At 36.6% G+C, this 113,151-nt stretch overlaps 3 protein-coding genes, 1 long non-coding RNA gene and 1 other non-coding gene across 8 annotated transcripts; 1 reads left to right on the top strand and 4 right to left on the bottom strand.

The window, feature by feature from the left end:
* Positions 1 to 669: 669 nt before the first annotated feature.
* On the bottom strand, positions 670 to 743 carry TRNAT-AGU (transfer RNA threonine (anticodon AGU)). Its single transcript has one exon. It is a non-coding gene; the product is annotated as a tRNA-Thr (tRNA).
* A 21,534-nt stretch (positions 744 to 22,277) lies between these two features.
* On the bottom strand, positions 22,278 to 40,395 carry YIPF4 (Yip1 domain family member 4). Its single transcript, XM_019741675.2, has 6 exons — positions 40,071 to 40,395; positions 32,016 to 32,169; positions 30,144 to 30,315; positions 27,301 to 27,378; positions 26,143 to 26,256; positions 22,278 to 23,358 (listed from the first exon to the last, which is right to left on the bottom strand). The coding sequence occupies exons 1-6, from the start codon at positions 40,147 to 40,149 to the stop codon at positions 23,221 to 23,223; spliced, it is 735 nt and encodes a 244-aa protein (XP_019597234.1). The 5' UTR covers positions 40,150 to 40,395; the 3' UTR covers positions 22,278 to 23,220.
* A 4,333-nt stretch (positions 40,396 to 44,728) lies between these two features.
* On the top strand, positions 44,729 to 76,948 carry NLRC4 (NLR family CARD domain containing 4). Of its 3 annotated transcripts, none has more exons than XM_019741649.2 (9): positions 44,729 to 44,865; positions 52,378 to 52,494; positions 54,575 to 54,835; positions 55,650 to 57,644; positions 62,436 to 62,528; positions 64,485 to 64,655; positions 66,712 to 66,804; positions 67,339 to 67,506; positions 75,848 to 76,948. In XM_019741649.2, coding segments are annotated over exons 2-9 (3,075 nt in total). In that variant the 5' UTR covers positions 44,729 to 44,865; positions 52,378 to 52,493; the 3' UTR covers positions 76,141 to 76,948. The 3 variants fall into 3 exon arrangements, with proteins under 3 accessions (XP_019597208.2, XP_074187958.1, XP_019597191.2); XM_074331857.1 differs by lacking the exon at positions 44,729 to 44,865 and adding an exon at positions 45,260 to 45,394; XM_019741632.2 differs by lacking the exons at positions 44,729 to 44,865; positions 52,378 to 52,494 and having other exon boundaries at positions 54,004 to 54,835.
* Positions 45,282 to 67,345, bottom strand: LOC141571524 (uncharacterized). The gene is made up of 3 exons (XR_012496299.1): positions 67,064 to 67,345; positions 65,876 to 65,974; positions 45,282 to 45,397 (listed from the first exon to the last, which is right to left on the bottom strand). It is a non-coding gene; the product is annotated as an uncharacterized LOC141571524 (long non-coding RNA).
* Positions 76,949 to 78,972: 2,024 nt separating the features above from the next.
* On the bottom strand, positions 78,973 to 112,761 carry SLC30A6 (solute carrier family 30 member 6). Of its 2 annotated transcripts, XM_019741662.2 has the most exons (14): positions 112,637 to 112,761; positions 106,787 to 106,873; positions 101,423 to 101,507; positions 100,453 to 100,495; positions 99,328 to 99,393; positions 94,696 to 94,776; positions 94,081 to 94,116; positions 93,255 to 93,349; positions 91,000 to 91,048; positions 90,304 to 90,423; positions 87,184 to 87,286; positions 86,207 to 86,254; positions 85,134 to 85,202; positions 78,973 to 80,201 (listed from the first exon to the last, which is right to left on the bottom strand). In XM_019741662.2, exons 1-14 carry the CDS (start codon positions 112,637 to 112,639, stop codon positions 79,704 to 79,706), a joined length of 1,383 nt encoding a protein of 460 aa, XP_019597221.2. In that variant the 5' UTR covers positions 112,640 to 112,761; the 3' UTR covers positions 78,973 to 79,703. The 2 variants fall into 2 exon arrangements, with proteins under 2 accessions (XP_019597221.2, XP_074187961.1); XM_074331860.1 differs by lacking the exons at positions 99,328 to 99,393; positions 100,453 to 100,495; positions 101,423 to 101,507; positions 106,787 to 106,873; positions 112,637 to 112,761 and having other exon boundaries at positions 94,081 to 94,111; positions 94,696 to 94,764.
* Between the last annotated feature and the right edge of the window lie 390 nt (positions 112,762 to 113,151).

Raw genomic sequence — 113,151 nt, 5'->3', positions numbered from 1 at the left:
AGAGAAGACACAGGAAGACCAATAAGATCAGTCGTCTATTCATTTCATTCAATGCCAGACACTGTTCTCCATTGTATGGGTGCACAGTGAAAAAGACAATTATAGTCTTTACTCTCATGGAGTCTATATTCTAAAGTAATATAAACAACCAAATAAACAAGATGATTTTAGATTTTGTTAAGTGCAAGTGCCATTAAGGAAGTGAAAGACAGAATCTGATCTAGCAGGGCGCGGCAGAAGAGAGTGTGGCTAGGCAAGGCCAGTGGAGCTAAAATCTGAAGGGCGAGAAGCAAATGACCAGGGCCCCAGTAAAGGAAATGTCTAAGTAGGCTAGAGTGAGATTCAGGACTTCAAAGGCAGTGGCTTGAACTGGCATGGTGGCTAAGAATTGGAAAGCAGTGGCTTGTATGAGATGTTTTAAAAAGTAGAATCGACAATACTGGGTTCAATAATACTGGGGTGAGAGAGAGGAAGCAGCCAAGGAAGTCTTCCCAGTTTCTGACCCACACAATGGGTTGAATGAAGGAAGAGTGTGACAGTAAATGCTTTGACTGCCATAGTGTTTCAGTCCAGGAGAACTTATGATTCAGAAGAATGAGGATATCAACACAGCTCCTACTTGTCCGAGAATCAATACCTCTTTTTTTTTAAGGAGGGTGCAGCTCACAGTGGCCCATGCGGGGATCGAACCGGCAACCTTGGTGTTACTAGCATCATGCTCTAACCAACTGAGCTAACCGGCCACCCACTAGAATCAATAACTTGACCCTGCACAAGTCCCAGGTCAAATGCCAACAGCCCCATTGAGTTAAGGAGCATCCATGTCTCTAAGAGATGCACTCCAAGTTTCCTGAATATAAAATAATATGACATGTAAATAAGAGATGTGCTGTTCGTCTCAGGACCCTCCTCTAGGCTAGCGTGACCTGTCCTGGATGGCTAACATTTTTCTGTGGCTGTGATCTCTCTCGTCCAATTGAAAGGTACCCTTTACCTCATGCCCACCTTTTATTTCTTTGAGTAGCTTTCCCCAGTTCTGATCTGCTATATGGTGCCAGAATAGTTAATATTCTGAGTGGTCCCTGGCCATAATGCAGAACAGCCCTTCTGATGAACAGTGTCGCACATAAGGCAGCAGCTGCAGTGAACTTTTCAATACGTAGCTCAGCATGTAGGCTGTCCACAGTTTGAGAAGACTAAAGGAGGAACATTACCGTGCGTATACCTTACACTGATCCTAAGTGCAAAATGTTGTTGTTCCTGTTTTATGGAAGACGCTGCTGACGTCCTAGGAAGTTAAGGAACAGGTTAAACAAATAACGAAGACCATACATTAGTTAGGTGCAGAAATCAGAGTTAGAATTTGAACTCCCATCTGACTTCATTGCTTGTACTTTCAGCCACTATAACTAAACTTCCTGCTAAGGTGTATAATTGTATTAATTTTATATTAATGCTCAGAGGAAACATGGTGTAGTGAGAGGAATACTCCAGTCAGAGGACCTGGGTTCTAATCCTGACTTTTCTTGGTGTCCCTCAATCTATCCCGCTAAGCAATATACTCTAAAAGCCTCTAGAGAAACTTCCTTGTGGCACAACCAATAGGGAACAGTCAAGGAGGAATCAGAAAGAGGCTGACCTTGGCTCTGGAACCTGTGCCTGGAGGACCTCTTCAGTGGATGTACTATAGGGAGGGCCTAGGTGGCCCCCAGGTTAGAGGGGAAATGTGAGGGAGCACTGGGGTGTTCAGGATAATGGCTGTTGGGAGTATTTTAACCACCTGTACAGCCATGCTGGTCAGTCCTGGCTCTCTTGATTTGGTCTCCAGTCTGTAGTACTTCCAGAGATCAGAGATCTAGGTAATGCCCTAACCATCTATGCAGGAATTCAGCTACAAAAATCCCATCCTTCAGAAACCGGGTCACAAGTGTAGAAACTCAGCTCCAGAGGGGAGGTTACGCCACGAGCTGAGTAACTTGAAAAAATGTTCAGATCAAGATAAGCAGCAAAGCCAGAAGGCTACTGAATATGAGCTCTGCATATCTTACTAGCTTGGGGTGAAGGGGGCAGGGGAAGTGAGGGAAGAGGGCTTGAGGTGGTGGTAGTTAGAACAACCTGGATGAAAACAGCAGAACATTTTACTATGTTATTTTTCTCTGAAATATTACTGATTGTAGCAACTGGGGTTGGGTGTAGAAAATAGAAACCACTGGAAATATATTAAGCATGACAGGATTTATTATACATATTTAGGTGCTTGGAAAACTTTTGAAACGGCTGAAGGAGCAGATTCTAGACTGGGACTTCAGGAATGACTCCTAGAACAATACAGAACTGACTCAACAGGAAACTGCCTTCTGAGGCCACAACTTGGAATGATTGAGTTCAAGACCGCAATGCTATGGATGCCTTCCACTGTTCAAAAATCCAACATGGCTCCTGCTGCCACAATAATGGCACCTCAATCCTCAGGAAGTTACAGAGGGAATGAACATTGAAGGTGCCGCTGTAATAAATAAAATCCCAGACTTCCATGACCTTACCTGCCACAGAGAAATACGCAAGAGAAATGCAAAAATAGCTTGCACATGAAAAATGCCTACCAAATCTCACTCAAATGTATCTAATTGGTGGAAGATAATTTGCATCCAGACCTGTATCTGCAGTGAGCCAGAACTGTGAACTTTAGTGTTTTAGTCTCTCCAGTACAGGAAGGTATCCTGGAGAAGGATAGAATGCAGGTTGAGTGAGCCAATCCCCATTATCCATTAAAATGGCACACCAATTTTAAAGTACCAAGAAATACACCTTGTGGGAACAGGAAGGAGGACTGAGGTGTCAGCTGGAGGCCAGATGCTGTGCAGGGGTGCTGAATTCAAGAGCAAATATTTTTCTATGGTGTTTACAATCACTATGGCTTTGATTTGCTTTTAACAGCTAGTACCTTATTCATCAATCTTTTCTCCTTTCAGAAAACATATTTTGTGAATAGGTAATGCATTCATATGGCTCAAAATTTGAAAGGTTCACAGGGCTTTACAGTAACTGTCCCTCAGCACTCAGATACTGTCCTTAGAAGTAAACAATCAAATATCTGTATTTGTTTGCAGCTGTGAAACTGGCTTTCCATTTATTCCATGAATCTTCACTGCTCAGCTGTGGGGACTATTATTATCCGACTCTTGGTTTTAGATATAGTTTCCACTGATGTCCAGGACATTTATGTTACCTATCACATCCTTCTTATAGATCTCTTAGGTCTGATCCACCTCAGTACCTCCTGTCTTATTATAGAAAAGAGTCCTGGGATTATGGATCCCTTTGAATAGCCTCAACCTTTACCTGCCTTTAGTCCCAGATGCCCAAATCAAGCCTATTCTAAGCTATATTTATAAGCAATAATTAACATTCTAAGAAACAGTGTTTAAGAAACATTTTCAACATTAAAATATGCTTAAATTCTTTAGGCTAAATAACAGTTTATCTCATGTCCATTATTAAAAGATAAAATTTTTGGTTCCAATTTAGGTCCTTCCTTTACAAAGCTACAATGACTGCATCCACAACCTTAAATTCAGTTAATCTAAGTTATTGGAAAATATTGCCAAAGACAATTTGACAAAATCAGTCAGACTCGATCTCTACAAAAGCTGGCAACTTTTATGCTGCAAAATACTTACCAGGTTTTTCCATTTTATTTGGATTATTATTCCACCATATAGAGAACCAATGGTTGCTCTAAGTTACAGAATTCACAGTATGTCTACCTGTTAAAGAAGAATACTGGTGTTTTTCTTGCAGGGGTTATAAGAAGCAAGTTGGAAGATAAGTAGAAGAAATTCAGATGGGTGTATATCACTTAATTTTTTTTTTCTGAAAGAAGAATCAAGGACATGACCTAAATTAGAAAACAAGAAGTCCTTGTGAAATTGTATTGATGTTATGCCAGCAAAACAAGGGCAAAAGTCAAGAAAGATGAAGACATGGGATCCAAGAACACAGCAGCCAATCCAAAGCCCAGTGAAGAAGAATGCCCAAATATGGCGGAGCTGGAAGCAATCTGTCTCCATAGGACAACAGTCAGTGGACTCCAAGGAGCATGGATTTAAGAATGGGAATGGAATGCATTTCATGCTGTAGATGGGTAAAGGAGACACATATTTCTTCTTTTCAGTAGGGAAAACAAAGGCAATTGGAATTTGAAAGGAAAAAAATAAATCGCAAGAAAGCCATGGTCCAGATATGAAGCAAACTGAATATGGCTTGATTTTGAACAACTAATGGAATCTAAGGAAAGGGGAATTCTGTCTTAGGTGGCAGAGGGGTCAAAAAGTGGACCCATGAAAGAGGAAACATTGTCCTGGTACCTCTCTGCACTAAGTAATATTTACATAGTGATAATAAAGCGAATGTTGCTTATTGCCGTTTGCAGTTCAGAATGTTATAGAAAAAAACACTGAATATTTATTTATAGCTTCAGAACAGAGTACAGTTGTCATTAACCTTGATGTCATCACATGAAAAGACCGAAAGCAAAAGTGAAACTGACAGAGACTGGAAAAACAGGAGAGAAGAAAAGGGGGGTGTGATCATGACTTCTTATATCAGAGAGACAAGAGCTGCTATTAAAAAGGCTGATGAACAAGAAACAGGAATTTATCTTATTTTAAGTTATAAAGACTTTCAATAGAATAAATAAAGACACTGTAACTACCAAAATTGGAGAAGAGGGAGAAAAACTTAAGTAGTTAAATCCTTACATTTCAAATGTAGAAGTAAATGTCTACAATTGCTACATCAAGAAATATTAACACAGGAGTATTATTCCAAGTGATAAAGATGACTATCTAAGAAACAAAATGAGCTGCCCTGGAGAAGCAGTGCTGGAATGAGTGGAGAAGCAATGGTGTTGGGGCTGTGGCATTTCATTAAAGTCCTCTGGGCTGAGGGCTAATTTTTTTTTTATGAAATATTAATTTCTTTAAAAAATTAATAAAAATAAAAGAATCAAGTTGGCTTGAATTTAGATATAATTTTTTTGTCATTAGCATACCAAATGTGTGGAGAAATGCTGTTAGATCTAGGATGTTTTAGAATATAATAACCAATAAAATACCATCATAATAAAATAAATATAAGTAAATAAGAAATTTGGTAAGTTTCTAAAGAATATTTATAGTTTTGCTTTTTCTTTAACCACTGTATTCCCTAAATAACTATCCCTTGTTTCTCACTACAGAGATTTCTAGACAGATGAGGTAGTCGTTGAATATCACACATTAAACATGGTTTTCAAACCAATCAGACGACCTAAGGTTTTGTCACAGACTGATGAAAGTTTTGTGGACAATTCCTTTGCTAGAGAGAAATGAAACAAGTGGTGTAGAGGAGCTCATATCATCTCCATTTCAACAGGGGCCGCGGGTTCACCTTCCAGCTCACACTCAGGGAGTGGAGCTGTGATAAGTAACTTCCTGCTACACCATTTTCCTCAAAAACAAAATAAGCAAGAAGAATGGGGGGAGATTTTATCCTCTCCCCAGTTTGTCATGATAAGTAGTTATAGCCTGAACAGCGTTAGAGATTTGCACGGCCTGTGATCCCTTGAAGGACTGAATTCTTTTCCTGTTTTGAATGTCATTTGAATTTTTCGTTTAATGTGATTTCCTAATAAATGTCTTTATTACATTTAAAATTCATTATACTAGGAGCCACACAAATTGGTTCTCCTTCATATTCAATCTCTAACGAATATTGGCTTTTCTCCACTTTTCTGTAACCTAGTTTATCTACAATCTTGTATAAAAATCTCACCCTTTTCATATTTTGAGATGAGGGTGAGATACTTATGAGGCAGGTTAGTAAGAAGTTCTGGTCCAATTTTACTACATATATAAATGAAGGGAAAGACATACAAATACTAATAGAATAAGAGCAGCACGAAGTTCTGCTTGATTAAGCAAATACATATTGAGTGTATATTACGTACAGTCACTAGGCCAGCTGATAATATTGTATATCAAGATGGAGCAGGAAGCATTTATTCCACCCCTATGAGCACGTTAACTTCTTGAAGTTTTAGAAACTATGTTCATTTAGTGAAGGATTCCTCAACTTCAGCATTATTGACATTTTGGACCAGATAATTCTTTGTTGTGGGGGTCTGCCTCTGCATTGTAGAATGTTTAGCAGCACCCTGGGTTTCTACTACTAGATGTCAGAAACATGCCCTCCCCACCCTCACTCCCAGTAGTGACAACAACAAAATGTCTCCATACTTAGCAAAACATTCCCTGGGGGCAAAATTGTTCCTGGTTGAGAATTATCGAGCGTGCTCACATTTTTGAAGAACTAAGACTTATTTTTAGAGATACTAGAGCTGTGCCAACCTTGCCTATTTCTCGTGTGATGACTTTGTCTTGCACACCGTTGAACATTCAAACTTGAGAAATATAAACAACCATGGACTGATTCTTAGATAAGATAAATGGGATCTTTAGCACTGCAGATGAGTGGCATTTTCAACTAACTCATGAACAGCAGAACAAGAATGATTTGATATTTTTAGCTTAGGGGTCTATCTTAAAACATGCCTGGCTGGTAAAAATGTGAAATCTAAGCTTTTAGGATTTCTCTTGAGTTAACCAGATGGTGTGCTTATGATCTGCCTACAAGATCTTGCCACTCTTTTCAAACAAAAGGCTATTTTTTTTTTTTTTACTTTCCACTTAAAGATCATATGCTCTTAGATTCTTTCCAAGTGAAAAAATAATCCAGACTACATTAGACACTAAAATAAATTATCACAAGTTCTGGGATTCCTGGGACTTGGGTATCTAAGGAAAATGTCACCCACCTTCATGTTCTTTACCCTCACTCACCTTCTTGTGTCTTCACATCACCTAGGCTTCTCATCTTTTCTATAGTAACAGCAAACACACACATACTCCTTACTATGTGTCAGTCACCCTTCTAAGCTCTTCTACATATATTTACATTTAAATTCTCCCCCTTAATTGATATACAAAAAACTGCATATATTTAATGTATACAATTTGATGGATTTGCGTATATGCATACTCCCATGAAACCATCATCACCATCAAGATTTTCGTTGACAAAAATACCACCGAAGTGATGCTGAGTTCTTGTTCGTGCTTCAGGAGGCATATAATATTGGTTTGTTCCATTATTAGTGATATTATCTTTGACATTGATTGAGGTGGTATCGGCCAGGTTTTTCCACTGTCAAGTTATTAGTTTACCCTTTGTACTTAATAGGTATCTCGTTATTCCTCAAACTTTCACCCACTAGTTTTAGTATCCATAATTATTACTATGATGGTTGCCAAATGATTTTCTAATTCCATCATTTCCTTTACATGGCTTTCTACTTTAAAAATGAACTCTATCTACTGAGTTTCCCCCAAAATAATACCAGGTCTTATATTAATTTTTGCTCCAAAAGATGCATTAGGTTAAATATACGGTGATGGAAGGAGAACTGACTCTGGGTGGTGAACACACAATGGGATTTATAGATGATGTAATACAGAATTGTACACCTGAAATCTATGTAATTTTACTAACAATTGTCACCCCAATAAATTAAAAAAAAAAAAAGATGCATTAGGGCTTATGTTCAGGGATGTCATCCTGAAAAATCATGCTAGGGCTTATTTTCTGGTTAGGTCTTATTTTCGGGGAAACATGGTATCTATCTATCTGTCTATCTATCTATCTCTATCATTGTGTTCTTGTTCTTTACTCAATAGGTCATATTCCTTTGCTTTCTTTTTTTATTTTGATGTTCACATTGTTACAGATTTGGTCAAGGAGCACTCCTTCAAATAGATTTCTGTGACTTTGACACAGCACAAAAAGCTATTCCAGGCTAATCTTGTATTTTTCCTGCCCCAGTCCTGTAATCAACCATTTATTCAAGAAGTCTTGGTTCTTTATAATGGTGTATGGGAGTAGAAACCAACATCCAAATGGCATGTGTGCTCATTGTTACTGGGCTCTATGAGCAGACAATTGGGGGGAAACATATATATATATGTGCACATATATATATATGTGCATACACACATACACACACACACAGAGGGTGCAAAACAAATGTGTGCGCATTTTAAGAAAGGAAAAAACTGTATTAAAATTGTAATAATATATACCAATAACAAAAGATGAATACAAGTCATGTTTGACTTCTGTCGTTACAAGAGGTGCTCAAAGTGGTTACCATCAGAGTAATAGCATAATTTTAACAGTTTTTTCCTTTCCTAAAATGTGTATACATTATTTTGGCACCGTGTGTGTGTGTTTACATACTTGTGTTCATATACATACATACATACACATGTATTAACATTTAATCATCACTACAATCTTTTGAAGTAGCTACTACTTTTATTATTTTCATTTTGAAGAAACTGAGGCTAAGAAGTGAAATAACTTGCCAAAGGTCTCCTAATTGATTGGGTCTCCTAAGTGACAAGGCCAAGACTGGAACTTGGGCAGTCTGGCTCCAGACCTACACTCTTAGCATAAATATTTAAAGATATAAGTATTCCTAGGGTTGAGAAGGAAGGTTTCCCTATATGATCTAAAATTCTTATTGAGTTCTTTAACTTCAATGTCACATCCTGTTTTCTACCTGGCGTAGGAGAGTCTGTGCTGACCTGGGAATCAAATCCAAATAACAGACTTGACACAGAATTGCTTCTTTCTTCAGAAAACTAAAGGTTTGCAACTGCGCAAAACTTGGTATGCCTGGTTCTCTGTTCCCTAAGGATGAATCTATTCCTTAAAGGATTTTCAGGCCCTCATGGAAACAGGCTCTGCTGATCCCGCCCAGCAATCCAGTGGATGTGCTCATCTCAAGCTAGTGTGATAAGGTGACCCGACTACAAATTACCTCTGTATGGACCCACATATACCTGGAAATTTGATACACTGCAGGTCAGTGGGGATATGTTGAATTATTTACTATATGTTGCTTGGACAATATCTATATGGAAAATAATGAAACTGGGTCCTAATTCACACCATAAAAAAATTAACGGAGGATTAAAGTCTTAAATATGAAAAGCAAAGATTTTAAGCAAGGGAATGCTAAGGATAGGGAAACTATCTTTATGACTTTAGGATAGGAAAGAGTTGTTTTTGTTTTTGTTTTTTTAAGATTTTTATTGGGGAAGGGGAACAGGACTTTATTGGGGAACAATGTGTACTTCCAGGCCTTTTTTCCAAGTCAAGTTGTTGTCCTTTCAGTCTTAGTTGTGGAGGGCGCAGCTCAGCTCCAGGTCTAGTTGCCGTTTCTAGTTGCAGGGGACACAGCCCACCATCCCTTGCAGGAGTTGAACCGGCAACCTTGTGGTTGAGAGGACGCACTCCAACCGAGCCATCCAGCAGCTCAGCGGCAGCTCAGCGGCAGCTCAGCGGCAGCTCAGCGGCAGCTCAGCGGCAGCTCAGCGGCAGCTCAGCGGCAGCTCAGCGGCAGCTCAGCGGCAGCTCAGCGGCAGCTCAGCGGCAGCTCAGCGGCAGCTCAGCGGCAGCTCAGCGGCAGCTCAGCGGCAGCTCAGCGGCAGCTCAGCGGCAGCTCAGCGGCAGCTCAGCTCAAAGTGCTGTGTTCGATCTTAGTTGCAGGGGGTGCTGCCCACCATCCCTGCGGGACTCGAGGAATCAAACTGGCAACCTTGTGGTTGACAGCCCACTGGCCCATGTGGGAATTGAACTGGCAGCCTTCGGAGTTAGGAGCATGGAGCTCTAACTGCCTGAGCCACCGGGCCAGCCCCCTGGGGTTTTTTTTGTGTGTTTTTTTTTAACACAATTAAAGTACACGTGCAAGAAAATGATTGAAATTTGATTATGCTAAAGCTTAAAAAACACGGTGTATCCAAAAATAAACAAAGTAAAAAGAGACGCTTCAGCTTGGAAGAATACTGGGGGTGCCAAAAAAAATGTATACACATTTTAAGAGATGATCAACGTTGCCCAAGCAGTAGTTTGCTATAATCAGATGTGTCTGGACGCTGGTGGTAACCCCTTTGAGCACCTCTTGTAATTGCAGAAGTCAAATGTGACTTGTATTCATCTTATCAGTATATATTGAGTATTACAATTTTAATAGTTTTTTCCTTTCTTAAAACGTATATACATTTTTTTTGGCACCCTCTGTATATTTGTAAATGCAAATGGATGACAAGAAATTAGTTTCCTGAGTACATAAAGAACTCATATAAATCAATACGAAAAAGCAAACCCAATATTGTAAAATAATAATAATAAGGAGGAGGAGGAGGATGACAGAGGGTATGAACAAGCACAAGAGCTCTTTATTGAAATGGAAACTTGAGTAGCCAACCTGAAAAGATACTCCACTTCACTAGTAATCAGGAATGTTAAAACCACAATAAGACACAGTTAGATTGGCAAAAGTTAAGAATTCTGAGAACGTTGAGTATCAGTAAAGATGTGAAGCAAAGGCAAAGTTCTGATAAGAGGGCATGTTGATTTACCTGCTTTGGAGAGCAATTTGGCAGCTTATACTGAGGTAAAAGATGTACATGACCTAGGGCCCAGTAATTCTACTCCTAGAAAAAATTTCCGTTAGAGAAATGTTACCTTGTGGTTGAGAGCCCCTTGTGTGTACAAGGCACTGTGAGAAAGAATGGTCATAGCTACATTGTATGTAACAACAAATATTTGGTAGCAACCTAAATGTCCCATCCACTGGAGAATGGATAAATAACATTTCCTATATTCATTCAAGGAAATCTCTACAGTGAATAAATAAATTTACAGCCATCTGTATCTCTGCAGATGAAGCGGGATGCAGAAGAATACATACAGAAAGATACCATTGACATACACATTTAAAACATACAAAACAATTCAACATATATTGCTTGAGGATATATACATAAATAGTGAAATTGTAATAAAATGCATAGAAATGACAAACACCAAATTTATGAGTTTCATCATTCTTATTGGGGGAAAGTAAGAAAAATGTGATCATGGAGTACAAACTATTAGTGACAATCTATTTCTTAAGCTGTTTATTTCCTCACACAGGTGCAGATTAATCTGCATATCTTTTTATAAGTCTGAATGTGTCATAGTTAAAACAAAAATCCCCTTGGCCCTATTTTCCTGACTATAGGCTCATCATGATAGAAATGTATTTCCGTATCATGATAGAAGTATTACCTCTTTCCCCTTTTTCAATCAAGCTTTTATGTTCTAGAATTTGGGTTCTTCTCCACTGGTGTATGTGTGTAGGAGAGTAAGGGGTGGGGTTGTAGCTCCTTTGTATTTCAGTGGATGTCATGGAAAAAAATTCTTCCAGGCCTTTGTTGTAAAGGAATTAACCTGGTGCTGAGCATGTCATATGGATGCGATATGGACGCTGGTGCTTTGGATGGAAAAAGGAGTAGCCTGATTAGAGAAAATGGAGGGGTCCTAGGGGTTGAGAAGGGGGTTGGGTTTAGGGGTTTTCTTAAGAGGCTTAGATGAGTCTCTTTTATGTGGCCATGTCCAGGGTGGTCAAGGTAAGTGCAGGGCCCTTGGTAGCAAAGCCAACATCTCTGTGCTGTGGCAGCATGTTGTTGGTGGGAAGACACCAGTGAGGGCATCTTGGTGACCCATACAGAGCAACAGGGCCTACTAGATGGAGTAGGCTTTTGCCATCCCCCCGCAAAAGTATTCTCTAGAAGGAACAATGGAAAACTCGATGAACCCCACCATACCCCTGGCATCTGCAAAGGCCAGGGCTTCCCTTAGGAGCCAATGAAGGGGTTAGGGAACCCCATTTTCCACCCATACTTGAAGTTCCTTTAGTCAGGCCTAAGGAAGCTCAGGTTAAATTGCATTTAATTGAGAAAAACAGAGAAATGGGATGTTTCTTGCACCTGAATGGTAACACATTAAACTGTGAGATAGCTATCACATAGAATTAAGGCCAGAGACTATTAGGAACAGGTCCAAATACAAAGCTAATACGTTGTTAGTAGCTAACCGGAAGGAACTGAGCTAGGAGTCTTTTTTCCTACCTTTCCAAGGGAGAAAAATAACCGCCAAACCAATGGGCCCGACCAATAGTAAAACAAGGAAACTTAGGTTCCCAAATCAGTGGCTTTGTACAACAGAAGTGTCAGATGAACTTAATAAACTGGGCCATCAGTGTGACTAAGCTTCCAAGATAATATACCCCACAGCAGAGTGAACTGACCAACTTACAGGATCAGACCACCAGATGGAGAGAAATCCCACTGGGCATCAGACCACATCCAGGTCTGAGGAATAGTGACTAGTCAAAAAGTACTCAGAAGTTAGTGAAGTTGAGCTTTCAGGTAACCATATTCTGTGACAAGCTGTTCACAAATATGCTGACCCACTTCCAGAAAGCCTTGCATTACCTGTGCTTTAAAAGGAAAATATTATATAACTACTTTTTCTTACATAGGTTTCTGAAAAATCAATGAACACTAAAATATATTTAGAATAAGATTCTACAAAAGTTATAAAATGTCCATGTTTTAAGGCTATGCATATGGGGGAGAAAAGATAGAACATATATTACTGTTCTCCAGAGAAGCAAGCAATAGGAAATATACTATATTGTACCATATACCATATAATATAATAAATATAATTAATAGAACATGTATTACCGTTCTCCAGAGAAACAAGCAATAGGAAATATACCATCATATCATATCATATTATATAATTAATATAATAAATATAATTAATATAATGTAATATATAAATATGCCAAGAGATTTATTGTAAGGAGTTAGCTCACATGATTATGGAGGCTGATAAGTCCCAAGATATACTGGTGACTAGGCAAGCAAGGTGGTTCCGGTTCAAAGGCCTGTAGGCTAGAGATCCAGGAGTCAGAGGCAGGAAAAAGATGTCCCAGCTTGAATGCTGTCAGCCTGGAGGAATTCTCTTACTGGAGGAGACGACGGGGTGGACGATGGGGGAAAGGAGGAGGACCAGCTTTTTCCTTTTATTTAGGCTTTCAACTAATTAGTTAAGGTTCATCCACCTTAAGGAGAGCCATCTGTTTTACTCAGTCTACCTATTTAAATCTCATCCAAAACTCTCACAGAAATACCCAAAATAATGTTTGACCAAATATCTGGGCACAACAAGGCTCAGTCAAGTTTACATATAAAATTTACCACCACAGAAAAGAATATATCAAAATGCCTTATGAGACAATTTATTAGATAATACATTTCCCCTGAATTGGTCCTGTATTTTATTTCAAATGGAGTATTATATTTCCTTAAATAATTCCTGCTTCTTTTTCATGCTTTTAGTTTTATATGTTCAATCACTTTCAGTTCTTGTCAAATTAATTTATTAACCTGGAAAAACCTAAGCAAAGAGTAGACATCTTCACTAAATAATTTTAATAAGACCAAATTTCCAAAAATATTTTCATATTCTAAATGTTTGCTGATTTCAAAATTTCTAATGTAGAAAGTACGTATACAAAGCTTAATTGATAGGATTTCCAAATTACTTCTGTAGTTCTAGCACTATAGGCTGCCTTTGAAGACAAAATATAATTTCAATTATCATTATCACAATTCTGAATCCTTCAGATATTACTTAACTTTCTCAGAAGTTTTGCTATCATAAATGTATGATAGTAAATATTCAGTTTATTGGGAAAATACTTAAAAGTGATTCATTTATTTACATATTTATTGCATCATTTGGACAGATTCAAATTTGTGAATTTGTGCCAAATTAAAACATCTGAAAATCTTTCTGAAACTTTGGCTAAAATTCCAGATTTCTTTCATAGCACTCCATAGTATTGTCTGTTCAAACCCAGTAAAGTTTTCATATAGTTCTTATTGGAATCATTTTCCTGAACACCTGTAATAAAATTTGATATCTTCCCCAGATGTTACCTTCAGCTCCACAGCATCATTGAAAGCCGTTAAAACTGTTTTTAAATTGTGGTATTTTGCCTTTTAATTAAAACACTTTTGTGTATAACAACTGAAGCTTTGTAGTAATGACTGAATATTTTCTTTCATGTTTTTGTCAGATGTTTTACAAGTCAGACCATAAATCTAAATTGCAATAAATCTGTATTTATAAGTTTTATTATTTCATGTTTAAAAATTCTTTTTTTTTTTTTTTTTTTTTTTTTAGATTTTATTGGGGAAGGGGAACAGAACTTTATTGAGGAACAGTGTGTACTTCTGGTACTTTTCCAAGTCAAGTTGTTGTCCTTTCAATTTTAGTTGTGGAGCGTGCAGCTCAGCTCCAGGTCCAGTTGCTGTCATTACTTGCAGGGGGTGCAGCCCACCATCCCTTGCGGGAGTTAAATCGGCAACCTTGTGAGCCCACACTCCAACCGAGCCATCCGGGAGTTCCTAAAAATTCTTGATTGTACTTAACATTAACAATACAGTAAATGGTGTTAACAATTTGAATGGTCCTTTTAAAATATTTTTTTTGTTTGATCAATTGAAACTCTTAGGTGAAATATATAGAAGTCGTTATTTCAAATTCTTTACTGTTTAAAGTGATTTATGAAATCCTCTTAATTTTCTCACTGACAATTGCAAATCTTTGAACCATAAGCTTTGAGTGAACGTGGTTGCTTTTTGGATGAAACATGAGTTTAGCACTTTCAACTTCCAATACTACATTTTTGATCACTGTTTGCATTCAATATTCATATAACTTACAGTAAGTCATGTATTCATTTCAGAAATAAAAATCATTTATTTTATATTAATTCTTGCCCAATATCAAAAGATACTTCAGAATGTTTCAAGAAATGTCCCAAGCTATAGTTAGTTCATTATCAGTTTTAGAATATGAATACTTATGACATCTAAAAGTAACGTTAGGAAGCTCATTAACACTTTGCTGACACTTCATTCTTCATTTTTCTCTCCAAATTACAACTTTTAATTCAAATACAATTATCTTTACAGAAAGGTGTACATGTTACAAGTGTACAGCTTGATAAATTGTCACAAACTGAATACACCCATATATTTAGTACCCAGATGAATAGGACATACCAGCATCCTAGAAGCCCCAATCCGGGTACCCTCTGTCAGTCACTTCCTTCCCAGTCAAGAGTAACCAACATCCTGTTTTGGTACTTTACATAAATAGAACCATAAAGCATTTATTCTTTTGTGTCTAGCTTCTTTTGACACTAGGTTTGTGAGATCATCCATAAGCTTACATGTAGTTATAGATCTTTCAATCTTACATGTATCCTATTGTGTAACAACACTGTATAATTTGTCTGTTTGGGTTGTTTCCAATTTTTGATATTATTAATAATGCTGCTATGAACACTCACTGCTCTGACCAATATGGTAGCTACTAGTCACATGTGGTTCTTTAAATGAAATTAAATTAAAATCAATTCCTCAGTTGTACTAACCATGTTTCAAGTGCTCAGTAGCCACGTGGTTACTAGCTACTGTATGGACAGCCCCTAATACAGAGTATTTCCATCACTGCAGAAATTTCCATTGCACAATGCTGAACTCATGTCTATCAGTTAAATACTGTATCTGTTTATAATCCCAACTAACAGTGGATATTATCAGTCTTTTAAAGTTTTGGCAATCTGAGGGGCCAACTTTATTGTTTAAATTGTACTTAATCATGAATGAATTTGTGCCATCTGTACATTTGTTGCTTTTATCACTTCTCCCTTCTTGAGTTGCTCATTTATACTCCTTGCCCATTTTAATTGATTTATATTCTTTTAGTATTATGTGATAGCCATATATATCCTTTGCCTATTTTAAATTACCAATTTATGTCCTCTTAATTAGTCCTTTGCCTACATAACTTACAAATATTTCCCAATTTGTAGTTTTTCTCCCCAGAATTGTTTTAAATGATATGCAGTCAAGTTTCTTCATCTTTTCCTTTTTAGCTTTGTGTTTTATGTCATGTTTTGGAAGCCCTATCTCCTCATAGCATATGAAAATTATTTTCCTGCTTTTTGTTTTTAAAATACCAGTAATTTACTTACGAGTAAGAAGTGAAATAGAGATCCAGCCTATTTTTCTAAGTGGCCTTCACGTCTTTGTCAGACACTGCTAGTGACCTATCTGGCATCCATTCTTCCTTACAACTGTGACTTTGTTTTGGGCAATAGTGTCCAGTTTAAAATACTTTCCCAAACTCTCCTCCAGCAAAGGTTGGCCAAATGATTCAGTCTGTCCTGAGATATAGGGGGAAGTCACTGAGTCTGGCTTCCAGACAGATTTTAAATAAGGGCAATTTTCACCGACACGTTCCATTTGGCCTTATAGCTTTCACCATTCTTCCTGCTTGGAATCCAGATGTAATATCTAGAGAAGAAACAGCTCTCTTGAGAAGGTAAAAGCCACCCACCAAAAATGGGAGTAGAAAGATAAAAAGAGCCTGAGTCCTTGATGACATTAAGCTGCCATATTAGTCCTGGATTATATTCCCTTGGATTTCTTATTATGTGAGGAAAAAACCTCCTACTTAGTGAAGCCATTAATCATAGGGCTTCTTGCAACCAAGTATGTTTCTATCTGATGTAGTATCCCCACTAATTTAACAATCCATCTTTTTATACCAATTTGAAATGCTGCCTGTCACATACTAACTTCCCATATATAAGTGTGTATATTTCTGGAAACCCTCCTGCTTCCTTGATCTAAGTGACTTCAGTTTAATAGTTAATGATGACAGCTAATGCTTACTGAATAGTAGGACAATTCGAACTGCTTTATATTAGTTTGATAAATCCTCACAACAGCTCTTTGAGGCTTAATTATTTAACATTAATGTGTAGTACTTGTAAGCCTAAAACTAACTTTTAAAAGTAGAATAGAAAGGATTAAAAAGGAAAGAAAAGGTAAAATGATTCAATTATGTGATGGATTATGGTAGAAGGCAACTGTGTTGCTATCTAATTGGTCACGTTGTTCCATATTTTAATGGAAAGACCACCAGACTGGGGTTTTAAGACTTAAACTCTTATTCCAGGAGTATTACAGTATTTGCAGGTCAACAGTGCTACTTTAGGCAATTCTCCCTTAGGCCTTAGGTTCCTCATCTGTATAATGGGGTATGAGTACATTCATGAGCTGACCCTTAAGATTTTGCCTAACTTTAACACTCTATGAAAAGACTTCTATTAAGGCTGTTTTGAAATTTACTGGGTCTGGATTTGAATTCAGAATTCTGTGACCAGGTTCATATAATCATTCAACAAAAGTATTGGGGGTACACTGATGAATGCGTCAGAAAATGTCCCTGCTCCAGTGGAGCTTGCATTATAGTGGACGAATAAAAAAAAAAAAGACCAAGCAAAAAATCTGGATACTTACAGGGAGTAGTAGTGCTATGAATGAAAAAAAGCAATGACGCAATAGAGATTAGCTTGGAGACATAGTTGGATAGAGGATTCAGAAGAGTTCTCTAAACGGGCGGACAGATGGCTCAGTTGGTTAGGGCGTGAGCTCCAAACAACAGGGTTGCTGGTTCAATTCCCACATGGGCCAATGAACTGCGCCCTCCACAACTAGATTGAAGGACAATGACTTGGAGCTGATGGGCCCTGGAGAAACACACTGTTCCCCAATTAAAATAATTAAAAAAAAAGTTCTCTGAAGAGGTGATCATGAAATCTGTGTAACAAAAGATAGCTATGGCATAGTAATACATGAAAAGAGTAAGATGTGAAGTGGTAATTTATCTGTTAAATGTGTAACCTGCCTAAAACAGTTTTTAAAAAATTTCAAGGAAACACTGTAATACATATACAGCAAAGTACGTAAAACATATAGCATAATGAATTATTACAAACCAAACACCCAAGAAAGGTGTCTTCCCCAAGACCCCTTCCAAATACAACCCTTCTTCTTTCCCATTAATGGTAACCACTAACCTGACTTTTACGGTGGTCGCTTGTCACCATGCAGCAGTTCCTTGGTTTTTTGAGAATGACTTTGCCAGTTGGATTATGGTATCCAAATTTATTAAAAATTAATCAAACTGTACACTAGTGAATTTTGTGGTGGGTAAATACTTTGTTTATGATAAAGCCGTCTAGAAAAAGACTTTGCTGGGGGAGGAGGGGTTATCACTTTGTGAGGGGTGTAAATGTCTAACTTTTACATTGTTTTGTACACCTGAAACTAATAAAATATACAAATAAAAAGCTTTTAAGTGCAAGAAACTAAAATAAAATAAGACTTTGCACCTCCATATGTATCCCTAAATACAACAGCTTAATTTTGCCTATTTGAACTTCATATAAATGGAGTAACACAGTACAAGTTCTTTGGTGTCTGCTTCTTTCACTCAATATAACACTTGAGACATTCCCCATGTTCTTGCATGTGGCTCTAGCCATTCATTTTCATTGCACTGGATTCCACCTTATCCTATTTAGCCACTCTATGTTGATTAGCACGCTGTTTCCAATTTTTGGCTATTATAAGAGACATGTGCCACATGTCTCTTGTGGCACACATACATGCATTTCTGTTGGGTATTGCATATCTTGGCCTTTAGTATTAAAAGCACGTTTCTGATACCATTTCTAATCAAAATCTCTGACAAAGAAAACATGACTTAGAATGTCAGGTATGGCATGGTGCCAACTTACCTGTTCAATTTCATAAACTACTAAACTTTAGCCCAATGGATTTTCATTTCTGTCTACTCGCCTACTATTCCCTCTGCTTAGTTAATTTTACTTATTCCTAAGATTTCAGTTTAGGCATCATTGCCTCAGGTAAGGTTTTTCTCATCTTGTTCCTCCAATGTACACTTTTTTTTTGCCACCAGACCTCTCTTTCTCCATTTGTTGCACTTGTTTCACAATTTGTGAAATGAACTGGCTGTCTCTTCAATACTGGCTCATTGCAGTTAGGGTGTGCATATGTGGTCTTTTTTGCATATCACTGCACCTAGCACAGTACCTGGCACAGAGGAAGGGGGTCAATAAATAATTGATGAATATCTATTATCCCTTCACATTCATGTTTCATTCTTAAGGCCACCATCAGTACTATCCTTTGAAGATAAATCTGTATTAGGCAAGAGATTTTCTTAAGTCCCATTTGGCAAAGAAGATTGAATACAATCTTAACACCTAAGCCCATCATCATGAACAAGAATATTTTTACTGTTTTCTGTGGAGAGACTATAATTATCATATTACAAAACATATGGGTTGTTTCACTATCAAATGATGAGCACTATTTAAATGATACTTTACATAGCAACTAATTAATTCCACAAAAGCAAGTAGGATCATCATAAAATCAAGCAAAAATGTAAAATTTCAATAATTTATCTTCACCAAGGAGTGGTTATGTGAATACCAGCAAACCACTTTTATATTATTTTCTCTTTATCAACAGATGACAGATTTTTCCCATAACCAGTCATTCTGTGTAATTTCACTTGATCCTGTGTAAATACTTTGGTAAGCTTTTCTTTGTTTGGTTTTTAATAAAAATTGCTCAGTGACAATTATGAAAAAAACAAGATTTCTATTCTCGATAAACCTAATTTACTTACATTCCAACTGTTAATTTAACAAAATTATTACAGGTAGGAAAGAATATACACCCCCACAAAGTATTAGTAATCTGTGTATGTCCCAATACAAGTTAAATTCAAAATATTTTATAAAAAATATTTTATCATATTAATATCTACACAAAATCTCAGTGATAGCATCAGCATTCCACTGAACTGTTCAGAAGGGATGTTTAATGAATTTTTTTCAAGCACTTGCAAACTATAAACTAAATACTGTTAAAGTAAAAACTTATGGATATCTTGGTGAAAAGTAGAAAAGTTGAAACCAGGGTTACTAACAATATAAAATGAATGTAGGGATTTTATTAATGCCATCTTAATTATCTTGACATTCCCAAAATTAACCTCCAAAGTGCAACCTCAGCACATCGACAGAATTTCAAATGAGAAACCTAAACCTAAGCTTTATGTTTAATAATATATGTCTTGTACAAAGAATATTTTCTTAACCATTTCTTTTCAGACCACTGTACCCCATAAAGACACAGGAGGGTCGAAAATTTATACCAGTTTGTTATAAAGAAAATGTATTCACAGGTGCAACTTTCTTCTGAAAAATATCATGATTTCAAGAGCAAAGATATAAGAATGTCTAGTCTTTACTGATGTCAAAATCACATTCTGGGATATACTTAAAAAGTGGCAACAGATTCTCAAACTAGTACCAGGAAATTGTACAAATGAGGAACAGAGCACTTGTAATTAAGTTTCTAAAGGAAAATTAAAATGTAATAAATACAATGATAAGATGTAACACAGAGTTCAATTAAAAAACTATCTATGAAAAAGGATAAATAAACACTGTTATTTTCTGACTAAACTATCAGGGCAGAGAACTGCTGAGTGTGAGAAGGTGATTTTTAGCTTAGAACATATTTTAATAAAACTTAACAAATGTGTCACAATTCCCTAAATTTTAAAACTGACTAAAATATGCCTTAATAAAGTAAAGGTAAATAACAATCATCTTAAAATATTCACTTATTTTTGATGAATATGAAAAATATTGTTTTTATTAGTTTGTAGAAGCATTATTTTATTCAATGTTTTATTACATCAAAAATTTAAAACTGACTAAATTTTAAACAATATTTAAACAAAAATATCTATCTCATTTTAAGTCAATGAAAATTTTCACTAATTTAGAACTCTATATTAGTATATTAACATTTGGGGAATTTTTGGAAACAGATACATTATTATATATAAAACTGCCTCACAGACCTTAGAAATAAGCAAGTTCAATAATGGTTTATAAAACTTTACAAATCTTCCTAAATTGTTTTTTAATACAATGAAAATTATATATAGACTTTGATTTTTAATCAAAATTTAAATTATTTTACAATCAATTTGAAACAGAAGTATGTCTCAATCCTTTAATTGAGGATTAACGTTCATCAGGATTACTATAACTGATAACACTTAAAACACACACACACACACAAAACTAGGAGAGACTATCTAGCTGGTTGTTTTAAAAATACTAATGAACTAATAATTACGTTGAAAATCATCATTTAAAAATCAATATGATTTAGAAAACATTATATAAAAATTCAAGAGAACATTGTTATGGTCAGCTTAGCATTATTAACTGTAGCAGTACTATATCTTTTACACATTTACAAATCATGTTTTCCATCTGAATCTGTTTTAACTGCTTTGCTCATTAGCTATGAAGATATTAGTTGAGACTAAAACATTGTAAATTGTATTCATATATTATATACCCTAAACAGGGCAGTTCCCAAGATTAAATGCTGTTATTTTTAAATACCTCTTTGAACACAAAGACCTCATTTTATCTTCTATCACTACGAATAACCATGATAGCTTAAAAAATTTAACCATTTTTTGATGTAGTTGGTTTTAAAATGCCTTGACTATTGCTTAGTAAAATTCTACCCCCTAGCATGGACCCCCAAACTTTTTGAAAAGATTCCAGGGTCAACACTATGAACATCAAATGTAACAATCCACTGTATCAAAGTACTGACCTCAGGAACTTCTTAAGTGTGCCAAATGTTTATTTTACAGTTGCTGCTTCTGTAGCTATAGATTGTTCCTCACTACTTCATATTATTTTAGGTTCTGAAAGTTCCATCCCTCTGGTGCTTCGCATCTGTTTTCCTAAACTTGTTATAAAAAATCAGCATATGCAATTTTCCACATTATTCTGGCTCAAAGGTAGCTCCACACTTCCTGCAGCTTAAAATAAGATTTCCCTTTCCTTTTTGGCAGGGGAGAGGGTAAAAGGAAGAAAGATGGGCTTGACGTCTTGCTAATTTAATTTGTAGACTTGCTTCAGAGTTGCTGGGTATTTCCTGATTGATAAAGTTGCTAAAGGAATACATACCAAGAAATGGTCATGTTATCAAATTGAGGACAGCAGTAAGTCTTGCAGCTGAGACCAGAAAGGATAACATAATAATTTGCTACTAGCTATTAGGCATTTGCTATTTTATGAATGTAAATATTTTATCTACTTTACAAAGTAGTATTAATGAAAGGTACACATATAGTCTATGAAATTATCTGCAACAAAAATTTCATTAGCTAAAATTTCATACCATTTCCCTTAGCAAGTATTGTACATTTGTTAGAGTACTTGATACTTGTTAAAATATCAAGTAATACAGGACAAGATGTTATAAAACAAAACACACCGCTGGGAAGCATTTTATTTTTTTCTACTTCATATATAACATTGGACCACAAGATTTTAAAGGTCTCTTTCCAGCAACGTTTATGACTTAGGAATGCCACTTAAAAATATTTACTGATGCTATAAACATTACTGCTTTTCTACATATTGACAATTTTAATGAATGCCATATCCATTATACTTTTGCTCCTTTGGTCAGAAATATAAACAGAAATTTAAATCAGATGTTTAGATATTCAAAAATGGCTTTTAAAAGCACACCCAAACAAAGTAAATCTACATCAGTAACTGTTAAAATTAGTATTAGCTGTTATTAAGAATTCTTAACAAGGACATATTGAAGTATGTGTAAGATTTTAAAAATTACATACAATTTAAAAAACAAATTTAAATTTATAAATAAGATTAATGGCCAAATTAAAGAAAGTTTAAGCATCCGATTTAAAATATCTTAATTTTTCGGTTATTCATAAATATATTTTGTGAATAATAAGAATTATTTCATAAATATACATGTATAAATATAAATATATATCTACAGGATCTGTGATGCAGGAGAAAACCCCTTAAAGAAAAAAAATTGCACTTTTAGATTATCAGGATGTTGTAATTTTTCCGCTTTAAGTGAAGTATAATTACCATTCCAGGTGTTTTTGGCACAAGTATTTAGGTGAATATTAACACAATCTTAAAAACACAATGCTTTTATATTTTATTTACTGGAATATGAAGAATCAAACAGACTTCTGACCAAAAAATCCAGATAACTGCAACTGCTTACTTAAATACAAAAAATATTGGTTAAAAAAAACCTTAAACCTGTCTTTACATCTGGAATATGTAAAATTTTACCAGTAATGAGTTTTCTTCAATCCCTTCAGCAAAAGTTCCCAGGCTTCACACAGATGTAACATTGTCTTTTTCTACTCACATGACTTAGATCACACCCCAGTATATAAGGACAAAAAATAAATGTATAGTAAAAAGATTGGATAAATCAGAAGAGGCTTTTTGGTCTTGAATTCTTCACCCACTAACAATGAAGCAGCACTGTAGGCAGCCCAAAATACACCAAACAGCTTTAAAAAACAAACAGAAAAGAAAAAGGGCAGCATATTAGCAAGTCAATTAACATTCTGGGTATCAAAGAGCAAAAAAAAATATTTACAATATTGTTTAAAACAATCCTGACAACCAATTGTGGTATACAGTAAAAAATCTTACTGAGAATGCTTAAAACTTATTAAGAATGTTAGCCCTTGCTCTGCTCCTTGACTTCTGCAAATGAAGTGTTTTGTTATCAAACTTGTCTAATCAAAAGAATCACCTGGGGTGCCTATTAAAAAGAATTCTGGGGTTCATTCTAGTTCTGATAAATCAGAATTTCTAAGGAAAGGGTCCAGTTATTAATCTTTTTAACAAGTGTCCCTGGTGATTTAAGATAAGTCAATTTTTGGAAAAAGTATTATTGGGCCAAACTGCTGAAAGAAATTTGATTGCTAAAGGAAAACTACTTGATCCTTACACAGTAGAAATGTTTTCCTTTATTTTCTTCTAAGAAGTAGGAAAACAGATTAAGTGAAAATTTTACACAATGTTTAAGTATCACAACATTTTCCCAGGAATAGATAGAAGTGTAGGGTTAAATAAAAAGGAGGGGAAAAAACGTAACATTTTGGTCAAGAATTTTAAAAAACATACTGTTGTTTTCTGATTATACACATATCTAATTTTAAATTTTTTCCACTGGAAATTTATGTAAATACTTACTGATATAGTCACTTTTTACGGAATAAAATGAAAGGAAGACCTTCAAGGGTAGAAACCAGGATAACTATGATAGAAACATAGTTTGTCACATCATTGGCACAGAGCAGGATTTGTCAACTTGCAATATTGACATTTGGGGTCGGATAACTGTTGTGGGAAGCTGTCTTATGCATTGTAGGATTTTTAGCAGTCCCCCTGGCCTCTACCCGCTAATACTAGTAACATTCCACCCCCACTTCCAATTTGAGACACCCCAAAATATTTCCAGATATTGCCAAATGTATTTGGGGGGTAAAATTGCCCTCAGTTGAGAGCCACTAGCACAAAAGTAAAAAATAAATATTGGCAGACTGGTTGAAAATGTATTTGAGATGGTCCAACATTCTATCATGCTTTTTAAACTAAAAACAACAACAACAAAAGACCTACAAAATATTTTAAGCCTACAGAAAAGTATAGGGAAATATATGGAATAATTATGATCAAATTGCATTTGTATGTTATGATTCAATTTTTTTGTTGTAAACAAATGCTTAAAGATTAATAAGAATTATAGATTTAATGTTTCAGAAATTAATGGTTGTAGATTAAACTGTATTCTAGTGCTAGAGTTAAATGATGAGTTATGCAATATATTTCTCAACAAACCTTGGAATGAAACAAGAAACATGTGTAATAATAGCTCACTATACACAGAAGATTAAGTGATTAGGAAAAAATTTTGGCAAAGAAAAATCTGAAGTTTAAAAACCATGTTGTCCTGAGTTTTTAATGACATAAATAAGACTTTTTCATTTTATAATAATACATTCACATGCTGCATAAAGAATGTTAAATACCAATTTTCAGTTGAACTTGATGACTAAAAATGACTACAGGACACAGTTTTAGCAATTTTGGGTGTAGTGTCAGCAGTATTCAAACAGGCTTTAGCCCAATTATAAAAAAAAAAAAAAAAAAAAAAGCACAAGCAGGAAGTGATCATGTATGATTTCAGTAAAGTGGTATATTCACTACAGCTAGATAATTAAATGAGAGCATGGGGTTAGCTCCTGCACTGCAAGACTTTTAAACTAAGTGCTAATAACACCGATAAAAAATTTTTTTGGATTAGATTGTAGAAGAAAGAAAAGTAGTTGTTGAGATTCCTATTTTGCAGAAGAGGATAAGAAATCTCCCCAAGGCAGACAGCAAGTTAAGTGGCAGACCAGGATTTGAATTCAGAACTGACTGGTTCCAAAATCCACATTCTTCTCAATATCCAATGCTTATATATCAGGATTAGCCTGTAGTTACCCAATTCTAAATGGAATCATTTCTTTTATATTGGAATAATAATGAACTTTAAATAAAACTAAGTGTCATAAAAATTAAATGGCTCTACTTAAAAAATACTTTAGTGTAAAAGCTACATAATGGTAGTTCTGAAAGTGGTGGTCTTAAGAAGTCCTATTTTTCCATAAAGAAAAAAAACATTCACTGTATAACATACATACATGTGCTAAAGCAGTCATTTATTTCCCAAAGTTGTTCAAAATTAGTAAATGCCAAAATTTAAGTTATATTACTACTGATTATTAATTCTTAATATTATCAGTAAGTGTTTAAAATGGGGACAAATGTTAATATAAATTTAATACAGCACAAAGAAGTCTTTACCTGTGCAATATAGAAAAGCCAATTTATTAGAACCATGTCTATCATATTTGAGGTTACTATTCAAATAGGAGTAACAGTTATTCAATAAATGTCCAGTGGATTTCTAAATAAATATTTCCCATAAAATCTAAGTCAGATAAACTCATATTATAAACACAGAGAAGAAAAATTCAACATTAAAAAAAATTCTCTGAGTGTAATTATCTTGAGGACTGATTTGATCTTGTTCTTTATTCCCTTCTACACATGCATTATAATTTCTGGTGATTAAAAAGAGGAAAAAATACAATTGGTAAAATCAGAGAGTAAGGTCATTAATCCAAAATACTACCAATTGTTTGATAAATATAGACTACAATATTCTTAACCAGAGAACTATTATACTTTTGTTATTGGAAAATAGTTACCTACTTTTTATAATACATAATACTCACTTTTATAAGTGTAGACACCACTTCAAATGATCCAACCACCAAAAGTACAGGGGCTATTACAATGAGAGGAAGTAGTGAATATCCTATAACTCCAAGAACTTGGCCATATGCAACCTGTGAATTTTCAAATTTTAAAATAAATATCATAGAAATCAAGAGACTCATTTTAATCACTAATATCATAAATTCTCTGTTATATTTACATAAATGTGACTATAAAGAAATCATGATGTATTATACCCCTTACATTTCAAATTATTATATATTACGCTATGTTTTTCCTATACATACCTACCATGATAAAGTTTAATTTGTAAATTAGGTAAAAGATTAACAACAGTAACTAAAAATAAAATAGAACAATTATAATAATATACTGTAATGAAAGTTATGTGACTGTGGTCCCTCTCTCTGATAACTGATCTGATAACCTAGAGTGCTACTAAGTGACTAACAGGCAGGTGTATATACAGTGTGGATACTAAACAAAAGGATGAATCACATCCGGCACAATATGTCATCACCCTACTCAGAATGGCAAGCAAATTAAAATTTATGCATTGTTTATTTCTAGAATTTTCCATTTAATATTTTTGGATGGTGGTTTATCACAGGTAACTGAAACTGCAGAAAGTGAAACCCCAGATAAGGGGGAATTACCTGCAAAAATATAAAACAGTGCCACTCTTCTCACTAACTTTTGTGTTTAGAAAACAGTTATTTTTCTTTAAAAGGTATTATTTATGCTAAAATATATTTGGTTTTATAGTTTTAAATGAATAAATACATATTTAACATTTTTATTTTAGTTTCTAATCTGGTAAATATTGATAACTATATCCTATATAAAGAAATCCTTTGGGGACTCTCAATAAGTTTGAGAATTGCTATAAAAGAGAATAAATTGTATGCTTTCCTAAAAAGCTGTAAACTACTTATGAGTGGGATGGAATCTTTTCTTTCTGCTTCATTTCTTGTAACATTTACTGAGTATGCACAATACTAATATGTTGATCATCTTAAAGAAAGTAGCATAACCTAAGAGCAATTCTAGCACAAGAAACAATTATAATGAATATAGCTATTGATGGTATCTGCAGTATCAAAAATAAAGCTTACCATAAAAAACAAAGGCTATTTTCAAAATGAACCACTTACTTCTCCACCAAGAACTCTGGCCAGTAAGAAAATTGTTAGTGAACCAAATATCCAAATGGTTATAATCCATGAGACCACCTTAAGGGAAAAAAAAATTTCATGCAATTAATATCTTTATACCAAATAAGCTGATAATTTCCCAGGAAATCAGTTTTCTGCCATATAAGATACTTTGGTATACCCAATTTCAGGTCACAGAGAGTTTGTTTGGGTTCCCAGGTATCTTTCCACAACTTAATAAGAACACAATGTGTAATGCAATTTTATATCCAAATTGAAATTTAGTAATGATCAATTACCTAAAGAAACCTCAGTATTTCAAGATCTATGATTACTGTAAAAAGAGAATAAAGTGTTTACTCCCAACCCCCTGGCTGACAGCATCCTGCAAGGAAAATTCATCCCTGAAACAAGCTATCAGTCTACTCAGGACGTCTTTAAAATTTACGTTAATTATACATTTATCCAAGTAATAGAATATGGGAGACATTTCAGATCATTTTAACTTCTGAGACTTAGTGTAATAATAATACATGCACATATTTCCAAGTTCTGTCTGCTTGGAGGGTCTAGAAATGATAATGCCCCAGCAGCTACATAAACATATTTATTGCCCAGGTCCTGGTTTCTAAATATCATTCTGCATTAAAAGGAATTAGGAATCCTTAATTCCAGGGCTGATGCAGTTAAAAATAAAAGATAAGTCCAGAACACTTTTTGGCATCAGAGGGAAAGGAAGTGCTCAAAAAAGGATGGGAATATGTCGAAAGGACACAGAAGCTAACCTGAAGGAGCTCCCAATGGCTAAAGCTGCAACAATCTGAGCAATAAAATAAATGATAGTATTGGATTATAATTCAGAAAATAAAATAAATATCCATGAGTCCATACTGACATAAATAAATGAATGATTAATGGCAAAGGAGGGGTAGATGTGCCATAGAGAATACCAATTAACACATATAGAAGAAATGAGGAAAACAGAAAATCACCATTCAGTCAACAATACAGTAATTATTGTTGCATGCAATATCCATCAATAGATGCCAAAACTAGTGGGCTAAAGTTTAATGAGAAATAGGGTGATTGCATAGTCACAAAGTATAAAATATTTATTACTTGAAAAGGTGAAAACAGCAATTTCACAGTGAGGGAGTTGGGCAGACACTACCCTATCACCTAACCAAGTAATCAACATTAAACAGCACCAGTAATAAGCCATCAATATCATATAATCCCTGGTTGTACGTAGAGAAGGGCACAATGTCACTTCTGTGGTATTCTTGACAAAAATACCACAGAAATATTCTTGACCCCAATCCAGTCATAAGAAAACATCAAGCAAAGCCAAACTGAGCAACATTCTATGGAAGTAGTAATCTTCTGTTTTTAGCTTTAGAACACTTTATTCAAATGAAAGATTATACAAAATAAATAAAATTAGAGATATTCTAGAAGGATTGGTAGGAGACCAGAGATCCCATTCAATTTCTTCAACGGTCCTTATACTTTTAACAGAATACCTGATATAAACTACTGAGCTAAAATAAATTTAAATAGAATAGGATCTTGCTGTGAGGAGACTATTTTGGGTTATCTGGGTGAGCACTAATGTAATCAAACTGTCCTTAAAAAAAGGAGGCAGGGGCCAGTCCTGTGGCTCAGGCAGTTGGAGCTCTGTGCTCTTAACGCCGAAGGCTGCTGGTTCGATTCCCACATGGGCCAGTGCCAGATGGCTCAGTTGGTTGGAGCGTGGGTTCTCAACTACAAGGTTGCTGGTTTGACTCCTCAACTCCCGCAAGGGAAGGTGGGCTGCGCCCCCTGCAACTAACAACCGGCAACTGGACGTGGAGCTGAGCTGCGCCCTCCACAACTAAGACTGACAGGACAACAACTTGACTTGGAAAAAAGTTCTGGAAGTACATACTGTTCCCCTATAAAGTCCTGTTCCCCTCCCCCCCCCAAAAAAAAAGAGGCAGAAGGAGATTTGACTACAGTAGAGAAGAAGAAAATGTGACCATGCAAACAGAAACTGCATTGATGAGGCCAGAAGCCAAGGAACACTGGGAACCTCTAAGACATGGAAAGAGGCAAGCAAGAGATTCTTCCCTAGAGTCTCCAGAGAACCAGCCCTGCTGACATTTTGATCTTAGCCCTTTCACACTCATTTTGGACTTCTGACTTCCAGACATGCAAAAGAATCAATCTGCATTGTTTTAAGGCACTAAACTTGTGTAAATTTATTACAGCAGCAACAGGAAACTAATTCAATTCCAAATCACTCTGTGGTAAAGAGTTATTTTTTACTCCTCTAAAGACTTAAACTAGGGATCAGGGAGTGATGTGTGTATGTTGTGTTTTGATGATAAAGACCCTGAGAGTAGGACGAAGTATTATATGAAAACTAACATTAATGGAATCCTGGTCATTTATTAAAATGTTTATTTTAAAAAACAGAACTAAAAAGGAATAAAATTATGGTAAGAACATGGCTGTAAGTTTTGTGTTTCAAACTCTTCACTCCTTGGGGAAATCAGAAAGGGCATGGGCAGCCCTTTTGGTTACTTCTGCTCAACTGGGAGAAGTTCCATCCATTTACCCTAGTCGCTACACAAATATTAATATTTTCTACATGAATGATGATGTAGAAAAGTTTGGAAAGCATTAATCTGAGGCACTCCCCACATATTTAATTAATAGTTCCAGGGATGTACAAGTGAGAAATAATGGGTAAAGGTAAAGCATTTCTCAAATATAATGCAGTATTATAGCTAACATTTGGCTATCTCTAATTTTAAAACTCTTAAAATATTTAGAATTTGTATAAAGTAAAATATACTTACCTTAAACTGTCCATATAATGATATCATGGAAAAGAATAGAACGACAGCCAGAGGACCCCAAAAGTCAGGATTGTCTCTCACCACTTGTCTATTAAAACCAAGTGACGGCATTGGCATCAAAACACATCGGATTTTGTAGTAAATATCCTTTAGATCGATATCCAATTCCTCCCTATAATTATAGGATAAACATTCTTAAAAGAAACACACTTCTGAACACTAAGACAGCTGCAGTAGAATTTAAGTTTAAATACAATGGTATAGTCTCCATAGGTAAAAAAAAAAAATTTGCATTTGAAATATTTCACTGATTCCAAGTGATATTCACTGATATTCAATATTTCAATATCTCTAAAGTTGGGCTGCTTCTCACAATTGCTGGTGTCTTACATTGTTGTCATCCTGGAGTGAAACCAAGTGCTTCCAAAGTTTGCCTTTCCTTTTGCCAGTCTCCTGGAGACACTACCAATTTGGGACAACTTTAAATAAAATTCTCTGGTTGAGACTTTTTTGGACCATACCGATAATTCAGACTATAATCCTATAGGAGCATTGGTGTGGGGTTTACATTCTCAGAGGAAATTTTTCTTCCAACCCCAAAACTAGTGCTAAACAGAGAAACTTCCCTGCTGTCACTTTGTAAGGTGGGTGATTTCTTATTTATCCTTACACTAAGGACATAGCCCTTTGATGTCCTAGCTTTATGCTGTCTTAAGTATTTCTTCTTTCTTACTGATAAATGTAAAATAAATGCATCTTATAATCCATAGTGCTTTAGACTTGATGAAATATGGTATATTAACATAGAAATAGGATACTTTAGCACTTCGTGTATCAATAATTACTACATAGAATAATTCAGTAATGCTTTGATTTTAAAAGCTCTAGGTTCTTCGTTCCAAAATTGTTAAGTTCTTTACTCCCCCGCCCCCCCAAAGTAATACATCGTCACTTCAAAAAAAAAAAAAATGAGGGGGCTGGCCCAGTGGCTCAGAGGGTTAGAGCTCCATGCTCCTAACTCCGAAGGCTGCCGGTTCGATTCCCACATGGGCCAGTGGGCTCTCAACCATAAGGTTGCCAGTTCAACTCCTCGAGTCCTGCAAGGGATGGTGGGCTTGCCCCCTGCAACAAAGATCGAACACGGCACCTTGAGCTGAGCTGCCACTGAGCTCCCAGATGGCTCAGTTGGTTGGAGCGTGCGGGCTCTCAACCATAAGGTTGCTGGTTTGATTCCTCAACTCCTGGAAGGGATGGTGGGCAATGCCCCCTGCAACTAAGAATAACAAATGGACCTGGAGCTGAGCCGCGCCCTCCACAACTAAGATTGAAAGGACAACAACTTGACTTGGAAAAAGTCCTGGAAGTACACACTGTTCCCCAATAAAGTCCTGTTCCCCTTCCCCAATAAAAAAAATCTGGGGGAAAAAAAAGGCTGCCCTACAGTCCTCTCACTGGTAGCTCTAGTATTTCTATATGAGAGAGATTGTGGAGCGGTAATGTTTTTGGAAGTCTTGATTTGTCTTAAACTGAATTTCCATAGCAAGCACCCAAGCGCTCTGCTTTTTTAGATTGCATGTTTACTTGAGGTTAGCCCTAACAGTTTGAACAGTTTATGGGGTGGGGTGTGTGTGGGTGTCTGTGTGCATGCACACGCATGTGCTATGATTCTTTTAATTTTTGCCATTCAATAGGTTAAAATATTATCTTATTATTTCAGCTTTTTAAATTACTAGTAAAATTGAAAAAAGCCATAACTTTTGATCAAAAAGGTTAAGATTTTCCATATTTATCTTTAATTAATAATGAAAAATTGTAATGATCCCACAGACAACCCTTAAAAACCAAAAACTACATGTTACTATTTTTACATACAAGAGGGGCTTGTTATCATCAGGATCATCATCTTCGACTTCCAATAACCAGCCATATCCTCTTTGTCTCAGAAATGTAGTCGCTGTAGATTCTTTGATGAAATCTCCACCAAGGTTTAATTTGACATCTGGGGCTCCTATGGAACCACTGAGCTCTTAGGAGAAAGGAGGACAAAACTATCAACCAAGGTAAAATATGTGAATTTTAACTAATATGAGCGTATATTCAACTAAGACAATTATCATTTTAAGATCTATTGCATACAGTCTTCATATTTTAAAGTTAGAGATACCTAAATACCATCTTTTATTTTACAACAAGAAAAGAAGAGAGAGGTGAAGACATAGGAAAGGTTCTGCAGCTAATTAGAGAATCTAGACTGGTAACAATAACTTTAAATCTTAAATGGAAGATATATACAAAATAGAATACATGATACCATTTTGGATTCCTTTCATTCTGATATACATTGTGTGCTTCAGGACAAAGTGATTGTATAGATTCTTTTTAAAGGCATTACACATACACACACACACACACACAAACCACTAGACATAACTTATTTGCTAAAGGAAAACTATACATTACTTTCTAATGTACATATTCACACATTCTTTCATTTAAATCACCAAATATCTATACTAAATGCTTCATACATGAATGCTTAGCTATAGGTAAATGACTAGTAAGAGTGCCCTGCTATTTCAGCTAACTTTTCTTTATGTAATTATATCATTCATCTTTAGTTTTGGCAAAAATAAAAGGTGTTTTTTTTTTTAGATCAGCTCTAAAAGAAGATGAAGAGATTCAATTACCCACATTAAAAAATAAATTCCATTCATAGTCTGTACAGTAGCTTAAGGTTACAGATAATCACAATAGTACAAATGTCACATTTTCTGGTTGAAAAAAAAATGCGAATAGTAAAGAACTTGCTTGAGGTCATACAGGAATTAAGAAGAAAAAACACATTTGTAGGACCAGACAACATGCACTAGTAAACAACCATGTTTTTATGTGGTTAACTAGAAGTCACATGACTAGAGTGGTACTTTAGAAAATAATTTTGGCAGCAGCAAACCAGAACATTCTTAACACAGACATATTTTCTCTGGAGATCACATACAGTAGAAAGAAAGCCTATTTTTAACCTAAATTTTAGGGTTAGCTTTTGAGAACAGCCATTAAATTTTTGGCTTAAACTTCAATCTATGAGTGGATCAATTATGAGCCACATCTTGGTCTGGTTGTGAGAATTCTTGAAATTAATTACAATAAAGTGTGCATTCTGAAGCCAAGTCCCAGCTTAGCTACTAATTAATACAGCAAATCATTAATGTCTTCTGCTCTCCAGTTTCCTATTCAAAGTTCTTTCAAGGTTTAACATTATGATTCTAAAAAGAGTTTACTCAGCTAGAGATAAAATGCAAGTACTTTTGAATGTACTGTCCTTTCTACTTAAATTTAAAAAATAGTCCCAGTAGATGCTGTTATAGAATCTTGGAATTAAAATATTCTCTCAATTACTTTTTGCTTCTTTGTCTTAAACTTAGTTGAAAATGAAAGTTGAAATTTAACTAAAATTCCATTTCCAATAGGTACAAAGAGTGTTTTTCTCAATTTAACAAGAGGAAGATTTAGATCAGGAAGTCATTAGTACAGCAGTGACATTAAAGGTTTTGGAATTATGAGGCAGGAAAGGACCTTAACAACTGTTTCCTGACCTGTAGAAAGGACTACACTTAAAGTCCTTAATCTAAACCAAGAAAGGATATATAAATTATAGTGCTATGGAACGCTATGATAAAGAATTGTAATGTTTAACAGTTTGTCCTAACGTGGATGCCCGAACCTCAAAAAGGAACCTTTAGCTTACAATTCATAGGAATGCCAGGAATAGCAGTTTGACACATCCCTCAATATGCTCCTTCCAGACACAATTAGGTGTGGGTACAAAAAAAAAAAAACCAACAAAAAAGTCCAAAAAATTGGTAGTTAATCTAACATGTTAGCAAGCTAACAAGTAAAGCATGTCAAAAAACAAGGAGAAAGATTCCAAATCACTCCAGGAGTACAGCTGTCTTAAGTTAAACCAGAGTTAAGAACCAGCTAGCTTGGTTGTCAACTCTTAGGTATCCAGAATTAAAAAAAACACTAACTTTAAATTAATTCCTTCTTACTACACTATGTATAATATTCTTCTCATTTTCTAAGTAAGAAAAATGTAAAGATAATAAATATAAATGGATTTAAGAGGAAGTCATCTTTGGAAAAAATATTTGTGATTACTTGGTTAATGTTTGTAAGTTCCTGGTGGCAGGAACTAAGTGTTTTTGTTGTAGTTTTGTTTTGATCATATATCCCAAGTACTTATGATAGAGTCTGGTCCTTAGTAGGCAATGTGCTGGTTGAACGAATTAATAGTAGGCCAAATAGCTGCATATAGCTTAAATCAAGAAGTGACATTAAAGACTTAATGAAACAAATACACAAAATTACATTTGAATTTTGGAAACATAATCTTAGCTGCACTATGGAGGATTGACTTAACAGGAGAGAAATTTGAGCAGGGAGTATGGTCAGGAAGCAACAGTAAAGAGTATAGATGAGAAATGGTAAGGACTTGAACTAAGGCAGTGTCAGTAGAGAAGGAAAAATAATTATTTAGTTATTCTGGAGCTATTCTGAAATAATTTTATTGGCCAACTGAATATCAGAAAGTGAGAGAGAGACTAGAGTCAAGTTTCTAGCCTTTGGCAAGAGGTACTCTATCACAAACATTAAGTAATTTTCACTTTAGTACCTCCCTCATTTTCAAGATTAATCAAGTAATCCATCAATAAATATTTATGGATTATTTATTTCTATAATGCAGAGAGTGATATAAAGACGTGAGATACTTTGAGGAGTTTAAAATCTAATTGATAGTATATTTAAACAGTGAAATATTATTCAGTCAGAAAAAGGAATGAGTTACTGATTCATGCTGCAACATGGATGAACCTGGAAAACATGCTGAGCAAAACAAGCTAGACACAAAATACTATATTACCCCATTTATATTAAATATCCAAAAGAGGCAAGCCTATAGAGATGTAAATTAGTGGGATGCAAGTGGGAGAACGGAGAGTGACTGAAAATGGGTACATGGTTATGGGGTTTCTTTTTAGAGCGACGAAAGTGTTCTAGGATTAGATAGTGGTGATGATGGCACAACTTTGTGAATAAACCAAAAACCACTGTATTAGATGCTTTAAAAAGATGAAGTTCATGGTATGTGAATTTATCTCAATAAAAAAATCTAAGATAAAATGTGACACAAAATCCTATTAGTAGTGGAAAACACACTCTTCTGTAGGTAAACAGTGAGTATTTCCAACTGGTCATAGGTGCCATAGGAGTAAAGAGGCCTAAGCTATCAAGAGAGGTGGTCAGGAAGGCTATGTGGAGGTAGAACCTGCATTTGGCTATGAGGGATGGCTGGTTGAGCAGCGAAGAAGGAATGAGAAATCATTTCAAGGAAAAGAAATGGCAGGGACAAAGGCATGTGATCGGCACAGATTTCATCTCCAAAAGTTGTGGAAGATAGGTTGGGGACAAACTGTTAAGAGGGCTAAATATCAGGCCAAAAAACCCCACTTGTCTTTCATTTTATAGGCAAGTGTTTCTTTATGCGTGTTCTGTGCAATCTGGATCCTACCAGATGCCCTCCACAGAAGACTTTTAACGTTCACTAAGTTTGGAAAACCCTGCATACTACAACGCCAACTTGAAGTTTCAGAACTAATATTGGCATATTAAAGTCTCTGGGTATTCTGCCTTAAGGAAACTAGTTTAACTTAGCTTAAACATTATTTACTAAACTTAAGCTGTCATGGAACCTTTCCCTTTTGGGAAACACTGTCGAAGATAGTTCTGTAGATGATAGGAAACAAGTGAAATTCCAGCAGAGTGGTAGAGATTGCTGGATGCCGAGGAAATAGGAAATAACAGATAGTTTAGCTGTGAAAATGAGGAAAAAGGAAATAGATTTAATTTAAAATTCTGTCCATTAGGAGGGACCTGTGAGTGATAGCAGAGATGGAAGAAACCAGAGAAGAAGTAGAAAATGCTAGAGAGAAAAACAGAGAAAAGAAAGGTTCCAAGTGAAGCAGAGAGATATGGAAATAAAAGCAAAAAGCACTGGTAGAGGCTTATCCTAGGAAAGAAAAAAAGAAAACTTTCCTTTAAGATTTGGAGGAAAAAAATCAGTGTTCCAATATAAATACAAAGATATTTAGAGGTAGAAAAATATGGGGTTGGGAAATGGCTATTGGGTGGCTTAGATCATCTTTCTCGCTTAGTTGTCTGTTCATGTCCTCTCCAACTGTTGAATTTCTGTTAAATTAGTGTTGGCTTCAGTTCTAGTAGCACAACACCTTTATCTTAATCAAAAAGTATCATGTAGTCATTCATTCATCAAACATTTACTGAGTTCCTGATATGTGCCAGGCTCTGTTTTAGGCAGTGGGTATAATACTGGGAATAAAGCACAGTTCTAACCAAAAGAGCTCATGGTCTAAATCACCATTGTTTTATGTCTGTGAAAACTGAGAATTATAAGCTATAGGGACTGCCTCCACCAATTATTTTACTTAGGTAGTTAAGAGAATGCTCTTCCAGCTTTTCAATCTGAAATACTCCTACTTATCCTTCAAAACATACCTCATCTGTCCCTGAAGACTTCCTTGATCCCTCCCTACACAATTAACCACTTCCTCCTTTGAACCATACTTTTATTACATTTATTACATACAATGAAATTTTTAAATCTTTTTCTTATTAGGTCATTTCTTGGGGTCAGGGACTTCCTCATATTCAGTCCCTTGCAAATGGAGGTTCTCTCTCCATCCTACATATACAAAATGTTATTTATCCTTCAAAGTTTAGCAAAATATCACCTCCATCAAATTGTCCTTGATCTCCCAGCTAAAAAAAATTTCCTCCTCTTCTGATCTTCCATCATTCTAAACCAGTGCTTCTCAAGTTTTAATGTGCATATGAATCACTGAAGGATCTTGTTAAAATGCAAATTATGATTAAAGCAGATTCTGCATTACTAAGCGCCCAGGTAAACCCAATGCTGATTGAAGGTCTGTAGACATAAACCAGGCAAATAATTAGTTTGTCTGATATAAAATAAATTCAAAGGACTGCTTTAAAGACTTCTATACTACACTTTACATATGTATAACAGTATCATTATGTATACATATGTATACATTCTTGCATTTATACACCTGCATTTCATCACTGCTTTTGGATGTAGTTTCATACCAGAGACTTGAATATTTGGTCTGCATTTCACTGTTCATTTATTTATTCATTTATTGGCTTATTCACACATAGCTCATGTTCTTTCAACTATACTTATGGATCCAGCTTTTAAACACATTGTCTTAAATAATTCTCAGAAAGTGCTGTGTTTTTCATTTTATAGGTGACAAAATGGACATTTACAGAACCTATGTAACTTGCCCATTATCACATAACTACTATAGGAGTCAGGACCTTAATTGAAGTCTTCTGGCACTAAATCAAATACTTTTTTAGTTATTACATCTAAAATGTGCTAAGTTTTGTAGTCCAAAGTATCAATGTCACATGAGATAAAATAAAGCAGTAATCCTTCATTTCTGTAACAATTATTTTGTGATGTTTATATTCTGGGTTCCATGGTAGGTGCTGGGGCATAGAAAAGATTAGAGAAGTTTCTGTTTCTGAGGGACAGTTAAACAAGGTTTCACCAAAGAAGAAGCATTTGAGTTCAGTCTTAAGTTTCAACTTGGGATAAGGAGGAGAAAGGCATTTTAAGCATGAGGATCAGGATATGCATAGATACGGAGACGAAAGATCAAGGAAGATTTTTGGACAAAAGGACATATGTGGTCAAATAGTTAGGAAAGGTACCATTAAGGAGAGATGTGGATAGAATCTAGAAGGAAGGTATATACTAAAAATATCTTTAAGACACAAACATTCATGGTTAGAGAAACAGCTTAAAATGGGAGAAGCAAGAATTTACATGACATGCTTAGGAACCAAAGAAAAGACTTGGATTGCAGAGTCATGTTGGAGGACAATAAAAATTAAGTGTGGGGCCAGTTAATACTGAAATCCACACAGCAGCATCATTGCTAACATGTATTGAGCACTTCACTCTACCAGATATAGTACTAAGTGCTTTGCATCTGCAAAAGATTTGAGCACTTGGGTATCATTATTCCCTTTTTGTGTATAAGAATACCGAGGTTAAGAGAAGCTGAGTAACTTGCCCAATACATCACACAGATAGTAAATGGTAAAGGCAGGATGCAAAACCAAGACTCTTAATGCTACACTTCAGATGCACTATTCGATTTATTAAAATATAACAAAGCAGCAACATGATTTAGTGGAAAGAAATCTGAGAAGACAGAACACTCGATCTCAATTACAGAGCCTTCATTTGGAAGTTACTGAACTTCTCTAAGCCTGTTTTATTATAAAATGCAGGAATAATAAAACTCAGCAGGATTCTTATAAAGACCAACCAAGACATTTGCTTAAAATACTCTGTAAATTTCAGCTGTACAAAGTTATACACACGAGGGTGTTATTATACATATATCTACCCTTGTCTATATATCTTTGCATGTAAAGGGAGTCTATATATCCTTGAAGGTTATATGGAGAAGTTTGAATAAACCTTATGGATTTTACTTATTCTAGGTTTCTTGGCTTAATATATAGTCAGTGGGTTAGCTCATTATATCATTCTGTCAGATTTCTTAGGTGTATTTAAGAAAGGTAATTCCTGGGGGAAGGGAGGATATGAAAACTATATACACAGATACAGGAGTTTGAACAAACATCAGGTTCTGATACTCAACGATACTTTTTTTTTTCAAGCCTGGGAAATTAAAGTTGCTATGCCTTCCTAAGCGCTATGCTACCAAATGTAGATGAAACAAATTGCAATATTCTGGTTTGCTGTATTTCGCCAAACAGTCATGTTAAATTTAAAAGAAATGTATCAGTTATGTTCTCTATGATAAATAACATTTTTATTTTACATTTTAAATTGTAACCAAAACTACAGTACTATTTAAAAACACACACAGTATTAATCAAAAAGCAAAATAAGGAAGACAAATCAAAGAAGGGAAAACAAACTGTACTAACTGATGCACTATGAAACCGGATTTCTGAGGAAATACTACATTCTTCTCTAAACTGCAATTTCTATAGGTAAATATAATTTATTTTTCCTATCAGACAGGCAGTCTGGTCACTGGAAAATCACTGGTGTACAAAGTCTAATAAAAGCAAAATTTGAAAATAACTAGCAAGGAAAGAGTCCAGTTTCAGAGTCTGGGAAGGAACAGAGAAAAGGAGGTAAACAAGTTTTCCTACGCTATAGAGAAATATTCGTCAAAACAGTACAGGGAAATCTGCAGAAGCTATTGGGAACACCTAGCTGGATTACAAGAAGTTTCGAATATACATGGGTCTACTTCTCTGAATATTGAGGTCAAACACTAAAAAAACAGGAGGAAAAGTGGGACGTCGCCAAGATATCAAATTCCATGTATTTGCAGCGCCGAATCCAATCCCAACAAAAGTTGTCTATTGATAAATAACAGAGGAACACTGCGTTCCTTCCTCGTTCTCCTTTGCACCTACTCTGGCCAGGCAATCGTGTTTCTAAGTAACAAGTCATTTCAGAATTGAAATCTTCGGGTTCCGTGGATCCACTTGAGGTGGGCAAGTCACCCAGAAAAACCTGCCCCAGACGCAGCGGGGAAAGCCAGAGCCGACCAAAAGAACTTGGAAAGCTCCCCACACTCCTCCCTCGGCCACTCGGGCCCTGTCGAAGGCCCCGCAGACGCAGAGGGCTTGAGTCACCAGTCAGCTTGCTGCCCGTCCCCACCCGGCCACAACCACCTCAGCAGAAAGACGGTGCCGCGTCAGGCCCAGTGTCCGAGGTGACGGGCCCGCCGCTAGGGCTTGTGTGTGTGGGGGGGTCAGTCTCACCTTCTGCATCAGCTGAGGAGACAAAGGTGAAGTCCCCGTTAGTGGGGGAATACGCCGGGGGCGGGCCCGGCGGCTGCATCTCGCGGCCCCTCAGAGCCTGCGGCGGTGGAGGAGGCTGCGGCGGGCCCAGGCCCCAAGGTGGCCACGGCGCCTACCCGCACGCGCGCCCTACGGTGCGGCCCGCAAGCAGGGAGATGCAGGCTGGAAGCGAGACCCGCAACAAGCGCAGGGGGCCGCGGGGGCTACCCCGAGACCGCCCCACCAAAGTCCTCTCGGTGGCGACCGCCCAAACACCACGACGCCGGCGCCCTGACAGGACCATAACAGTGACAGCGCACCTGGGATTGGCTCTTTGTAATGTGCTCTCCCATTGGCTCCCGTAGCGGCGTTCTGATTGGGTCGCCTTGTTGTGGATTCCGGAAGTTTACCCAGGACTGAAAGTTCCCTTCTAATTCGTGGACTAGTCTGGCTTCCACCTTCTTTTTGGCTGTTTTTGTTTCCTTTAAGCCTCGTCTCTTCTGGTTTTTCTTTACCTGTTTCCTCCGTTTTTGTTAACTGGGTGGGTTGAAGAATTTTAGAACTAGGAACGTTTCTAGAAGTTAGCCCCGGTCTAGGATCCCAAGATTTTGTTTGGAGTTGGGGCAAAGGCAAGTGAAAATGTCACGAAATGTCCTACCGTTTTGAAGGTAGCTTTTTCTTGATTGGATATTCATATGGTTGCTGTAGACTTTTGTTTCCCAGAACTCTTGTGAAGTTAGTTCTGCCAATTTCTGGTGGTTTTTTTGTTGTTTCCTTGGGGAAATGAGGTCTTGGAGCTTCCTAATCTGCCATTTTGCTGACATGATTTTAAGCGTGATTTGCTAGGAATTACCCCTTTGGTCACAGTAGCAATATTATTGCTCAGGAAGTGTTTGGTCATAGGTTGTATTTAAGACTTTTATGCCAGGGAGGCTTTCATCCTGTGTTGATCAGTTGGGGAATTCTTTTAAATCTACTCCATGTCTGGCTCTGATTGCCCCTGGGTGGGTGCAAACTAATGTGTGCACACGGCCTCCCAGATCTCCAGAGTTAACTATGATCTCAGGAGGGCTCCTGAATGTCTCTTTCCTTAGTTCTTCCATTAACCATCTGGCTGGTAGCTGGTAACCTCTTCTTATTGCTCTTCATCAAGATGTCTATCGTTTTCAACCATGGTCTTACGTATTCTGAATAGTACCGAAGGTTCCAGATTTATGGAACTTTTTGTCTTTATGGCCTGCTTTTTTGCCTAGGCAGAAGCCCTATGTGACGACTGCACCAGAGCTTCAGGCAGAGGCCTGCTCTTCCCACAGTGACACCCCTGCTTTTTTATGAATGGGCTCTGGGGCTGTGGCAGCCCCTGGTTGTTACAGCTTGCCCTTTTCAAAATGGAATCACCACTCTCACACAATTCTTAACAAGATTTAATAAATTTTTCTCAAAAGACTTGTTTCACCATTTGTTGTATGCCCGTAGGACAATTTTCAGAGACTTTAAATGATTGTTTTTTAAAAACAGTTTTCACCAATTAAATTGATGTAGGAGAGAGTGTCTGCTGAGCTCCTTACTCTACTTTGCCAGAATCCAGTGCCCATCCTTTTATTTCAACTGTTCTATATCCTTACAGTCTACATATGTCTTCTTGTAAATACATTTTTTTTTCTAGTGTAACAACCATTAATCCCCTTTGATGCATAAGTGTTTTTTTTGTTCTTTGGTTTTTGGGGGCACTGTTCAAGTCAGTGGGTCACTTCACACAGCTCTGGGTGTCAACTGAATTTGACACCTTAAGCAATCAACTTGCAGTAGTCATAGCAAAATTTAAAAAAGCAGATTTTTTTTAATGTAGTTTCACAGGTCCTGCTACACTCTAAATGACCATTTTGTCAATGAGGATATAATCCTAATAAATTGTAGACCTCCATTTCTCCAGTCCAGACTTTGGGCAGCTGAGGTCAGGATATTTTCAGACTATTATTCTTGTTTCAGGAATTCATGTCCTGTTTTTAGTTCTTTAAATAATGGATTGTTGACCTCCCAGGAAGGGTGCAAGTGCTGTGTTTAAATTATTGATCTGACTTTTATGTTTTAAAAATTACTTAAGAGGGCTAGTTTACCCAGACTAAGAAACTTTCTGCTATTCATCGAAACTTCCTCAAACCTGAGTGGGAAACCAATGGCTTGTTGTTTATTTTTGTGTTTACAATTTTTTTCTTATTGTAAAATAAATACTTCCCCAAACCTGAGTGGGAAACCAATGGCTTGTTGTTTATTTTTGTGTTTATAATTTTTTTCTTATTGTAAAATGAATACATACCTATTGGAGAAAATAGAAAACGAAAATCACCCTATTATATTACCTACAGAGGTAACCACAATTAACATCTTGGTGTAAATTCTTACAATACTTTATCTAAGCATTTTATATGTAAAATATACTATTCCACATACATTGTTTTATAATATTAACATTTTCCAATGTCCCCATATATTTTTCTACATTTTTAATGTTGCTTCTTCTTTCATTAATGGATATTTTATAGTTTTTTAAAGCCAACTCCCTATCTTTTAGACGTTGGATTTCTTTCCAATTTTTCATAATTATCAACAGCACCATGATAAACAGCCTTGTATCTGTACCTTTATACATATTCATGAATATTTCCTTTGGATAGATTATAAAAAGAGAAATAACTGAAGCCAAAGAGGGTAAAGATGTCTAAAGTTTTTAAATACATATTGCTAACTTGTCTTCCAAGAGATAGCAAGTTGTACTTCTGTTAACAGAATGTAAGAGTACTTTTTTGCCTACCCCATCTCCATTATCAATACTGGATATGGTATTTTTTTTAAACATGCCAATTTGATGGGTGATGTATACTTTGTTTTTTGAATTTTCATTTCATTGATTTCAATTATGATACTTCAAAGTACAGTTGACCATTCATTTGAACTGTACGGTTCCACTTATATGTGGATTTTTTTTTTTTTAAGATTTTATTGGGGAAGGGGAACAGGGGAACAGTGTGTGTACTTCCAGGACTTTTTTCCAAGTTAAGTTGTTGTCTTTTCAATCTTAGTTGTGGAGGGTGCCGGTCAGCTTCAAGTTGTTGTCCTTTCAGTCTTAGTTGGACCTTAGCTCAGCTCCAGGTCCAGTTGCTGTTGCTAGTTGCAGGGGGCGCAGCCCATCATCCCTTGCAGGACTCGAGGAATTGAACTGGCAACCTTGTGGTTGAGAGCCCACTGGCCCATGTGGGAATCAAACCGGCAGCCTTCAGAGTTAGGAGCGTGGAGCTCCAACCACCTGAGCCACCGGGCTAGCCCATGTGGATTTTTTTCAATAAATACTGTAAATGTATTTTCCTTATGATTTTCTTAATGTTCTTTTCTCTTATTGTAAGATGCAGTATGTAATACATATAGCATACAAAATATGTGTTAATCAACTGTTTATATTATTGGTGAGGCTTCTGATTAATAATAGACTATTAGTAGTTAAGTTCTGGGAAATTGCCTACAAATATGTAGGCTTGAGGGGAGGTTTTGGGGCAATGGAAATGTTCTGTATTATGTTTGGGGTGGTCTTTATCAAAACTCACACAACTGTACAACTTTAAATGGGTGTATGTCCATGTGTATAAATTATAATTCAATATAGTTGATTTACAAAGAAAGAAGAGGCAAAGGTTTTGAACAGGCAATTCATACAATAAGGACTCAGAGTTGCCAGGACATTTGTGATTGCATTTAGGGCTCACCCAGATAATCCACAATTATCTCCCCATCTCAAGATTCTTAATTTAACCACAGCTACAAAGATAACAACATTTACAGGTTCTAGGGATTAAGATCTGAAATACTTGGGAGGCCCGCTAAAACCACATTTCTGCATTTTCTCTTTTTATCCTGTATTACATCATTGGTTATTACAAACATAATAAATGTTTGTGATAGGAAATTAAAATATACAGATACATAAAAAATGAAAACTTAAAATAACCCATAATCCTACCCTGAGAAATAAGCACTGTTAATGTTTTGGTACCTATCTTTACAGTTTTTTCTCTGTGAACATACATTTACATATAGGTCTCATTAAAGTTTAAAAAATCCAGATGATAGCACAGCCCTCGATCTCACTTCAGAGAAGCCAACTTCGTAAGTTGGGAAACACTGCTGTTTTTCCCATAGAAAACCTGAAATGTAGAAACTTATTTATGGGAAAACTTAGATATCCCTCTATGTCAGATCTAAGTTAATGTCAGAATGTTCTTTTTGAAGTGAGAAGTTATATAACAAAAAGTTTGTAGTCATTTGTGAAAAGATAGGGGAAAGATTATGCAAGAATGTCGTTCTCAAGAGAAGTACCCAATCACTTCGTAAATCATACAAATGTCTAATCACTATATCGTACACCTAAAACTAATATAATATTGTATGTCAACTGTAATTGAAAACAAATAAGCTGTCAATGCTCCCTAAGAGTATATCAATAGCGAAAAGAAAATTCTAAAAAAAAAAAGAGAGAGAGAGAGAAGTACTTGGAGATTTCACAATTTCCAGAGCTTGGTGTAAACTGGCTTCCTGGAGCTTATTAACACAGCTTTGAATATGGGTGTGCCAGGGGGAGTCTGTGGTTCTTTGTATTCAGGAGACTGCACTGTGCATGTAAGTGGAGTGAATTGATAGTGGTGATCCATCTGCTGTGTGCTAACCCAGGACCCTGGTGACTGAGAGAATGCATGTGCTAGAAGTCAGCTGGAGCCAGGATACGGTGGTAAGCATGACTTTGACGGCAGTAGTAATATGCTTTAACCAACCAAACCAGCTCCTTTCGTTGCTCTCTCTCGGTCTCTTAGTTAATCATAAAAATAATACGAAGTAAATGTTCAAAATACTTTGCTTCATTTAAAGCTGTAGAATAAATAAATCAACAGCAATAGGATTCCTATGTCAAGGACAAATAGGAAACAAATGAGTATTTCCTTGCCTCATGTAAATTTCTGGCTTTTGCATTTTTAGTCTCAAGATATACTTCTTTCTCTGCCTACTGCTACTTACACTCACCTTCCCTTTCTGAATAGGTAGTACTTCTGTCCAAACCATTTGTACTATGCTTTGGAAAAAACAAAAAACTTGTCATGGTTTGCACTTCTCTTATAATCTCCGGTCACAAAAAAGGAAGACCTCAGATCTATGTGACACCAGGTGTCACTCTGAAACCAAAAGTAAATTAAAAGAAACATAATTTTAAAAGCGTCTTCTGATGATCCACCGAGAAGAGGGTAACTGGATTGCTCAGCCAGGTACTGTGGGGGAAGAGAATGGGGTTTTAAGTAGGTTTTGGAACCATATATTATTATAAAATTTGGGTTTATATTCCTTTAAAGCTTGTGTCTGGGAGGTATAAAAGCCTTCACACTGAAGACTGTGGTTTTGCATGGCTGGTTGAATTTGCCTGCAGGGAAAATTTTAGGGGTGGTCAGTCTTGCCTAGTGGGGTTTCAATAGGTTCCTTAGAATTGATGTTTAAATATACATTCAGAGGAGTGGATTTGTGTTTACTGTGAGACAAAGTGAGAGAAAGGACTTTGAAAATATACTTTGGGCTTATGGGAGGAAAACCTACTCTAGTTCCTAAAACTGTTGTTAGACTCACAGAAGCTGAGCTGAAAAGACTTGGATGGACTACTTAGTCCATCCAATACCCCGAGTTACTGGTGAAAAACCTGATATCTGGAGAAAGAAGAGAAGGAAGTTACTGTTTACAGGACACCTATTGTTGATCAGGTCTTCATATACTTTATCTCAATGAATCCTACATCCCTGGTTTAGAGGGATGGAAAATGGGGTGACAAGAGGTCAGGCAGGTAACTGTCTAGAGAACTAGGATAGAACCGGTCTCCTGTCATTGTTCCCTTAACAGTTCAGCACACTTCTATAATACTAACTGTATGAGTCCGGTTGGGCTGCCATAACAAAATGCCACAGACTGCCGGCTTAACCAACAGAAAGTTATTTTCTCACAGTTCTGCAGGCTGGAAGTCCAAGATCAAAGTGTCAACAGGTTTGGTTTCTCCTGCGGCTGCCTCCTGAGGCTGCTCTCCTTGGCTTGCAGATGTCTGCCTTCTCACCCTGTCCTCACATTGTCTCTCCTCTGAGCTTGCATCTCTGGGGTTTCTGTGTGTACAGATCTCACCGTCCTGTTAAGGACACCAGTCAGATTGGATTACGGCCCACCCATACTACCTCATTTTAACCTCATTACCTCTTTAGAGGCTCTGTCTCCAAATACAGTCCTGTCCTGAGGGGCCTAGGGCTTCAACATATGGATTTTGAGGACCACAATTCCACTCACAACACTAATATTAACAATAAGATGTGAGATTTCTGGAGTCTATTGGAGATCTAAGAACATTCTAGTCTAGAGCCTTTTTACTAGAAAGGAAGAGAGCACCCACTGATCACCTCTGTCCCAGTCACTTTCCCATTTAATCTTCACAACAGTCTGAGGAGATGAATATTATGTCAGTGTTTCAGATAAAGAAAGCAAGACTCTGTAAGGGAGGGGTACTCATCTAATAAACTGCAGAGTGAGCATCTGAATTCAGAACTGCAATACCAAAGCTCACACACACTTTCCACTTCCACGTGCCTCCTCTCTGCTCCCTTTATATATGACTTTTCCATCATTGCATCCATAAGTTGTGGGAATGAATCCATAGATGTGGGTTATATGGGTCCAGAGGAACTTCAGTTCACTAAGGAGCTCATGTAAGTAACCATTTGGAAGAAAATGTCCATTTTTAGAATTACTGTACTTCTAAATATTATTTTCCAAAGTACAAATGTAGGAAAAGGACTTCTTCCATGCAATTCAATTATTCTCTGGACAGCTTGCTTAAGGAGGTGGGGACGTGTTCACAGCCACGATCCAGGGGAGCAAACTGGTCACAACCCTGTCTTCTATGCCAGTGGGTAACTGAGAGTGGACTACCTGAGCTTCAGACTATGGGTTAATTTTATTCTCAAGAACAATTAATAACTAACCAGTCAATTGTCTCTGACTTGGTTCCACGATCCGGTCACAGATTTTCTGTGGGTAGGAAGAATACTACCAATACCCAAACTGAATATGAATTTTTAGCATGTTCAAAATCAGCTAAGATGCCTCCCTGATGATCCATGTAGCAATTTTTATCGATTGTTTTAGCGGACAAAGGGACTGCATGACCAACTCTCGGATTAGTTTATTCTGTTTACGAGAATATAAGGAACAGGTGGCTCCTTCCTCTATCTTCTTCCTCTTTTCTCCATTGTCACTTAAAATCTGACCCAGTCAGTGGAGGTCTGATTTTTCTCAGACCTACTCCCTTTTGGGGCATAGAAAAGGAGGGAAAAATCTATTGTAGCTGCTATTTACTGAGCCCTTTCTGTGTACCAGTCGAATACTCCCAGCTTGTGAGTGGTAGAACAGAAATTTGAACTCAATGCTGACATCAAAATAGGCCCTTGTTCACACCAGGTGCTGTCCCAAATCCTGATATTCAGACTCTTTCCCTCATGCTCCTTCCTTTGCTGTGTCCTCTGCCTAGAGGTAGCCTTTCCCCCTAACTTCTTGGTCAACTTTGATTTTCTTCAAGAACAACTCAAAAGTCACCTCTTCCAGGCAGAATTAAATATCCCTCCGTAGGGTTACCCTAGAACACTGACCTTCAAACTTTCATTGACCTCAAGTCACAACATGAAATACATCTTACATCACTGCCCAGTGGCAGGATATAGAAATAACTGAAACAAAACTTTCATGAAAAAATACAGTGCATTCTGATGTTTTATTTCATTTTTTAAAATATGCTAATTGTATCCCACTTAAGTTGATATCATGACCCGCTAATGAATTGACCAGTTTGAAAAACTGACTTACAAGACATTCTTTCTTCCTTTGACAGCTTGTCTTGTTTCTCTCATCTCTGAAAGTCTCAGATCCTGTGGCTCTTCACACAGATGCACTGGGGCCCAGTTCTTTGGTGCCCCATCTAACATGAAGTTCCATTTTATTCTTAATTTATTTTTCCAGTGATGAAAAGTTGGCCTTAAGAGCATGACTATTTGTATGTTGGCTGGATGAACCTAGCATATTCGATATTTAAACAAATCATTTCAAAAACCCCCTCCCTTATATAACATTATTTTCGATAATACTCACATAACAAAATTAATGATAGTAATTAATTTTTTTTTAAATTGTGGTATAATACACATAGCATAAAATTTACCATCTCAACCATTTTAAGTCTACAGTTCAGTATTGTTATGTATATTCACACTGTTGTACAATCAATCTCCAGAACTTTTTCTTCTTATAAAATTGAAACTCTGTATCCGTTAAACAACTACTCCCTATTTTCCCTTCCCCCAAACCCCTGGCAACCACCATACTACTTTTCTGCCTCTATGAATTTGACTCACTACTCAAGGTACTGCAGCATATAAGTGAAACCACACAGCATTCGTCCTTTTGTGACTAGCTTCTTTTGCTGAGCATATTGTAGCTTGTGACAGGATTTCCTTCCTTTTTAAGGTTGAGTGATATCCATTTTATGTATATATCACATTTTGTTTATCCATTTATCTGTTTGACAGTTGGGTTGACTCTACCTCTTGGCTCTCATGAATCATGCTATGAACATGGATGTATGAATATCTCTTCAAGATTTTGCTTTCAATCTTTCTGGTTATATACCCAGAAGTGGAATTGCTGGATCATATGGTAATTCTCTTTTTAATTTTTTGAACCTGTTTCCCATAACAGCTGTACCATTTTACATTCCTACCAACAGTATGTAAAGGTTCTAATTTTGCCACATCCTGGCCAACATATGTTATTTTCTGTTGGGTTCATGGTGATATCTCATTGTGGGTTTGATTTGCATTTCCCTAGTGATTAGTGATGTTGAACTTTTTTTTATGTGATTGTTCGCCATTTGTATATCATTTTTTGAGAATATCTATTCAAGTTCTTTGCCCATTTTTTAATCTCATTGTTGTTGTTTTGTAGTGACAGTTTTCTTATATATGTATAGAAACATGGCAGTAAAAATAAACAAACTAGAGTAAATACTGCAGTACAAAAAAAGGAAAAATGTACACCTACCCGTATTGGGCCAGCATAGTAATGAACAGTAAAAACCCTTTTCAGCCTTACTTTTTGCAACTTTGTCAATGACTTTAGCAAATGGATCGTTTTGCATATTTGTGTTCAATAGACAGTACTGCCAGAATTGTCAATATATCTGCTCATAGTTGAATGAAGAACACTTTAAAAATTTTTTTAATTTCAGAAAGTTTCTTTCACATGAGGTAACAAGTAAAAAGTAGTTACTAAGTCTTAAATGTTTAGCAGAAATTTATAAATACTCCAGTTCACCTTATATTCCAGAACTGTTAATGTTTTCCATGCTTTTGTTTCTTTGGGGTGATAATAGTAACTTTTAAATGTCTTCCTAGCAAAATAAATAAACTGTTCCCCATGTGTAAAGCTAGAGGAGGCTGGAGCTGGGTATTTCCCTCCCCCCATGTCAGTTGGGTTCTGATAATATTCCAATAGGTGAGGCTCTGGTAATTTCACTTGAGGGCAGCTCTTGTTCAGAAAAAACAGAATGTTCTGTGTATATTTCAAAATGTTTTTTTTCCTTCCCTGGCTGGGAGGAGGAGGGGACTGTTCTGATCTTCACTGTAATATCCTGGTAGGGTTTCTAGTGGTAAACCTCACAAAAGCATGGTGGCCCTCCTAAGACTGGCCCTTTCTGGAGTTTTTAAAACTCTCAGACTTGTCAACACTGAGCCTCTAGCAATTTCTCAATTACAGTTTAGGGTTTCCTCCCCCCATACTGGTTCCTCAGAGATTTTGTTCGTATGTTTCTGCACCTTGTGGTTTTCTGCTCCAGTAAGTTGTGATTCTCTGTATCCACCTGTCTTTCAAATGTTGGGGCTGCAGGTTGCCCTGTGACCTCAATTCCCTGATAGATCTAAAAAGAGTTGCTGATTTTCAGTTTATTTAGCTTTTTTTACTTGATGTTATGATGGAGTAATGACTTCCCTACATGTCAAACTAGAAACCAGAATTTAAGAAAGCTTCTTTTAAAAATAGAAATCAATAAACTAATTTTAAAATTTATATGAAAATGCAAACAATTCTGAAAAAAAAAAACAAAATTGAAAGATTTACACTATCTGATTTCAATCTTATTATAAGGATACAATAATCAAAACAGTATGATATTGGCATTAGGACAGACATATAAATCAATGGAACAGAACAGAGTTCAGAAATAGACACAAATTCTATGGGTAAAGAATATTCTTTAAAGTAATCATGCTGGAAAAACTGGATATCCCTAAGGGGGGAAAATGAATCTTAACTCCTTATCTCACATCACAATCAAAGACTATCTCAAAATGGATCAATGAACTAAAAGCTAAAAGTAAACCTAACAAATAAACTTAGGTGAAAATCTCAGGATAACATGATTTTGTAGATAGGACACAAATAGCATGAATCAAAGAAGAAAAAAATTAATACGCTGGACCTCACAAAAATGAAAATGACTTGCTCTTCAAAATATGTAAGACAATAAAGGAAAACCATTGTATTAATCATGTTTTTTATTTTCTAATTTTGTGATGCTTTGCCATCTTGGGGGCTGTGCTGTCCTGGAGAGACTTACCCTCCCAGGACTAGCTAATTCCTAGGTATAGCAGAAAACTTGCCCTGTGAGTGTGCCTTTCATGTGCAAACGAACCAATCCAAAGACTATATCCCTAAACACCAACTTCATCTTAACTCACACACACCAGGCCAATCTTTTTCTGCCCGAAATCATTCCAGGGCCACCCACATAGCTCAGAGTCTGTCGATTTATTCAAACTATGCAATCCGAAACTTGCTCAAACTTGCCTATCTTGCCTCACCCATTCCTTCCTGAGAAAACCATAAGAGATGCTCTGGGCTAAGCTTCCTTCTTTGCTCTTTCTGTCTCCTGATCAACTCTGGGACTTCCCTGTGTGGCCCTGTGGGGTGTGGCACACCCTCCTTCTCTTAGGAACTGTAAGTAATAAAACTTCTTTCATTGGCATTGACACTCGTTATCTCTATAAATTAAATCCTAGGTACAATCAAAACAACTATAGATTAGGATAAAATATTCATAATACATATATCTGACAAAAATTTGTATCCAGAATCTATAAAGAACTCGTAAAAGTCAATTAAAAAAAGACAAACCAGTTGGTGAAATGGGCAAAAGATTTGTATAGATACTTCACAAAATATTTGAGGAAACAATAAAGTACATGAAAACATGCTCGACATAATTAATCATCAAAAAAATTTACAATTAAAACTACATAATGAGATACCACTACCCACTTACTAGAATGGCTAAAATTAAAAAGACAGATAACGCCAAGTGCTAGTGAGGATTTGGAACAGCTGGAACTGTTGCTTTTACATGCTGGAGGGCACGTAAAATGGTACAACCCCTTTGAAAAACAGTTTGGCACTTTCTATAAAATTGACATACACTCAACCATATGACCCAGAAATTTCACTACTAGGTATTTATGCAAGAGAAAACATATGTCCACAAAGATACTTGTACATGGATGTTCATAGCTTCATTTGTAATGGCCAAAAACTTGAAACAAACCAAGTCTATCAGTAGAAAACTGATAAGTAAACTGACCTGTTCATAAAATGAAATACTGCTCAGCCATAAAAAGGACTGAATTACTAACACATGGAAACAAGGCGAATCTCAAAAACATGATGGTAAGTGAAAGGAGCTAGACACAAGAGTACATACTACATTTTTCCATTTATATCAATTTCTACAACATGCAAAACTAACTTATAGTTAAAGAAATCAGATTGGTGGTTGCTTTGGTGGGAAATTGGAGAGATGGACTATACAGGGGCACAAGGGCCCTCTGCAGTGATAGAAATATTCTAAATCTTACCTGGGGTATTATTGACTTGGGTGTGTACATCTGCCAAAGCTCCTTGCTTTTCATTGTTTGTTAATTATACCTGAATGAGGTTCATTTCAAAAATCAGGCAGTTTAATACATAACTGATACGGAAAAGCCTCAAAAAATACAGCAAATGAAAAAAAAACGATGTTGAATATTATGTATAGTGTGTCCTTATTTGGTGTTAGAAAAACAAGAGTAAGTACGAAAGTGACAGTGGTTGCTGCCTGATTGTTTCTGGTTCTGTTTTGTTACAGAATGAAGAGCACTTTTACAGAAAGAAGAGGACAATATTGGGATCATCTTTGACCTATCCATTTGGAAATAATACTCTCTTGAGATACAGAAGGGTGGAAAGCTCTTATTCAGAACAAGTAAGTACACTAGAAATAAAATCTGCCTGGTTATGTAGTGTGTTACCAAAAACTTATGCTAGTGAATGGAAAATCAATTCATGCCTTCCCCTGACTAGTTATATGTGGAATTCCCAATAAATATTCTTCTGTGGTTTTGAGAATTCAGTTACAAAGGTGGCAGCCTGTGATAAAAGGCAGAACCACAAACAGGACAGGACTTACACAAACGATGACCAGGTGTATGTTTTAAAATATTGGTCCCCTGCCTCACCTATTGAGCCGCATCTGCCCAGCCAGACAGCAGAGAGCTATACCTGTCAAGATCAGTGTGAAGAAACATCGTGTAGATCTAAGTGGCAACAAAAATGTAACTCTTTCTGCTTTGATTGCTGGATGTAGACCTGTGCTATCCAATGTAGTGGCCACTCGCCATCTGTCTATTTAAATGTGAATTTAAATAAATAAAAATTAATAAAATTTAAAATTCAGTGGTACAGTCGCACTAGCCACATTTCAAGTGCTCAATAGCCACGTGTGGCTACTGGCTACTTATTGGACAGCACAGTTATAGAACATGTTCTTCGTCTCAGAAAATTCTACTGTACAGCACTGGTCTAGACAAAGAGTTATTCTCGTAAGAATGAATACTGAATGAATGAATGAATGAATGAATGAGCAGCATTGTTTTCACCTAACTACTTGATAAGAGAGGAGTATGGTAGTTTCATACACAGGACGATACACCACGATTAGTAATAAGAACAAGCCTTGTGGAGGTCTCTAGGCCTTTCTGAGGCGACATTTCTGCAGCTGTAAAATGAAGACCGTGACTAGACAGACAACAGTCATCTCCCTGGGGAGGATGTCGAAGCCAAGAGAAAAGATGAGACCCCAGAGGGAGAGAGAAAAGACTTGCTGACAGGATGTGTAGACAGGGATGTGGTAACATTCCAGCCGAGGTTAGTAGTAGAGACTTGTGACAGAGAGAAAGGCAAGCTGGGGTGGGATTGCGGGGACTGGAGTGCCTGATGGTGCATCTTAGACCAGAGAGGTCTCAGGGCCTTTGGGAGGAGCAAATCCCCTTGGATGAGTCAAGAAAGATTTGAAAACCAGGGGCAGCCTTGCCCAGGAAGAAAACTATTGCAGACAGTGTCTGAGAGTGAAAAACCAGGGAGACATTTTGCCGAGCTGTCACGGACTGCCTGGGTACAGCGTGGTCTGTGTTTCAAAGTTAGAGCTTGGAGAGCCAGACACAGAAATGACATAGCTTCCCCAGGGACTACGAGAGGTTTAGAGGGCTTATACTGGATACACACAACTGTTTCGCAGTGACAGTCTTCACAAAAGACCAAATGCTAGGGAGAGAAAATATGTTACTCCTTCGAATGGTGACAGCAGAATAATGGCTAAGAATAGTAGCTAAGATGTATTGAGCTATGACTTTGTATGAGCTACTATACATGAATTCTCATAACTTCATAAGTTAAATACTGTTCTCAACCCCCCTGTACAGATAAGGAACCAGTTGTGTACTGGAGCTGGTTCTTACCGTTTTGTGAGACCTGATAGTTGAATTTTCATGATTTTTGTTAGCCAGTTGGCATATATTATTAGCTTCAAATCAGCCATCGTTGGAATATTTGTAACATGGAGATTGGTAAGTGTTATGAATTAGGGCCTTTACCCCCAGGGAGCCAGTGTGTTCAACACTTGGCAGCACAGCACTGAATAGGCTCCAAGAGGTTTAGCATCTTTCCAAGGTTAGACAGATGGTAGCAACGGGCAGATCCTAGGCCAGTCTCATGACTCTAAAGCCCACTAACACCTCCCTGGGAACCCTCTTATACTGGGGGATAAGAGTGCTCACTTTACTTCATTACCAAAGAAGAACCATCTTGCTCACCAAGGACTCAGGGGTTAGGAATGAATGGCTTTGCAGAGCTTTTCTTTAGGGCCTGGAATTCAAGTATTTGGCATCTCCATAACTCAGCGTGGGTCCAAAGGAAAAACATGTGTGACCCTGATGCTCTGGCAACATGATGCTCATATGCACATTTTATGGACACAAATAAATATGTATACTCCCCCATCTCCTCAGTGAATTTCCTAAAGGAGAATAGTCAAGTCCTCATTCAAAGGATGGGAATGACTGTTATAAAGCAAGTTGTGGATGAGCTATTTGTATGGAACGTTCTGAATTTTGAAGAAGTAAACATCATTTGCTGTGAGAAGGTGGAGCAGGATGCAGCAAGAGGGATCATCCACATGATTTTGAAGAAGGGTCCAGAAGCCTGTAACCTCTTTCTTAAATCCCTTGAAAAGTGGAACTATCCTCTGTTTCAGGACTTGAATGGACAAAGTAAGTATCTATTTGCTTGTATCTGTTCCACCATGACGACGATCCATAATCCCCACGACAGAGCCTCTGCTCTCCTCCCTCGTCATGTCACCGGGTGGTGGGCTTTGGTCATGGTAAGGAAAAGCACAGGCACGCTCAGAGAAATCTCCTATTAGAGCACTTGATGATGAAGCCAGTGAGTAACTCCAGGGTCAGGGAAGAAATGATTTAGTGTATAGTCTCACTTCAAAATGACGCTGGACAATAAAGGCATTTAAGTCTCTGCAGTAGTGCCACTCCTTAGTCTGATGAGGGCTGTCTGTGAGAGGGGTGGCTCGGTGACCACCTACCTGCTCCATGATCCAAGCACTGTGGTAAAGACAGCCTGACTGACTGAAGGAGCGTGATTCTGCTTTTCATGAATAGTACTTTTGTTTTCTATTTCTTTAAATTGGTCAATTATTTCATGTCAGGTTTTAATCGAGGTTAAGTCTTGATCTGCTGAAAGTTACCCGTAGCCATCATTCTCAGCTATCTCCTGACTCTTATGTACTTTCCTTAACCCAAACACAGGCTCCTCCCGTTTCCACTCAGCTGCTATAAGATTTGGTGGTGGAAAGGAGCGAAGAGAAGGCAAAAGGGGAGGAAAGGTAAAGGGTGACATGCAAAAGCAGGAGTAAATGTCTGCAACCCCTTGTGCTGGCCTAGAACTGGGGAAGGAAATTAAAAGCACGAGTGGAAGATTCTCAGCATTATTCCACCTTCATCCTCCTGAACTCTAGGTTCTGGGGAGACTAGAACTGGGTCCTCTTTAATCTCACCTCTTCTCTCACAGGTCTTTTTCACCAGATGTCAGAAGAAGACTTAGATGATTTGGCTCAGGATTTAAAGTACTTATACCATACCCCCTCTTTTCTGAACTTCTACCCACTGGGTGAAGATATTGACATTATTTTCAATTTGAAAAGCACCTTCACAGAACCTGTTCTATGGAGGAAGGACCAACACCATCACCGTCTGGAGCAGCTGACCCTGACTGGTCTGCTGGACACTCTTCAGAGCCCCTGCATCATTGAAGGGGAATCGGGCAAAGGGAAGTCCACCCTGCTCCAGCGAGTCGCCATGCTCTGGGCCTCCGGAAAGTGCAGGGCTCTGACGCAATTCAAATTAGTCTTCTTTCTCCAACTGAGTAGGGCCCAGGGTGGACTCTTCGAAACCCTGTGTGACCAACTGGTGGACATACCTGACACGATTAGGAAGCAGACTTTCATGGCCATGCTGCTAAAGCTACGCCAGAGGGTTCTTTTTCTCCTGGATGGTTACAATGAATTCAAGGCCCAGAACTGCCCAGAAATCGAAGCCCTGATAAAGGAAAACCACCGCTTCAAGAATATGGTCATCGTCACCACCACCACTGAGTGCCTGAGGCACATCAGGCAGTTCGGTGCCCTGACTGCTGAGCTGGGGGACATGATGGAGGAGAGTGCCCAGGCTCTCATCCGGGAAGTACTGATAAAGGAGCTTGCTGAAGGCTTGGTACTCCAAATTCAGAAGTCCAGGCGCTTGCGGAATCTGATGAAGACCCCTCTCTTTGTGGTCATCACTTGTGCAATCCAGATGGGGGAAAATGAGTTCCATTCTCACACACAAACAACGCTGTTCTGCACCTTCTTTGACTTGCTGATCCATAAAAACAAGCACAGATGTAAAGGGGTGACTGCTGGTGATTTTACTCGCAGCCTGGACCACTGTGGAGACCTAGCTCTGGAGGGCGTGTTCTCCCACAGGTTTGATTTTGAACCGGAGGACGTGTCCGGTGTGAACGAGGACGTCCTACTGATGACAGGACTTCTCTGCAAATACACAGCTCAACGGTTCAAACCAAAGTATAAATTCTTTCATAAGTCATTCCAGGAGTACATAGCGGGACGCAGACTCAGCAGTCTGCTGATATCTCGGGAGCCAGAGGAGGTGACCAAGGGGAACAGTCACTTGCAGAAAATGGTTACCATTTCAGACATTACTTCCAAGTACAGCAACCTGCTCCTCTATACGTGTGGGTCATCTGTCGAAGCCACCAAGATTGTTGTGAAACACCTTGCAGCAGTGTATCAGCATGGCAGCCTCCTCGGGCTTTCCATCCCTAAGAGGCCTCTCTGGAGGCAGGAATCTATACAAAATGAGCGAAGCACCGCTATGCAAGAAATTCTGAAAGCCATAAACGTCAATTCCTTTACAGAGTGTGGCATCAATTTATTCCAGGAGAGTATATCCAAATCAGCCCTGAGTGAAGAGTTTGAAGCTTTCTTTCGTGGGAAAAGCTTACATATCAACTCAGAGAGCATCCCTGATTACTTATTTGACTTCTTTGAACACTTGCCTAATTGTGCAAGTGCTCTGGACTTCATTAAACTGGACTTCTACGGGGCAGCCACAGCTTTGCGGGACAAGACCACAGAGGACAGAAGCAGGACGCACACGGGAGGGTCCTCAGAAACCTGCATTCCGGGCAGGGCCGTGTCTCTGTTCTTCAACTGGAAGCAGGAATTCAAGACTCTGGAGGTCACACTCCGGGATTTCAGCAAGTTGAATAAGCAAGATATCAAATATCTGGGGAAAATAGTTAGCTCTGCTACAAGCCTCAGATTATACATTAAGAGATGTGCCGGCTTGGTTGGAATGTTCAGTTCGGTTCTCAGCACCTGTAAGAACATTCATTCCCTCATGGTGGAAGCCAGTCCTCTCACCATAGAAGACGAGCAGCACATCACATCTGTGACGAACCTGAAAACCTTGAGTATTCACAACCTACAGACCCAACGGCTGCCAGGTATTGTAAACATAAGAAGTTGAAGCTATACTACAACCTGGTTAAGTACCACGGAAATACTAGATATCATATAATTTTGCTTTAAATTTTCTAATAGTTTCTACCAGGTGTCAGGATTTGGGAGGGAGGTGGGAGAGCTGAAGAGAGAGGTCCATGTGGGGGAAGGCTGTCAGACTGGGAGGATTTCCAGAGCTGAAGCTATACAGTTTGATTGAATAGTTATATAGTTTCTATACCGTGTTTCCCCCAAAATAAGACCTAGCTGGGCAATCAGCTCTAATGCATCTTTTGGAGTGAAAATTAATGTAAGACCCAGTCTTATATTATATTATATAAGACCCAGTATTATATAAGACCCGCTCTTACATTATAGTAAAATAAGACTGGGTCTTATATTAATTTTTGCTCCAAAAGACGCATTAGAGCTGATTGTCTGGCTAGGTCTTATTTTCGGGGAAACACGGTAGTAAAGGGTGTGTGTGTGCGTGTGTGCGTGTGTGTATTTGGTGGTTAAGCTTGTCTTCAGCGAACTTTCCCCTTTCTCAGCCGGCTTGGTTGGAAACCTCAGTTCGGTTCTCAGCACCTGTAAGAACATTCATTCCCTCATGGTGGAAGCCAGTCTATCTCCACCCAGCACCCACTGCTTCCTGCCAGTGGCACCCCTCCCCCCTTCAAATCTGGGAGGAAATCTAGCCATTAAACTAGTTACCTACTGGAGCTAGTCGCTAATTGTGCTACTAGATTCTCAGCTAGGAAAATTTCAGAACAAACCCCAGCCCCAACTATTGTTCATTTTGGAAACAAAATGTGTAGATTTTGTCTAACCTGAAGAAATTTCCGACTTCAGATACACACATGCGGGGCAATCTCTTTAGATAAAGGGGAATTTTCCCCAAATTTAGAATAGCTCTAAAGATGAGTGTCTGTCCTATCTGTGTAGATCAGCCCTGTTGCTGGGAGCAGGGGCTGCTGTGAGGTGGGAAGAAGCTATGGCTGGCAGCTAGACTGTAATCTAGGAGTAGTTTCCAATCACAAGCTCTGCCTCACTTGTCACCTGCAGAGGAAATTTTCTGTGAGTTAAGAGTTGTTTCGAATTTTCTTTTGAATGTTTGCCAATATTTTGCCTTAATTTTTAAAATTTATGTTTTGAGTAATAAATTCATGTGGTCCAAATTATAAAACAACCTACAATGAAAAGTCTCCTTCCCTTCCCCATCCCCTAGCCATGACTCTTCTTCCTGAAAGAGTTGCCAGCATTTTGAAATTGGGAGGTATCATGTGAAAATACCAGTTCTTCATTTCTTTTGAAAATTGTAGATTTGGCAACTGAGGTCTCACATCCTCACTTGGTAACAAGTTGTGAGAGCCTTATGATTTTCTCCTATGCTCTTTGGACGAGACACAAAATCTTCAGGTGGGCACAGAGCCCACCTGTTCTACTTTTTGTAATAACATTATCTCCCTGGCCCCTTTGGCATTTGATTGTAATCAGTGCTTATTCTTTCTTCTGGCTAAAATCCAGTTCCCTATCATTTATACCCAAAGTTTGTTTCTATTTTTGCCCTCCAAGTCTCTTCATATTCCTCCTAGTTCATTCTTTTTTATTCCTAAACAGTATTCCATTATATGGATGTACCATAGTTTTTCTAGTCACCATTGAAAGACATGTAGGTTATTTCCAGTTGGGGCAATTATGAATAGAGCTACTATAAACATTTTCATGCAGATTTTTGTTTGAAAATAAATTTTCAGGATACTTGGGCAAATACCTAGAAATGGGATTGCTGAGCCATATGACAAGTGCTTGTTTAACTTTTAAAGAAACTTCCAAACTATTATCCAGTTTGTATCGTTTTACCTTTCCAATAGCAATATATGAGAGATTTAGTTGCTCCGCATTCTCACTAGCACTAGGTATTCTCCGTATTTTTCTATTTTTGTCATTCTACAATAAGGAAAAAAAACAGACAATATTAAATGCTGGGAGGAAGTGGAGCAACTATAATTATGTGTGTAGTGTTATCTCATCATAGTTTGCTGATAAAAGTTGAAAACCTAGTACGTGCTAGTTTGCCAACTATATATCCCGTTATGTGAAGTATCTGTTCAAGTTTTTACCCATCTTTCAGTTGGGTTACTTGTTTTCTAAATGATGAGTTTTGAGTGTCCTTTATATATTCTGGATACAAATCCTTTGTCATTCAAATCACAACTGATTTGAAAATATTTGCTCCCAATCTGTAGCTAGTCTTTCCATTCTCTTAACAGTATCTTTCATACGACAAAAGTTTTAAATTTTGTTGCAATCCATTTTTTCTTTTATGAGTCATGCTTTTGGTGTCATGTCTAAGAATTTTTTGCTGAACCCCAAGTCATGAAGATTTTCTCCTATCTTTTCAAAGTTTTATGTTTTACATTTAGATCTGTGGTCCATTTTGAGTAAGCATTTATATAAGGTGTGAAGGTTCTATCAAGGTTCATTTTTTTTGCATATGGATATCCAGTTGTTCTATTTATTGAAATGGCTATTCTTTCATGTTTGACTTGCCTTTGCAGCTTTGTCCAAAATCATTTGGCTATAATTATGTGGATGTATTTCTGGACTCTCTTCTATTGACCTATCACTTGCCAATATGTTTGTCTACCTCTTGCCGATACCACATTGTAGTAGTAATTGTAGCTTTAAAGTAAGTCATAAAATTGGGTAGTGTTATTTCTCCAAGTTTATTCTTTCTTTTTTTTTTAACTTTTTTTATATTAGTTCCTTTTCCTTTCCATGTAAATATAAACAATTTGTTTATATCATCAAAACTTCCTGAAATCTTGGTTGGAATTACATTATTTACAGACCAATTTAGGGAGAATGACATCTTTATCATGTTGAATCTTTTGATCCATTTGCATGGTTTCCTCTTTTCAAGTTTTTAGATTTTCTTTCATTTCTTTTATCATCATTTTGTAGTTTTCATCATGTTCATCCCGTGTATGCTTTATTAGATTTATACCTAACTTTTTCATTCTTTTGGAGCTATTATAAATGGTATTTTAAAACATTTTGGTTGCTTATTATTTATTGCTATTAGATAGAAATACAATTGGTTTTTTGTGTGTTCATCTTGTATTTTGCACCTTTGTTAAACTCATTTACTAGTTCTAGGAGTTTTGGGGGGATTTTCTTTTTTCTTTTTGGTAGATTCCTTGAAATTTTTATCATAGACAATTATGTCACCTCCAAAAATGACAGCTTTGTTTCTTCCTTTCTAATTTGTTTTGCTTTTATTTCATTTTCTTGCCTTATTGCACTGGTTATAATTTGCAGTACAATGTTCAATAGGCAAGGTGAGAGTGAACGTCTTACTTTGTTCCTGATCTTAGGGAGAAAGTATTCAGACTTTCACCATTAAGTACGATGTTAACTGTAGGTTTTGTTGTTATTGTTGTTGTTTTTGTAGATGCCTTTTATCAGGTTGAGGAAGTTTCCTTCTCTTCTTAGGTTACTGAGAATATTTATTATGAATGGGTGTTAGATTGTGTCAACTATTTTTTCTGCATCAATTTATATGATGATGTAGTTTTTCTTCTTTAGACTGTTAATATAGTGAATTACATGGATTAAGTCCCAAATATTGCCCTACATTCTTTGTATGAAGCCCACTTAATGGTAGTATAATATTCTTTTTATATATGACTGGATTCCTTGGCAATATTTTGTTGAGGATTTTTACTTCTGTTTTCATCAGTGATATTGGCCTGATTTCCTTTGATTTTATTCTCTTGGTCTGGGTTTCATATTGGGTAATGGTAGCTTCATAAAATGAGTTGGGAATTATTCCCTCTACTTCTATTTTCTGGAAGTGATTTATACAATTGGTATTATTTCTTCTTTGAATGTTTGGTAGCATTTGCAAGTTAAATTATCTGTGCCTGCAGGTTTGTTTGTTTTTTTGAAAATTGTAAACTACAAATTCAATTTCCTTGATAATTATATAGGACAATTCAGGTTACCTAAGTCATGTTGTGTGTGTTTTAGTAGTCTGTGGTTTTCAAAAAATTGGGCAATTTTATCTATGTTGTCAAATTTATGTGTGTAGATTAGTTCACATTAATCTCTATTCTTTTAACATCTGCAGTCTTTGTAGTGATATCCTCTTTCATTTCTGATATTGGTAATTTGTTCTTCCTCTTTTCTTTGTTAGTCTTGCTAGAATTTTATCCATTTTATTGATCTTTTCAAAGATACAACTTTTTTCATTGATTTTTTTCCTATTATTTATCTGTTTCCAATTTTTATTGATTTCTGTCTTGATCTTTATTATTTTCTTTCTTCTTCTAGCATTGGGTTTATTTTGTTTTTCTTATTTCTTAAGTAGTAAGGTCTCAGAGGAGACCTTCCCTCATTTGTAATATAAATATTCAATAATATAAACCTCCCTCTAAGCAGTCTGTTAGTTGCAGATTTTGATATATTTTTTAAATTTCTGTATTTTTCAAAATATTGTCTAATTTTCCTTGGGACTTCCTACTTGATTCATGCTTATTTAGAAGAGTATTGTGTAAAGTATTTGGAGATTTCCTTGTTATCTTTCAGTTATTATTTTCCAATCTGATTCCATTATATTTGGAGAACATGCTTTTAGCTAAAGAAGATGTCCATCTCTGACCAAAAACATACATTTTTGTGTCAATTTCATGAACATTTCTTGTTGATGGTGACAACTAAAATCTTTTAATTGGTAACAGAAATTTAGTAAATATCAGCTGAGCACAGTCCAATTTCTTTTCTTTTGGCAGGTGGTCTAACTGACAGTTTGGGTAATTTGAAGAATCTTATGAAGCTTACACTGGATAACATTAAGATGAATGAGGAGGATGCTATAAAACTAGGTCAGATTTTTGTTTTCTCTAATTTTTTATCAATGTAAGTTTGATAATAAGAACAATTAACTCAGGATTCTGATGAAGGTTGTATCTATATAAGACAAGAATGCCTTTACGTATTTGTGACTACATTGGTTTTTCTAGACAGTTTTCTCCACTCCCATTCCAATCCTTCAGCACCATTTTATGTAAATTGTACACCACTATATTGTAACCCTTTTGAGGACAGAAGCCATGATATGTTTTTATCTTCTGGCTGATTCAAAGCATAGAAACAATGTAAAGCATTTATACTGTGGTTTCATAATTAAATAAAACTTCATAAATTATTGACTATATTTGTATTTAAAGCATATCAACAATATCCAAAGTTTATACTGTGGTTTTAACTTTAATTAAATAAAACTTCATCAATGGAATGAAACACAAGAATGAATTGTGGACCAAGGAAACTTCAGGAACACAAGCAGAACACATGATTTGTCTTCCAGTTCAGGGAGGATTCCTGTTGAAACTTTTTTCCCCAATGTCCCTGCCTTTTTTTGGTTGGGAGGAGCAGGGCTCTTTTTCTTTATCTTTATTTTATTTTATTGGCTCTTTCTTTCCCCATTTGAGCCCTCAGTTAAATGCTCCTCAGCCTTGTTTCTTTTCATTCTTCTTGCCTAAAGACAACCCTAGCCTATAATTAAAACATGGCTGTCCTTTTTGTCATTATATGGCCTACATGACAATAATAACATTAATTCAGAGTTCAGAAAACATTTATTGCATGCTTATGAGTTACACAGAATATCAGAGCTCGAGGGAGCCTGAGAGCACCTAGTTTAACTTTCTCATTTTACTGCCCCTGGAAACTAGAAGTTTACTGACTTGCCTAAGTTCTCACCAATTGGTAGAAAGAGTTCAGAAACACCTATCTGAGACAATCTGGTTCTACTATTAAGGAATCAAAGTCTGGACTTGAATAAACTAGTCTAAATTTACTGTTTATTAAAGAATTACTGTGTAATTGGTTAGCACTATACGAGGCACTTCTACATATTTCTTCTCATTGAATCCTCACAATAGTCCCAAGGTTACACAATTATTATTAAGTACGGGATCCAGGAATGAAAATGACTTCAGGGCTCATGTTCACAACCTCTGAGCTATGTGTGCTCCCATGACAACAATTAATATTCATTTACTATGTACCAGGCACTATACTTAATACATTACATACACTATCTGCAACCTTCCCAAAGTTCAAAGTTCTGTAAGGCAGATATTATGAAAACAGTATATTTCTTTCTTCTAGGTTAGAGTACCATCAAGATAAAGAAATATTTTAATGACACAAAGGTATGCCTAATCAATCCTCAAGTCCTTATCAGCTTTACACATAAGAATGAGGTGCATTTTAGAATGTTTTCTATTGTACTATTGATGTAAGATAAATCTTTCTCCTGGTGGAGCATGCTGTATTGGATGTGCTCTTCATTGTAAAGCATCAGGCAGGCCCTATATCATTGCAATTACAAGCAGGGCTCTTTTGAGGCTGTAAACAGTTACGCAAGAAGCATTCCTAGGAACTGAAGTCTCCATGCTGCCCCTCTGAATTCAGCCTCCACCCCTTCTGAAATTTTTGGAGATTCTAAGGAGAGAGTGCTCATTCAGAAGACTTTATTCTATGAAAAAAGTTATGGTAAAGGTACCCGTTGATACCCATTAAAATACTATACATTTACTATAGTTTTTATCATGCTACTAAGAGAATGATCTCCACATAAGTGATCTTTGTGTGTGAAAGTCATAGTTGAAAGAAAAATTACTCTCTTTGGATTTTTATAACTTAAGGTCTCGACAAAAAGAGCATGGCAAGGGCTCGTGCAATTGTTCTTGGTCTTCTTTTCAGTCCATTAATCGGTGGTAAAATCAAATTAACTTGGTATCTTAATGCATTTCCTTTCTTTCTTTTTGCAGCTGAAGGTCTAACAAACCTGAAGAATATGTGTTTACTTCGTTTGACTCACTTGTTTGACATTGGGGAGGGAATGGATTATATAGTAAAGTCTCTGTCAGCCGAACCCTGTGATCTTGAAGAAATCCAATTAGTTTCCTGCTGCCTGTCGGCAAATGCTGTGAAAACCCTAGGTAACTATTGCCTGCATTAGCTGAACAAGAACAGTGTAAGACAGAACATGTGATACTTTTATAGTAATGCATGCTCCTCCCAAGAGGAAATTTCGGTTTTAGAGAAACTGGAAAGGATAAAGACTTCTAGGCAATATCTAGCCTGCTTTTAATGATTTTTCTCCATGGTTGAAATGAAAATGTACTATAGATGGATAATAGAAAATTTCAGAATAATTGAAGATGTTATAATTTTAAGAGAAGGTGAAGAGGAAGAAAATAAGTAGGTACTTGAAACTTGGCACATATCCTGTTATATAATAATTGCTTAATAAATATTTGGATGAATAGATAGATAAATGATTGAGAAGCAGAGAGAAGGAATTCCTTAAATAATCTCAGACCTTCCAATTCTTACCCACTGGCTTGTTAAAATAGCATTGATGTGTATTACTAATATAAGAGTTGAGTCTTTTGAGTTCCCCAAGGGTATGCATACCAAGTATGGAAAGACCTTTGCATATTACTGGATAAACTGGATATGTTTAATTCAGATGTTTATTAAATTTAGATTTTGAGAAAAAAGATGGTATAACCTTTTTAAAAACAGAATATAAAACTGCTGGGAGTCTGTAAGGATACTAAGATTATTTATATGCTAACATGAACCAAAAACTAGAGAGACCCATGATTAGAAAAGGCTGGAAAAGCACTGGGAGTCTGAGAATGACAAGCACACTCCTCCTTTACTTCTTTACTTGTCACTGGGGAGAGACATGTTTAGAACTAAAAATAGCAAATGTACTCTTTTAAGAGGACTTCCATAGGTTTTTTTATTTTAAAGCACCAACCCCTCAAAGATAGTTTACTCTAAGAAAAGGATTCATATGATTGATTAAAAATAATAACAGCTAATATTGTAACAAGAGTATATATTCATGAAAAACTTGACTCATTTTTTTAAAGGAGATTTTTCTAATAAGTCTTGGTAGGAAAAACTTCAAGTAGATTACACAACCATGATCAATACAAGTTTCCCCTCTGTCAGAAAGTACAGTATTCCTACGAAAACTTTGGTAAGCCGAGATGGCATTAAGCAAAGAAGCAATTACCATTAACGCTTATGGCAAATATTTTAGCGTTTCCCAGACCCAAAACATAACCTGTCTTAGGCTTTTCTGATACCTTAGGACTCACTTGCTAATGCAGATGCACAAAATAAATCAAGCAAAGATACTCACCGACATAGTTCAAAGCTCTGGCGGCTTGATGCTGAGATGTGGAGTGTGGTTCCCAGGAAGGAGCTGGCGGGGCCTCTCTCGCTGCCTCTATAAGGCTCCCTGCAGAACAAATGGTGAACACTATTTTCGCTTTTCTCCTTTTTTGTAAAAGCAAAAATCCTCGTGGATTTCTTTCAGTTAGCGAAAACAGGTAGTAATGTAGGTCTTTTGTAAAAGTGAAGTGGTGTAACCTAATTTTGGAAAAGGGGGGATACCTGTCATCTGGAGTGAAGGATAGAACTAAGCAGTTCTTAGCTAGAGTGATCGAATTTTATGATTCATGTTTTTATTATCTTAAGTTTTTATTGTTATCATCACAACTATGACATTAACAAAAACATCTAAACTGAGGTACACAAAGAACAGCTCATTGCATCTTTTTTGTCCCTTTGTTTCTACTGCACAATCAGGGCATTTAAGAATTGGAAACAATCTCACAGTTAAATCTAGTTTAACTTCCTCATTCTAAAGATGAAGACCCTGAGGCTTAGAGAAATGGAGTGACTTTCCTATAGTGACATAACAACTATATTTCATGATGCTTCAGGCTTTATGTGAGCTGAAGTCTATTGGTCAGAACTTAGAACTAGGAAATATCTATCCATTTGGTCACAATCATGGGAGTTGGGGGTTATACCTATCCAGATACCTTTGGGAATAATCCAATGAATCAATTAAATAATGACTTGTGTACTATCGACAAAGAAGACAAAGGCTCAGAATTTTTTAAGGATATTTTAAAATGCACATATAGTTTCCTGATAGTCTTTTTATTTTGGATTAAAATTTTTTTCCAGCTCAAAATCTTCACAATTTGGCCAAACTGAGCATTCTTGATTTATCTGAAAATCACTTGGAAAACGATGGAAATGAAGCTCTACATGAACTGAGTAAGAATGACAATTTTGCCTTATTAGATGCACCTTAAGGAAGTCATGTAGCCCTTTCTTAAACTGTCATTAAGGAACACAGGCTGCCGGCTTTTGAGTCAGCAGTTTTCCCCTGCTCACTGCCCCTGAGGCTTCTTCTAGGCAGCTAGTGTCTGAGAGAAAGTGATGTTTAAGAAAAATTTGCTTAAGGAGTTAGTGATAAGATTTTTAATGTTTAATAATGATATTGTGATTATGTTTTCTGAAAAAGAACTCATACTATCTGAGAATTGCTTCAAAGTAACATAGAAGGGCGGGAATTTGGTGAAGATGAAGCAAGATTGTCCATGATTTGATGTTTGCTGAAAGTTGGCCTATTCGTATGTACAGTTTCATTACACTATCCTGAATAATGTTTGTATATTCTTGAGCACTTTCTGTAAAAATATTAACCGAAAAACAAGTCGATTCTCACTGTCCACTGAGTAGGCTCCCACATCCCTTCATCAGTTTTGCGAAGGAGCCAATTCCTGACCGAGTCTCTGGGGTTTCAAGTTGGCAGGCTGCACATCCTGGAAGAGCTCACCGTGCTGATGCTGCCCTGGTGGAGTGATGTACGGCTCAGCCTGGCAAGGCTGTTGGAGCAACTGGAGGGGGCCCCCCAACTGGTCAGGCTTGGGCTGAAACACTGGAGACTCACAGATGCAGAAATTAGAATTCTAGGTAGGTACACACACACAGCCCAGAGAAAAGAAGTTGGTCCGAACGAAGTTCTTCAGCTGACTTTCTTTTTCTTTCCTCCCTCTGTTTCTCTCTCTCTCTCTCCCCCTTCCTTTCTTTCCCTTCCCTTCCCTTTTTGATTATACAAATATATTTAAAGAGAGTTCACATCTATTAAGAAGTAAAATGATTTAAAATACTGGCCTGCCTTCAGATTTTTAAGCATTTCACATTCTTTGACAAGGTGTATTATGTTGGGAATTGCTCTCCCTAGCCTTAACTGTCTGAAATTCAGCACTGCCTCTCCAATCTTGGGAAATATTTTTAAGTCACCTGTTAGGTATTCAAAACTTAATATAAAGATAAACGCAACTTTATCTAAATGGGGTCACAGAATATCTATAAGTACCTGTGATGTAATCCCCGGAACAAATTGAGATATATAAATGACTGAAGACACCACTAGCCTCAGGCAGTTGATGATGGGTCCTCATGCTGTCTTAGTTATCAATTTCTGTGTAACAGATTACCCCAAAACGTAATGGCTTAAAACAACTATAAAACATTATCTCACAGTTTCTGTAGGTCAGGAATTTGGGAACGGCTTAGCTGGATGGTTCTGGCTTTGGCTCTGTCATGAAGTTGCAGTCCAGATGCCAGCTGGGGCTGCTGGGGATCTGCTTCCAAGGTGGCCCCTCACTTGCTCAGCAGGTGAATGCTGGCTGTTGACTGGTGGCCTCAGTGTCCCATCCCTGGACCTCTCTATAGGCTGCTTGCGTGTCGTCACAACATGATAGCTCACTTCTCCTAGAGCAAGAGATCCAAGAGAGAACCAGTTGGAAGCTGCAGTGTCTTTTATGACCTAGTCTTGGAAGGTCATTTCTGGTCATTTCCACTGTATCCTATTAATTACCCAGGTTGGTGTGGAAGGGGATAACACAGGGGAGTGAATACTAGGAGGTGAGGATCACTGGAGCTATCTTGAAGGCTATCGTACTGTCTAAGGCAAAGGATTAATGGAAACAGCCTCGACTGCCCTCATTTCCCTCACAGATTGTCTAGAATACATTTGCAGTATACATGTTTTAAGTGTACAGTTCTGTGGCATTAAGTACATTCACATTCATTTGCAACCACCATCGCTGTCCATCACTAGAACTTTTTCATCTTTCCTGACTAAAACTCTGTCCCCATTACACACTAACTCCCCACCTGCTCCTTTTGAAAACCTTGTCTCTTAGAGATGTGTCTCTCAGTCGTTGGGCTCCCCAAGGGTTTTGCCTTTCCTCCTGGTGCTTCAAGTTCTGGATCTTTCCTTCCCTTAACTCCTAACACCACTTCCATCTCTTCTACCCACTCCCTTACCCCATCATCCTGGGTGTCATTCTTTCAGGCCCCTCCTCTATTCTGAGTGACACTGGAGGCAGGTGGCTTCTATGACAGACTAATTAGTTAGCTAATAAATAATCCCTCTCAGGTAACCTCATACCTTGAGTGAGTTGGAAAGGATGTGTCTTTTCAAGGAGGCCATTGGGAAACGTATAGAATTAGGATTATGTGGGGGGCGGGGGTGTATTTTTAGGTACTGACCTTTCAGCATCTTTCAGATAGCTGCCTAATTTGCCTACTTCTGAGGCAGGCCATTGAGACCAGCGAAGGAGATGGTGCGTTTAATGAAATAGGAACTGAGCTAAGCAGTAATTTGCCATTTTACTTTAATTGCCTAGTGCTTTATAGCCTCCAGATGTAAATGAGAAAAATAAGAGAAGGCAGCTGACTCTTGGAAATTCAGATGTAAAGATGTACCCTAAAATGCAAGTTAAAAAATAAAAAAACAAAATGAACAATTCAATAGCAGTAACTAATTTATTCTCAAAGTCTTTTAGAAAAGAATCTGTGGAGCGATCACTATGTCTCTAACAAAAGATAACAATATTATCCCAGTCTTATAAAGAAGCAAACACATATGAAGGTTGTCATACTGAAGCAGGGAAAAGGGTTGGAGTCAGAAGAGGAAGAGTTGATGAAATTGGCGAGAAAGTGTAGGTGCTGGCATTGCTCCTTCCCTCCACCTCCCAGAGGCATAAAAAGCCTGTGCTTGAGGCTTAGGCTGCAGAGTGAGCCAAATGTTCTCTGCCTTTGGTCTCCAGCCAGGTGATGAGAGTGCTATCTGTCGGCCCCTCTAGAGGCTCCATCTTTACGAAATGGTTAGACGCATTGGTTTTGGAGTCAGACAACCTGCCTACCCCTTCTACCTGATCAATGTATACGCTGCAGCAACTTAAAGTCTCTGAGCCTCAGTCTGCTCATCTGTCAAATGAGGATAATTATAATGCCTACCATATTAGTGGTTATTGTGCTAATCAGTAGCTGAGCTAATGCATATAAAAAGTTCAACACTGACCCACTGTATATGCTCAATAAATGGTACTGTGATCATTATCCTCTGTGGGCTTCAAGGGGGAACCAGAACCAGGGTTATTTGGTTACCTTCCTTTAAAAAAAAAAAAAAAAAAGCTTTCTCAGCCTGCAAAATGAAAAGTACAACCTGCTCACTTTTGATGTATAAGACCCTTCACAATGGAGTCTCAATTCACCTTCCTCTCCACCTTCATCAGCTGTCACGCCATCTAACCTACATGAAGTTCCACCCTCATGGACCTCATGCTGTTCCCTGAAAATGCCTTTGAAAATGAACTCCCTATGGAATGTTCTTCCCTTTCTCCTACTGTCCCTTTAAAACCTAACTTAAATATTTTCTTGGTGAAATATTCTCCCTATGCGCCCTCCTCTGCATCCCCACATGGAACCTAGATGTTTAAGGTTCTTATCCAGAGTCTTTCAAACTTTTCTTTTGGCTGAGTCACACCTAAAAATACATTTTACCTCATGATCTAAAACATACATACATACATTTTAAAAAATTTCACAAAAATTATCTTATATGTGTGATACTTTACTTTCTATTCATTCTATCCTATGTCACTTAAAACTAATGCTAGTTGCAATGTATTAAATTTATTTCATGTTCCACTAAAAGAGGGGCTCCATGTAGCTTAGGAAGAAACAATGCCCTAATGCATATCTTGCCCAGGGTGTCAGCCTAGGTATGGGGTTCCTGTTTCAATGGTCACTACTGACGCTAAATGTCTGCTCCCATGTGTCTCTTGACCTGTGTCATCTTGCCTCCTACAGTGCTTCCTTTCCCTATTCTCCAAGTGACTCGGGTGGGGAGAACAGTCACTTATCCTTAATTTCTACAAGAAGGCCTTGGTATAATTATGGATATAGCTTTTTTACTGAGTGCTCCGGGGTAATGGTGAAAGACGTGATTACATGATAGTTCTGAGGAGCAGATTTATTAAATTTAATATTGTTAGTTCCACATTTTCAAAGAGATGCTTGGTCATTTCCACCTGCTCAGCCTCCAGCTGCCTGTTAATTGCCTTGTCCTCTTCCCATCTCCATCTCTTCCAGTCCCCCACAAAACTCATGGCCCACGGTATCATGAGTCAATTTGGGCGATGACATTTAGTGATGGATATATGTGATAGATGCAATAGTGAAATGAAGACAGTGTAATGAGAGACAGAGTCTCTAATTAAAGAATGACTACCTAATGAAATGCAGGGAGAAAACAAGATGTGGATGTGAGGTATGAAATGAGATAACAATGAGGTATGAAATTAGATAACTATAGTTGGGATGTGCTTGCTGGAAAAACGCCAAGCCTGGATTGTCCTTAATTTTACACTTTTTCTGTAGCTGTACTAAGGCTACTGGGGAATACACAATTTGACAGATCGATACAAGTTCATAGTGACAAATTTCAACAAAAACATTGAGAACCAAATGGTAAGAAAATACTATATAGTAAAACTTGTGGCATCCAGCAAAAGCAGGGCTTAAATAAGATCCTCATAGCATTAAGATAATAAACATAACAGTATGGGCATACCTCATTTTATTGCACTGTCCTTTATTGTGCTTCACAGATGTTGAGTTTTTTACAAATTGAAGGCAAGACCCTCCACCAGTAAAAAGATTACAACTCACTTTATTGCGATACTTGCTTTACTGTGGTGGTCTGAAACTCTCTGGAACTCACAATATCTCCAAAGTCTGCCCACATAAAACAATGAAATAGAAAATAAAAATTAAAAAAGATCAATAAAGCTCAAAATCGGTTCTTTAAAAAGAGTAACAAAATAGATAAAAATCAAGCAAGACTGCTCAAGAAAAAAAAGAGTAATATTAATTTCATTAGTCAAAATGGAGACATAAGCACAGGTCTGTAGCTTTATTATCACCCAAAACTGGAAGCAGCTAAATGTCCTTCAATAGCTGAGTGGATAAACAAACTGGGGTACAGCCATACCTTTGTATATTACTCAGTTCTAAAAATAAATGAGCTATCAAGCCATGAAAAGACATAGAGGAAACTTAAATACATACTGCTAAGTGAAAAAAGCAAGTCTGAAAAGGCTACAAAATGCGTGATTCCCATTGTATGACATTCTGGAAAAGGCAAAACTATTGAGACAGTGGTTGTCAGGGACTCAGGAGGAGGGGAGGAAGGGTTGAACAGATATAGCTCCGGTTTTCTTTGCATGTTAGTTTTTCGTATGGCAGCGGAACTAGTCTGTATGATATTGCAATTGTGTATACATGACACTATGCATTTGTCGAAACCCATAGAAATTTCTAGCACAAAGAGTGAACCATAATGTATGCAAACTAAAATAAACCATTTAGGAGGTCTGGGAAACCCGAGGATAGAATGCAGAATGCATAAAAATCGAACTGTATTACAAACTATGAAACAACCTCACTGCAGAGGATGTGAGGAAAAGAAATTGAACTAAATAACTTTGGAAGTGAGTGATCTGTAAAATTCAAGGGAAAATAAATGGTAACATAACCACTGTACTGTAATTGATAGAGTTATATCCAATTGGGGTACAGGTTAACAATTCTGATACTGCTATACATTTACGCTGGAACTGAATAATTATAAAAATGGATGGCAGATGATGGGAACCTAGTTTCTCCATGTTGAGGTGGAAATTTACAGCAAGAGCAGGGTGCTAGAATGACCCATAGTAAAGGCTTAGAATTGAAGACATCAGTATGAACTCATCTCATAATTACCTTAATAGAGATGTAATGTAGATGGTTACCTCTACATATAGGAAAAACGACCCATATGTCCATCACTACTGAATGGATAAACAAAATGTGGTATATCCATACAACAGAGTACTATTCAGCCATAAGAAGGAATCAAGTATTAGAATATGCTACAACATGGATGAACCTTGAAAATATACTAAGTGAAAGAAACTAATCACAAAAGACCATGTTATAGAATTCTATTTATGTAAAATGTCCAATGTAGGCAAATCTATAATGACAAATAATAGATTAGTGGTTTCCAGGGTCTGGGGAGGTTGGGGTGGGGACTGGAGTGACTGCTAATGACTACAGAGTTTCTTTTTTGGGGTGATTAAAATGTACTGGACACTTTTCAAAAGTGTTTAATTTACTTGATCCCTCTGTAGTTGACAGTGAGCACTCTCTCCTTTTCAAAATATTCTCTTGACTTCCATGCCACCTTTACAATGGCAATTCCTCTACCCGATGTTAACCTTCCAACTTTCCTCAGTGTTTGGTCCCAGGCTCTCTGGTTTTCTTCCTCGGATAATTGTATTCGTCAAGCTTCGATTGCTGTTTTTGATTATGACTCTCCAAATTTTTCTAGCCCATCAGAAATCTGGGACTACCAGGTAGAAATTGTTACTATAATAGCTCAAGGATCTATTTCCCATGTTCTAACAAAACCTTTTTTTAAATGGTCTCTTTCAATTTAAATGTTTGAGGCTAATCTCTATTATCCAGCCTGTTTCTCAAAAAGAGAGCCAGCGCATCAAATATATGGTGATGGAAGGAGAACTGACTCTGGGTGGTGGACACACAATGGGATTTATAGATGATGTAATACAGAATTGTACACCTGAAATTGATGTAACTTTACTAACAATTGTCACCCCAATAAACTTTAATTAAAAAAAAAAAAGTAATTCACATTAGCAAAAAAAAAAAAAAAGGGAGCCATTGCATCTTAACTCTGTTATCCAGTCAGGGCTCCAAAACAAGCACCATCACAACCCTACTCATATTCCAGAAGCTCTTTGGTAAATCCTGGACCCAATCATTCTGCCACATGGATCCTGATATCATATTTTTATTTTCCAAGCGCTCTTTCTTATTCCTCCAATTGTACTTTAAAAAAAAAAAAAGCATCTTATTTATGTTGGGTAGATGCTGTACCTTTTTAGGGTCCCTGCAAAGTAAGGTTTTGAAGCTTGTTCTTGTTCCCTATGTTACCTCATTTCTTGGGAGTTTTTTGTTTGGCTTTTAGGCTGTTCTCAAATGTCTGGTATTCTGTACTGTTGCCTTGACATTTTAGAGCAAGACACAAGTTGATAAGAAGCTCTGTGTGCCTGAGGAAGGGTGACTTTTCAACTGGTCAGTTTCACTGTGGGTGATCAGGAAAGCAAAATGGTTCTTCCTTTGTAGGGCCCTTTCTTGGAGGCAGTTCACTTTCCCGAGAAGGATCCTTCAGTTTTCCTCGTGCAGCATATAAGCCCAATTGCCAGTGTTCTGGGAATAAAATGGTGCCTTTGTGTGCTCCCAGGGTACGCTGACCACGGCACCTATCACCCATCTAACTACTTGATAATGTATGTTTTCACAGCACAATGCACAGGACATAGCAGGCACTCAAAAGTGTTTGCTGAAAGAACTGGTAAGAGCTCTGGCAATACAAGGGTTTTGTTCAGGATACAGAAACTTCAAGGTTCAGAATCCTTCTACCCAGAGCATTTGAGATTCTGCCTGGAACATGGATCAGGCCGCTTGCCTTGTCCCCAGCCCACAGACAGCCCACAGCTCTAAATGTCAGATTCCTTTTCCTCAGAACCAGTCTGCTCATCGTGATGACAAAAATACTGCAGGTTAAATGAACAAAATGCATGCCCTTGGAGTATGTTGTTTGTTCTTGGTTCCTGGCTTGCACACATTCTAATTATCCAAGAAACTCTCTTATTGATACCATCCTTAAACCTTAGCAGATAAGCTGTGTAACTATGTATCACCCTCTGAGTGTAGAATGGGCGTTCAAGTCTCCATTAAGTTCCTTTTAGGTGGTGAAATCTGTTCTGCTAGTCGAGGAGAAAAGAAATTGCCCTTTGGGGAAAGAGCCTTATATAATACACCGATGACCAGCATTTTGACCGAGTGCCTGCCATGCTGGGAAGTATATGAAAAACAGGCAGAGGCTGAGGCAGAAAGGACATGAACATGAGGTATAAGAGAGAACAGGGAGAATGCTACCTACCAACAAAGAATAAAGGGCTCCTTATGGGAAGGAGGGAGGAGAAAGTGAGGCCCTATGTATAAGCTGGGTTAGGCACAGGCTAAGCTTATATAACAAGAAACCCAACTCTAGAAGACAGAGCTTGATTTCTCTGTCCTCTGACAGCCCAGAAGGGAGCAGCCCAAGCAGGCAGGGTGCCGTGGCTCTGTGCAGTCTTTCAAACCCAGAAACCTTCCTTTTGTACTCTTCTCTTCCTTAGTGTGTTATCTTTGACTTCATGGTCATGGCTAAGACATCCGCCTTCTCTTTGTAGGAGGTAGAGTGCCCTGTTCTGTAAGGAATGAAGGCAGTTCACAAAGAGTCTAGGGAGGGTTAAAACAAACAAACAAACAAACAAACAAACAAACAAAAAACACACAAACAAACAAACCCAAAACGAAAATAGAGATGCTCAAGGAGTCTTACTTACTCAAGTTTACAGTTAGGAACATTCAAAACCCAAGAAACAATGGGTAGTATTTGCTTCTCAGAAGAAATGACCTAAGGTTGCCAAAGTTTGACTCCAGTTTTGAAAATAAGTACTGAATATTTGATAGCATCTCTCACACCTCAGATTTTAAGCAATCTTCTACTTCCTGGAAGAGTCAAGAAAAGGGGAAAAAATATGTAATTCATTTATATTGGTTTGCTAATATAAATTATACTAATTAAATCAATTCTATTTATTATAATTATTTTAAATGTTACTATTATAAATTAAGTCAATTATAATTACATTAAATACTAAGTACTATTTATCAGATTCCCTTACATTTAAGGAAGAATGTAATTTGTAAATATAATGGACCATTATAACTGCCCTATCTATAGAGAATTTCTAAAGCAAAGCACTGGTCCAAACAGACATTTTTCTTTAAAAAACTGTCTTCTTTACAACTAACATACTAATTTCTATCTTTTTACCAGGTGCATTTTTTGAAAAGAATCCTCTGAAAAACTTCCAGCAGCTGGATTTGGCAGGAAACTGTGTGAGCAGTGATGGATGGCTTACCTTCATGGGTGTATTTGAGAATCTTAAGCAATTAGTGTTTTTTGACTTCAGTACTAAAAAATTTTTACCTGATGCAGCATTAGTCAGAAAACTTAGCCATGTGTTATCTAAGTTAACTTTATTGCAAGAAGCTAGGCTTGTTGGGTGGCAATTGGATGATGATGATATCAGTGTTATTAAAGGTGCTTTTACACTAGTAACTGATTAAATAAAGGACACCCTGAACCCATGAATGCCCCTGGGGACTCCATTACTTTCAACCTGGTGATTGAAAAATCTTTGCTCATATTGTCTGCGAGTCTGAAAGTATATGGCAATCTATTATACCCTAAAAATTATCCTGGTCAGTGGTGTCTGCCTAACTTGCCCTTCTGAACTTTCTCTTCTTTACTGATATCAGGATGATGTATGACACCATTACCTCCTTAGCTGGCTTCGTCCACGGAAATCTACTGTCTTAGTTTCATCATTCAGGGAAAAAGGCACAAAGAGAAAGATGCCAGGGAAATAAGGTCAAAGAAGAAGAGGAAGTGGGAAGGAGTTTACTGATGACATGTGCCAATAGTTCGCTATCTCATCATTCCTACTAGGGTTATCAGCTACTTGAAGGGGACTCTTTCTTGTTCATCCCTGTGTTCCCTTTGGCCTCAAGAATAACAGGTCACAAAAATTTATATATTCTATGCCTAGCATTTACTAGGCTCAACAAACATTTCCTGAATGATATAATTTAATTACCAGTAGCTACTGAATAAAGAAACAAGCCAAAATTACTTAAAATTAGAGTGAAAACTCCATGTATGTTCTTTATTCAAACAGTTTAATTCAAACAATTTGGAATGTAAAAAGCATTTCCTTATATAAGCAGACCAGACTCCCCCCAAAGATCAGCATCCTTTAGTCAAGTAAAAAATTGGCAGTTTTATGAGGAGCTAAATCAGAGGCTTGAAATTCAAGTCCTCTCCAGTTGATGATACATGTATGTAATTCCAACTGTGACTTCAGAGGTTAAGAAAGAAATAAAAATGTATCCCATTCTTTTGTATCCTATGGAAGCTAAGGGCATCCTGTCCTCATCTTTTTCTCCAACATCCCCCAAACAATCCTTCCCCACAAAGAAAGAAGTCTAAAAATATCTGTTTAAACAGATTTAAGTCGAGGCAAGTCTGATATAAACAAAATCCTAAATGGTTAGCCTGCAGTTCACCTTCCATCCTTATGGCACCTCAAATTAATGGCTTGGGTTTTGATGTAGGTTAACATATTGCCTGTACACTGAGGTAGTCACTGGAAAGAAATTCTGGGCACAGTATTCTGTTTAGCAAGTGGGCAAATATTATACAGACTTAGTCATAAAATATTAGAGCTGACAGTTTATAGATCAACTAATACATTCCCTACCCTAACTTTGCAGATGAGAAACCTCAGGGAAGTTAAATAACTTACCCATGGTTACAAAACTACTTACATAGTGGCAGCATCAGGATTGGAATCCAAATATCGTCTTCCAGTCCAGTGTTTTTTTCATTATAACACAGTGATTTCTCAAACAGGGTTAATCACACTCCATGAAGCTGGCTCTTAATCACAAATCATGGGCCAAGTATTTAATTTGAACCTCCTTTTCAGTCTAGCTTCAAGTGACTCTGTGGCAAGATTTACCAGTAAGTCTATTGCCTATAGGCCTATGCTGGCCAAATTTGTTTTCATCTCCAGAAGCAGGCCAGAGTTTGGCTAATACAATTTCTCTATGTGATGCATGTACCAAAGTCACCTGCAGCAGTTGGCATTCCTGCATGTCAACATGTAGAGCCAATTCCTTCAGAATCCACAGGTAACGTGTCCAACAGTGTAGGTGGGTATCAAAGCACCTTTGGCGGGACAACTGCACAGGTGCTGTTTGTGAGTGGGTGTTGAAGAAGTAGGCACGCCACCTCATGCAGAACTATGTTCAGTACCTAGACACTTTACAAATCCCATGAGGATGGAGAAGACATGCATAGGGTGGTGGCACAGACCTCCTCATCATCACTCAGTACCTGACAGGTTCTTCAGATTTCATGCATGTTCTTCAGATTTCATGCATGACCCAAATTCACACTTAGATGAGATCAATGGAGGAAAAATTACCCTATAATAGTAGATACAGAAATACTGGAGAACGTAAGACAAAGGAAAGGAACAGGTTGCCTAATAACATTTTACAAAGTTTCATTTTCCCAGGCAGTCAAGGAAGTGTGAGCTCTATTTTTCCAGCAGATCAAATGTCTGAACAGGGTTGCAGATATCAAGATAATGAACAACTCCTCACCAGGACAAGTTATTTGGGACACGGTCACTTATTATCACAGGATGACTACGATTTTCCTTGATAAGAGATGGCTTCTTAGATGTTTGTTATTCCACTGTGAAGAAATAGGATTGGGAAGCGTTGTTCATATTTAAAAGAGGATGAGTTGATTGAAGAAAGTGTTGCAAATTCCACAAATATAAAAATCTTCTCTAGCTAACTGGCTGATGGCTGGAAAACTCACAAATCTCCAGGAGTACTAGATTCCAGAAAAGTTGAATCCACTCTTAAAATCCCTTTTGAAAACTAATCATAAAACTCATGATAAAATGAAAACAACTTCATAGGTAATTTGTGACTGCTGCTTATTATACTTTTTATAAGTAATACTGGCCATGTTGGAAAGTCCTTTACATTTGCATTTGAAAAAAAAAAGAACTCTATATAATTTTCATAATCATAGTTAACAACTCACTATGTTTGACAAAGCAAAACAGAGTAAGTTAGAAACTGCCTGTAGCAGATCTAAAATTACTGTACTTTATAATCTAAGGTCCATTATGTTTTGGTAAAATTATATAATGTATATAATGATTATGCAACTTTGAAAAGATATCAAATCCTATATTATATATGGAATTCCGTATATTTTGATAACATATTTGATATGTTTTGTTAAAGAGAAACTGAAAGCCAACCAATGAAAAAGAGACTTTTTTGTCACTGATAAATTCCATCATGATGTCAGTATTTGATTAAATGTAAGAGAGAAAACTGGGATCACTTTATTGCACATCACCAAAGGATTTGGTATTCATTTCACCAGAGTAAAACACTTTGAGAACTATGGATTATTTATAAATGTACTGAAATTTTTAAATGAGAAAAATTATTAAAAAACTGATAATTAAAAATTTTAAATTACGCTATGTAGAATGTTCCAAAATTTCTGATAAAAATTTTTGCTTTTACTTTGCAAGACATATTTCAGGAGGCCCTCAAAGAAAAATGTAACAATTAAGTTTAGAAAAGCTATAAAAGAGACTTTTATTTTTAGAATGGACATTTTTTCCTTTCCTAAAATATGTTTCATTATTCAAGAAGCAGGTTTATAAATTTCACTGAAATATTGTATTTTACATAATGTGATAGATCCATTTCATCAAGTGGTTCTCCTGTAAAGATAACCTCGTATCACATTGCAGTCAGCTTACAAAATCAGAGACAGCAAAATTCAAATTTAGAGAAACATGCTTTCTAAAGGAAGCCTATTTAAAGCCAATAGCATTTAGAAGGTTCACACTGTCCTAAACACATTTCACAAAAATAAAGTTTCATTGGTTTCATGTCATGTGAACTAGCCTACTATTCTCTAACATTTAGAGAAAATGATTGAACAGTCAATGCAAAGTTGGATTACTAAATAAATTGGAAGTAAAGGAGCCAATATTCCCCATACAAATAAATTAAGTTACAGTACGTCAGGGTCTTGGTTGTCCGATCCTATTGTTAGTTCCATATCTACCTGGTAGATTTGTAAAGTTAGTCCTGAATCCTGGCGTTGCTCCAATCCCTGGAACTGCAAGTCCTGGAGTAAGCATGCTGCTGTAAGGTATGTGTCCATGATTAAGACCCAAACCATAAGGTCTCATTTGTGTGTTTAGAATAACCGGGGTCACATTTTTTCCGGGGGTGTTAAACGAAAATTCTGGAGGTGGACTACTAGGTTTAGCAGGAGTCGATGTGACAGGGTTCAACTCATCAGTACCCTTTAAAGGAGGCATTGGGATTACGTGATGATCTGAAAAATTTAGGACATTGGCTGCAACAGGCCCAGATAGTAAAGCAGGCCTAATCCAATCATCCTTGAAAATTTGAACAGTCAGAGTAGACACTAGAGTGTACAGCCTGTTGGTCACATGAGCAAGAACCATTTGTTCATTTGCATCTCGTCGAATTCTTACATGCACTGATCCAGCCTAAAAGGGGCAAAATCATAAGAGACTGCTTAGAATTAAACTACTAAAAATTCCATTAGAAATGAACATTTTATTTATGAGTTTGTTCTAACAGTACTTGGTATTTTCTTTAAAATAAGAGAAAGTTTAATGCCTTGATATTCCTTAAAGACTACTTAGTAGTGATTATTAAGGTAAAGTGTTAATGAAATGATTCGTGACTCTAAATAAAACGTGACCTTTTAAAATATATAAAAAAGAAAGAAGAGAAATCCATGTAGAAGGAAGACAGGCATGTTATAACAAAGCCGAATATAAATGAAGTATATGAAAAATGCAACGGAAGGGCAGAAAAGGTATTAATTCAAATTGAGGAAGACTTCAATGGAAAATGGCATTTGATCTAGGGCTGATGGTTAAATGAAATTTCAAAATGTGAAGACAAGCTGAGGGAATAGCAGTGAAAATGCAGGGCACGTTTGGGCAAGAATAAGCAATATCAATCACGTGCAAAGATTTCAAGGAGTACAAATATTTCAAAGAGTGGAAAAAAATAAAAGAGAAGGAAGGAAGGAAACAAGGGGAAGGGAAAGAGAGAGGGAGGGAGGGAGAGAAAGAAAGAGAAAAGGAGGAGGGGAGAGAGGGAGGGAGGGAAAGGAAGAAAGGAAGCTAAATAGGTAATAAGATTAAAAAGAGGCTAGCTGAGGGCTCTAAATATCGTAAGTTTTAATAGCAGCAATCAAACAGCAATAAAATAATCAGAGTTCAGAAAAATTATAGGTATGGATAATTGTTAATTATGTAGGAAATGATTGCAATGGTCTAGGTTAGAAATGAAGATAGCTGAGATAGAACAAATATAGTGAGATCAGAAAGGGACAGATGGATTCATGATATTCCATGAAGTGGGACGACTTTACACCCAGCTGGGTGTAATAGATGAGGGAGATGGACTCATCAAAGATGATCTCAAGGTTCCCAGCCTAGGTTAGTAGGCATTATAATGAAGGTTAGAAGTATGTTTGTTAACTTGAAAAGACGTTTTTCATACATTATGCTTTTAAAGTATTAATAGATAAGAAAATAGGAGGTACAACAATGATCCTATTTTGATTAAAACACGTACATACAGAAAAATATCAAGAATGATAGCACTTCTCTGTAGATGATAGAATTATTAAGGATTTTTATTCTCTTCTTTTTTACTTATTTGTAACTTCTAATTTTTCAACCAATTGGGCACTATTTGTATACTAAAAACATAAAATATGTATCTAATAAACAAAATATCCAACAGATATTCCATCTTGACTTCTAGATAAAACTCAGATTTTCAAAAAAGAAAAACTTATAACAAAGCATAAACTGCACATAAATTGGCCAGTTGGTTTAGTGACAATGTGTCTGAAACTATGACTTGAGCAGTAATAAGAGTTATTGTCAATCATGAGACATAGAAAACATCTATATTGCTTGAATTTGACTTCCAGTTTATTACTTTTAGGAAAGTCAAGCAATGTCTACAAATCAAGTCATCTTTAATTTCTCTCTTTTGTTTGCCACTACCATCTCACAAGTGTCACTATACAAAACTATAAAAGATATTGTATCCTTTTCCAGTCTGATTTGGAAATCAAAGTAATTAAAATATGTGAAAACCATTTCTGAGTATGAGCTTGAACAGAGTCTGCTATGATTATGGTATTTGCAATAATCTATGGCTTTGTGACAACTATTTTTGGCAGTTCAAAATCTTGTTTTATTAATCTCCTTTGACTTAGGTACTACATCAGTGCGGTTGTTAGCTGGTTGTTAGCTGAGATTGTATTTTTTGTGGTTAAAAGTCACCAAGCTAAATAAACACCTAACTTACTGAATTAAAAGAATGATTAAAAATGAACTATATTGGCTGGCACGGTGGCTCAGGCTGTTAGAGCTCCATGCTCCTAACTCTGAAGGCTGCCGGTTTGATTGCCACATTGGCCAGTGGGCTCTCAACCACAAGGTTGCCAGTTCAACTCCTCGAGTCCCGCAAGGGATGGTGGGCAGCACCCCCTGCAACTAAGATTGAGCACGGCACCTTGAGCTGAGCTGCGGCTGAGCTCCGGATGGCTCAGTTGGTTGGAGCGCGGGCTCTCAACCACAAGGTTGCCAGTTCAATTCCTCCAGTCCCCCAATGGATGGTGGGCAGCGCCCCCTGCAAATAAAATTGAACACGGCACCTTGAGATGAGCTGCCGCTGAGCTCCTGGATGGCTAAGTTGGTTGGAGCGCGTCCTCTCAACCACAAGGTTGCCAGTTCGACCCCCGCAAGGGATGGTGGGCTGTGCCCCCTGCAACTAGAAACGGCAACTGGACCTGGAGCTGAGCTGTGCCCTCCACAACTAAGACTGAAAGGACAACAACTTAAAGCTGAACGGCACCCTCCACCACTAAGACTGAAAGGACAGCAACTTAACTTGGAAAAAAGGCCTGGAAGTACACACTGTTCCCCAACAAAGTCCTGTTCCCCTTTCCCAATAAAATCTTTAAAAAAAAAAAAAAAGAACTATATTACTGGGAGAATATAAATCGGTACGACTATTTTTGGAAAGTGATTTGGCAACTGGCATCAAAAGCCATAAAAAGTGGATCACAAAAACACCTTCTAAAAGTTAATCTTAAGGAATAATCACGAGTACATGCAAAGATTATTTCACAAAAATGTCCATCTCAGCCCTGTTTATATAAGAAAAATGGAAAACAACTTGTCCAATAAAGGAATAATTACATAAATTATGGCATATCCATATAATGGAGAACTCTGCAGCCATTAAAAATGATGTTGACGTTCTTGGAAGACAGCAGCAGTGGTGGCACTTTTTTGAAATGCTCCAAATATCTCCATAAAAACAGAAACTAAGACAGCAAACCCAAAAACCTATGAAAAACATATAAGAAAAACTAGCTAACATGGTACTCCTAGAATACTTCAAATACAAGCCATAAGACCCGCAAGATATCAGCATCTGTGGAGGAAGAAGCAATAGGGCATCTGACTGACCTGAAAAGCCCAAAGCAGAGTAGAGACAAAGGATAAGGAACGTTCTGATACAAATGGGAGAGGAAAAGAGTCAGGAGAGAAAAAAAACTTCCACTTCACAGACTCATCACATGAGGGAACTCTAGAGCCATGAATTGACACACTGCCGTAAACCACCCCTTATTTTCAAGTTTAGGAAAACTAATTTCACATAAAAAGGAGCAAGAAAAATGGACTGAATCCAAATCCCACACAAAGTTATTATAAGAAAAAAAGGGAATACAGAACAGATTAAAAATCACCAGAAAGATTTACCTACAAAACTGATGAGAACTATATCCCACTTTATCAAAACAAGCCAAAAGACAAGAAACAAGAATAATATAAATGAAAATCAGAAAACCTCAGAAATGAGGTGATAGAAATATAAGGAAAAAACTACTTCAGAAATGAAGACTAAACTAGAAAGAATACAAAAACAAATAAATATACAAGTATACTGTAATAGAGATAAAAGGTGAAAAGGAAAGTTTTAAAAATCAAAAAGAAATGCAGATAACAAGGATTTTGAAAGAAAATAACAAATATGAAAAAAAGGCAAACATCCAATATGATTATAATAGAAGTTCCCACAGAAGATAATCAAAGCAAGAGAACAGAATAAATATTAAGAACTATAATTCAAGAAAGCTTTCCTGAAAATTAAAAACAAATTGTTTTTGAAATAATATTATTGAAAGAGTATATGCATGCCTGTAATTGACTCAGAGTGACCAACATCAAGACATTCTAGTAAAATTAACAGACTTTAAAAAAAATAAAACTTTTGGGCATCCAGGTATAAGATCAAGTCACATATAAAGGGGGAAAAAAAACAAAACCAGACTGTGTGTCATCGGGCTTTATTTCAGCAATGCATTATGCCAGAGGTAAATAGAGTAATATATTTAAGAAACAAAGAAACAAAAATATGTGCTCAGGATTTCATATTCAGCCAAAATAATTTTCAAGTATAATGTCCACAGCTGTTTTCAGTATTCAATAATTTAGGGAGTGATGTTCCCAAGGGTTCTTCCTGAAGAATTTACTAAAGAATGAGTTTTAGATATCCTGAATGACTAGAGAGGGGAAGATAGAGATGAGACAGCCATTTTCTACCCAAAGAGCATAAATCTAAACTGAAGACGGCAAAACGGATGATATGATTGAGCTGTTGGACCAGTCCTAATCTGCCTACTTCTGGAATTTGTGTTATGTTAGAAAAATCAAATCTTATTTGTTGTTTTAAAAATTAGAAGAGTAATAATAACATGAAAAACTGCTCATGGTATGTTGAATGAAGAGCAATTATAAAACAGTATGATCTCATTTTCTAAAGAGAGTAAATGTGTAAGTATAAAAACCAAAATATCAACAGCAGTTTTCTCTACAGGATAGGATTATGGTGCTTTAATTTTTTTCTGGGTACTTTTCTGTATTTTTCTCATCATTCCTGATACAGGAATGAAGCCATGTTATATATAATAAAGTCTCTCTGGTAATGAGGTCCAAATTGGATTAGGAGACATGGAATTTTACGCTGAAGCAAGCTGTGTTATTATGTCTTAAACATATTCTGCAAAATCTCCAAAATTAGAACTGCAATTCAAAAGAAAATAATTGTACTTTTTTATTTTGCAACATTTTCATATTTAGAAATGTGTGACTATGAATTTGTCTAATCTGGACAGTTCAATATTAAGATCATTTGGTTTGAAAGAAAAAAGTAAGACAATCTCAATTAGATTACCAATTCCACTTACATTTTAGACTCTATTCAGCAGAAATGGGAATCAAAGGCTTTATAAAAATTTTAAAGAAGTATTTTTTTCAGTTTTGAAAATTATAAGCTATGCTTTAAATTATAGCTAAAGTAACATGTAGAAAACATACCAATGAGCCAAAACCTAGGGTCCAAAAATGCTCATTTCGGACTTCCAAAACTCCATCCAAGGTAGATACCTGATCAAAAACATTGAAATAGGGTTGTTTGTATTTGACATGCCCAACACAGTTCAACCACACTATGGACTTGCTCTGAGCCTAGAAATGACGTGGCAAACCCTGTATGAGGACACTCATTAGCCAAGAGAAGTCTCAGACCACTCACTCAAGATACCATTTCTGCCTGTTCAGTACTGAGCCAGGGCCTTACTTTTCCTGGGTTCTTCTCTGCACCAATCCTTCTAAAACCAGGTCTTTACACCTCCTCTCCCCCCACTGCCACCTTGTTCAACAGTGCATGGTTCTTTTTATTTTATCAATATAGCATATATTTATATCCAATACTTGTGGTATCAGATTTTTTTTCTTTTTCAATCATTTCTTCCTCTGAAATGAGGAGACACATTTCCTAGTAACACATTTCTGCACAAGAAAAGATGTTACTTGGATGTGGGCCAAAATGAAATTCCAAGTCCAAATAGATAGTTTGTGACCCATTGGTACACTGGCACTTGCTCCACTAGCTGAGACAAATAGCCACCTATATCGGTAAAAGTGGCCTTTGTGATACTGACAACCAAGACTTTAAAATACTCTCAACATCCAAATAATTCAATTATCTTACTCATCAGTTAACAAGTAGAAATTTACAACAACACAAAATCTAAACCCACAGATCAAGATGTTAGGTGGTGAAGAAATCAACATGTAAATGTGGGCCTTGACTTAATCAAAACCGTAGGTTTGAATATAGAAATCATAAAAATCACAGCATTTATATGGGAATCGGGCAGTCTTTAGATGATTACCATCCATGTTTATTTTAAGTGACCTGGGCTTCCAGGCTGAGCAATTCCTCAGATGTTTCTACTTTTGTCATTATGCTATGTCTCCTAATGTACTAAGAATACAAAGTCCCCTAAAATAAAATTCCAGATAGGGTTGAATAAAGTATTATTGGTACCCACTTTTTCATTTTCTAGTTATAAATTAAAATGATTTTATTTACTATTCCATCTTACCTCTCTGATAAGTTTGTCCAGCTGACCAATAACATGGGGTGGTGTTGTCTGAGGAAAAAATAAAATAAAATAAAATATGAAGCTAAGGAGATAATCAAAGATTTTTGAAACAGTGCTCCTGAAATTTTAAAAAATTGGGTTTCATACCAACCTTCGCTTTGTTTGACATGTGCCCTATCATGATTTAGGGAAGAGAAGATTCACTGGGCTCCCCTAGTGGGACAACATTAAGAATCAGACCATGTTCAGTTTTTATCTCACAAAGAAGCTGCTATCTCTAGAACCAATTAAGCTTTAAAGAACCAACCAAGCAACAAAAAATATTTAAGAAATTAACATTTTATATAGAGCAAAGTACTATACAACTATTATCTTATTGTTATTACTGCTCCTGAAAATGGATATACCACCTATAAGTTTAAGAAAAGGCATGAGGGAAAGATAGAAGGAAAAGCAGTTCTTACAGACACATCCAGCCCTGGGAAACTACCTCTCAATTCAGGTGCTTGTCCATAGGTGTTCCCATTGCTTCAATAAATAATAATTTGTCATTTTTAAGTTTGAAATTTAAAAGTGTCACTGATCCAATGACAAGGAAAAAACCCCAATCATAATCAGATTATACAATAGCCAAAGCACATTTATTAGGGGAAAATATGTATCTCAAATATTTTTTTAAAGTAACGTTTTTCACTTGAAACATTATTAGAGGCAAAAAATATTTATGATTTTTGTCTCATATTGTGTGTCTAATTTACGTCTAATTTATGGGCATATAATTTGTGTCTGATTTATGGGCATATAATTTCATCTGTTCTCAGTACACAAATTTCAGAGATTATTGTTTGGTTTCATTTCTAATATGGCCCTCCAATAGCTAAAAGTTTTGCAATCTGGTAGAAGAACACACACGATTTTATAATCCGGTAGAAGAACACAGCTAATATTAAGCATGTACATTGAAAGAAGATACTTACCTGGAGTAATACTTTCCCACTGTACACGCTCATGGGATACATGGTGCCAAACGTCATCAGAGCAATGGCTATGGCAGAGACAGTGTCTACAGCAAAATAATTACTAAAAGGAAAAAACAATTCTAAATCTTAAATGTATGCCTCCCTCAGCTCCTTACAATTCAATCTACCCACTGTTAATTACCTAAAGCAAAAGAACTGTTTTATCACAATTGGCCACTACTGGCAATGGGAGCATCTTAAAGGAAAACAAAAAGCTTTCAGAATCCTTTCTTGCCAAAGTTTAGTGGAAAATAACTAGTAAATATGTTAATCAGTGTGAAGAGAGATGATGAAAGAAAAAAGTGAGCATTTCCCCACTATATATTTTCAGTCTACTTGATATATATAAAAAGAATATATATAGAAAGATTTCATATATATTCATTTGTTGTGACAAATTAAAAAACCTTCAACTAGTAATTTCTGATATAAAAACACTAACGGACTTCATCAGTGATTCTATCAATTTTCCCATAAACAATAACTTTGCAATAATTACTGTTAAATTTTTTCAAAATTCCCCAGGAACTTCACAAGGTGAGATCCTCCAGAAATTTGTTATAGCAATATTGTGACTGAAGTGCACCATCTCACCAGTAGTTCAGACTGTTCTATTAACAAGACAGACCAGAATGCAACGGTTACAAGCACACATTTTAACTTTTCCCCATTTGTTGGGAATAGAAACATGACTTAAGACACAATTCATGCCTTTAAAATAACAAGAGATACACTGTGGAAAACATAATAAAGCACTTTGGGTGCAAAGGAAAAGGCCTACCGGGTATCATGGATGCGCAATGTGAGTGAGTGACAAGCCTACTGGGGTAGAGACAATCCAGAAAGGCCACATATAAAAAGAAGTGATATTTGAGCTGCCCCCGGCAGAGGAGCGAGGTGATGGAAGACACTGCAGACAGTGAAAGCAGCATGTTCAAGGACATGAAAATCCTGATGCAGCAATGAAACTAAAAACAGTTAATATAGGCAGATGGATGGCTAGCAAGGTTAATAGGGGCTTTATCGTGCTAACAACTTGCAATTTTTTAAAATATGCAAAGGGGAGGATTTTTAAACAGGAAAATATTATGTGCAGACTTGCAATGTTGAGTGGTTACATCAGCAGCAAAATAGAGTATAACTAGAGATGTGTGAGAATGAAGATTGGAAGACCAGAAGACTATTCTAATTCAGCCAAGGAAATGATGATAAAGGTTTCAATTTGGCTAGCAGCACTGGGAATGGGAAGGAGGAAACAGATAAATAAATATTAAAAAGAAAAATTAAACAAGACTAAGCGACAAGACTATTGTTTACAATAGCCAAAACATGGAAACAACTTAAGTGTTCATTGACAGAGGAAAGAATAAAGAAAATTTGGCATATATGTGTACACGTGTGCACATGCGCGCGCGCGCGCGCACACACACACACACACACACACACACACACACACAGAGGAATATTCAGCCATAAAAAAAGAAGGAGAGGGTGGCCAGTTAGCTCAGTTGGTTAGAGCTTGATGCTCGTAACACCAGGTGTTGCCGGTTCCATCCCCACATGGGCCAGTGTGGGCTGCGCCCTCCACAACTACACTGAAACAACTACTTGACTTAGAGCTGCTGGGTCCTGGAAAAACACACTTAAAATTAAAAAAAAAAAAAAAAGAAAAGAAGGAAATCCTGTCCCTGCCATTTGAGACAACATGGATGAACCCTGAGGGCATTATGCTAAGTGAAAGAAGTCAGAGAAAGATAAATACTGTATGATCTCACTTATATGTGGAATCTTAAAAAATTAAACTCATAAGAAATAGAGAACAGATTGATGTTGCCTGATACAGGGAGTGTGGGGGTGGGGCAAATGGGTAAAGGTGCAAAGGTTCAAACTTCCACTTATAAGGCACATTAAGTTCTGGGGATGTACAGCATGGTGATTAAATTTAAAAACAACAACAACAAAAAAAACCCCACAAGACTAGGTGACCAATTAGAATTGGCTTGGAAGAGGTGATGGGGGGAGGAGGGAGGAGAAGTAGGTATTTAAGAATGTTTAATTTTTTGAGTTTAAGTCAAAAATTGAATTATCTATCATATAATCCAGCAATTCTACTTCTGGGCACATACCAACAAGAATTGAAAGCAGAGACTCTAACAGATATTTGTACACCCATGTTCATTGCAGCACTATTCACAATAGACAACAGGTGGAAACAACTTTTTGTTGTACCCATTAAACTAACTGTTTAATGGGTACAGAGTTTTAGTTGGGGAAGATGAAAAAGTTCTGAAGTTGAATAAGGGTGATGGTTGTACAACAATGTGAATGTACTTAATGCCACTGAACTGTATGTTTAAACATAATATGATAAATTTAGTGTTATGTATGTTTTAACACAATTTTAAAAAGAACGCAATGGAATAGATGGTAGTAGCATTGACTGAGACAAGATATACAAGAAAAAACAGTTTTGGAGATAGGGGAAAATAGGTTCAGTTGAGGCAGGCAAGGATAAAAGTTAGATAGTATCTTTTGGAATTCAATCTAGATCTGGGCTAGGAATAAAGGTTTGGGAAACACACAGAGGTAGTCAATAAAAACGAATTATTGTATGTGATCTCCCAGGAAAAATAATATTAAGGACAAAATCTAGTATACACGAACATTTAAAGGGTAGGGAGTCAAAGAATCATATACCATTAAGTGTTAAGCTTATAGCAGCTGTAAAGTCTATTTCCTAAAAGGCTTGCTTTTTTAAAATTACTTCACACCTACTTCCACTTCTCTTCTCTGTCAGTGATAGCAAGCTGTTGCTTATTTCTCTTTTACTGTCCCCTTCTCAGTTTCACTCATCAGGTAAGCAGTAGGGAATTAATTCGGCATTATTGATTGTGGTGAAAAATATTTATTGAACACAACCCTTTCTTTTTCAGATGAAGACACTTGAGGACAAGACATGACCAGTTACACAGGTCAAAAGCAAACATGCTATAAGCTTAACCCTATCCTCCTGTCAATGCCCTTAAAAATCAGACCCCAGGATTGGAAACACACTTCACAAAAATAAAAAATACTTACTTAATTTCAATTAGCATGTATGTAATACAAAGAGCAAATGCTCCAGCAAGATCAATCAAAACAAATGGATTCATTCGGGGAAGGAAGATACTGCTGAGTCCTGGAATAATTCCACATAAGCTATGAGAAAAACAAACAAAAAGAGTATTCATTAGCAGAACTCATGTAACACTGATGAAAATCTTGTAAATGACTTGTATTTTAATATCATTTGTCTTTTAAAGAAAGCAAAAAGGATTTGGGATCAAAGCTTCCTCACTCATAAAGGTCCCTTTTGTATCATCAATTAAAAAGTAAAGGAAGGATCTTATCTGTGAGACTCATGTATTAACCTCAGCAGTTAATCATGGAAGTTCCCATGATCGATGCATTTTTTTGTGCATCCTTAAAAAATCTCATATTTTGGGGTGGCCAGTCTGCTCAGTTGGTTAGAGCCCGGTGCTCTTAACAACAAGGTTGCCGGTTCAATCCCCACATGGGCCACTGTGAGCTACGCCCTCCACAACTAGACTGAAACAACTACTTGACAATTGAAACAACTACTTGACTTGGAGCTGACGGGTCCTGGAAAAATAAATAAACACTTAAAAATAAATAAAAGTTAAAAAAAAAAAAAAAAGGCACTGCAGGCTGTAGCTCTCTGCACCTTAAAAGAAAAAAAAATCCCATATATTATGAAATCTCATAACATCTTACCTTCGACTAAGATCTGCAACATGCTCTTGAAGCCAACTCGTACTAGCAGCTTTAAGGAGAAAATACTTACATTATCTACACAGAAGAATAAACTATCAGAAATACTTGATTTCTTTAATTTTAAAAATAAGTTTGGTAATGATCCATACATTACAAAAGGACATATTACTTCTTAATTACATAACCTTTTCCTCTTTATATGCCTTTAAGATACTAAATCAAAAGCAACTACAATATATAGTTGACCTGAGGAATTAGTGAACTTATATGTCATTGTTATGTTAATTTGACATTTTAAAGGCCCTTTCTACTGTAAAGCAGTTTCCTAACCAGTATGCTGAGAATGGGTTATAGGTATACCAATTATTAATTCTTGCAGCACTTAAAGGCCAGGTAGAGACCTGGCTACATCCAAAGACACCTGTCAGTTACTGTCCCTGGACAAGTAGCCTCCAGACTCAAGCATCCTCTTACATTTATCCCAGGGTGCTACTTTATCCATTCATTTTATTATGTGTATTATGACATAAATAAGATTAGCACATCTTACATAAAAGCAGCATAATGGAGCAGTTAAGAGCAGCCTCTGATGCCAAAATACCTGGCTTCAAATTCCACCTCTGCCCTTAACTAGATGTGCGGCCTGGGGCAAGTGACTTGATCTCTTAGTGCTTCAGTGTAAAATGGGGATAATAAAATTATTTACCTTATATGGTTACAGGAAGAACTTAAGTGGATTATTTTGTGTAAATCATTTAGCAAAATGCCAGCAGATCACAAGCTCTCAATATTACTTTCTACTCAAATTTCAACTGATGTCACAAATCTTGATGTTTTGGGGAACTTTCATTTCCAGCTGATGAAAAACAAACTAGGTACCCTTTCTGAAAATAAATTTGGCAATATATATCAAAGCCTTTAAAAATATTGTATATTTAACCCATTTATAATTTATTCTCTGGGAATTTATCCTAGAGAAGAATGAGAAATGCACACATGAAATACAAACCAGCTGATTAGAGCATTATTCGTAAAAGGAAAAGTTGGAAATGTGTAAAAATAGCCTAATGTTTAAAAGTATTCATGTGATAGAATATTATGCAAGCATTCAAAAAATATTTTTTTCAGAGTATTTAATGAGGCAATACTCAAGACAATAGTATTGAGTATAATTTTTTCAATAGTATTGATTGAAAAAAAATACAGAAAACTGTACTAAGTATGTAAGGATACACATAAGTGCATATAAAATTGAAAGGGGTAACATAGAAAGGTTTACAGATGTTATCTCTGGGTTGTGAGATTATCAGTATTTTCTTCTTGTATCCTGATCTTTACAGAGATATTGTTTCTAAACGTTTGCATCTTTTTAAAATTTCTGGAGTGCCAACATACTACTTTACTAATTTATAAAGTTTTTTCAAAATAATTCTGGTCATGACAAATACTTAATTTTCGAGTTCACACAGTAATTTCTTAAACTCTCTCATATAAATACAACTCATACTTCACAACACTCACCAAGTTATTTAAACTTGAATGGGCATGTCATAAAGCTTTCTTCTCTTAATTGCACTGCTGTTCAAGTCAATGAGACCTAAAAAGACACTCACCTATCTCTGCTTCAAAATGTAGGTCTGTGCACACAGCCCATTTTTGTTTATATGTCACCTCTTCATCAATCAGTGGTTAACCGTTTGGGGGTTAGTGGGATTCCAAAACATTAAAATTAATGAAAAATGCCAATAATTTAGACCACTGAAGTAATAATAAAAGTCTGAATTTGTAAAGACTTGAAAATAAAACAATTATTTCAAAACAAAAAAAAAGTTTTGCTACTTTCAAATATATACCCACCCACAACTGCCAAAGAGTAGTTCCTGGGAACTTATTTAGTTAACAGAATTCAATTATTTGCAATGAGCCTAACAACTATTCTAAGTATCATGATGCTCCTAAAATGCTTGCAATAGACTTTTTGTAGGTAGGTTATACATCTAAAATATCATTCATGTTACTTGGTAAACATAATTTTTCATCACATTTAAATTAATATGTCAGTCTTACCTGTTTTTAAGTAATGTTATTTGGTTTTATAATTCTCTGATTATAGAAGACTTAAGAACTTTTGGGGTAGTTCTCTCTTCTCTTCAGAGTATACTTTCTCATTGATTTATGAGACAACGAAAGAAATAAAACTTATTTTCATGAGAGATTAATTGAATTTTTTATTAATGATAAATAAAAAAACATACCTTCAGAGACATAAGCAAAAGGTTTATTTCGAACAGAAAGCATCGTAAACAGGTTGAAAGAGAGAGCCACAAAAGTACCAACTAACAATCTTCCCCTAAAAAAAAAATAATAATATTCACCATTATTTTTTTCTTGGTAATAGCAATATGTAATTTCAGCATGTAAAGAAACTAAAAGATGGGAAGGCAGAGTAGTCTGCTTCTATGGTTTGGTATTAGCAGGGCCAGAATCTGAACTTGGTTTCTAGTCCTATAACCCATGTCCTGTCTATTGTTGCTCCATCTTACACAGGACAAAAAAAAGACTCTTAGCATTAACACTATCTTCTTACAGGTCACCGCTGTTATAAATTTGTATGAATGCCAATGGTATTTGGTTTACAGTACACAGCACAGGTGAGACTGCCCTAAATTAAGCTGGTACAAAACAGCTCAAGTCCATATAGTTGGCAACTATGTGGTAGACAATAACAATTTCATCTTTTCCATAGGTGCTACTAAAAGATTCTGAAAATCAAATTTTAAATTATAGAAGACCAGATGGGGCTGGCTTAGTGAGTTGACCTGGATCTAGAAAACAATGAGGGACTTGAAGCCAGGATAGAGATAGAGAGGTCCTTCTCTGTAGTATAAGGGCTTGGGAACAGTTAAGGGTGGAGAGAGGGGGTCTTGAGATTTGGGGATTTTGTGAACTATCAATAAAATGTATGCTGCCACACTCTGAACACTGATATTGGCCAAAGTAATTGTTATTTATAAAATACCAATTAACTTGGTAACTAAACTTAATAGCAAATTATATGTTATGCCAAAAGCAAAATCTTACGTGTGTATCTCAGGCTGCTCCAAAAAGCGTTCTGCACTGAAAGAAATAAATAATGTATTATGTAAGTCCTATAAATTATAAAATTAAAAGGCTTTATTATAAGCTTTATTAAAGCTTTAACTCAGTAAATTCACATTTAAAAATATGATAACCAACTGCTGATTAGTAGCAGTGATGAGGCAATGGGACTCACAAATTATCCCCAATATGTAATGTCAATCTTTCTCTACCTAACCTGTTTCAATGAGGTTGTACTAAGCATTACAACATATCTGACTGAATCCCTTTCTTTCACTCACACCTATCTATGATTGGATTTAGTAGCCTCAACAAGGGAGAAAAGTCTGAGATATAAATAAATTATACTATTAAAACTCTATCCAACTATAATTTTATATATATATGTATATATATGTATGTATATGGTTATAGGAAGCGGAGTACAGCATTAGGAATAGAGACAGTGGAAATGTAAAAAAAAACACACAAAAAGAACTCTATCACTGCTCATTTTAACACCCTTCAAACCAGATGGGTGTCTCACTGGATTCTTTATGTTCCCAAAGGTGGCACAGGTGGAATTTAGAATGACAGTAGTATCATATACAGAGGTACCTTTCTTTCAATATAAAGAGAGCACCCAACTGTGCCAAGACTGTGGAAGCAAATACAGCCAGGACTTCTAATCTTTCAAACCTGAAATCAGAAAATTAATTCGATCAGCATAACTCTTTCAATTCACAAACCAGTACCTCTAGAAGACATTTACATTCATTTATTCACTCACTCAATCTACATATGTGCCTACTATAAGCCAAACACTGTTAGACCAGACTACAGAGTTTCTAAAATAATAAACTGAAAATCACAGATTAAAAAGATTGCCTATTTGTACAACATATATTCCCCAGACCTACTTATGGCTCTTATTTATCTAGAATAACCATCATCTAATTAACAACTAACACTTAATTGACTCATCTTGTGTCAGTCAAAGTGCTAAATATATGAGGTCAGACAATTAAGTTTGCAAACACATCCTAGAAAAAGTGCTCCATACCTCATTGCTGAATATCACTATGGTCACCTTCAAAGTACTCCCGTTGGGAAGCTATGCATCAATGCCAGCGCCTAGTCCACCCTTCAAAGCAATTTTGGAACTATTTTCTGGAATGGCCATCAGAGCTATTGTCATATTACACTTGATGTCCTGAATGTCATTAAAATGTCTTCCTTTCAATATTTCCTTTATCTTCAGGTAAAGAGAGAAGTCATTGGGGGCCAGATCAGGTAAGTAGGGAGGGTGTTCCAATAGTTATTTGTTTACTGGCTGTAGCGGGCCAGCCGCCACGACTCGAACGGTTCCTGACAAGGGGAGTGGGAATGCAAAAAGGCACTCACACTTTGATGATGGCGATCGCGGACCCCAGTGTTCCTGGAGACGCTGAGTTTATTCTGTCCCCAGAATTTATACCTTCTGTGGACGTGCAGTTTAGCAAGTACAAAAATGCATTACCTAGTTAACAGTAAAACTTTAACTTTAACACAGGAGACACAAAATTTACTGAAACTCCCAAATGTAATTATCTTATCAATAGCCCTGATAGGCATCAGCCTTCTGTTCTGGGAACTGGCCACTCCCACCACATTCCTGAGCAGCATGCAAGCACTCTCCAGATGCAGGCAGAGACAATTGCTTCAGGGGGAGGAAATAGGTTAAGTATAAACCGAGCCATTCTGTTAAGGCTTTAAAGTTAACTGCAACCATGGCTCCCCACAACTGGCTAAAAACTCCCTCATGGACAGTGCCGTGTGAGCTGGTACATTGTCGTGATGCACGAGGCATGAATTGTTGGCGAAAAGTTCAGGTCGTCTAACTTTTTCACGCAGCCTTTTCAGCACTTCCAAACAGTAAAATTGGTTAAGTGTTTGTCCAGTTAGTACAAATTTATAATGAATAATCCCTCTGATATCAAAAGAGGTTAACAACATCACTGCAACAAGTTCAAGAACTTAATTGTCAGACCTCGTTTTACCACATCTAAATCTCCCGACACCTTACTGAGGGTTACTTTATCCACTTAAAGAAAACGAAAAGAGATAAGGAACTAGAAACACACAGAAGGAAAGTTAACTGTTTAGAGTCAGAGCTACGTAGCAAGTAGAGAAGCGAGTATTTGGAACTCGAGTATTCTGGTTCCAGATTTCATAACTTTAACCACTTACAATATTGCCTCTCACTTACACATATAATTGTAGTTAATTATGAGCATGTCTTATAATCCCTAAACTATCAGCTGGATGTCAGGGGCTGTTGTCTTGTTTTAGTTTTTCCCATAACACATAGGTTAATGACATTCAATACTTGTGGTAAGTATGAATGCTTAAAATTTTTCAAAGAAATAATTATCTTCAGAAAAGATAATAAAAGTAATTAAGAATGTTCATTCCATTGCTGTTTATAAACGAAAAGTGTTGGAATTAACAATAGAACATTATGCATTATTAAAAATATAATAGAATGTATTTGACATGGAAAGATGTGAGTGAAAAAAGTAGGGTATAAAAGTATGAACTATGTGAATGCAGCAGTTATTTGTGAAAATTGATAAGCTGATATTAAAGTATATATGGAAATGCAACAGATTAAGGAAAGCAAAGATAATCTGAAGAACAAGGCTTTAGACTACCAGATATTGAGATTTGTTTCAAAACTACAGTAATTAACATAGTTCAGTACAGGCATACCTCGGTAATATTGCGGGTTTGGTTCGAGACCACTACAATAAAGAGAGTATCACAATAAAGTTGTAATCTTTTTGCTGGTGGAGTGTCTTGACTTCAATTTATTTTTTAAAAAAATCTGTGGAGCACAATAAGGTGAAGCACAATAAAATGAGGTATGCCTGTACTAACCTAAGACAGACAACTAAATTGAACAGAAAAGAGAACACAGAAACAGATCTACACATACACATTCACCTGATTTACGAAAAAGGTCACCCATAAAAGCAGATTAAAAAGAATGGATTTTTAAAAATAAATGATGCTATATCAATTGACCAGCTATATAGAAACAAACATACACAAAGATATAATACAGAATAAGATATGGTTCCTGCTACCATGAAATTTGTATTTTAAAGGGGCAGAGGGAATAATAAATTATAAGTTCCGGTAAATTCTATTGAGAAAATTACACTAGTCTGATGTGACAAGAAGCTAACTAGGTGATTTATTTTAGAATCTGTTTTAGATTGGGCCTAGTCACGTAATGAATGATATTAACATCTAGTAATCTTAAGATTGGAATAAGATGGAGCTCATCTTGCAAAGATCAGGTGAAGAGCATTTCAAGCAGAGAGAATAGCTTGTACAAAGCCCCTACGGCAGGAATGAGTTAGCTGTGTTCAAATTACAGAAAGAAAGTGTGGTACAGAAGGCATGAGAATGATAAGAGAAGTAGGCAGGGTCCAGCTCATATAAGGGCTTTGTAAATTAGGGAAGAGTCAGGATTTTATTCTAAGTATGATGGGAAATTATAGATGGCTTTAAGAAGAGTGACAGCACGATTTGGGTTTAAAAGGGAAAACCCTCCGGCTGATTTATGGAGAAATGAACTATAATGGGGGAGAGCAGAAACATGGAGAGCAAGCAGGATGATGGCTATTGATTAAGGCAAGAAATGAAGGTAGCTTGATTAGGATGGTAGTAGTGTAGATAGAAATGGGGGTGGGAGCACATTCTGGATGTATTTTTAGATTACCTTGACATAACTTGCTGATGCCTAAATGTGGGTAGAGAGAATAATCAAAGATAACTCCTAGGATTTTTTGCTTGAGCAACTGCGTGGTGGTGTATTTACTGAGATGGGAAAAACAGCAGAGAAACAGGTTTTTGGGGAAGAAAACAAGAATTCTAGTGTAAGCTTCAGATACCAATTAGACACCCCTGTGAAGATATCAAAAAGGTAGTCTGAAATGAGAGATCTCAGAGCTGCAGAACTGGATTTGGAGTTACTAAATATAGATATTTCAAGCTATGTGATTGATTGCAATTATATCTGAATGATTAATTTGATTGTTCAATTGCTTCCTATTTTCCTGTTCACTCTAAGCAAGTGGGCCAAAATGGAAGCTGTCATATCCTTACTTGACCTTGTCTCTTGGCCATAGTAACTTATTCAAAGACTAATCTGTTCCATCATGGACTAATCAACAGTTCTTTCTCATATTTTTCTGAACTAGAGCTGGAAAAGAGTCCTTTCCTCTCTAGGATGAAGGTAAGAAGGTACGAGTTATGGTCTGACTAGGAGTTAACTTTGTTATCTCCTACTCTTCATTGCAGGATGGTAAAGTGGTCTGAGAAACTGAAACTGAAATGCAGAGAAAAGCAAGCCTGAGAGTTCTAGTTCTTATGCCAGTTACCTTAATTTTTCTATATTTTGGTTACATAAAATACCAAAGTCCCCATTTTTCCCCCCCAAGCTAGTTTGAGTTGGATTTCTGTCACTTGACAACGAAAAGCCTTGACTGAGAGTCAAGATTTCCATATACAGATATCTATACCTTACAAATGATTATCATAGTAACAGTCCCACCCTATCAAATTTCAGTGATCCTTATATCTTCATTTTGCATTAACATTTTATGTTTACTTTGTCCCATTATTAAAAACAAACAAACATACAAAAAACCCAACCTGATTTGTTCAAAGAATATAATCCCAATGAATAGCATGGTAAAGAAGAAGGATAAATTTGGTTGAAGAGTTTCTTTACCAAAGTAAAATTCTTCTTCAAGTTGTTTCCTTAAATTTGAAAGCAACTCATATTTTTCTAGTATATATTTTAAAGACCTCTAATATAAAAGATTATCTTCCACATTTCAGTAATTTCTAAAACTATAGAAACAGAAATCTCAAACTCTTTGTTAGTCCATTGCTATCAAAACATCCAGTCTTAATTTAATTTGAACATTTCGTGTTAATATTTGTTATATAAAACAGAAAAGAGCCTAATGTCATATTAAAAGAACATTTTATTTTAATATGTCTTAAATTTACACATTGATGTTTCTTACCTAGAATCCTCTTGGAAGAGCCTTTGCTATCAACTTTCACTATTTGATCATCATTTCACTAAGCAGGCAGCATTTATTTTCTAGAAATACTCTACCTAGCTCATTACTGCCTAATATAACAACTATTTTAATAACAATAAGTTAGCAAAAAATAGTTTGAACTTACCCAAATGAATAGACAGGGCTAGGTTTCCTCATCATTATCCAGTAACTTATTAAACATGTCATTAAACTAAGTAAAATGAAAAATAAATTTAGCATTAGAACTACTGCTAGAAGAGAACATGCAGAAAGAAATTAAGTTTTCAGAATTCCTAAGTTGCTGAAAGTGTGTATCAGTACTTACACACACTAATTTAGTAAATTATGTAATAATTTACAATCTATTCACAATGAGCATCGTAATATGTGATACTTTTAACATGTGGAGAAACTGAAATAAATTATGACACATCATTAAGTCAGTTAAATAGAACCTAAACCCATACTTTCTCTACTCAGTAAGTTATCCACCCTGAACGGTTACTATAACTGAGCATGCAAAAAAATGACACAATAATTATGATAATATATTTCATTCTAGGCATATACAATACATTTTAACTTTGATAAACTTTATTTAATCTTCATTAAAAGTTAAACTAAATATTAATAACACCGTGACAACATTCTGGATTGGATAAAACTATATTCATTTTTTGAAGTATAGTGGAGATTCACTCTAAAACACCTTACTACATATGAAATTCAGGTAATTCAGTTCAGATTGTTTGAGACCGATAAAGTAGATTTAGTTACATAATTAATGAAAAGACTTCCTTATAACATCCTCCTATGGCATGGAGCTTGAAGATACCAAGGTTTAAGCATTTTGCAATCCTTATATGGAAATATGAAAGGCCCCATGAAGCAGGGAGCCAACAGGTTGTCTCCCTAGTTCACAATTACTCATTTCTCAGCTATTAATGCCCTTCAGTTTTTTCCTATGTACACAGTTAAAGTGGGAATTGGTATGTTATATGACCCTGTTCTCTGGCCACAGCTGACTCCCACACAGGCAGGCACCTGGAGCAGCTGACCTAACTAATGCTAGGTATTCTCTTTTCTGTTGTTATGTAAATGGGATATTTTCCTTCACTATGTCTATTAATTTATTGTTTGTATTATATGTTCTATGTTGATAATTTTACTTACTTCGCAGATTACTTTCCTTTAAGCAATGAAAACCATGAATTTAGTTTAACAAATTCTTCATTAGCTTTAAAACATTAGGAGATTTTAAAAAACTTACCTAAATAGGTCAAAAATGGTCAGGTAAGTATAGGCAGTTAAAGCTGTAAAACACATTGATTAAAATGTTATTGAAAAAAAATAGTTACTCAATCCATTGTTAGAAAATATAGCAAATCACTGAAATTGTTCATTCCAGGAGTGTCCATTACCAAAAAAACAAAACAAAACAAAACAAAAACTGACTCACTGATTAACCTCATACACTGGCAATTAACCAGTAAATTTTATTAGTATATGTAGCCAAAGTTTGTGAGTCCAAAACCTTACTTTAGAACCTGATTTTTCCATCAGGAAAAATAAAGCAATATATGCTCAAAAGACCTGTGACAGTATTTTTTTGCCTTCTTCTGTCATTTGAGTACTATTTTAAATGTATTCTTTGAATAGCAGGATGAAAATAATGGTACATAAAAATATAAGAGGTCAAGACAATAAAATATTACAGATTTCCCTTATAAGTCTCAAAATCCTATTTAAAAATGCCATAAACTGAAGTACTAATCTATCACATTAAAAAAGAATCCCAGGGGGCCGCCCATTAGGTCAGTTGGTTAGAGCCCAGCGCTCTTAACAACAAGGTTGCTGGTTTGATCCCCACATGGGCCAATGTGAGCTGTGTCCCCCCCACAACTAGATTGAAACAACTACTTGACTTGGAGCTGATGAGTCCTGGAAAAACACAGTTAAAATAAATAAAAGTTTTTAAAAAAAGGAATCTCAGTTTTTGAAAAAGATTTAAAGTGTTTTCTTAAAAAAAAAAAAAGCTCATTTAAAAAGATAATGCTTAACAATTGAACCAAGCTTTATAGTTTACAAAGCACTTTTCAAATGGATTCTCTCATTTAAATCTTTTGAGTTATATTTCAGAATAATATATTCTGTATAAAGGAAGATATATGTTTATTTTAAATCAGAAAAATAAAAGTGAAACTAATAGTTAATTCCAGAAAGTAAGAATGGCAACATACCTATACTGTTAGTAGAACTGCACCACATAAGCAGGAAGCCAGTACATGTTAAGTTTATTGCACCAAAAAGCAGTATCTTCCAGGACTGTGAAAAAGAAAATAATTTGTGAAAAAGAAAATAAATTTTATTTGCATATTGCTGATAAACTTCACTGAGTCTATTCAAATTAATCTAATTCATATTTTTGATATTCAAAGGAATAAACACAACATCCTTCAAATAAGTCAGTTCACATTTTCTAAATTTACCAAAATTATCATCAACCAACTTGTTTCTAAAAGAATAATTCTAGATGGGAAATAATACAAAAGAAAATAAACTCTAACACATAAACTCAAATATCGTTTTGTTTCTATAAATATGTACATAGAAACAATGATAAAGCAAATGGGGCAAAATGTAAGAAATTGGTAGATTTGAGTAAAGGGCATAAAGGATTTCCTTATACTAATCTTGTAACTTTTCTGTAAGTTTGAAATTATATCAAAACAAAGTTAGCCCACAGAAGGCAGTACTTGATTATTTATCAAATAAATTGTATGAAACAGGACCAGAAAATAGGGAAAGCACTTCTATAGTTTAGAAGTTCATAGAAGAGGGAAGACCTGAGATACACCTTGAAAAATAGCTAGGATTTAGTCAGAGGAAGGGCATTCTAAAAATAAAGGAAGAAGACATCAAGAAGTGAAGTGCTTTTTATTTTTGCTCTGCTCCACTCCCTACAAAGAAGGACCTAGTTTGTTTGAAAGCAGAGGTGAAAAAAATTAGTGAAAAGGCAGTTATTTGGAGGTGTTAAAATTAAACAGATAAAATTGCAAAGGTCAAACGTGGTATAAGATGGTTTTAGATCGCAGATGGAAGGTGTAGTTTAGAAAAGAAGAGCACCACCTCTGAGAAAGGTGAGGATAAAAATGTGACTGAAGGGATAGAAAAATTGTGAGATAGAAAGAAGTGACTGTGAAGTAGCGTTATAGAAAACAAGAAGCAAGGCCATTTTCCAAAATTAAGGGATATGGTAAAGTAAGACTGGAAACTTAAATCCAGAGGAAAATCTGCAGAAGAGCTGTTGTGGCGAGTATACTATTAAAGCATCAAAGAGGAGAACAAGAATTAACAGCATGAATTTATGGTAGACACCATTTGGAACTTCCTCTACACCCAGGAGCAAAACCAGAGATGCAAGTGAGGTAGGGGTGTTTGAGACTTAAGAGCTGATATGACAGGGTAATGGGACGAGGGACTTTAATACTAGTGAGGACATTAATGAAATGAGTGGACATGGGATCTAGTCAGGACAGGGATTCAAGAACAGTCAGGAAAGGAGGATAAAGCATGTAACTTGAAAATGATACTCTCAGCAGCTCTACTACTAAATCAACACATATTTGAGTGTCTGTTTTGTAACAGACACACTATTCTAGGCACTAGAAATACAGTAGTGAACAAAATACAGACCTTCTAATCCAGGTAGGGTGAGAGACAATAAGCAAATACAAAAGGTCAGGTGGTGATAAATGCCAAGAAGAAAAAATAAAGTACAGTAAGAACACAGTAATGGGAGCTATGGAAGAGGTGCTCTTCTAGATAGGATGGTCAGAAAAGACCTCTTTGGTAAGGTGACGTGTGACCAGATATCTGAAAGAGACAAAGGTGCTAAGCATGCAGATATCTGGGAGAGAAAATGTGAACCACGGTGCAAATGCCCTGATGTAGTCACACAACAGCCTAGCCAACTGTCCCTCCGTGTCTTTCCTTAAGGAAAGAAGAGTCTGTGAGACTGTGCCTTTCTGGGACTTTGTTCCATCCTTATGTTTACACCTTATGTCTCTCTGTCTGGTCCCCAAAAGGTTTGCAGCCAAAGACGGGTAAGATATCTCATGGGAGATACAACCTAAGCCAGGCGGAACCGAGTGGGGACCTCCAATGAGTTGCCTTAGAAAAATATGGGAAGGGGCCTTGCCTCCCCTTCCCCCTGCCTGGGAAAAGCTGTTGCCGGCTCTGGCTTTTCCCTGGCACCTGTTTGTGAGAGAAGTTACAAAAACAATAAAGATCAGTTCTTTCCACTTAGCTCAAGGGCACTGTTACAAAATAACCTTAATTAGGACATTGTGGGACCTTGTGCTTCAGCTGTTGACTGACAATGGGTGATTGAGATAAATGTTTTTCTGTTATGATGTGTGAGTTTCAGAGACTGTGTAAGAAACAAGGTTGGTTTCTCTTGTTTTTGTATACCTATTCAATAAAAACCCCCAGTAGGCCTTATTCTGGGCTCCAGTCCTCTGAGACTGAGAGACCCCTGGCCTTCAGAGAGATTTAACTGCATTAAGTCTCTGTTTGTTTCTTTCTTAAAAACTTAACCCAAACCGCCCCTTCTCGCACCCTCACTGCCCCTGTTGCGCTGGATGCGACACCCTGATAGAAGAGTACCTGGCTAAGGTCAGCTAGTCAAGACAGGTGAGAGGGAGTCTGGGGCTACATCAATCAAGTAATGTCTTGTATGCCAGGAAAAGAATTGGGATTTACTCCAAATGGAAACTTAGTTTTCATTTTTAAAAGATCATTCTGGCTTCTCTATGTATAATATACTGCCTGGGGGCAAGGATGGAAGTAGGAAGACTATTTAGAATGTGATTGCAATAATGCATGTGAGAAATGATGGTAGCTTTGTAGGTGGTAAGAAGGTATTAGGAGAGTCAGATTCTGGGTATTATATTGAAGATAGAACTAGCAAGATTTACTTACAAAATGGACCTGAGATGTAAGGGGAAGCGAGGGGTCGAATAACTCCAACGTTTCTGGTCTGAGCATTTGGAAGAATAGAGTGGCCACTTAGTGAGGAAGTAATAGAAAATCAAAGTAAAGGTTTGATCATATTAAATTTGAGATGCCTGGTAGACATCCAAGTGGAAATGATGAGAGGGCCATTATATATCGGAATCTGGAGGTAGGGGAGAGGTTAGGGATTGAGATATAAATATAGGGTCATCAGCATGTGGTAGTGAAAGTGTCACCTAGATGAAATGAATATAAAGAAGAGAAGCTGGAACTAAGTCCTGGGAACTCCAAAACGTATAGATCACATAGATGAAAATGACAAAGGAGACTAAAAAGTAATGGCCAAGTAAATAGGAAGAAAAGCAACAGTGGTGTTTCAGAGTCAAAGTGAAAAAAGTGCTTTCAGGAGGAAGTGATAAATTTTTATCAAATGCTATTGGAGGTCAAGTAAGAAGGGAAATGGAAATGGAGATGACTATTGATTTTGATAACACACAGGTTATTTTACCTTGTAAAAACTGTTTCTGTGGACTAATGGAGACTAGAGCCAGACTGGTATGTGTTTAATAAAGAAAGGGAAAAGATAAAGTGAATAAAGAGAGTGAAGACAATTCTTTTAAGTAGTTTTGCTATAAAAAGCAGAGAAATGGATTGGTAGCTGAGAGTGGAATATATGGCATGCAAGAATGATGCAAGAAAGAGAATGATGGAAAAAGGACCACTGATGCAAGAGACAGAGGAAAAATTATAGGAATATTGTTCTTGAGTAGACAACCAATGGAAAGATTAGTCTTATATAGCAGACCAGACAGTTCATTCATAGAAACAGGAAAGAAGGCAGAGCGTTAGTAGATGTGCTGATGATAGAATGTGGAAATTTTCTTCTGATTACTTCTTTCCCTTAGTGAAACAGGAAGCAAGATCAACAGGTTAGAGAGACAATGAATGACGTTTTGGAAGTCTGAGGAAATGGTATGAAACAGTTGTTTAGGAAAGTGGGAAGCTGAATGAACTGTAATAAGAAGATATAGTAGGGCAGCACTAATGGTAATCATGAATTTAAAGTAAGACCAGTCAGCATGGTTTTTGTTTCCTCAGCTACATTTAGTTGCTTGGGTGCAGGTACAGAGTGAAAGAAAGTGAACTTAATGAGGTTAAAATTTGCCAAGGAAGTATGATAGGAAGTATAACAAATGGAAGGGAGGCACAAAAGAGCTGAAGGCACATGCAAGAAAATGGTAATAATGGACTACAGAATCTAAATTGGATAAGAAAGCAAATGGGGATAAGAGAGGTAAAAAATAGTGAAAATATGGCAAAGTCAATGGATTAGAAGTCCTAGAAAAATTGAAGAATTATTGGAATTGGAGTAATAGAAGTGAACTGGAAAGACAAGAGATGGTGACTAATGAGTGAAATGCCTGAAAATGAGAGAATGGGAAGATAGTTATTATAAATGATAAGGTCTATGGTTTGATCATAGGAGTGGATGGCTGGGAGGGATGGAGGACAAGATTATTTCTGGTGACGAAGTAGGGAACTGAAAGTTACAAGGATCTTCCACATGAAATATGAAATCACCAAGAACTAGCACAGTAGTAGTGAAGAAATGAACCAGATAGAGCTCTTAAAATTTAAATTATGATCGAGATTATCTGCGTAATTCTGGATTTCTACATCACTTTTATTCCTACTACATATTCTGCAGTATTCTGTGCCTCAGTAATGTGCACTATTAACGAATTTCCTATTTACCTCTGTAATACAGTTGCTTTCCATCAATATCATAGAGCTATATCTATCTGTTCTCAAGAGATCATCCTAAATGGACTAGATACACAAGAAGCAGATGAATTCCCTACAATTGGCTCTTGAGTTTAACATTCAGGACATGATATTTCCAAATACTAGAATTATTGAGTTCTAACAATATTCCAAGGTTTCAGAAACAGGATATAGTGGTAAAGAACAAAGAAGTCTCTAGTTTAGTATCACAATACATGGCCAATACCATTAGCACTGCTTATTATGTTCCATTGAAGCTAAGTTTATTTAAAATTCATCAAATATTTATTGGGTGCTTTTCTTTTATAAAAAATGAGCAAAACAGACATAATCACTGGCCCCAGGGAATTTATAATTTAGACAATAATGAGAGCAATGAAAACAGAACAATAACTAGAAAGTCAACATTGGTAACCAAAAGGGTACCAATTATATCTTTTCATTTACAATCTCAAACCATATTTTTCCTGCCTTATATTAAAAATGAGAAAACATGGCTTCAGACTACATCCCTTTCTTTTTTAAAAAAATTAATAACATAAGGCAGTCACAAAACAGTTTTTCTTTAAAACTCTTTAGAATTAGAATAAAAACTAACAAGCCTAGCTTCCGTCTAAGCAAAACAAATGTATGCCAAACTACTGTAATTTTACATTAAAAAATTACTTACCCAACATAAAAAAATGAGGACGGTGTGGTGGGATCGAGAATGATTTCTACTTGCCTTAAAAACTACTTTTTTCCCAATGTTATAATGTTTGTGCAATAAGTAAAATTAGGGTTAAGGAATAAAAATAACTTACCCTTCGGTCAGCTGCTACAAGTCTAAATTCCTGTAATAACTTGCCAAAAAAAGATCTTTGTGGTTTTCGAAAGAGATGAATTGTCCCCTTTAAAACAAACAAAAATATACAAATCAGTATTTAAGTATCTAAATCCCACTAGAGTGGGATTTGCTACTCAAGAACAGGAAACCATGTGAGAAAGCCTCAGTACAAAAGAGTTCAAGTACATATGAGAAATTAGCTTATGATTATCCAACATCAGTGGGAGAAAATATGAGTTAGTGAATAAATGGTGTTTAGAAAAAAAAGTTGGATCCTCACTATACTCCTTAACTCTAATTTTTTTCATTATTTTAAAATTAAAATATAAAATTATAGAGTACTTGAAGAAACTATGAATGTAAAATTTTATAATTCTGGAGTTGGAGAAACTTTTTTTAGTAGGACATAAAACCAAGAATCTATGAAAAAAAATTGATAATTTGGTTGCTAAGTGTCATGTACTTAAATATTTGGGTTTTAAGTTTAACAAAATATTTTCCTAAATGGTAAACGTCACAATCACCATAACAATCAGTACATTTCCACCTCACTAAAGTTGGCAAATTTGACTCAAACACTAAAAAAGCAGCGGAACTGGGTGTTAACAGATTAAAAATGTGAAAAACTTTCAGATCCAATTCAAGCAGAGGCACGATTTTTCTATAGTTAGTATCTAGGAACATCTCAGTAGTTATAGAAAAGCACAGCTCATTCCTTCAAAGCTTATATATACCATTAATTGCATTATGCTGTGACTCAGGTAAGGCAGAAAATAAGGCCTAGTACTAGAAATCTGACATAAGAAACAGCAGGAAGTTTATCATTGTTGAGGCCAAGTGATGGCAACATAGGGGCTCATTATATTATATACTCTCTACTTTTGTGTATGTTTGAAATTTTCCGTAATAAAAAAGTAGTAACGTAAAAAATACTTTAAAAGGTAAAAATAAAGCATCAGAAAAAGTGTTACTAATTTTGGTATCCAAATAAGGACCAGTGTATGTGTGTAACCCTAAGACTCAAAGCCAATTCAGATGAAAAGGAACAATATGCCATTCTCCTCTGAGATGTTAATAATTACTAATGTTAATGAGTCTACTCTGTTCTTAAACAATTACATTTTCATCCCAAAGATAATTCTGCTTACTGCTCACTATCACTGGATATCGTCTAACTTCAGCCCACCTTAAATTATTTAAGTTGCTTTAAATTTCAAGTTAAGACAATCAATGAGGGATTTCCTAAACGCAGGGGCCATTTCTGAAGCCATTCTGATATTGAACAAAAACACAAAAATACCACGTTCATGTCACTCTTTCCAAAATAATATTGGCTCTCCATGACTATCAGGATCAACTGCACATTTTACAATCTGGAATTCAAAATCTCCAATGACTTAGCCTCAGTTTCTTTCCAGTTTTATCTCTTGCTCCAGATAGAAATCCTAAACTCCAACTAGATCGGTGTACCCATGTCTCATGATCATACCACTCTATAGAGTGAAAAGGCCAGTCTTGTCTCACCCAAGCTCCAATAGCCCTGTAACACTTAGCAAGTTACTTGGTCTGTTTCCAAATCTAAATGAGAGTAATGAATAGATTAAGAGTACTAGAGTAAGGCAGGAAGTACTCAATTGCATGTTTCACTTCCTACATGAATACTTCTTAGATTATTCCAAACTATAGGGCATTTTATGCCATTTACTTTGTATGTAACCATAGGATAGTCTTCATCTTTTCATCTTACATTGTAAGTTAATTTTTTAGTAACTTCACTAATGACAAGGGCTCTATAGTTCCTTAACATGTTTTTAAGACAGCACTGTGCTTTGCACATAGCATGTTCTTAATAAATAATACATAATGGGTGACTCATAAAACCTTTCTGCCCAAAAACTTTTCAAATAAAACTTAAATGGGGCCAGCCCGGTGGCTCAGGCGGTTAGAACTCCATGCTCCTAACTCCGAAGGCTGCTGGTTCGATTCCCACATGGGCCAGTGGGCTCTCAACCACAAGGCTGCCACAGTTAAATTCCTCGAGTCCCGCAAGGGATGGTGGGCTCCGCCCCCTGCAACTAAGGTTGAACAGGGCACCTTGAGCTGAGCTGCCGCTGAGCTCCCAGATGGCTCAGTTGGTTGGAATGTGTCCTCTCAACCACAAGGTTGCCGGTTCGACTCCCGCAAGGGATGGTGGGCTGTGCCCCCTGCAACTAGAAACGGCAATTGGACCTGGAGCTGAGCTGCGCCCTCCACAACTAAGATTGAAAGGACAACTTGACTTGGAAAAAAGTCCTGGAAGTATACACTGTTCCCCAATAAAGTCCTGTTCCCCTTCCCCAATAAAACCAAACAAACAAACAAAAAAACCCCAAAAAAACCAAACAAACTTAAATGCACAAAGAAACATGTCCCAAGTGAAAGAACAGGACAAAGCTCCAGAAAAAGAACTAAACATAATGGAGACAAGAAATCTACCAGATGCAGAGTTCAAAACACTGGTTATAAGGATGCTCAATGATCTCAGGGAGAACTTCAACAAAGAGACAGTAAACATAAAAATACAGATAGAAAACATAAAAGAGAACCAGTCAAAAATAAAGAATACAATAAGTGAAATGAAGAGTACATTAGAGAGAATCAACAGTAGACTAGATGAAGCAGGGGCTCGAGTCAGCAATTTGACAGAGAAAGTAGCAGAAATACCTCATCAGAAAAAAAAAAGAAAAAAAAAATGAGGCCAGTTTAAGGGGCCTCTGGGACAACATCAAGCATACCACTATTTGCATTAATGCGGTACTGAAGAAGAGGGCAAGGAATTGAAAACCTAATTAAAGAAATGACCAAAAACTTGCCTAACCTGGTGAAGGAAATAGATATACAAGCCCAGGAAACACAGAGAGTCTCAAACAAGATGAACGCAAAGAGGCCCACACCAAGATGCAGCAAAATTAAAATGCCAAAGGTTAATGACAAAGAGAGACTCTCAAAAGCAGCAACAGAAAAGCAGTTAGTTACCTACAAAGGAGCTCCCATAAGACTGTCAACTGATTTCTCAACAGAAATTTTGAAGGCTAGAAGGGACTAGCACAAAATATTCAGTGATGAAAAGTAAGGAACTACTACCAAGATTACTCAGCAAGGTTATCATTTAGAATCGAAGGACAGATGAAGAGCTCCCCAGACAAGAAAAAGCTAGAGTTCATCACCACCAAACCAGTATTACAAGAAATGTTAAAGGGACTTCTACAAGAAGAAGGGGGGAAGAGGGAAGAACATAAATAATAAAATACGAATAACTATGTATCTATCAACAATCACTTTAAATGTAAATGAATTAAACGCTCCAATCAAAAGACATAGGTTGGCTGAATGGATAAGAAAACAAGACCCTTACATATGCTGACTACAAGAGACTCACCTCAGATAGCAAGACACACAGACTGAAAGTAAAATGATGGAAAAAGAAATTTATGAAAATGATAAAATATTTAAAAAGATGGAGTAGCAATACTTATACCAGACAAAACAGACACCATAACAAGAGACAAAGAAGGACTCAGTAATCCCACTTCTGGGTATTTATCTAAAGAAACCCAAAACATTACTTCAAAGGGACATGAACATCCATATGTTCACTGCAGCATTATTTACAATGGCCAAGATATGTCCACCAATGGATGAACTGACAAAGAAGAGATGGTATGAATATACAATTACTTAGCCATAAAAAAGAATGAAATCTTGCTATCTACAACAACATGGATGGACCTAGAGGGTATCGTGAGTGGAGTCAAAGACAAATGCCATATGATTTCATTTCCATGTGGAATCTAAAGAACAAAATGAACAAATGAAACAGAAAGAAACTCACAGATACAGAGAACACTTTGAAGGTTGCCAGATGGGAGGATTGGGGGGATGGGTGAGAATGGGGAGGGATTCAGAAGTACAAATTGATAGTTACAAAACAGTCACAGGGATGTAAAGTATAGCATAAGGAATATAGTCAATAATATTGTTATAATTATGTATGGTGCCAGATGGGTACTAGATGTATGGGTTGATCACTTTGTAAGTTATATAAATGTCTAATCAATATGTTGTACACCTGAAACTAACATAATATTGTATGTCAACTTTAACAGAAAAATAAAAATTAGAAAAATAAAACTGAAAAGATAAAAAAAATTAAATGCTATTTCTCAATATTACTATTTAAAATTTAGTGCCACAGTTATTTATTCAGTGTTTTATAAAACAAATATTTATTGAAACTTTCTCTGGGCCAGGCTGTACAAGTTTCTGGGAATACCAGAGTGAATACACAGGTCCTGCTCTCAAAGAGCTTACAGTCTAGGAAGTGAGAAAGACAAGTATTATTTTAACATAGTCTGGTAAGGGCTATAGGTGCTATTGGTAAAAAGCAGCAAACTATCATATGAGCATAAAGGAAGCACCTAACAGATCTTGAGACATGGCAAAGGCTCATGAAAGCTAAAGGACATGTAAGAGTTATTATGCTGATAAGGATGGGGGGGTAGGAGATAGAAAACAATTCCGGCAGACAGAACAGCATGTTCAAATTAGGTGCAAAGTCCTAATTCTTACAGCACAATCTGTAAGCTATTCATTGTGGCTGGAATATGGATGTGTGCAAAAAAACAGGCTGTAAAGGTAAGAAGCTTCACTACATATGGCTTTGTGTGCCATGTTAAACAGGATTATCTTGAGGGCTATAGAAAAAAAAAAGTGAAGCATTTTAAGGATGTGGCATGGTCAAATTTTTAAAAATTTAAGTCTGCTACACAATGACAAATGTTTTAAAGAAGAACATAGCTGGAAGGTATTTGGTAAGCCAAAAATATTAAACAATAAACTTTTACCCAATTTCTGTGTGTAAGTAGGGATTATACAAAATTTACAAAAGATAGAGTATGTGAATAAAACTAATTTTTTTTACCATATCCAGTCAATAAAAAAATAAAAATAAAAACTTAACAGTGACAATAGCTTAGGCACAGAAACGTGGTCATTTTCTATGTAGGCTATCCATGAAAGATCCATGAATTTTTCTGATAAAATTGTGTGTACCACTTTTAACACTGAAATCAGAATCAATCAACTGCTTATGTTTATACAAGATTCAAAGAACTATATATATGCTTTATACAGGCATAAAACGACCAATTCCTCTAACAAAATTTAGATTTAACACCATATCCTCCAAACCATAAGATATACTGGCATCTACAATCGCAGGAAAAAAGCTGCAATAAGATGCTTGACTAACACCTTGACTTTCTCCAGCCACTGGCCTTCTGAAAGTTGCTGTTGTATCAGACTATCTGGCACTCAAGAAAGCCAAGCAGCAGAGGTAGGGGGGGTCCGCCTCAATACTCAACTCACAACCCTATTTACGCCAGCGTTAGCATCGCTGCTGTAAGCATCACTATTACGGTCGTGGCTGCTGTGCACTGGTTTTCAGATCTTTTGTTGGTGCTGTAGTCGCGGACTCCGGCAAAGACTTATTTCCGATACAGAGTAAATCACAGCGGGGGAAGCCATAAACTCGCCAGGAGCTGAAAACTCGGCCTGGAGCCATCCGGGAATCACGAATCACGGGCGGCAAAGTAACGGAGTGAGGGAGAGTGGGAATCAGAGCGCTGGGGGAAATCTTTCGGACACCAGCCGCTTCTCCCGGGGCACTGGGGAAGGACTCTGACGACCCCTCCTGTGGGCAGCCGTGGCGTTTCAAGGCCGCTTCAGGACCATACAAGGTAAGAGGAATCACTTACGAGACAAACCCTCATGCCCCCCACCAACTCACCATGATAAGGAGCCCCACAGCTCCCGCCGGAAGACGCTCTGGGAGCTGGTTTTTTGCCGTAAAGCGGAAAGGGTGGGGCGTGAGAAGTGGATTGGCGGCGAGCGACGCGGGGGCGGAAGTGCGTGTCCGGGCCTCCTGTTCCAGCCCCACCCCCTTCCCGGCAGCCCCTGCGTTCTATCGAAGCGAAGGCGGTGGCTAGAACGCCTCAGAGCCCTCAGAGGAGTGGGTGGAGCGTTAAAGAGCGGAAGGTATCAGTTCTAAACCACACCTTGTATTTAGTTGTCATTCTATTTGATTTCCTTCACTAAGGAACAGTTCCTTAGTTTTTCTTACTTGAATTTCATGATCTTTTGAAGTTATATAACAGTTATTTTGTAGAATGCTTATGGAGTAAATTTAGATTATGCAACTTTGACAGAGATATCACAAGTGATTATCGCATTTTTCTCATTGACCCTATTATGTGAAATTTGACTCATTAATAATAACTTTCATTGGCATTTACCAGTTTTTTT

This window comes from Rhinolophus sinicus, linkage group LG05, assembly GCF_036562045.2.
Source record: "Rhinolophus sinicus isolate RSC01 linkage group LG05, ASM3656204v1, whole genome shotgun sequence".
NCBI lineage: Eukaryota > Metazoa > Chordata > Mammalia > Chiroptera > Rhinolophidae > Rhinolophus > Rhinolophus sinicus.
This window is presented reverse-complemented; position numbering and strand designations above follow the sequence as displayed.

Bases quoted from the DNA above. Each gene is read 5' to 3' on its own strand.
- SLC30A6 (XM_019741662.2), bottom strand. The intron at 90,424-90,999 runs GTAAGATGTTAT...TTTTTCTCATAG, and splicing joins GTTGCAGATCTTAGTCGAAG to CTTATGTGGAATTATTCCAG. The intron at 80,202-85,133 runs GTATGTTTTCTA...TGCCCCTTTTAG, and splicing joins CCCTAGGTTTTGGCTCATTG to GCTGGATCAGTGCATGTAAG.
- NLRC4 (XM_019741632.2), top strand. From the start codon at position 54,535: ATGGACACAAATAAATATGTATACTCCCCCATCTCCTCAGTGAATTTC. The intron at 57,645-62,435 runs GTATTGTAAACA...TTCTTTTGGCAG, and splicing joins ACAGACCCAACGGCTGCCAG to GTGGTCTAACTGACAGTTTG. The intron at 62,529-64,484 runs GTCAGATTTTTG...TTCTTTTTGCAG, and splicing joins GGAGGATGCTATAAAACTAG to CTGAAGGTCTAACAAACCTG.
- YIPF4 (XM_019741675.2), bottom strand. From the start codon at position 40,149: ATGCAGCCGCCGGGCCCGCCCCCGGCGTATTCCCCCACTAACGGGGAC. The intron at 27,379-30,143 runs GTAAGTATATTT...TTTTCCCTTAAG, and splicing joins CATTATATGGACAGTTTAAG to GTGGTCTCATGGATTATAAC. The intron at 26,257-27,300 runs GTAAGTGGTTCA...GAAAATTCACAG, and splicing joins CCAGAGTTCTTGGTGGAGAA to GTTGCATATGGCCAAGTTCT.